Source organism: Lissotriton helveticus, chromosome 1_2 (assembly GCF_964261635.1).
Source record: "Lissotriton helveticus chromosome 1_2, aLisHel1.1, whole genome shotgun sequence".
Lineage (NCBI taxonomy): Eukaryota > Metazoa > Chordata > Amphibia > Caudata > Salamandridae > Lissotriton > Lissotriton helveticus.
The window spans coordinates 395,735,890-395,880,068 of NC_136058.1; the positions used below are offsets into that span (position 1 = coordinate 395,735,890).

The 144,179-nt window shown below is 46.9% G+C and overlaps 1 long non-coding RNA gene across 3 annotated transcripts; it reads left to right on the forward strand.

The window, feature by feature from the left end:
- The first annotated feature begins 43,304 nt into the window (after positions 1 to 43,304).
- On the forward strand, positions 43,305 to 98,407 carry LOC144807956 (uncharacterized). Of its 3 annotated transcripts, XR_013606539.1 has the most exons (5): positions 43,305 to 43,404; positions 44,146 to 44,215; positions 71,529 to 71,707; positions 82,594 to 82,651; positions 97,751 to 98,407. It is a non-coding gene; the product is annotated as an uncharacterized LOC144807956 (long non-coding RNA). The 3 variants fall into 3 exon arrangements; XR_013606537.1 differs by lacking the exon at positions 82,594 to 82,651; XR_013606538.1 differs by lacking the exons at positions 43,305 to 43,404; positions 82,594 to 82,651 and adding an exon at positions 43,429 to 43,583.
- The last annotated feature ends 45,772 nt before the right edge of the window (positions 98,408 to 144,179 follow it).

Consider the following 144,179-nt stretch of genomic DNA (forward strand, 5'->3'; position numbering starts at 1 on the left):
GCAGAGGTTGTTCTTGAAGGTAACCCTTAGCCCTGACGAGGAAGAGAGGGTCGCTGCTTGTCGCCAGTGTTGCACTGCGCCAACCAGAGACTCCCCCTTCCAACAAGAGCCTTGTGTGCGTGGGTGAGGAGTCTAAATGTGATCCTCTTGTTGACGGGGAGCCAGTGCAGGTCTTTCAGATGGGGAGAGATGTGGCTGTGACGGGGGATGTCCAGGATGAGTCGTGCAGAGGCGTTCTGTATGCGCTGGAGTCTTTTCTGGAGTTTGGCTGTGGTTCCAGCGTAGAGGGTGTTCCCGTAGTCCAGTCGGCTGGTGACGAGGGCCTGGGTGACTGTCCTCCTGGTTTCGGTGGGGATACACCGGAAGATTTTTCGAAGCATGCGCAGGGTGTTGCAACAGGATGACGAGACGGCGTTGACTTGCTTGGTCATCTTGAGGGAGGAGTCCAAGAAGAAGCCCAGATTGCGTGCATGGTCCTTTGGCTTAGGGGCGGTGCCCAGGGCAGGGGGCCAACAGGAATCGTCCCAGGCAGAGGGGGATGGTCCCAGGATGAAGACTTCCGTCTTGTCTGAGTTCAGTTTCAGACGGCTGAGCTCCATCCATTCCGCGACGTCTTTCATTCCTTCCTGGAGGCTGGCTTTGGCGGTGGCGGGGTCGTTGGTGAGGGAGAGGATCAGCTGGGTGTCGTCAGCGTAGATGATGTTTAGGTTGTGTTGATGTGCGATGGCTGCGAGGGGGCTCATGTAGACGTTGAAGAGGGTGGGGCTGAGCGAGGATCCTTGCGGTACGCCGCAGATGACTTCGGTGGACGCGGATCGGAACGGGGGGAGGCGGACTCTCTGGGTTTTTCCGGCGAGGAACGAGATGATCCACTCCAAGGCCTTTCCTTGGATTCCGGTGTTGCTGAGGCGCTGTATTAGGGTGCGGTGGCACACAGTGTCGAAGGCTGCTGAGAGGTCCAGGAGGATGAGGGCAGCTGTTTCCCTATTGTCGAGCAAGGACCTGATGTCATCGGTAGCTGCGATTAGGGCGGTCTCGGTGCTGTGGTTTGCTCGGAAACCGGACTGCGAGAGGTCGAATGATCCGTTTGTCTCGAGGAAGGCGGAGAGTTGTTTGTTGACGATCTTCTCGATGACTTTGGCCGGAAACGGGAGGAGCGAGATGGGGCGAAAGTTCTTGAGGTCCGTGGGGTCCGCGGTGGGTTTCTTCAGGAGGGCGCTGAGCTCGGCATGTTTCCAGCTCTCCGGGAAGGTGGCGGATGCGAAGGAGCTGTTGATGATGTCCCGGAGTTGGGGTGCGAAGATGGAGTCGGCTTTCTTGAAGATGTGGTGTGGCCAGGGGTCGGTTGGGGAGCCGGAGTGGATGGTGTTAATCGTTCGGGTGGTATCTTCGGTGCTAACCGAGGTCCAGGTGCATAGGGTGGTGGTGGCGGGGGGCGATGGTTCGGTGGTAGGGTGCCTGGTCTGTGCGCCGAAGCTGTTTTGTATGTCGGCGATCTTGCGGTGAAAGAACGAGGCGAGTGAGTCGCAGAGGTCTTGCGATGGTTTAATGTTGTTGTTGCAGGTGCTGGGGTTGGATAGCTCTTTAACGATGCTGAAGAGTTCCTTGCTGTTGTGGGTGTTGTTGTCCAGTCGTTCTTTGAATGTTGTCCTTTTGGTGGTGCGGATCAGCTAGTGGTGTTTGCGGGTGGCGTACTTGAGGGCTGTCATGTTTTCTGTTGTCTGGTTGTGGCGCCAGGCTATCTCGAGGGTGCGGAAGGTTTTCTTGGAGTTTTTGAGGTCGTTGGTAAACCACAAGGCTTTCTTGCTGCCGGGTCTGCTGGGTGGGTTCTTCAATAGTGCGAGTTCATCGGCGCAGTTGGTAAGCCACTGTGCGAGGTTGCGGGCTGCTTCGTTGGGGTCCGTCGTGTTGGTGGGAGAGTTCTGGCTGAGGGAGGTGGTGAGCTGGTCAGTGGTGATCTTACGCCAGCTTCTGCGAGGAACCTATTGCGGGTGGTGGTGGGTCGTGGTTCTCCTGAAGTTGAAGTGGACGCAGCTGTGATCTGTCCAGAGTAGTCCGGTGGAATGGCTGAAGGAGATGTGCTTGCTGGAGGAGAAGATGGGGTCAAGCGTGTGGCCGGCGTAGTGGGTTGGGGTGTTCACCAGTTGCTTGAGTCCGAGGTTGGTGAGGTTGTCCAGCAGGGCGGCGGTGTTGCTATCATTGTTGTTCTCCAGGTGGAAGTTGAGGTTCCCTAGGAGGATGTAGTCTGAGGAGGTTAGGGCGTGCGGGCTGACGAAGTCTGCGATGGCTTCGCTGAATTGTGTGCGTGGTCCCGGGGGTCTGTAGATGAGAGTGCCCCTGAGGGTGGTCTTGGGGTCGGTGTGTATCTGGAAGTGAAGGTGCTCGGCGGCAGTGAGGGTGTCGTCGGAGTTGGTCGTGATTTGGATGGTGTTTCTGTGGACGATGGCGATGCCTCCTCTGGTTTGGTTGACGCGGTCCCTCCGGGTGATTTTGTAGCCATCCGGGATGGCTATGGCGATGTCGGGGGCTGAGAAGGCGTTCATCCAGGTTTCTGTGAGGAAGGCAACGTCTGGTGATGTGTCCAGGAGGTTCCAGAGTTCCAGAGTTCGACTGTGTGCCTGTGGACGGAGCGGGTGTTGAGCAGGATGCACTTGAGGTGATTGTTGCTGGTAGCTGACTTGGCCGGTGCTGTTCAAGTTTGGAGGCAGGTGAATTTGCAGGCTTGGCAGGTGAAGGGTCCGTGGGTGCGTTTCGGGATGGCTCGGTAGCAGGCGGGGTTCCGGCCGGCGTTGAGTGTGTGGATGGTGGCGGCGTCGTAAGTCCGTCGGGTGGGCAGGCATCATTGAGGGCCAGGGGTCCTGGCGGTGGGCGTGGTCCAGGCGCAGACGGGCTTGCCTTTGGCATGCCTTCTGCGCGCGGCCGCCTTGCGGCCTCCAAATGAGACGAAGTGGGAGGGAGGAGCAGCTGGGAGCGGGGCGGCCAATGAGCAGGGGGTATAAAAGAAAAGGGGCGGGCCGCGGGGGAGCTGCGGCGGGAAGCGGGGAGCGGGGGGGCACACACAGAGTGCAGGGATACAACAGCAACTACGAAAAATACAGAAAAATGCAGAAGTCCTGAAAAAAAAGCACAATTCACAAGTGAGGGCAGCAGCAGAAAGAAGAAGGTAGCAGCAGGGGGACACCGAGGTCAGGGGCGAACCTGCGGCGCCAGGGTCAAAGACGCGGTCACAGCGGAGGAGCCGTGCGGCATGGGGGGTGGCCTGGGGTCAGGTTGTTGTGTTGTCCATTCGGATCAACACTGAAGCTCCTTGAATGAGGGTGCAAAAGGACTTCAGAGCCGGAAATATTGCTAGTAACTCCAAAAGGTTTATGTGCCAAGTTCATAGGTGGTTGTCCCATTTCCCCTTGACTGTGAGGGCTTGAAGATGACTTTCCCACCATTCGAGGGAGGCATCTGTCGTGAGGATGAAACTTGAAGTGTCCACTACAAACGAACTGCAGAGATGTTTGGTATGCAAGTCCACCATAGCAATGCTCTTCATATCTGAGACGTGATGTTGATGACATTGTCGAAGGACCCTGAGACTTGTTGCAATTGGTTGTCGAGTTCTCCAGTCGGAGTTCTATTTTGAGGCGACAGTTGGGAATTAGGGGAATACCGGAAGACAGCATCCCCAGAAGCGATTTGAACTGTCGAACAAAAACATACTTTTATGTGCACAGGAGAGTTGCCAGTTTGGAAATCTGATGTTGTCTTTCATTGGAGACAAAAGCCCTTGTTTGCTGTGTGTCTATGATGGCCCCCAAGAAGGTCCTCACTTGAGAGGGGGTGAACTGAGACTTCTCCAGAGTGATGGAAAGACACAGAGACAGGCATGACTGAGTGTGTCTGCTTGCGACTGCGAACGACTAGGCCTTTATAAGGCAGTCGTCGAGGTAGCGAAATATTTGGACATCAGCTTGACCAAGATATGCTGCCACCGGTGCCAAGACTTTAGTGAACATTCAGGTGCAGAGCGAAGGCCAGATGGAAGGACTTGGAATTGGAAATCTCTGCCAGCTACTCTAAAGCGCAGGAAGTTTCTGTGTCTGGGTAGGATAGGGACATGAAAATAGGCATCTTGAAGGTCCAGTGTTGGCTTGTAATCCCCTTGACGCATTAATTGAAGCACTTCTAGGAGAGACAACATCCGGAAAGTTTGCTTCTTGAGGAACTTTTTGAGGGAACGAAGGTCTAGAATGGGGCGCCACTCCCCCGATTGTTCCTTGATTTGGAAGAATCTTGAATAGAAGCCTGCATCCCCTTGAAGATTCGGTACACTTTGATCGTTCCTTTCCTTAACATGAGATGGATTTGGCATATGAGTTCCATCAGACGGGCAGGAGTAGGACCTCTGGGGGGAGATTTTTGATGGAATTTCACAAATTCCAGATTGTAGTCTCTGGACACTATGTCCAAAACCCATCGATCTGTAGTTATTACAGACCAATTGGAGAAGAAATGGGAGATCCGCCCTCCAACTTTGGTCGGATTGATGGGAAGAGCGGTTGACAGTTGACAGTTGGCAGTTGGCAGCGCTTTTTTGAGGAATCTCTACCTCAGCAGGAGGATTTCCCTCTGTACTGCTTGTAAGAGGCAGCCTGCAGCTGTCGAAACGACTGCTGTTGCAGGGAGGAGGAGTAACGCGGTTGGCCCGGATAGGGACGGTACTGCTGATATTGGTTGTAACATCCCCGAAAGGGAGAGGAGGAGCCACGACCCCTCGCACCCCCAAAGGGCTGCATTTTAAACTGTACAGTAGACACTTCACACTACACACGGACTCAAGAGGCCTGGAATTTAGACTTTGACATTCCAAAGGAAGATCAAGACTGGCAGCGGTCCTGTGAACTAACAAACATGGTTTCTAGTAATGCCCATTTTCGAATGATACATTATAAATTTCTGTGAAGAACCTACTTAACGCCACAAGACCACCACAAGACCTTTATCGAATGGTCGTGTCTTGCCCAGATATATGCCTGCGCTGCAACACTGTGGGGGCTGATTTCTTACATTAACGATGGCCCTGCGATGCAATACACTCCTTCTGGCAACAAGCTGTCGAAGAAATGGTGCATGCCACACAACTAAGTATTGATCCGACACCGAAATGCTTATTATTAAGCCTCATTAGATGCCAGAAGGGCGCAAGATAACCTATAAATTTGGTCAGTCGCCTATGGTACTGGCATGACGTAAAAATGCAATCACATGGCTGTCCCAGCATGCCCCAACGATTGCGCTCTGGCATAGAGATGTGCTCGACTGGGCCCTAGCTGAGGAGACACATATGCGCCTTAGTAGAAAGGATGACATATTTGAGGATACACTAAACACTTGCCGTGCTCATACAGATAATTCCTAGCTCCTGCTTCCTGAGTGACAACAGACACAGACTCTGGCTCTGAAACTGACGAGGCAAAACACTACGACAATGGGGAGGAGCAAGGAGATTAATGCATGTGTAATTATTGACTGCTTCTTGATTAACCTACTTACGTAGAATATATTGGTATTATATGTCTCTGTATACTCTGACTGCCAGGTTGCATGTTGTTAAAATTAAAACACAGGGGCGTGGCCAAGATGGCGTCGGAGTAGGACGCTTCTTCGAGCCTCTCCGACGCCTGATCAGCAAAGCAACGGATAGCGGGGTCCCGGGGGCGCTGCCCGGAGGTTCAGCGACGGCAGAGACCGCAGATATCTTGCGGAGTGCTCCGGTGCCATCAGCGGAGAGTTCCGAGGTCTGTGGCGGCCGTCTCAGAGGAGCCGGATTGCGGCCTGTGCAGCCGCGGACTTGCGTAGCTGCGGAGCCGGACCGAGACGGCCGGACCGAGACGGCCGGTCCCGGAGGATTTCGCGGGTGCCCGGGCCCGTGCGCTGCGCCCAGCGGAGGCGGAGGACGGGCCACGTCGGCGCTGACGGGAGGGCTCAGGTGGAGCTATTAGCAGCACTGGTCAGGGGCACCTGGGAGCCCCCGGAATCAATCGGAAGGGAGCTGGGCCGAGCCTTGGCAGCGGAAGCCCTGAAGGTTTGGAGCCGGGTTCGGTCTAGAGGACGGACGGCCGGCCGGCGAGGGGTGCCGACTGGGGCATCTGACTGAGGGAGACCGGGCCGGCCGAGACTGCTGGGAATACCGGAGCACGTGCGGACCGGGCCAAGAGGGGCCATATTGACTGGGAGCCGGTGGGGGCTCAGTTCCCGAGCTGCCGGTCGCAGAGAGAGCCGGAAAGGTAGGGCAGAGAGCGGACCCTGCAGCCGGAAAGGTAGGGCAGAGAGCGGACCCTGCAGTGGCGGTGGAGTGGGCCACGGCCTGTGCTGGCCTGTCCTGGGGGCGGGCATGCCCTAGAGTTGCTGCCGTATTGGCCTGCGCCCCCCGAGGGCCTTTGTGGGCTGCCCTGCCTCTCTGGATCCGGACATTGACGTCTGTGTGGCGGCGGATTGGCTCGGGGGAGGCACGGAGGCTGGGTTGGCTGCGCTACACACAGCCTTTTTTGAAGGAGACTTCTTCGTGGAGCTCGGCGGTCCGACCCTGCTTCTTCCTGGAGCCGCCGTCCCTGGTGGGTTGCCTCCCGGCGGGGATCCTTCGGAGCCGTGGACCGGGGTGAGGTGCTTCTAGGGCTCGAGCACGGCCGCCATGACCTCTTCGCAGCGTAGAAAGGTGTTGAAGGATGGCGCCTCCAAATCGTCGCAGCAGCCGGCCTCGCCAGGTGCCAGTGGATCCTCGAGGCATTCGGATGACGAAGCGCCCGCCACTAAAGCGTTCATGGTGGAGCTCTTTGCCTCCATTAAAGATGACATCGCTGAACTCCGCACGCAGTTAACATCTGATCTACGAGAGGTGAGGAGGGACGTGGATGGGATTGGTGAAAGGGTGGCGACGTTGGAGGACCACGACCTAAGTATGGCGGAGGACGTGCACCAGCTTCAACAGGACGTTATCCGCCTAACTGAGCAGAACTTGGATCTACAAACCCACGCGGAGGATTTGGAGAACCGTTCTAGGAGGAATAACATTCGCATCAAAGCGGTGCCGGGGGACGGTGAGGCGGGGGACCTGCGGGGATACGTCCTGGCCCTGTTTCTGCAGATTCTGGAGGACGAAGAGGTGCGAGACATTCAGATGGACAGAGTGCACAGAGTGGGGTTGCCCAGACGAGGGGGGGGTCCGCCTCCGGATATCCTCGTTTGTGTGCATGATTTTCAGCTGAAGGAGAGGATATTGAGAAAAGCCAGAACCATCTCTTCCCTGCAGTTTAGAGGACACCGCCCGCAGTTGTATCAGGATCTGGCAGCGACGACATTGCAGAAGCGGAGGGATTTCCGTCCTGTGACCGCCTTCCTCCGCGAGCGCGGGGTCTCCTACTCGTGGGGCCATCCCTTCCGGATTATATTTCGCTGGGAGAATAGGCTGAGGCAGATCAATTCCCTTCAGGCGGCGATAGTTCTCCTGGGCATCGAGGACACGGAACCTTCGCAGGAGGCACGCGGCTCGCCATCCCGGAGGCGGCGTCGCTCTTCATCCTGGCACAGGGTGGGCCCATCCCCGGAGCGGCGAAGACCAGATCCTACGGCTAGTGAACAGGAGAGAGGAGCTGCTGTGGCTTCAGTGGCCTCCGCCACCATGGCGGATTCCCAGGCGAGTTCTGGAGCAGCGTGACCCCGACCTCATTGAATGGCGTCGGAGGGGCTCTGGGCCTGAGGTCCCCGGGGTATGATGGTACTTTTGGAGAAGACACCCCGGACCTTGGACCTGGGGGTCACCAGGTTGACACCCCTGCCCCGATTCCAGTCCAGTGGGGGACTTCCGAACCATGACCTGCTGGAACTGCTGACTGCGAGGTTCAGGTTCAGTGCCTTGAGTTGCATTCTGTTGTTTCTTGTTTTTGGGGGGAGGGGGGGAGTGTGGGGACGGGGGGGAACGTTGGGGGGGGTGGGACATGGGGGGGTTGGGGGGTCAGTGGTGGCGGCTGTGTGTGGTATGTGTGGATTGCTGCATGGGGGGGGGGCGTGTGTTCTACAGCTCATTCTTGGTTTTCAGATTTTGGGAGTCATATTTGGCTTGCATTTCGCAATGGGGGACGGGCTGGCGGGGGGGAGAGGGTTATGCTGGGTGGTTGGGTACGGGCAGGGAGTCGGTGGCGGGGTGGAGAGGTGTGATGGAATCTCCCTCCAAGGTCGGGGACATGGCACAAGGGTGTTGCTTGATCGGTTATGACTATTAGTGTAGGCACATGGAACGTGAAGGGACTCAACTCCCCGCAGAAGCGGCAGAAGGTGTGGAAGTACCTAATAGACCACCACCTGGATGTGGTTGGTCTTCAAGAAACTCACTTAGCCAGGAGGGACGAGCACAGGCTTCGCCATCGGCTCTTTCCACTTATATACAGGGCATCTGCTACCACTAAACATAGGGGGGTGGCCCTGATGTTTCGAGCGTCCCTCCACTTCCAACCTGAGGGAGTGTGTGGAGATAAGGAAGGGAGGTGGCTGATGGTGAAGGGGGTGTTGTATGGACGTATGTGCACATTTGTAGTGGTGTATGGGCCTAATGCTTCCCAGAATGGCTTTTTGCAGACACTGTTGGAGAGGGTGGGGGGGTTCGTGGAGGGCCAGCTGTTCCTGATGGGAGACTTCAACATGGTCTGGGATAATGTCCTGGATAGCTCAGGCACACAGAGGTCCGGGGCGGGGGTCTTTACCGCTGAGACGCAGCGGCGGGTGGGGGACCTAGGATTGGTTGATGGTTGGCGTTTCCTTTATCCCCAGTCTAGGGATTACACCTATTTTTCCCATGTGCATTTGTCCTATTCACGAATTGATCACATCTTCGTAAGTCAAGCATTAAGGGGGGACCTCCAGGTATCCAGCATCTTCCCACTCTCAGTGTCGGATCACAGCTTGGTTGTGCTTGGGTTGCGGTGGTCGATGGGGGGGGACGGATGGAAGAAATGGTACTTCCCCGAAGCATTGACACGTGATGAGGTTGCCTGTAAGGAGATGAGGGGGGCCATTCGGGATTTCCTGGAACTCAACCCGCCTTCGGACACCTCGGTGTATACCACTTGGGATGCCTGTAAGGCCTCACTGCGGGGTACCTGCCTTAGTCTCAATGCAAATCTCAATAAGCGGAGGAGGAAGGAACGTGAGTCTCTTGAGTCTGAATTGGAGGCGCTGGAACAGGCCCATAAAGCCAATCCATCTCGAACGACCCTGCGGCCTTTGACGGCGGTCCGGGGGAAGCTCCGGGCCCACTATAATAACAGAGCGGAATTTACGCTACTGCGGCTGCGGAGGACTTCCTATTCCATGGGGAACAAGGTGGGGAGGCACCTGGCGAGGCAGCTTCGAGATAAACGGGAGCGGGAATATGTAGGGGGGATTAAAGATGAGGCGGGACGGGACCAGCACAAGGACGGGGACAAGGCTGCTATCTTTAGCCGTTTCTATGCGGCTCTGTATGGTGGGGAGGACCTGGATCGGGCAGCTCAATCCGCCTTTCTAGCTAGCCTCCCTATTCCCCAAGTCTCCGGGGAGTGGAATGAACTTCTCTCGGCCCCTATCTCGGGGGAAGAAGTGATGGATGCTATAAAAGCTCTTAAACTCCACAAGGCCCCTGGTCCTGACGGGTACACGGCCACGTTTTACAAGACATTCGCGGGTGAACTCTGTGATTTTTTAGTTACTCTCTTCAACTCCATGGCGACGGAGGGGCGGACCTCGGGATCGATGGCAGAGGCCTTAGTCACCATTCTCCCCAAGCCAGGGAAGGACCCCACCCACTGCACCTCCTACCGTCCGATAGCACTCCTTAACCTGGACGCCAAACTGTATTCCTCGATTCTTGCTAGACGGCTCCAGGATCTTATGCCGGCCATTATCCATCCGGACCAGTCTGGATTCATCAAAGGGAGGCAAACCCATGACAATTTACGTCGGGTAGCGCATCTGATCGAGAAGGCCGACCGATTTCGCTTACCTGCAGTATTAGTGGGTCTAGATGCGGAAAAGGCATTTGACCGTGTTGATTGGGGGTTTCTGAACTTAACGCTGGAAGCCTTTGGATTCTCCCCCCACTTTGTTCGAATGGTTCGGGCTAATTATGATCGACCAGTATCTAGGGTACTGGTTAACGGACATCGGTCGGCTTGCTTCCCCCATTCCCGCGGTACGCGGCAGGGGTGCCCACTTTCCCCGCTCCTCTTCGCACTCAGCATAGAGCCGACATGCAATTATACTATAAGGCAGCGCAGTTGAGGGTGTTGGTGGAATGGTCGCAACTCCTTTCGGAGAAGCACTGGCTACATATGGAGCGTAGTGTGGCTGGGAGATCCATCTGGGATCTGGCCTGGAAACCTAAGGCGGACCGACCCAAGAATGCCTATATATGCACTCCTACTAGTACTGTCCTGAAGGTATGGGACACGGTCACTGGGGATGATCGTTGGACCACCTTTCCGTCCCCGTTTACCCCTATCCATAGGAATCCGTCCTTTCCGCCGGCAGAGCGCGATGGGCCGTTCACGTTGTGGAGTGAGGGGGGCTGTAGAGCGCTTACTCACCTGTTCCATGGGTCGAACCCCCTTTCCTTTCACAACTGCATGAGGGACTACGGGGTCCCTCCCGCTGAACGGTTTCATCATGTTCAACTCCTGCACTGGGCTACTGCTCCGGAGGTGCGAGATGCGGCCACGAGACAACTGACGCCCTTCGAGGCGTTTATCAACCGTACTTCCGGTATGAAGGGGACGATCTCATTCATATATAAACTACTACTTGACACAGTGATATTCCCAAGACCTCGATATATGGAGCACTGGGAGACTTGTCTGGGGCGGGACATCTCAAGAACCGAGTGGGAAGGGTTGTGGAGAGATGTTAAGGCCCATAACCATTCGATTGGACTTCGGGAGGCTCATTTGAAAGTTATGTATGACTGGTACCTCTACCCGTCCAAGCTGCACCGCATTTTTCCATCGACCTCTGACAGGTGCTGGAGGGGATGTGGCTTCCTAGGAGATTTCCGCCATATATGGTGGGATTGCCCGACTATCAAGCCTTTCTGGTCAGAGATATTGGCGCACATTAAAGAGGTGGTTGGATACCCGATCCCGGAATCCATGGACTTTGTCCTGTTGGGGCTTCGGGATCCGATGCTGGCGCACCAGACTAGACCTGACAAACGGATTGTCTGGCTGTGCTTGGGTGCGGCTAAGATGACACTGGCGGCGTGGAAGAAGCCGACGGCCCCGGCGACCTCACTGTGGCATGCGAGGCTGTGGCGATTACTGAGTCTGGAGAGGATGTCCGATATATTTCTGGGCAACTTTAAGAATTTCATATTTACCTGGGGTCCATTAGTCAGGTTTCTCTCCCGAGGTCTTCCGTCAGCAGTATGTCCGCCAGCACTGCGTGCACTTCACCTGTTTCAGATCTGAATGTAGGGATGTATGTGTCAGGTATGAATGTGGGATGAGTCGCCGCCACGGGGGGGTGGTGGGGGGGGGGTTTGGGTTGGCGTCTGTTGTCTTTACTGGTTTACGCGACTTCCAGTGCTTGGAACGGACTATGGAGGACTCCGGAGCTGAGGCCTACCTGGATGGTAGCTTGGACTATTGATTGCTGCACCCGATGGTGTTCTGATGTATGCCATCCTAGCGACTGAACACTGGCTTTGTAGTCCCTGGGCAGCTTGGCCCTTTCGCATTACTGTGCTCTGTTGGGTGGGCGTTCCCGGAGTCCCCCCTTGTGGGAATTACTGCTTTGTCGCTATGTTTGATTGTTTTTTCCTCTGTCTTTGAAATCAATAAAAAGTTACTTTGAAAAAAAAAACAATTTAAAACACAGTTCTAAAAAAAAAAAAACAAAGCCATTACATTGTGGGTGGTAGAGGGTAGTGAACCGGTAACTCACGCCACACTCCTTCGACATGTGTTTCAAGTAGCCAGTCATGAAGTTGGTACCTGTAGGAAGGTGGCTACCTGACTATGGTTACCCCAGATTTTTTGCCTGTGTTTAGCTGTTTTTTTGACTTAGTTGACCTGGTTCCCTGCTAATCAGGGCCCCAGGCCATCTGCTCTCTCTGTAAAATGGATTCCATGTACCCTAGGTACATACCACAATTGGAAATGGACTCCTTGTCAGCCCCTGTATAATGCACTGTAGGTGCACAGGGCATAGGGGCCACCAAGGCCTACCAGGGGCTGCAGCATATCTTTTGCCACCCCTGGCTGGTTCTTAAATTGACACAACTGGCTGTTCACTCAGTTGGGGTAAGGTGGTGTAAACACCCCTTGCTTAGGTATAGTATATCTATATCTAAACCTATATCTGGACACATGTAAACCTGTGAGCCACTCCTATAGTCAGGCCTCATCAATCCTGGAGGCTGAGTGCGTGGTTTTATGTGAGATGGAGCTCTAGCATGAGCTGAGCCTGTCTGCAGCCGTCGGGAACAAATCCCTAAGCTGTTTCAGGATAATGCCATACCATATACTATTAAGTGCCTTATAATCCTCGCGGTTATTTAGCAACTTTGGTTTGGCTTTATCAAAACATGTCGTGTAAGGTGTCATACGATTTGGAATACCATCCCCTCGCCAGTTCTGGCGACGGGGATGGCATTCCACCCCTCTAGAGGGGTAAGACATGTTACTTTACTTTAATGCGGTTGATTTCTCCAAAGACCTTAAGATCCACAAAATGGATGCCTCTGCCACAGACAAATGTCTGGACCCCTGCAGTTGACTGAAACTCGACCAAATGGGTCCTGGACAAAGGGTTTCCTGTCACAGGAGGGTGTCACCGCCCTCCAGACAGGAGATAGTGTATTGTAGCAGGGAGGTTTGAAAGAAACCAGACACTGCTTGGGGCGCACAAGGCTGCCCCTTGCATAATCCGGCCAAACCGGTTCTGGGGCACTCCAGCCCTCGTGCCAGGGCAGCCTGGATCAAAGGAAGGGGGTGTATCCACCCACTTCCTGGGTCCCACCCATAGGAGGGGACCTAGCAGGTAATCACGCCCCCCAGATTCGAATAAGAGTGGGAGCAGTGCCAATGCACATCAGATTTCCTGGAAGAAACATTTGAAACGAAATTCTGGACCCTTCGCCCTCCATCTCAACGTGGAAGCCCGAAGAATCTCCCTTGTGGTCAAGGAGTGACCACCCTGGAGCAGCAGGCACCATCCAGCCCTCGACGTCTACTTAGTTGCAGTTCCCGCCGGAACTCGAGCGACTGAGATCGACGAGATCAAGCCTGCCTGCCTTCTAACAGCCCGATCCACAGTCCCTGCAAAGCTGAGACCCGTGGAGGCGACCGGAAGCGTGGGGCACGCCATCTTGAATTGACCACGAGACACTGACCGTGCAGCCCACGAGTGATCCTCGAAGCTGTGCACCGGGGTTTGAGAAGCCCCCACCCTGAGCTGCTCCTGAGCCGAAGTTCAGCCCTCCACACTCGACGAGTGCTGCGTGGGGCCCTTTGGCTCTATTTGGCTCAACGCGTTGGCCCGGTCACTTGCCAGCTGGCTAGTGGTCCCTGTGCCGACGAACTAACTAAGAAGACTCGTGAATCTGGTTGCTCCAGATCCACACCAGCTCCCCTGAAAAGGAGCCCCGACTCTGACCTTCCTGGTCCGAGTGAGAAGCAATCTTCTGATCCCGCGTGGATTGCTCTTGCCAAGGCTTGTTTGCTCCAAACTTGAAGCCGACTGCACCGACGGTGAGAGCCTGCGTGGGACAGATCGTGACCTGCTCCTGGACATCGCAGATGCCCCAGAGCCCACGTGACAGCGGAGAGAAGCTCCTCGACGACCACCTGATTGCGCCCGACATTGCCTGGTTCCGTCCTGGTTCCACCCTGGTCACTGCTGAGTGACCCAGACTCTGTCCCCTCTGCTTTCAGGTACTCTACAACTTGAGTCCACCCTTGGACTCCACCGGACACTTCATCTTTAACCCGCCTGCAGCCCTTTCAGCTTCAAGCACCAAGAGCCTGCGAGTCAGAACCCGACGCCACTTCGACCCTGTGCACCCACTTCCTGTGGGTGAGGTAACTTTGCTCCGCCGGTGTTCCCACACTGGTGCACACCTCTAGGGTCTGTGTGTTAAGTTTTGTTCCTCTAGGTTCAGTGGAAGTGTCCTTTAACTTTAACTCTACAACTTTTACGCACCATTGGTTAACATTGGTGCGTGCGTGCGCTTTCCGCACATCTCCCGAATCCCGAGGGCCATTCCCGACTTCAGCATTGCTTGTCCTGACTGCTCCCAGCGATTCCCTAGGCCCTAGGCCTAACCACTGCTCGAGTGGCATCTCTTATACCACTTGTTTAGTATATGGTTTGAGTGGCCCCCTGCCCTCATCCATAATTGTGCAACTTTGTATGTTTAAACAGTGCTTTTGATTTAACGTTGTGCCCCTTTATTCATAAAGAATACTGGGGATTGTTTTTAGTAATAAACACATATATTTTTATAATTTATACTTGTGTGGTGTCCTTTCATTTGGTATTACAGGATTGTATGTGGTAAAACAGCTCTCTTAACACGACCTCTTAAGTTAAGCCTTTAGGCTGCTTAGTCCATGCTACCCCTAGGATAGCTTGTCTAATAAGGTTGACTTACAACCAGACACCATAAGGGATTGTTTGGTCAGGTAGTAGGTGGTTCCAGAATTTGAAACATCCCCTACCAGGCCAACTTCTCACATTGGTGAGCAGCGGTGCGGATTTGAGCTTGCTGTTGTTTTACCATTTCAATCTTTATATCAAATTGAAAGATCACATCAAGTACCTCTAGGTACATATAAATCAAAAGCTTAGCATATTAAGTTCTACTGAACTTAGTAGTTGTAGATTAAAGGGATTAGCACACCCTGACTACAACTCACTAGCAAGGTACAGTAGGAAAACACTTAGTGTAGGTAAGTGCACCACTTACACCTCACTAGTAACCATGTCTGACACAGGAAAAGCCTCAGGGTCTACTCCTGTGACAGTTGACCTTACCCAGGCAACTTTTGGATATGACAAGTTAACCCGCAGAGACTTGATTGCCTTGTGCAAAGCAAGAGGGTTAAAAAGGGGCAGAAGCCCCACCTGCCTAATCCTGGTAGAAATCCTAGAACAGGATGACTTAGAAAAGGCGAAGCAAGCTTCCCTAGACACAGGAAATGGAGGGAACCCCCATGTAACTGATCCCCCTGAAGAGGAGGATGATGATGACTTAGATGAGGACTCAGATGTTGAGGACTTAGAAGTACAGGATCAGGGTAGCCAGGTTCCAGTTGGCAGGCTTAGCCAGGCCAACTTGGACCTACTGGGGAATGGAGAGGGCCAGCACCTCCCCAGAACCCAACATGTGATTCTCCCAGGCAACAGAAGAGTGAGATCTCCCTCAGGGGACTCTCATATTTCTAGTGCCTCCAGAGAATCAGAGAGAGGCATGACTGCTTCTCAGAAAGCTGAGCATAGGGCTAGAATGAGGGCTGTCAAACTCCAGATAGAGAGAGAGGAGGTAGCCCTGAGTCAAGCTAGACTTACCTTAGCTCAAGCTAAACTTGCCTTGGCAAGAGAGCAGAATTTGTGTGGCTTAGATGCCACTGGTGGCAGCAATATTCCTAAAGAGAAACCCAGGTCCTATGATAGTAGAAACCTGACAAAGATTGTGCCCCCCTACAAGGAAGGGGATGACATCCACAAGTGGATAACTGCTCTTGAGAGAGCCTGCATGGTACAGCAGGTTCCTGAGGAACAGTGGGCAGCAATCTTATGGTACTCCTTTTCAGAGAAAGGGAGAGATAAGCTTCTCACTGTTAGACATGAGGATGCAAACAATTACAAAGTCCTGAAGAGTGTTCTGATAGATGGGTTTGGCTTAACCACTGAACAGTACAGGTTGAAGTTCAGAGACACCCAGAAGACACAGACTCAGGACTGGACTGATTTTGTTGATTGTGCAACTAAGGCTCTGGAGGGTTGGCTACATGGCAGCAAAGTACATGACTTTACAGGATTGTATAATTTGATTATGAGGGAGCAGATCCTAAGTAATTGTCAGAACCAGCTCTTACACCAGCACCTGGTAGACTCTGATCTGACCTCTCCCGAAGAATTGGGAAAGAAGGCAGACAAATGGGTCAGAACCAGGATTAGGCCTAAGAATCAGGACAGTAACCAGAAGAAGGAGTCTACCAAGCCTCAAGATAAGGGGGGGGGGATAAAAGTAAAGAAAAGACTTCCCCAGGGCCCCAAAACTCCAAGGATGGGGGTGGGTCCCAAGACACTTCTTCAACTGAGAAAAAGCCTTATTGTTATCCCTGTAAACAGGTTGGGCATTACAAAACAGACAACTGTTGTCCCAAGAATAACAATAAAGAAAATATACCTCCCAAGCCAGCTTCCACACCTCCTGTTACTGTCAGCAGTAATCCCCCAGGAAGTGGAAGCACACCCAGGAATCTGGGTGGGTTTACTGTTGGAGCTCAGGTGGACCCTGGCCTATCCAGGTCCCCATCACCCAATGATCTTGTTTATGAGACTGGCATGGGGTTTGCCAACTTCTCTGCTTGCCCAAATACTTTGAGCAAGTATAGACAAGAACCCATCATCAATGGTTTGAAAGTTGAAGCTTTTAGAGACACAGGGGCTAGCATCACCATGGTGGCTGATGGCATAGTCCCCTCTAAGCAACTTTTACCTGGTGCCACATACCAGGTAATAAACATTGATGGCATCCAAACAAATCATCCCATGGCAGTAGTAAGTCTCAGCTGGGGAGGTGTCACTGGCCCAAAGAGAGTGGCAGTGTCACCAAACTTGCCTGTGGACTGTCTACTGGGTAATGATTTAGAAATCTCAGCCTGGGCTGAGGTTGAACAGGAAACCCATTCTAGAATGGTGAATTCCCATGGAAAGGTTAGTGAGGCTGTACTGGCTACAGCCCCAATCCAAGATGTCCTTCCTGAAAAGGTTGGTAGGGCTGAGAAACTCTCTGCCCCATCTTTAGTAAAAGCTCTTCCTGAACAGAATAGCAAAGCTGTTATGATAACAGCAGAAACCCAAACTGAGTCTCCTCCTGAAAAGGTTGGTGGGGCTGTGATGGCCTCAGCCCAAACTCAAACTGACATGTGTGTTGTGAAACCTGAAATGATGGATAACTCCACACAAACTGAGAGCATGGAGGAGGAAGAGAAATCTCCCCCTCACCAGACTTTAGGACAGGATCAGCCTCCTCAGGGAACTGATCTTACCCCTGATGAAGGAGCTGCCCCAGAGGTGGTTGGGCCTAGCCTGACAGAACCTCTGATATCAGTGGACCCTTCTCAGGTGGGACCCAGTCTGGTGCAGGTAACCTGCCCCTCTCTACCTTGCCTTAGCCAGCCCAGGGCTGCAGAGGACAAGAAGGACAGTGAGACCCAGAGGGCCCCCTGTCAAATAAAGCACCCCCATCAAAAGATTAGGTGCACCAAAACTAGTAGCCCTAGTAAGGTGAAAACTTTAAAAACTCCTGAGGGAGCCCCCTTAAAGACAGTTAGGGACCTCCCACAGATGGATTCTGTTGGGCACAGCCAAACCTGGGACCCAAGGGGCCCAAACCTGAACTGTCCCTCCAGCAAGCCAAACAGAGGGACCCAGCCTCCAGCTTTAGGTAGCCAGAGGTTGACCCTGAGAGCACAGTGCAACTCAGTTAAAGAGAGAAAGGCACACATGGTGGAAGATAATTGGAGGAAGCTAAGCCCTAAATTAGTAGAGCCTCGCTTCAATACTCCATATCCAAACCAGCCTTTAACTTTGCATAAACACACCCAAGGTAGTGATTCCCTATGGTGGAGACCCTCTAATACCCAAAGGGTGAGGGACTGCTTAGTGGACCATGAGACAGGGGGTACCCATGCTAGTGCAGGTACTTCCTTATATGGCCACTCAGGCAATATAGGCTTACCTGGCCAAGGATAGCCTTATCTCCTTTCGTTTGGGGGGGGGGGTTATGTAGGAAGGTGGCTACCTGACTATGGTTACCCCAGATTTTTTGCCTGTGTTTAGCTGGTTTTTTGACTTAGTTGACCTGGTTCCCTGCTAATCAGGGCCCCAGGCCATCTGCTCTCTCTGTAAAATGGATTCCATGTACCCTAGGTACATACCACAATTGGAAATGGACTCCTTGTCAGCCCCTGTATAATGCACTATAGGTGCACAGGGCATAGGGGCCACCAAGGCCTACCAGGGGCTGCAGCATATCTTTTGCCACCCCTGGCTGGTTCTTAAATTGACACAACTGGCTGTTCACTCAGATGGGGTAAGGTGGTGTAAACACCCCTTGCTTAGGTATAGTATATCTATATCTAAACCTATATCTGGACACATGTAAACCTGTGAGCCACTCCTATAGTCAGGCCTCATCAATCCTGGAGGCTGAGTGCGTGGTTTTATGTGAGATGGAGCTCTAGCATGAGCTGAGCCTGTCTGCAGCCGTCGGGAACAAATCCCTAAGCTGTTTCAGGATAATGCCATACCATATACTATTAAGTGCCTTATAATCCTCGCGGTTATTTAGCAACTTTGGTTTGGCTTTATCAAAACATGTCGTGTAAGGTGTCATACGATTTGGAATACCATCCCCTCGCCAGTTCTGGCGACGGGGATGGCATTCCACCCCTCTAGAGGGGTAAGACATGTTACTTTACTTTAATGCGGTTGATTTCTCCAAAGACCTTAAGATCCACAAAATGGATGCCTCTGCCACAGACAAATGTCTGGACCCCTGCAGTTGACTGAAACTCGACCAAATGGGTCCTGGACAAAGGGTTTCCTGTCACAGGAGGGTGTCACCGCCCTCCAGACAGGAGATAGTGTATTGTAGCAGGGAGGTTTGAAAGAAACCAGACACTGCTTGGGGCGCACAAGGCTGCCCCTTGCATAATCCGGCCAAACCGGTTCTGGGGCACTCCAGCCCTCGTGCCAGGGCGGCCTGGATCAAAGGAAGGGGGTGTATCCACCCACTTCCTGGGTCCCACCCATAGGAGGGGACCTAGCAGGTAATCACGCCCCCCAGATTCGAATAAGAGTGGGAGCAGTGCCAATGCACATCAGATTTCCTGGAAGAAACATTTGAAACGAAATTCTGGACCCTTCGCCCTCCATCTCAACGTGGAAGCCCGAAGAATCTCCCTTGTGGTCAAGGAGTGACCACCCTGCAGCAGCAGGCACCATCCAGCCCTCGACGTCTACTTAGTTGCAGTTCCCGCCGGAACTCGAGCGACTGAGATCGACGAGATCAAGCCTGCCTGCCTTCTAACAGCCCGATCCACAGTCCCTGCAAAGCCCAGGCCAACTTCTCACAGTACCTCTGTATGACACCACCTCCTTAGGGAAGCCCACCCTGGTAAAGATGCTAATGAGGGCCCTAGCCACTGCAGAGGCAGTGGTAGTCCAGAGGGGAATAGCCTCGGAATACCTTTGGCATGATCTACTACCAACGGAACTGTTCCCTGATGCTGTAGGGGGTCAAGGGGACCAACAATGTCAACCATTGCCTTTTCAAAGAGAACGCCTACAACTGGAAGCGGGATTAAGAGGGCCTTTGGGTTCCCACCTGTCGTGCCACTGGCTTGACAGATGGGACAGGAGTTACAAATCTCCTTCACCTTCAGGTGCATCCCTGGCCTTTAGTTCTGGTCTGGTCAAGGTGTCCAGCTACGGGGATGCCACAACCAGGTCCTCTAGGAAAGATACAAACAAGTTTGCCCCACTGAAGGGAAGATAGCTTAACAGGAGCTTCTGAGAGTTACTTACCTTCAAGACTCTCATCCAGATATGCTTCGTGGCTGCTTTCACTGATCTTAAAGAAGATGTGGCTGCACAGACGCCAAACAATACGTCATATACAACTCTGACCCGAAGTTCTATCATGGAAAGCAGAGAAGAACAGTCCGTTCTTTGATAATCTTAAATAGTCTGGACAGAATAAGTTGTATATGTGGCTGCTGATAATGCACAAATGGAGGCGCAGGAACTCCCCCAAACGCCCGAGGCTCTACCACTCTCATAGTGGCACCAGGTTTGGGGTCTTTGCCCTCAGTGTAAAGGATTTCCTCCTCCCAATATGTCCTGTGGACACCACTGCCATCACCTCCTTCCTGTGCTGCAGCTTGCCGTCACAGGTTTTCAAGACTGGGACAGGTTTTCTGTCCCTGGCACAGATCTTCCCTAGAGGGTCGCCCCAGGGCCAAAAGCTCATCCTGGTAAAACGTCAGCTCCTGAGGCTCAGTTGTCTCTGAGGCTGAACCTTCTTCCTCCTGAGGAGAACGGTCTGGTGTCTGACTGGAAACTGGTTCTCCAGTTTTCCTGCCTTTTCTCTTGGAGGACTGGGCCATTATTCCAGACTTCAGCACCTCTTTTACACCCGGGCTCTGCTCTGTGCTATGGTTTTCCCACACACACCCAGTGAGAGGTTCCAAGCATTTCTGCATGGATCCTCAGTTCTGCCTCAGCCCAGGCTAAGGGTTCCAAATCATTGCCAAGAAAACAATCAACTAGTATGGATGAAGAGACTGCTACCTCTTCGTTGCCAGCAACTCCTCCTAAATCAACAGACACCCTCGCCTGCGGGATGGGTTTTGTCACATTTTCAGCATTGATGACTGGAAAGGTCCTCCCAGGCAGATACTGTTCTAAGGAAACTATCTGCTCAGTCACCATGGTGATGCTGGCACCAGTGTCTCTCAAGACCTCCACCCTAACCCCATGTGCATGTTAGTGGGCCAGGCAGCTAAGGTGGCTAAGGCCACATCCCTACTTGAGTCGGCTAAGAGAGCTCATTGGCATGGCCATTGCTCTCCTGAGATCCTTTCTGGAGATTGGCAGCTGCAGGTACTGCAGGTGGGCCAGAGGTATAGTTTTTGTTTTTACAGCTAGAGTCTCAAGGAAAGTGCCCAAGTGACCTACTGCCATGGCACCAAGCCCATCTTAGGATCCCAGTTCTTACCCTGGTACCCACCCTTTGGCTGTCAAGAGTCTCTGGGCCCACTCCATTGAACAGGTTTTTGGGGCCCTGAAGTAGAATCTTTCTTTTTCGGGTTACCCCATTTCCCTAGGGTCGCTTTCTGGCCTCTTTCTTTTGGTCTCCCCCCACCTATATCTCAGACAGTCCCTATGGGCATCGCATACAGGGATGTGTGGCATGTCGACTCTTCAGTTTTGCCTGCACCAAGACACACAGCTGCAGTGGCAGTATGTATGTATGTGTGTGTGTGTATGTATGTATGTATGTATGTGTGTGTATGTGTGTATGAATGTATGTGCGTGGTGAGGGGTCCCTTAGGGAGGCATAATTTGTGCTGCAGCCTTTAGAGACCCTCTTAAACAACAAGGCCCTTGGTACCAGAGGTATCTTTTACTAGGGGCTTATAAGTGAGGTAATGGGGTGACAACCGTGGAAACGACAGGTACACTTAAGGGAAGGAGATCGGGCTCAGGGGACCTGGTTGGCAGGGACCCTGTGTACGTCCAGTAAATACTACATTTTCCAGGTAAAAAGTGAAGGCTAACCATGTCCAAAACAGGCCCTTTCCTACATTGAGACATTTTTCCTAGGACAGCGACAACTCTACAGCAGGTCTTGCTCACAGTCCTTATACTGTGACTGCCACTACTGAACATTAATCTTGAACTGTTAAAGCAGGGCCAGCATCTGGACAGGAGCCAATGAACAGGAGGGCAACTCACCAGATAATAGAAGTCTTCTGTCTTCACACTCACCTAGAGAGAACAATGCCATCCCATGTATTGCATGACTTTGAGGGCAAAACCCTCAGTGAAACACTCACCTCTCAGATGGGATTTGTTAATAAAATGAACATAACAGGTCCCTGGGGACCCCACAGATACACCGTTCCTACCAGTACTATAAATGCTTGGGGTCCCACAGGTAAACCTAACAGTGCTACAAAGGCTTAAGGGCCCTACAGGTAAACCTTTCCTAACCCAGTGCTACAAATGCTATGTGCTCAGTGCAGCAGGACTGAGCGCTCTAGGGGCGCAATTAAGCTGCTTGGCATTTATCTACCCTTAGCTAAGCCACGTAATATCGGCTGTAGATCAGGATGATTCTCCTCGATCAGAAGTAGCTCTCACTATCGAAAAGATGAAGACCCTGGTATAACACAAACACAGACTTGCGGTTAGGCTCTACCAGGACATGCAGTAAACTATTAATTTATGTATATGTAGGATTAGATTGCATTGCAAGTTAATTCTATGTCAGGACCGGAGGCTCTGATTATGCTTTTCTTTCTCCGCTTTAATCCAAAATCATAAACACAGCAGCCAGAAAAGCAATAAAAAGATTTTTTCTTGTAACATACAGAGAAAAAACGTCATTTGCTCTTATAAGAAAAAGTAAAACTCAGTCCATGAACATCAAATCCCATAAGTCCAAGAGGTAGCCTGCCACGTAGTCCTTCCTCACGGTCTCCAACTCCTAGAAAGCTCCACCACCTTACGCAGACTTCGTCTTTCTTCGCTGCTGCGCAGCTAGTTAAGTACCCTTTTTTGCTCTCTGTGCATTTGTGTGTTAACTGTGTTCTTTTCTTATTGCGGGGAGGGAACGTCGATGAAGGGATTCCGGAATACATTATATGTTTGGGGTTGACCTTCCCTTCACAGGTTCCCTCGATGTATGGCCGCGGGAGTGCTTCCTACTCCTTTCGCGGCAGTCCAGTTGCGGTGCTCTGCGGGGCCACCAGGGAGCACTCGCGCGTCTCGTTGCTCCCACAGCACGGCGTCTTCATAGAGGAGCCGCGCTGAGGGAGTAACGAGTCTGCCGGAGCCTGTCCCCAAGCCGCCAAACCGTTACGCCCTGCGGGGTCTGTATTTGTCACCCTTTCTGCAGCATTGACGCCCATTGGGGGTCCGTATTCTGGCATTGATTTGACCTCGCTGGCGGCGGAATGCGCAAGATTGGCCCAGGCCTACGGGGGCACCCCGGCTCCTGCACCCCTACCCACCCTGGGGGAGGATCCCCCACCACCCAAGAAGGTTTGTGGAGAAGGCTCCGTAGGGGAGGCACAGGGGGTGGACAAGGATGCCTTTGAACGCCTGAAAACAGCCTTTCTGGCCAAGTCTCTGGCATGCTGGACCCAGATGAAATCATACATCCACGGTCGGCGGCCTAGGCTCCTGGGGACAAGGTGGCCAAGTTTGTGGCGGGGGCCTCCGCAAGCCTCTGGAAAAGGAAGCTCGGGCGTCTTAGGGCGGAGTGTCCACGCCCCACGTAGGAGGGGAAGGTGGCACTGACTCCAGAGTTGGACGCTAAAATGACGACTTTCCTTGCAAAATACATTAAGGATCCGCGTAAGGAGATAGACCGTTCCTGGCGTTCGTGCAAGGATAAGCTCCTGGACGCCATTGGGCCAATGAAATTCTTTTTAGACATGGCGGAGGAGGCGAAGGCAACAGGATCAGTCATCTCACTTGATGTTTTGTCTAACTGGGCGCAGAGGGCGATAGCCTTTTTGGGTAATGCCAACTGCGCCCTGTCCACGGAGCGTCGGCGCTCCCTGCTTATCAAGTTGGATCCAAAGCTGGGTGACTTGGCGTCCTCGGAAGCAGGTGTTGTGAAGTATCTAGGACCCTAGTATTAATTTCCTGATTCATGCCCAAATATGGATCAACGCAATCCTAACATGGCGTTTCCTCTGCCACTAAGCCCCTAGAAAAGTACAACAGGCTCTGAAACAGAATCCGCCACTGAAGTCCCGGGGGAAATTACCCGTGCCTCCAGTATTGATTTGTACCCGACCCTTGGAGTGAGTTACGCACTTCATGCTTCTAGTGACGTTAATATGTCCACCCTTGACGTCAAACCAGGCAACTTTTTAGTATAAATATGCCCAGGTTTGCCTAGTCAGACACACGGTGGTTTGGAGCAGATTGACTGACTTCTCGCCCGACGCCCTGCTGTCTGAAAATCCTGAAGGAAGCCGACCCTCCCGTCCGAGGCACTGAGAAAGACGCTGTCTTTTCTCCAGCCGAGAAATCCAGCTCCAGTGTTCCCCTGCCGCCCTTGCGGGTTGCCGGGAGATCGAGTTCTGAGAGAGAGAGATACAAGCCCTCCCGCATTCTAAACAAGGTACGGAGCTGATTAGACTCTAAGAGAATTCTTGGTTTTAAACTTTTAGCAAAACGATTCAACTTAAGGTACTTCTCACTTACTTCATCCCTTATTAACTAACAAAAATGCGAGGCTCATTCCGGTAAATATAAGAGGAAATCTAACTTTAAAACTAATAAACAACGGATTACCAGCTACAGGTGGTACAGGTGTGTTTGTAATAGAGGCACATGAGTATCGACAGACAGAAGTATTCTATTCATGGATAAAATTCCCAGCAGCAGATACTATAACAAATGAGTTCCACTACTATGAACCAGGTGAAACTCCAGAGGAATATACTCCCTATGAGGAAATAGAAATTCCACTAACCTACCAACAGCACGAGCTGTGGTTTAATGGCGCCCTACAACACAGTAATCACATCAGTAGGCTCGGTCCACTTGGCAGACCAGGAGCAACGTGGCCAATATTAGCCGGTTACACACCCCATCCTGACAGGGAGAAAATGGGACATGATGAACTTTTGGCCCAGCTGAAAGAACTGATTAAAATACACAGACAATTAGTCCAATATGTCATGAGGACTCTAACAATCCAACAGACAGTAAGAGTTCCCCAATACACCCCTCATCAGGCGAACACAAACAAAATAACACCACAGACTATACAGTCAGTAATTGGTAAATTACCAGCCAAACGAGAACAGATTCCATTTTGGTTGGCTCAAAAGATCACTCAAATAGAGGCAGTATTCCCAGATAGTACACCTAATGATAAACACAGGATTCTGACAATATGTTTACCAATGGGGATCGCACCACATGTGGAGGACTGTGACACTTGGGGTACAGTCTTTGCTTCAATCTATACAAAAACACATGGTGTTCCGTCTATTGCGGTAATAACAGACGTACTAAGACAGATTCAAAATTAATACGGTCCAGAACCTGCTTTAAATCTAGGTATGAAATTACTGAAAGATTTTAAGCAGGTCTCAGGTATACTATTAGCCAATGTACGGGGAGAAGCAGCATCTGTGGCGATCCGCCAAAAATTAAGGGAAACACCTATCGAAGATCAGCCTTCTGAACTTGCCAGAATAATGGAAAAATGCTATGAAGAATTAGGTAGAGATAGTCTAGGTGGTAAACCACTGAAACCACAACTACCTGATAATGCAGGGAAACCCTTTATAAAAATTAATATAAATACTCCTAAAAAGAAATGGGAAGGTAACAAAGATACAAGCCCCAAGGAGAAACAGTTCAAAGTCAGAGGAAGGTCACCCCAGAGGAGAAATAGATCTCCAGAACGGGTAGATAGATCTCCCCAAAGGGAGCGCTCTGAGAAAAGATACAATCTTAGAAATAGAGATAATTTGAAAAAACCTGACAGATATCAAGATACTGATACACGTTCCTCTCGATCCTTTCAGACCATAAAGAAGAGCACGTGAAGTCCAAAGACAAGGAACCTGCTCTACCAAGTAAAAAATTAAAAATTTGAAAAAAAGAAGGTAGCAAGCCTGAGGGTGAAAGATGCCGAGGATTCTGAGGACACAACTCAAGAATGGAGAATGGGCTCTGACAATGCTAAAGTTTCCATTTGTAGTAGGCTTTCTAGCTTCCTTGAAAATATTCATATAGTCTGGTGGTAGTTGTAAATAACCAAACTCTATGACTTTAGGAGCCAAATCGCTAGGTTGAGTTCTCTGTGAATTGGATGTCTGATTTCTCAATGGCTCTGAGTGAGGAGACAAGGTGTGAGATGTAGCTTTTGATGTGGAACCACAGAGAGTTCCAAGGATGAGAGTAGCACGGTTGACGAGAACATGTGGGGGCTATTAAGATCAGAGAGGGACATTTGTCTGAGCTTCCGAACTAGTAATGGAATTAGCAGGAGAGGCGGAAAAGCATAAGCAAATATCCCTGACCAAATCATCCATAGGGCATTGCCTTCGGATGCTGGGTGTGGGAACCTGGATGCAGAGTTTGGGCATTTTGCGTTGTGCACTGTGGCAAACAGATCTATCTGTGGAAAACCTGTTTTGAACGTAGGGAAGAAGAACTTGGGGATGAAGTTCCCACTTGTGTATTTGCTACCTGTGTCTGTTGAGCAGGTCTGCAATCTGATGGTCTACTCCTGGGAGGTGTACTGCTAGGAGATAGATTTTCTGGCGAATCGCCCAATCCCAAATGCTTTGTGCAAGGTGCGACAGCTGGAGAGAGTGAGTCCCTCCCTATTTCTGTAGGTAGTACATTGCTGTCATGTTGTCCGTGCAAACTAAGAGTCTTGCCTACAAGTTGGGTGAGAAAAGCTGAGTGCTATGAACACTGCTAGAAGTTCCAGGTAGTTGATGTGGAGACGTTTGTGTTTGTCTGAACGCAGCCCCTGGACTTTGTAATGTTGAACATGGGCACCCCAACCGGTTACTGTGGAATCGGGTCTATGAAAGGCCGCCCTTTTGCTAAGTTTTGAGGGTTCCACCACTGCAGCGAGCGATGGTTGCCGCTGTCTACCAACACTAGGTCGGGGTCGCAAATTGCGAGGCTCATTAGTATTAATGAGCCTCCCACAATTTGTGAGCCCATTGGGAATGCCAGCCCTACCAGGGATGGTGGCCTGCTGGGCTCAGCAGACCACCATGTCTGGGACTGCTTTTTAATGAAGCAGATTTTTTTTCCCTTTCTTTTTTTTAAATGCAGCCCGTTTTTCTTAAAGGAAAACGGGATGCATTTTTAAAAAAATGAAACGTTTTCGGTGTCGGTAGTAAGGTACAGGGGTCACTACTGACTGGAGTTACTTAGCAGGATAATAGGTCTCAGGAAGTCAATACTGACTGAAGCTGGTTAGTATGATCACTAGTCCCAAGGTGCTACTAATGACTCAAGCTGGCTAGAATGATAACAGGTCCCAGGGGGCAGTACTAACAGGAGCTGGCTAGTAGGCTTACATACAGGCCCAAGGGGCCACTACTGACTGGAGCTGGCTAGTAGGCTTACATACAGGCCCAAGGGGCCACTACTGACTGGAGCTAGCTAAAAGAATAACAGGCCCAAGGGCGGTGGGGGTGCGAGGGGTGCCAGTGGCACCAGTGACCAGAGTTGGCTAGAAGCATTGACAACCGTTGGTATTGATTAGTGCAGGATTATAGGTCACACATGGCACTGCTGAATACAGCTGGATAGCAGCAGTGGTGGCCTCTAGGAAGAAGGAATTGAGAAAGCATAACTGGATATAATAATAATAATAATACTGATGCTTGTAAAGCGCAAACAGCTACCTCACAAGGAGGTGTCCCGGCGCTAGTAGAGAGCTTACAGCTTGAGACAGAAACTAGGTCGAATGCTTAGGTTTCTTGCATGAAAAGCCAGGTCTTCAGGAGTTTCTTAAAACTTGCTTCTGTCGAGGTGGATTGAATGGCCAGAGGGAGGGCGTTCCAAAGTTTCGCCGTACCGGCAGAAAAGGATCTGCCCCCAAGTCTGGCCTTCCTAACTCTAGGTATAGTTAGCTGAAGCAAGGAGTTGGAACGTAAATGTCTATCCTGATGGTAGCGGGTGAGTCTGAGTTTTAAATAATTAGGACAGGTGCCTTTTAATGCTCTAAACGCCAGGGTAAGAACTTTAAATTTAATTCTGCTCGCTACTGGGAGCCAGTGCAGTTCGCGCAGGTGCGGAGAGACATGATGTTTAAAAGGAATCGATTTTATGAGTCTCGCAGCCGCATTCTGCACGATCTGCAGGCGCTGCACCAGATACTTGGGAAGACCAAGGTAGAGGCCGTTCGAGTAGTCCAGTCTAGAGGTAACTGTTGCGTGGACTACCGTTTTGCGGCACTCAGCAGGTAGGAGAGACAGAAATTTGCGAAGGTTCCTGAGTTTGTGAAGGCAACCTGTGGAGACCTGCTGAACATGAGAGGAGAAAGAGAGGTTTACGTCCCATTTTACTCCCAAGTTCTTCGCATTGGTTCCAGGGACTGGAGCTGGTCCCATTTCGGGGGTCCACCATAGGTCTGGAGAAGGACGCGTATTTTTTCCAAAGAATAACACTTCCGTTTTGGATGCATTCAGCTTAAGTTTGTTAGTGTTCATCCAGTTGGCTATGTCTTGAAGGCAGCCCTTAATTTTGCTGAAAGCAACCTCAGATACTTCATCAAAGGGAAAAACCAATTGAGTATCATCGGCATATGAGATTGCCTTGACCCCCCATTTGGTGATCAAGGTAAAGAGTGGGGCCAAGTAGATATTAAAAAGTAACGGGCTGAGTGCAGACCCCTGGGGGACACCACACCAGAGACGTTTTGGTTTGGAGGAAAAAGTGCCCAATGCAACTTTCTGGGAGCGATCTGTTAAGTAGGATTGAAGCCAGTTCAGTGCTTTATCCTCCAGACCTGTGTCTCTTAACCTTAACATCAATCTTCCATGGTCCACTGAATCAAATGCGGCCGATAGATCCAGGAGCACCAGCATAGCTGATGCCCCTGCGTCTAAAGACCATCTGATTGACTCAGCGAACTCAATAAGGGCCGTCTCGGTGCTGAAGCCAGTCCTGAAACCCGACTGTGTTTCATGAAGGATTCCGTTTTTCTCTATAAAACTGTTCAGTTGGCGTTGAATCAGTTTCTCGAGCATTTTTCCGGGGGCTGCTAGCAGGCAAATGGGGCGCAGATTGGTCAAGTCGTCAGGGGCACCATTGGGCTTTTTTTTTAGAGGGAGGAGGGTGGCATGTTTCCAGCAGTCAGGGAACGTGCCAGTTTCAATGGATGTGTTCCAGATATGAAGGAGAGGTGCAACAATAGCTGACAACATCATTTTCCAGAGTTTTGGTGGGCAAGGGCGTCTGGACCTCCAGATTTGCATTTATTTAGCTCACTCATGGCCTCATCACGGGAGATGTGATGGAATTGGGCTAAGGGAGGAGGGGGCGAATCTTTTATGTCAAAGTCCGCCATTACAGTGGGCGTGGGGTTTGAAAAGGTCTCATAGACCTGGATAATTTTTTTATCAAAAAAATCCGAGATGTCTTCGCAAAGTCTCTCTGATGGGGTTATCTCAGTGTCAATCGCTCTTGGTTTAAAAAAGGATTGAACAATCTTAAAGACTTCTTTACTAGATTGCTCAGCTTGTTGAATGGAGGTTGCAAAGAATAATTTTTTGGCTCTTTTTATAGATTGGTGTAAACCTCGTAGGGCTTTTTTGTAGCAGTTTTTTGCTGCTTCACAATAGTTTGCCCTCCAAAGGCGCTCCAACTTTTTACAATTACTTTTTTTCTCCATCAATTCTGCAGAAAACCAAGGGGCGGTAGAGGATTCTCTGCGAGAGGTTGCAGTTTTGGCAGGGGCGATGGATTCCACTGTGTTGCCTATCCAGCGGTTTAGCAGCACTGCATCGAAATTCACCTCCGATGTCAGTGTGGGGCGGGTAGCAGCAAGAGCAGAACATAGGGTGTCAGCAGATAGTTTATCCAAATTTCTACGTATGTAGGAACGTTTGCCTGTTTTCTGGGAATAGGAAGGAAGGGAGATAGAGAAGGGAATTAAAAAATGGTCCGTCCATACCAGGGGTAAGGGAGGAAGGGTAGTAGAATCCAACACGTTGGAGAAAATTAGGTCCAATATATGGCCGGCACGGTGCGTGGGTACTGGTTTCTTTAACACCGATAATTGGTTACACATGAATGCCACAACGTGCATTGAAATATTACATTACCAAATTACAATATTCTTATATTAATTTGTTGTGACTGTTCGCCTTAATATGCCTGCAAAGTTACATGATTCAATTAGGGCACAGAACCATTTTATTTAGTGATGTCCATCTGCACACTTTCCTGCATCTTGTAGTAAATTGAATATTGACAAACAGAAGTGTTATTTCCAGAAACAGTGAATTCTGCAGCTTCTCTGTGTATCTTTTATCTGCACCTCACGGACTCCTCACATTCCTCTCAAGAGAAGATCCTGCCTCCTACTCATTAGTGTTGTGTCAGTAACTGCTTCTATCACGTGTTCATGTTTCATTGACTTGTATTAGGAGAAAAGTGTATAAAAATACATTGTAGCATTACATACTCCAACTTGCTTTAGGGTGGATGGTCTCGTCCATTGCAAAGACAATTGTCACTTGTTAGTTTGCTTGGCCTTTTGCTATTTTTGCATTAAATGTATGATAGATTTGTTGGCCTCCCAGTGTGTTGTGTTTTATTTTACATATCATAAGAGATGACGAGGAAAATGACAGTCCGGTATACACATACTTCATATAAATCAACTCACAGTATACTGTTCTGGAGGTTCAGTCCTACAGACATTATCTCTAACTGAACACCCTAGGAAGCATGTGCTTTTCAAACCAGTTGCCCTCTGATGGGGCGTCCTCGCTATTGGATAAGTCAGTATGTCCTGAATTTTAGGAGGGTTACTGTATCTAGTGCACCCTGTTAGACAGCGCTCACCTGTGGCAGTAAGATGTTAATAGGCACCTTATCACCTATGCACAGTGCAGGGTTTTGAGTTACAGAGCTCCTCACGCTGTGGAGAAGATTAGGTCACATTTACCCATTTTCGCATATTTGGTCCCGATGAAATGCCAACAGATTGCTCCATGACTATACATGGCATGAAAAAGGCTGACCTGATGTATAGACCCCAGCTTACCAGCAGGTCCACAGGTGATCGACACTTTCACACAGTGATAGGGGCCATTAGTTCCTCAATTTCTCTGCCACTGTTTTTAATCTCAACATGGACTAGGATGATCACATGAACTATATTCAGACTTTCAACAATGTCACATCTTATGACACAACATCCTCTGTCATACTATGCTCATCCAGAGTACTTATTAAAAGATCTCCGACGAAGTGGCCTCTTGTGGTGTCCGCCAGGCATTGTAGCGCCGGCCTGGTGAGGAGTATAGCCCAATGATGAAGCATGTCACCTTTAGGTGAGTGAACGCAACTTGTCTTAAAAGCACATGCTACCTAGGGTGTCTGCGTTCAGTTACAGCTAATGACTCTGGGACTGAACCTCCGGAACAGTATACTGTGATTTGACTGTTTTATTTTAACAAATGTACATAGCAGATATTGGCGCTTGCTTGTTTCACAAAAATGATCGGATACCTGCCTCGGAGCGCACTTCCTACAGACGAGTACAGGGTTATCATGTTGCTGCTACAAGCTCCTTACCTGTGTGAGTTATCGGGAACGATGCAGGAGGCAGACCCAAACCATCCACATGTGGAGATCAATGATAAATACTGAAGAATTAACAGAGCTTCCAAGCTGGTGACCATTACTTAATTGACCTTCAAAATAAGACACTTTTTAGTATTCTGGTGACTCATGACCATAAAAACAAAGGTTATAAATTTCAATATTGTGTCAAATACTTATAAAATGAAACTGGATATGCTGAATCGGATGTTGCGCCAGGTCATGTGTGACACCCTCCACCACTATTGCTTATGGGACTTGTAGTTTTGTTTTTCTCATTAAAAGGATGGGCTCTAAAGTCCCAGTGTTCTAAGCGATGTTGGTCAAAATCAGAGGCCTGACGGAGGATGAAGCATGACACTGCTCTGCTTAGCAGTGAGATGACTGACAGTTCCCCAGCCCTTCCATTCTTTGACAGACAGAGGCTCGTCGGCCGTTCATATTTTTTTGCAACGACAAAGAAACTTTTATTGCAGCTTCTGTCAACTGAAGCGATAAAACGCCTAGGCATGTTTCATTAACTACATGAACAATCAAGAACATGAGTTTCTGGAAAACTATCAAGCAACCAATCGGAATCAGCCGCCCTTCACACCCAGGAAATCCTACTCTATGGCAGGGTGCTGCCTGCCACAATATATTGCAGGTTACTTCCAACATAATCTGATTTATACATACATACTCCAGGGTGCTGCCAGCTATCGGGTCTGCACACAGCAGTCTGGAGCCACTCAGGAAGGAGGTAAGCTCTTCATTTCATCTTAAGCCCTTAGGTTACATTCACAGCCTGATGGGTCCGGAGAACTTTATCCGCGCTTTAACTGCGCCGAGCAGATAGACGTAGCACATCATAGTCTGTGTTGTGTGCTGGGTGATGCCTGGCATCTTATTATCGTTGGCGGATGGATGAATCTCTGATAAGAGCTACTACAAGGAAAGCAGAGAAACAGGACCACAGATCGCCACAGATCGCCACAGAGCGACAACTGCCCAGAAGCTGAAGAAAGAACTCTGGAACAGCAAACCTCCTCCACCCTGGAGATTCTCCTGGGTAAGCAAATGATGGTAATGAAATGCAAACTGCAGCATTAAGGTCACACACTACAAGATCCTTCCCTTTAAAACGAAGATAATAGCCTACAATAAAAAAACTAACCAAAAAGCAACACAATTAGAAAATGGATTTCCAAATGCTGTAAAAGAGAAAAAGTTAATACAAATTGATAATATTAAACTTTGTTGGTACCTTAGTAATGTGCTTACTTCTTGGCTTCGCTCCATCTGCAGCAATAACCGTCTGAAAGGAGAAATTACTGCTGTGAGTCTCAGAGTCTTCAGTGTTACTGGTCTCAGTCACGAAGACTGCGGTGTCGGAAGATAACTTTCTCTTATTTGGCTTTATAGTTCCACCAGTCACGCCATCGCTTTTAGCAGACACGCTACTGTCAGCAGCATCATAACTTCAGGCAGATCAGCAAAGCGGATATCACAATTCACATTGGGTGAACAAACTCGTCTCTGCAACATACATCAACTCTGTTCTCAAATTTGCTTGGGGCTGTCAAAATGCTGCCATATATTCGCCACACTTTCCTGACTACCTTGTTTTAAAAAGTTATGACATTCAAGCGTAATTCTTGGTTCGTCTGCAAACTGAGGTTTTTTAGAGATTCTATTGCCACACAATACTCATCCCATATTTCAATCTGTCCACATGGTGCTTCAACCCTGGTAGGTTATCAACTGCCTGTTTTGCAGATAATGTTAGATAGTTTCTGTAAGAAACTGAATTATTATTTGCGGTAGATGTGGAACAATCACAACCGTTGTCAGAGTGAACTTTCAAAGCCATTCAATTAACCTAGGATCAACCCCCTGGTACCTAATCACCGAACAGGCAGGCTTAACTTAAGGTAATATGAAAAATATGTATGCAGAAACCAAAAAAGTAAAAGTCAAAATGCAAAACAAAAAAAACAAAAAAACAAATAGAAAAATAAAGTAAAGTGTATTGAACAACATGACACTAAAATGACAAAATCCAATAAGGGGAATGAGATATAAACTGTAACTCTGTAAAAATCACAAGGTGCCAATGGGTGAGAGGCCTGGGCATGGATTAGTCTCTCTGGAGCTGACTGCCAAGTCAGAGGAAACCGGAGGCCACGGCCTGCAAGCACATAATGCAGGAATTAGCCGCAGTGGTACTAGAAGACATCTAGTGCTCCAGGCTCAGATAGGGCTGCTGGCCTACAGGGGGATTCACAGCAGGTTCGGGCGCAAATTGCTTAGAGTATTGAGAACAAGCAGCAGATGCCCAGCAGGGCAATAGCAGACGGTCGAAGACAGCATGGCCCGGACGAGACTGAAAGGGAGTGACACCTAGGGCCCTCACCATCAAGCAACAGCGTAGTGGACCTCAGCGGGAGGACAACCCGGTGACTGCCACCCACTGGGGCTGGGACCCCCACGACAAGGCATGCCGGTCTGGTGATGTGGTAAGAGATATAGCAGCCATGTCCTCAGCGAGAAGCAAGAAGGATCAGAATCTAAAAAAGATGCTGACCAAGCTCCCGATGACAGCAGCGGAGAAGGGAGGCTCTCCCCAACGACACAAATCAATCAAGATGTGGACACCTCTGAAGCCCCAGTTACCAACGCCTTTTTAGAGTCTCTATTCGGTGCATTACAAGGCGACTTGCAGACGCTGAAAAGGGAAATAGCGGGGAGATGAAGGAGATAACCGATGGAGGCCACACGTTCCCAAACGGCATCAACGTCCCGCCTTTTGATAAGGCGGGACGTCGATACCGTTGGGGACCGTATGGCCTCCATCGAGGATCAGGAGCAAGCCCAGGAAAAGGAGGTGGAGCATCTAGAGCAAGAGATAGTCCGGCTCAAGGCTCAACAGATCGATCTCCAGACACACAGAGAAGACCTGGAGAATCGGTCTCGGCAAAACAACATCCGTGTTAAGGGAGTTCCACCTAAAGAAGAAGGGCCAGACATCACACAATACCTGCAGGGTCTCTTCAGGAGCATACTGGGCGCCCCACCGGATATTTTGGCTTACATTTCAGACTTTCAACTAAATGAGTGTATGCTACGTGCTGCCAGGGACAAGCAACCACTAAGATATCAGGACCACTCCATAGCTTTGCACCATGACCTGGCTCTTATACCCCTTCAAAAGTGTAGAGAGTTCCGAGTGGCAACTCTGCGTCTTCGAAATCAAGGAATACCGTATTCTTTGGGTCACCCTTTCTGGCTGATTTTCATATGGCAGGGCATACTCCTCCAGCTCAGATCCATGCAGGACACTTGCCAGGTGCTGGGCATTGAGAATCCAATCCAGGAGGAGACAGAGGGCCCACAGACCAAAACTCCTCGAGAAAGATGGCATAAGGTCTACGGGAGGCGTAGCACAGAGCGAGCAACGAGACCGAACCCCAAGACCATGCCACGAGAAATTCTGGCAGTGCTGGAGACATTGGCGAAAGAGACATTCCCCTATGATGACACCGTGAACGACTGAGGGACAGATAAGTGACATTTGCAAGGCTGGGTGGGCGGCGAACAAATCTGCTGGGAGCGTAGAGACACGGGGAGTGTAGAGACATGGGGAACAGGAAACACACGTTCCCAACTATTCCGACTTCCAAGGACGCGCACGCACGAAAGGCGGGCCCTGGACAATTTGAGGTTAATGGGTTTCTAAGTTGGAGTTAGGGAGGGGAGGGTGGAGAACTGGTATGCAGGTTAAAGACGTTGAAGAGAGGATCAAAGGGCAATGAAGGCCGGGCAGACGTTGGGGGCTCAGGGGGAAAAGGGATCACAGGGACCCAAATACAGGCCAAAGCTGGTGCACTCACTATGACACGCTATTTCCCAGCCCACACTGAAAATTCTCACTCTCAACGCGAGAGGTCTCAACAATCCCAATAAAAGGAGGTCCATCCTTTCCTACCGGGATAACATGGAGGCAGATGTGTGCCTCCTCCAGGAGACACAGCTCCTCTCCAAAGATTGGCATAGAATGAGGTCACGACTCTTTCCCCAGCAGTTCTTTTCATCTACCCTGGATAAGAAGGCGGGTGGCAATTTTAGTAGCCAAGCGTTTTAAGGGGACAGTGGGGGAAAAGGTGGCCGAAATCAAAGAGGTTGATGGGAGCAGGGCCATCGATAGCGTAGGTGTTGGTATGAGTATTTTAGATGCCGAAATTGTGTCGCAAACTGGCAGATACTGCTTCTGCAATCACCCTTCACCCGATATACGATCAATCCAGGGGCTGCGTCAATTGCCTATAGATAGAAACGGGTCCTCCCCCCAACCCCCTATACCAATAACCATTTCAAATACCAACCCCACCAGGGATGGTGCTAATAGGTTAAACAGGCCCAGGGGCTCGAATCAGAACAGGTTGTCTAGTACCTCGTGCATTAATGTTCCTGCCGCCCCAAGTATGAATGGATAATCAGGATGTCCTGAGTCTGCCGCCCGCTGCTTGCCCTATGTGTTGGTACTGGCAGGGGTACCCACTTTAAAGAGGGATCAGCATGAGTCATGGAGCCAGCTACGCATGAAATGTGCGGACTGGCTATCAAGGCATAGAAGCTTCCATGTATCCGAATTAAAGGATATTATTATGGCACGCAGAGTTGGGTGAGTCAGTGCATCTACAAAAAAATATCGAAGGGGACAGTATTCTAATTAACTTTCGCAGACCTTCTTTGGTGAGACACCTACTAAGGGGTTGCAAATTCATAACACCTAATAGCACTAACATATGCGCACTACCCCTTGGTTATTTCCTCAAACCAAGTCATGCTCCTTTCACCAACAATTTCTCTTGAATTACTACCTCTAATAGGTTCCAGACCTTGTCTGGATTAGAGACACAAGACTGACTATGAACTTTTGGGGAAAATACTGATCCTGCTATTAGGTTACCTCATGCCCTGCCAGTAACTGAGTGTACTATTCCCACAACCCACTTATCCCCCCTATGCAAACGAAGGCCTCAGCAAGTTCAGACATCCGTATCTTAAGCTGGACTGTTGCAAGGTTGTACTCTAAACTTCACCAGACAGATTGGGTACAACTTATTAAAGACCAAGATATCCTGTTGTGTTAGGAAACATGGGCCACACAAGAATTGCATATTGAGGGGTTTGAATGCCATAATATCCTAGCAACAACCCCCAAGCAGGGGGGGGGACTTTATTAATCTGGGTCAATATTAAGACAGGGAGATGCATAAAAACTGTACATACAGATAACAATAATTTTCTAGGCATATTATTTAATAGGGTAATTTCCTTTTGGATAATTTATTTTTATAACAATTATTTTCATTCTGTTCCAAATATGCATTTTATAAATGTGATTAATTTTAATGCATCTATTGAAAAATCCAAAGACTCTTTTAAGTCAGTAGGAATCTGTCTGGGGGGCGATTTTAATGCTAAGCTAACTTACTCATGGTCAAGCGAATATTCACATAGCAGCAGACAAACATGCATTAGGGGTAGAGAGCTAATGGACCATTTGAACACCTTTAACTTAATTAATGTTATGGAAATTGATGCAACTACAAAAGATAATGCTCCCCATTAACCGACATTCAGAGGGAGGGGCTGCTCATCTACAATTGATAATGTTTTTTATCCCCACCCCCCGCTTTAGAAGCAAGCTTGCTTAAAGCCGGAATTATGGCCACAATCTTTGGGGACCATAACCCAATATAAATAATGTTACGGATGTCTCCAGTTCCAACGCCTCAGACAGAATGTGGTGCTGGAGATCTATCACCATCCACAGATAACCGCAGGCTGGTATGGCGAGGCATTAATAGCGCAGACCGATTCAGTTGTATGGTTAGGGGAAACATGAATCTTAGTAACATCTGTTTAGAGGCCCTGTTCCACACCCAGTGGCTATCAGCGCCTTTACCGAATTCAGTGCAGCCATTAAATCCTTGCTGTCTAACCCCATTTGTACAGTACTGCGCGAACCTAGATGGTTCAATCAGGAGTGCTCAATTGTCAACAGGAAGCTCCGCAAGGCCCTATCTCAAAGCCCTAGGTGTAATGATTTGGTCAAGTCCTTAAGGTTGACATATAGGCATGCTATTGCTAATAGGAAGGAACAATTATTAGGTGAGCACTGGGATGCGCTCATTAATGCTGCCAGCTTAAATAATGTGAATATATTTTGGACTACCATTAAAGAGTTAAGATCAATGGGACAACCGTTAACTCCCATCAGCTGCAACATAATGAGCGCTACCTGGGAAAGTCACTTTTCCACTATTTACCAAGAGCCTTCTTTTGAATCCGACCCTTTTATGAAAAGGGTGCCACCTGGTGTCTCATTATCAATAAACGAGGTTGAGGAAGCTATACGTCAGAGTGCGGGCAATACAACTCCAGGCCCTGATGGGTTGCCCATCGATCTTATTAAATATAAACCAGATTTGTTGGCCCCACTGTTGTTAAATATTTTTAATATTCTAACCAATGCCCCACTGCCTAAGACATGGTGTACTAGCACGATCGTTCCTATTTTTTTTAAAAAAGGGCGATTGAACACAACCTTGTTGCTGTAGACCGAGCTCCCTCATAGATAACACCCTTAAAATTTTAGCAGAGTTTTATATACAAACATTTTAACCTGGACAGAGGACAATCAGATTTTAGAACAATGCCAACTAGGCTTCAGGGGTAAAGTTGGCACAAATGAGCAAAGTCCTAATCTTAATTTGATCATAGGGAAGTACACTATTGCACAGCACTCGCCACTTTACTTAGCTTTTATGGACCTGTCCTCAGCTTTTGATTTTGTCAATAGGTCCCGTCTATGGTCCATCCTTTTAGAATATGGACTGGATGAGGCCCTTGTTCATTTTTTGGCCTATCTCCATAGGGACCTGAAAGCGTGGGTCAGGATTGTTGGTGGGGGAGAGGTTTCCACTTACATCAGTGTAGACAGAGTGGTCACACGTGTGTTCTGGCCCCTTTTCTATTTATCATATATATAAACAATTTACATAAATCACTGATCACACTAACTAATGATATTCCCAGAATTCAAGGCAAACCTCTCCCATTCCTTTTATACACAGATGAGGCGGTTTTAATTGGTCGCACACCAAATGCACTACGCACTTTAGTTTGAGGTTTCACAGATTTTATGTCCGGCTTAGATTTATGCACAAATTTTAAGAAATCTTTTATAATGCCTTGTGGGCCAAGGAAATGTCCTTTAAATTTTATCTCTGTGGGTGACCAAAAATGAACTTGCACTGCTACTTTACCTTATCTGGGAATGGTCTTTGCTGCGTACTGCACCTGGTGTGAACACTTGGCATATTGTAAAAGTAAGTTCTCGAGGGATTTTAACTCAATCCTCAGTCTCCTCCGCCCTAAAAGATCGGGAACAATTCCAGCCTTTTTAAAGATTTTTAAGATCCAGAGTGTACCAATAGCTACCTATGGGGCAGAGGTATGGAGTGTTGCCAAATGCTCTTACGTCCAATCAGAGGAAAATACATTTTGTAGAAAACTCTTGGCGCTCCAATCTCCACCTCTCTGTACATATGTCAAGGCGAAGGCGAACTGAAATTAGAATATATTGAAGACATCATAAGAGCCCGCCCCACACTATTTTGGCTATCCATAATGAAGAATCCCGAGTCTTCTCTCACAAGGGACATAATAGATGATAGTCTTCCCTGTGAGAAAGGGATGGATATTCCATGGCTTCCTGGGGTAGTCAAGAGTCTGGAAAGTGTTAACCTTGGTAGACTGTTTGCCAATTCGAACACAGCTGTAACAATGGACAAAAAAGTTTTAAAGACAGCACTGTACGCACTTTATAGCGCGGAAAGACTAGAAAGGGAATTGAATAGACAAACTGTTGCAAAATGTATATCCATTGCGTACCCTGAGCATTGTCTACCAAGTTATATTGCACTACCCATGTCCCGATGGGAGAGAGGCCTCCTATTCCGTCTAAGAGCTGGGACAGTAAGATATTTGCTTTGTTTTCCCTATAGCTATAACGCAAAACGTGACTCCCTGCCATGTCCATATGATGGTCACAGCGGTCAAACACTTTTACACTTTTTATTCTTTAGTAGATACTATATGAAATATGCACAATGGTTGCTAATTCTGTATTTTAAAAAATTGTCACCTATTAATTTAACAGATGCTCTTGACTGCAAATTTAAATTGGACAATGTTGAATTGATCTTGAGCATTGGCACCTTTTTGAGAGTAGCTACGGGTGCACGGAAATCTATGTGCAATCTATGAAGTCATTTGTATTGTACTATTCACAATATGCACTTTACCTAGGTTTACTGTATTTTGCTACATTATGGATTGGAAATTGCTATCTATTTCATTCAAAACATCTTTATTCGATTTGTGGAATCATAAAAGAAAAACAATGCAATATTTATAGATACATCATTTCCGTCCAATGCCATAATCCTTGAGAAAGTAAATTGCAGATTTTTGGGTATCATTAAATTTGTGCAAATACGCAATTCCAAGATAAGGTGCAGTTAGTAGAATCAGTGCAAATAACATGGCCATTAGGTTCTCGGTGCAATAGACAATTAAAATAGTAAAGTACAGTGCATATGTATCATAGTTGTATTCCCAAAGGTACTTGTGCCCCTTATATGTTTATCTCAGTAACAATTAAAAAAGGAAATAATAAGAACTACTACAAACAAAATACATTGTAAAATATTAAATACTATATACAATAAAACGTTTCGGCGATTCAGTCCTGCAATACTCAATTAATGTTCTTTTATCCTCTATTGCAGAATCCTAGTTAAAATTTCAAACCCTTCTTCATTTTTATATAGTTGATAGCCAATAAAAATCTAGAAACTCCAAATACAGTAAGCTGGGTGTTATCTGTTTTTAAAATGCGTAACATATCATTATATCTCCTGACACCCATATTCCTGCCCAACGGCACAATCCATTTTTGTCTAGCTCTCAGGTAAGTGGGGCAGAAGAACAAAACATGTGCGATATTTTCCTGCATTCCCAGCTGGCACATTTTACACTCACTATCTTCCCCCCCATTTCGGCAATTTTCCCATTTGGTTGTAAAGGACTTAACACGGAGGGTCCCATACCTGAATTTCAAGTACAATATTTTCGCCAATTGGGGTTCGATTTGGTCTAAAAATGCCTCAAAGCGGGGTGTTGGTTTAACCATCAGAATATTGTTTGTGAGTGAGCCAACTCCACAATTTTGTAAAACTTTGTGCACAGTGAAGTTCCAATACACCCTTCTGAGTTCCCTTTTTGATTCTGCGGTCAACCTTTCTGGGTGGTGCCGGAACTCACTAAGCCCCAAGGTCAAAAGCCATCTACGTATATTAGCCAGCCATGGGAAAGCAACATGGGTATCTAGTGCGATAAGTTCACTTAGTGCCTGCCTGTAGATATGGAGTTCATCAGTGGCCCATAACCTAAACCAATATGACAAAGTCATCCACACAGCCCTATGCTCGATGCGTTTTAACCCCAGATCGTACATGTAGGGGATCACCGGTGTATTTTGGGGGAGGGGGACCATCGCTCTTAAAACCCTGTTTTCTCTCACGGTTAAGGTGGATATTTGCTCTCCGCTCCACAGCTCCGAGCCATAGAGAGAAGCGGTTTAGGCCCGGGATTCGTATACCTCCATTGCTGGGGTGATGGACTTGGTACCAATAGCATTGAGCTTTTTCAAGATGGGCACTGAATTTTGCATGAAAATGGTCCCAGATTTTCCGACATGCGGGCACCATGAGAGCTTAGAATCTAGGGTCACCCCTAAGTAAACAAAAGTGTGAACCCATTCTATCACTACGCCATTCAGCAACATCTTTTTCTTAAAACTTTTGTGTGGCCTGATGGACATGTATTTTGTTTTTGATGGGTTTATTTCCAATCCTTTTTGTTTACAGTACACCACCAACTTATTCAGAAGATTTTGCAGTCCCATTGGGGTCTGTGAGAGGAGGATGGTATCATCCGCAAATGTCAGAGCACATACATGAGAGCCACCTAACTTTGGGGAATCGTGGTTTGTGTCCAATAGGAAATCCACCATATCATTAACATAGAAGAGAAACAGGGTAGGCGCCAGGACACAGCCCTGGCGGACCCTCTCCTCACCGGTATCTCCTCTGTCAACTCCCCGCCCATACCTCAGCGCACTTTTGCAAAATTATCTTCATGTAATTTTATGAGTTGCACCAGTATGGTTTTTGGGACCCCTTGATTTAGCAGATTTATCCACAGCAGATCTCTTGGAATTGAAACGAAAGCAGCCTTTAGGTCAATAAAGGCCATATACAAATTGCCGGATCTTAGTTTAGTATACTTCCAGGAAATGGTTAGCAGCCTAAACACCTGATCTATGGTGCTGATTCTTTTTCTGAACCCTGCCTGGCATGGGGATAATATGTTGTTGTCAACTAGCCAGTTGTTTAGCCTGTTCAGTATCTGCTTTGAATAGACCTTTTGGGTAATGTCTATCAAGCTGATAGGTCTATAATTAGCGGGATCGTCCCTACTGCCCTTTTTGTATATAGGGACGATCTCCGCGCCCTTCCATGATATAGGGATAGGCTTCCCTCTGCTAATTGCATTGCACAGTAAGTTGATATACAGTGCCCATACCTCTGGGTCATGTCTAAAGAGGTCTCCCGGGATAATATCTGGGGCTGGCTCTTTGGACGGCTTAATGGCGACTATAGCCTACTTAGTATCTAAGATACTAAAATACAGTGGTTCAAACTCCTTGGACATTGTCAGCTCTTTAATTATGCATACGTTCTCGCTTGAAGGGGAACCCGGACATGCATATAAATGTGCAAAGTGTCTGAACCATGTTTTAAGATCTAGATGGTAGTCCTGGGCTGGCTTGCTCGACTTATTGCCGTTTGCAACAATTGATCTCCTGCCCTTGCTGCGGCTAGCAAGTCTTCCCAACCAGAGTCCTCCCAATGTCTACGTTCTGGTACAGTCTGAGCTTGCTGTGCTTGAGATTGTGTGCCTTTTGCCTGCGTTTTTGATTCTATGGCTGCTGTTTTTATTTGTTCCATTCTGTAACAGTTCTCTCATGTAACCTCACTGGTTCTATTGGTTCTATTGCACGGTGCTGTGACACCTTCGGGTAAGGTCCCCGCTTTATAAGAATGCATTAAATAAATGACCTCACCTGGGGTTTCATGTGGGTGCTGTGCTCTCTGTTGTGGGTCGGGTTAACAGAGGGCCTGTGGATAAACAACTGCGCATGTGCTGGGGACAGACACTGCTACCCACAGAACGGGCTAAAGAGGCCTTGGATTTGGTGCGCATGCGCGGAGGACAGACACTGCCTTCCGCTGCCGAGCGAAGGTTAAAGAGGGCCTTGGAAGAACAACTGCGCATGCGCGGCGGACAGACGCCGATGTCACTACAATCCAACTCCAGAAGTCGATGCAAGAAAGATTTCATTTAGTTCACAGCACGGAGCGCAGTGAAGGGCGACAGCTCAGAGCCAGCACAGGTGGGACTCAAAGAAGCACAAGAATTCCAGTGTCCGCGCGGGGACACAATGAATGAGATATAACTGCCTCCCGCCGCAGAGCGCGAGGCGCCTCGCGCCACAGCACAGGGTGAGAGGTATTTAAATGCAAAGCTCCTCGGTCCGCTCCTCTGGGGGAAATGTCTTTCCTCTGCGCAGGCGCAGTGAGGCTTCGCGTCGTCTGTGCAGGGCAGTTCACAGTCCGTACCCCGTGCAAGGTCCTAACTCGGCGATAGGAAGTCATGTCTACACTCTGCACATGCGCAGCTGTGACGCGCGGTTCTGCGCGTGCCCAGAAGTGAGACGCATTGTTTTGTTTTGTTGAGCTCGCGCGTCACTCGGAGGGGGAATAACACACCGGGCCCCCTCCTCACAGGCAGCCGGGCCCCCGGTGCCCCCCTCCCCCCTCCCCCAGACCCTGCAGCCCCAGCGGGGCTCGAGCAGAGGTGAGGGGGGCCTCTGACCCTAGGGTGACGCACGAGCCCGGGGGCATCTTCAGGACACTGAGAGGCAGCATTCAGGGCAGGGGCTGCAGGGCTTTCCAGACTCTGAACTGCTTCACATTTGTGACTTAAGAAAAGAAAGTGCATTCAAATCAATAGTTCCACCATCTTTATAAAACAATGTACATATGCAAGCACAGAACAACTGTATATAGCGTTTTCCTACTATGCTTTCCCGAGTGTGTGTCTATGTGTGTCTGTGTGTGTGTGTGTCTGTTGGTCTCTGTGTGTGTCTGTGTGTGTGTCTGTGTGTGTATCTGTGTGTGTGTGTCTGTGTGTGTGTCTGTTGGTCTCTGTGTGTCTGTGTGTGTCTGTCTGTGTGTGTGTCTGTTGGTCTCTGTGTGTCTGTGTGTGCGTGTCTGTGTGTGTCTGTCTGTGTCTGTCTGTGTGTCTGTGTGTGTGTGTGTCTGTGTGTCTGTGTCTGTGTGTGTCTGTGTGTGTGTCTGTATGTGTCTGTCTGTGTGTGTGTGTCTGTGTGTGTCTGTGTGTGTGTCTGTGTGTGTCTGTTGGTCTCTGTGTGTCTGTCTCACATTCCCTGTAGGGAGAGTATGTAACTCCCCGTTGTAGAAGAGTCAGTCAAGAAGGAGCAGACTGCATTGAATAATTTCTTGGTATACACTTTTTATTAGTATTACAGGAAATCACAATGATTGATTGTCTCTTTTGTATTCTTCTTTCCCACAGGGTCTTCCTCTTCAGTCCCTTAGGTGTGCCTCGGCCGCCGTCGTCTCTCGGACAGAAGGAAAAGACCTAGGTAAGTGTTTTTGCTTTAGGGTTTAATCAAGGGAGGATTTGAGGGATAAATAATAGCTATGCATCAATGTGAAGGAAGGGGGTAGAGGTTGGAGCAACCAAAAGAAAAAGAGTAGCCGATGATTTCTGCTCTTGTCTTTTTTTTCCATCTTACTTATTTCCTTTTCCCTGGGTCCCTTTCACCCCTCAGCCTCCCCTCCCGTCCCTCTCTGACTCAGCTCCTTTCAAAAGCCTGTAGACGCCCACACACCGGTAAGAGCCACGTCACTCCGGGTCCGTGGCGACTCCACATCCTTCAGTGAGGTCTGGTCTCCTTCTTTTTAGACTTTCCTTCCTCCGCCAGGTTCGGGTGTTCCGCTCGCCAACAAGCTGTGACCTCCCCAAGGCTCCAGTTCTCTCTCTCAGAAGGCTGTTCGGTGTTCTCCGTTTTTCCGGTCTTCCCTGCTGGTTTCTCCGCCTTAGGTTATGGCTCACTTGAGCTCGTGGAATGCCTTTCTGGTGGCTTGGGGAGGATTTACCAAGTCTTAGTTCCTTTTCTCTTTCTTCAGTAGGTCGGTTAGTGGTGCTGATATTTCAGAATAATTGGGTTTAAACCGGCGGTAGTAGCCTTGTAAGCCCAAAAAGGATCTAATGCCTTTTTTGCTGGTAGGGAAGGGGGTGTCTAAGACTGCTCTCAATTTCTATTGTTGCAGAGCAATAACCCTATCTCCCAATAAATAGCCCAAATATTTGACTTTGGTGAAGGTTATCCTGGTCTTTTTGGAGTTCACGTGGAGCCCTGCAGTCCTAAGTGCTTGGAATATCTTCCCACAATGGACGAGATGTAGTTCCAAGTTAGGGCTAAATATTATGATATCGTCTATGAAGGCTAAGGAGTACTCTTGATGTTGGGAGCAAACTTTGTTCATAAGTCTTTGGAACGTCGCTGGTGCTCTGTGTAACCCAAAACACAGTGCAGTAAACTCGTATAGCCCATTAGAGGTGCTAAAGGAGATTTTTCTTGGTCTTCCTGTTTAAGTGGTACCTGCTAATAGTCTTTTGTAAGATCGAATGTGGTTATATATTGGGCTAAGCCTAATTTCTCGATTCATCGACGGGTATGAGTGAAATTTCGAGATGGTATTGACTGCTCGGACCTTTATTCAAAAACGGATGGAACCATCAGGTTTCAGAACTATGACAATGGGGGAGACCAGTTACTGCTGGAAGGTTTTATGACTCCTAGTTGTAACATGCTTTCTATTTCGTCAGGAACTGCGTCCCGCCTAACGTCTGGTATTCTGTAGGGGTTTTGTTTTATTACTTTATTTGGTGGGGTAACAATGGCATGCTCGAGTATTGTTGATTTTCCCAGGAGGTCGGAAAAGATGGAGGAGAAGGACTCTAAGAGGGTCTGAAGAGACACTTTTTGTTCCTCTGTTAGATGTTCGTTTATGGGCAATTTATTCAATGTTGAAGGAATGGGTTTTGAGTCAGACAAAACGTAATGGGTGTCGTTGGGGAGGGTTCACAACCATTTCTTTAGTAGATTTATGTGGTATATCTGGGTTTTGGTTGAGGAACGGCGTAACCGGTAAGTAGTGAGGCCTATCCTTTCAGCACCTTCATATGGTCCCTTCCATTCTGCCCGTTTTTGGCGTATAGAGGAAGGTAGGAATAGGAGCACCCAGTCATGGACCTGTAACTGTTGTCACCTCTTTCCTTTATTGTTAGACATCTGCTGGCTTTTTTGAGCTTTTTCTAGGTTTTTGTGAGCAAAATCTCGCAATTTCTGTATGCGGTTTCTTAGGCTTTGGGTGTATTCTAGATGGTGTTCTGTCTCTTCTTGTTTCTCTTGTTCCCACGCTTCTCTTGTCATTTCTAGCAAGGTTTGTGGCTATCTCCCGTAAAGAAGTTCAAAGGGAGAACAACCCAAGCTTCTCTGAACCTGGCTTCAAATAACAAAGAGGGCGAGTGGCAACAACATGTCCCATTCTTTCCCTTCCGTGGTTAGCATTTTCTCCATGGTTAGCATGAAGGTTGTGTTATATCGCTTGCACATACAATCTGTCTGAGGGTAATAAGCCGATGTTTTTATTTGGGTAATTTTCAAGGTTTTACAGACTTGTTTCATTAAACGAGAAACAAAGGGGGTACCCTGGTCTGTCAAAATCTCTCTTGGAAATCCTACCCTCGAAAACAACTCTAGTAACTTTTCACTGATGTTTTTTTTGTGCTTGGTGTTTGTAGGGGAAATGCTTCTGGGTATTGAGTTGCATAATCGACAATAACCAGTATATAGATATATCATCTTTTTGATTTTGGGAGAGGACCCACTAAATCCATACTTATCCTCTTATAAGTAAAGCACTGGGTGTACAAGCGAGTCTGAACATTAGGGTGAATGCTATTTTATCATGTCCGTGCACCATCCATTGATTACACCCACCAACTATTAAAACGACGAATCCATGCCAGGACTGGCCAACATGCATGGAAATTAAGAGTGCCCTGACAATGTACGCGGTCTAAGAAAAACGCAAGTTAAATTATCAAAGCAGACTTGATACTCTCGTCATAAGGAAAGTTAAGTTGCCCAAAAACATTAAACGAGGAAGGATTGCTTTTAATGGGACACGGCTCCATTGCGTATTATGTTGCACTGGGTAAACCGGTCAGTAGTAGGAATCTCGCTAGACACCGGCATGGTGAACAATGCCCTTCCAGGCTGCTCATTCCCCTGCGTGCTCGTCGTTCAGCACAGAGTCCACTTGGCCTTCACCTCTATCACACACCCTCACAGCTCTTTCTGCTCCAGGCATTCTGAATGTAACCAAAAGTTGATTTCACTCACCGCCATGACGAGCTCGAAGGAATGTTTGTACACCCGCACCGGGGACTAGTACTTTAAAAGAACTGGTCCCCGTGGTGGGCCACCATGAACTCTAACGCAGTGGCAGACATAGTTAGTTAAATAGCAGGCCCACGGGTCACCGCCCTCTTTCTTTTGTTAACAAATCAAAGCTCCCCTTCTGTTCTAGGCCTCTCCCCAGCCTTTACACCTGCAGCGGCGGGCAGTGCTGTGTGTGTTTAGCCATACGACAGGGTCACAACTGCCGCAGGCTGGGCACACCTTGAGTGACCCACACCTTTCTGTTCCCTTCAAATATTTATTTTCACTTATCCATGCAGCTTTCCCACACGGTGTTTGTGCCTCGCCGTCTTTGGAATTCAGCGGCCGGTGGCCCGAGCTTTTAATTATTAATTAAGTGGGCGCTAGGTGCCTCTCTGGGAATATTCTGCTCGCCTTGCTCATTAGCTGAATCCTGATCCTAGCAGCAGGGGCGAGGTAAGCCCAGTGGGTGGCAGGCAGGAAAGCACCGTATACTACCCTTCTACAGATATCAGTTGTCACATAATGCAGCTGTGACAGGTGAGGGCGGCATTCTATGCAGCTGGCCCAGTGCCTGGACTCTACCTGGGGGCCATGAAGGTGATAGAGCGCGCAGGTCACCTAACCAACAATTTCACCATATATTTATCGGGCCCATAAACTTCAATATATCATATACGTAAATCAGGTGACCTTGCACTCTACTACCAGTAACCCTTGTTCCTTCCTATTTATTTTTACTGTACCCGACTTACCAATCCACCGTTACGGGTACCTATGATCACAAATGGATCAGAGAGCTAGCTGTAAAAGAAAGGCAGGCAACAAAATACCGACTTTTATATTTCTTTGTATTCATCAAATAACCACCAACTCGAAAGGTTTAAAACACTTTATCTAGGTTTCAGATTCAGAAAGCATACAGTTTACGACCAGTAGACAATCAATGATCAAGATAATAAAGATCACATAACCATATACAAAGTAAATCAGGGCAACCATTTATGAGTCTAATGTTAGGTAAGAACAGGGAATAATGCTATTCAAGCTTTGCAGGGATGGAACCAAAGAAATTGAATAAACTATAGATGGGGCAAATTTAGGCACATACTAGAATTTCACTATGGGGAAATGTTTCAGAAGAATGGGTGAGAAATTTAGAGAACCCTATACATCTATAGGATTGGGAAAAAAGGAACACGCTATAGTTATAGCAACATTTCTTCAAATTCAGCTTGCTACGAGAAAAATTGTAAACCACATCTATAATTCATAAACAGTATGGAGAGAATGTGCTCTAAAGGTGGGGAAACATAAGAACATACTATGTGAAATAAATGTATGACTCTTCATATAGTAGATTGCGAAAAGCATGGAAAATTAACATATGCAAAGGTATGTCTTTATTGAAGCAAAGACAGAAAAATAGAAAGGTGCAGTATAGAGTTTCGACACTATATTTACCTAGACTGGTGTGAAGACCAACCCCAGCCACGGGTCAGTTAAGGACAGGATAAACCCCAAGGAAGAACAGTCATCGACAGGACAGCAGGTGTAGAATGGACACCCCAGGACAGGACAGGAAACCCAGATTAGGATCAGGACAGGACCACCAAGGAACGACCAGCACCCACAGTTTGGAAGCAACGCCTGCGCTCCACCCTCTCTGCAGCTATCAGTCAGAACCCCAATTGGGTTAGCGAATTCTCCATCAAAGTGCTCCGCCAGCATTTAAGGTTTAGTAAAACCTCTCGAGTCTATGGTATATTTCGGACAGAGTGCTCCGCAGCGCTCTGTATCAGTCACCTATTGAGTGCGTTGGGTCAGTGACAGGTCAGCTATTCAGACAAGTCGGACAATTTCTCTAGCTAAACCTAGGCTAGTTATACTGTTTTCGGGTCAGTGTACCACCCCCCAAATGTTGCAAGTGTCAGAATCCCCAATTTCGATTGGTCCCCGAGTAGGATAGGTCAACACACCAATCATGTCTCACTTCTACAAGCTCACATTTACATATTCTGAGCCCGCCTAGTGATTTTGGGGTTCCCATGAGATACTCTACAGAATACAATGAAAACATTACAAATGTATCAATTGCAGTACAGTTCGGCTTCTTCGGCTGGGTGAAGGTGCATCTTCCCAGGCACGTCTTGGCTGCCACCTCTGGTTGGCAGTCATTCAATGTCACCGGCCGAAGACTGTCATGCGCAGAACAGCATTTCAATATGGATTCCCGAGCATCCCATCAGCCCCTCAATACCGCGGTAAATGAAAAGTAAGCGAAAACAAATTAAAACATAGAAATAAATGAATACACTGTATACCATGAATAGCTACTCTATACCCCTTTACTTATAATATACTATGGCGTGAGAGTTTAGTGCAGACAGACAATAACGTGAAACATCAGCGCAAGCTTCACCATGTGAGGACACCAACAGCCATTTTAAAAGCCAATGCGCAAGCGCACAGATTCCCACCAGAACTGCAAGTACGTCACGTGAGTGTGACTAACGCATGCGCAGAAAGAAAGCCGCCAAGCAGCGGCCATTTTTAGATACAAACGTTATTGAGTTAGTAAACACATAGGCAAGCGTCTCTAGGACACCCAAATGTCAGAATAAAGGGAAATTAGTAAGACAAACAAGTTGAATTACATTGTTATAAGTTATTCAAGGTTCTTGAATCCAAGCAAGTCGTAATATGCGAAACCTTGCTCCATCAAAGGCGCGTAGGGTGCGTGGCCTGGACGATGCACGGGAATGGTACAGACAAATGCAGTGTAAATACCTACAACCTGTCCACATTTCTGCATATCTTAAGACGTGTAAATGTCACACCCTGTACAACATTGTTTTTCATGGATACAGCGTTATCGCTGCAGATTATTATGCCTGCCTCCATGCTTGAGCCCCAGAGTGAATTACCATATTTAGTAGCTACCGCGTGGAGGGTTTCCTCAAGGCCATTGTTGTTTAGTCACATTAAACAACTTAATTATGATGTAAGGCCTTCTAGATTTACTTCCAGACGCGGCCGGCATGACGGGCGGGTGGGGGGGGCGGTGAAAATGGGGTCGTGACGGAGGGGGGGGAGGAGTTCATTTAATAAAAACAAAATATTACATGAAACTTATTGTCCCGCTTCTGGATGGGTCCCGGCTCCCGCTCCCACCATCCTGCGTTTTCTGTGCCTCCGCTCTCGTCATCAGCAAAGGCAGCGTCCCTCTCCTCCAGGCTCCACCAATCACAAGTGGTGAGGCGCATTGGAGCGCGCCCCACCAGGGCCATTTTCTCCATTGTAGGCCGCTGCACCAGCCTAATAGAGAAAAAAGAGAGAGTGGGCGGTCCTGCTCCAGGGCAGGGGGGAGTGGCTTTCCCACTGTTGTACATACTGACTGTTTGGTCGGCCCTGGAGCCGACCAAACACTCAGCATGCACAACAGTGGGCAAGCCACTCTCCCCTGCCCTGGAGCAGGACCGCCCACCCCAAAACGGCACTTCGGCTTTCTCGCCGTGCAAGAAGGCAGAAACATAAAATGATAGTTAATACCATTATGTTTCTGCCGTCTCGCACGTCGAGAAAGCAGGGGGTGACACCCCCACGCTCCAGTGGGGGAGCCGCCACTGTCTGCATGGAACACGTTCTTTATAGCAGTCACATTACCCATCTGGGGTTAAAAGTATATGGAGGGGGTCCAGAAAGTTGAAAATACATTTTTTGCATACCCTCTTATCGATCCCCCAATTAACTTCAATTTTTGTTATCGATCAAGATTTGGGGGTTAGGTATGCGTCAGATTTGAGGAGGTTGGCCCCGGTGGTCCGTTGGCTCAAGACCTGGCTTAATCTAGACTTAACATTGAAGCATCAGATTATTAGGGACTTCGTCACTCTGGAGAAAGCTAGTAGTATCCCATGGCTTTATTACATTATTCAGAAAATATGTAGGGGTTTACCCAAATGACCCTCCTCTACCTGGACAAAGTACTACAAAAAGGTAAAGAAAAAACTGCTGGCAAGGAGGAAAAGATATGTGTATATCTACTTAAACATAGGGAACTTTATATATCCCTATTAACAGTACATAGTCCTGTTGTTAGTTCATATTTCTTATTTAAAAAAAATAACATACCAGACACATTTTGTACGAACTTTTAGTTATCGTTTTTAGTTATCGTTGTAATAATTTTTTTAGTCATCAATATTTCGATATTATCTTTTTCATTTTGATATCATCTTTTTGGACATACAAACATATATGCAAACTACAAATAAGTAGACATCCCAAAATACAATTCATAAAATTCCTTCTACCCATTTGATAGAAAAAACAGTGTTCGTCTATTAAATAAAGGAAATACACTTTGAGGTTGTCTTATATGCACACGAGGTAATTACCCCTTTCGAGACCTTAATTCAGAAATGTGAATTCACTCGTCAGAAAGATATATCAATTATAATCAGACTCCTCTTGTCAAAGACTGCTGACACGGACACGTTTCGGCCTTTATATCATTCTTGGCCTCCTCAGGACAAGGGTAAGGAAACTTGTAGAGCCAAGTCCAGGTGCCCTGAATTTAGAACCCAGTTCAGGACGAACAGGCAAATGTCCAGGAAATCTCACTTCATTACTTTCTTTTAATTCACATGCCACTAATAGAATGCCAATTAATTTCTTAGTAACCTCTCCGAGGCACATACAACGTTCCCCGCTCTCTGTGCTTTAAAAAACACATATGGTCACCATTCTCTGTCCATTCTGCTAGGGGTTAGTTATGTGTCAGATTTGATGAGGTTGGCCCCAGTGGTCTTTCGGTTCAAGACCTGGCTTAACCACTTGGATGCTAAGGCCCTTGCAAATTCCTCATGTATTTTCCATTGAAATCAATGGAAACTCCATGACGAGTTACCCTTGTCATTAGCATCCAAGGGGTTAATATAGACTCAACATTGAACCATCAGATTATTAGGGACTGCATCACTCTGGAGAAAGCTAGTAGTATCCTGTGGCTTTATTACGTTAAGCACAGCCTATTAAAATTGGGGCACCCAGATCTTTTAAAAAAAGAGATCGATAAAAAAAGAGGACCTGACTTGGATTAAAACCCAATTCCTGAATTTCCTGTCGGTGGAGTGTCGGTGGAGCGTGAGGAGCGGGAGCTACTTAAACCATCAGTAAAGGCTTATTTTTTGTCAAACACCTCCCCTCGGACTGAACCGTACCTGAGAATTGTTACTAAACCCTTCCACCGTTTGCTTTTAACTAGGTTCTGTTTTAACCTAACTCACTTCTTTTTAGGTAATTCTCAAGGATGGAGTAGGCAAGAAGATTTGAGTCCGTGTATCTGTGACAATTTCTCACCATAGGATACTATGTATTTTATAATGTTTTGCAACCATTATACTGTGATTCACAGGAAGTGCTTAGTTCCTATTTTAAGAGAAAAAAGGTTTTGTACAGGTTAAACCTGCTTTAAGTTAACTCCAAATGTTGATTGATCCATGGGAGATTTTTAATATTGCAAGCTTCTTAGTAGCAGCCGTTCGTCTCAGACAAAAAAGGTACCCTATGATAAACGCTACATAAGCATCAACTATATACATACAATCATTGTTTTCCTTTTTTGCTGCCTTTCTTGAAAATACCCCATATGTGGTAGTCCTTTTGTCTGTCTATGTGCTATTGGCTATTGGGGTTTTTCTATGCCTAGAAATTGATTTTGTAATATTGATAATTTTTTTTGCTCACATGTTGTGATTTGGATTTTAAATGTTTTTATTGTGTACTGGGTTATTTGAATTTTACTTGTATGGTATTAATTAACTGATTAAAGTGGTTTGACTGACTGACAGTCATATTACCCTTCTCTGCTACTTCATGATGAGGGAAAACTGCCACTAGACAAAACGCTGATCTCGCTCCAGCAGAAATATTATTCACAGGAGGCATCTTTACATTTTTAATGTTGCCTGAGAACTCTTGGACACACAAGGAATTCTTAACTAGGGCAACAAGTGTACTCGTGCACGAAATTGAATTAACTCAGCGGTGTTTATCACTGGAGCCTCTTGCTACCAGATGCAGTCCTCCTTAGGGGACACAAGTGTCGATAATATTACCACTCAGCCCTTGCAAGTACTTCCATCTGAGAACCCGGTACCAAGCCTCTTGGAAATTCTTCCCACTATACTTTCCCTCAACGATACACTTATTAAGTAGCTCGACCTTTGTACCCACCCTAATCTTAATAATGAACCGCCAGTTAAGAGGTGAAAGGGTGGTGGTATACAGAAGTCAAAGTCTGCCAGAACCGTTCGAGCAACAAAATCAAGGGGGGTGTTAGATTTGGGGGTCTCTAGTTGGCACAGGTAGGTGCTTGTGACAAATAGGGATCTTCTCCTCTATTCAGGTTAAGGGGGATTACACACCTAAAATAACCCCTGCTCTCCCTCTAGGTTGCGTGGCGCGAGCAGCAAGGCTTTACTTCAGAGGCGTTGTAAGTTAAGCAGTTGTGACCACATACAGTAACTCAGTGACAACACTACAAATGGACACCACACAGGATTTATTTAAAAAATAAGTATACTTTATATAGAGTTACCACAAGACCATAAACAACAAAAATACACACTACGATTACTTTAAGATAGTAGATTTAAGCTTAGTTCAGTTCAGTTCTTAGATGCGACACTCTGCGTCAAAGTACCTTAGGTTGCGTTGCGCTTCCACGACAAGCAATGTCGCAGCGATGGGAAATGCGGCGAAGTTCAGGGGCAAAGAAATAAAGAGGTGAAGATCTTCCAGATGCGGCACGCTTCTCGGGGATGCGAGAAGCTCTTGGTTCGATGCGTGAACTTCAGCGGCGACACCCTTATGATGCGACGGCAACAGCTCCAGCGGCGACGCTCTTCTCCCACGATGCGTGAAGCTTCCGCTCGATGCGACAACTACAGCGGATACATCCAAGATGCAACGGCCGCAGCTCGGACGTCGGCGCGCTTCTCGGGGATGCGAGGTGCTCTTGATCAATGCGGTGCAGTGCGACAGTTCCAGCGGCGACACCCTCCTTTCTCCAGAGTTGCGACGGCGATCCGCTTCGTTGCGGCACGCTTCTCTCCGATGCGGTGCAGTGCGACAGTTCCTGCGGCGAACCCTCCTTTCTCCGGAGTTGCGACGGCAGGTGCAGCGTCGACGACGTCTCATTGAGTCGCGCTTTCAGCCCCTTGCGACACGCAGTTCCTCAGAAGGCCCAAAACAGCAGCAGGCACTTCACAAAGAACTCTGGGGAGCTGGGGGGTGAAGTCTGTTGTCCCTGGGACTTCAGCAGGAGGCAAGCTCTTTTCCAAGCCCTTGGAGATCCTTCACAAGTTGAAAGCAAAGTACAAAGTTCCTTTCTCCTTCCTTTGGCAGTAAGGCAACCACTGCAGGCCATTCCCCCAAGCAGCACTTCAGCTTGGGAATAGTCTCTCCTCAGTTTCTTCAGGTTCCTCTCCTCAGTAAAGGTTTCTTCTTATAGTCCAAAGTGATATAATTTCATGGGAGCAGGGTCCCAATATTTATACCCAGAAATCCTTTGTTCTCACGTGCCCGTGTTTGACACCTACCCCTTACTAATGTTAGCTTATGCCGAGGATGCAGTGTTAATTGCAAGAACGGGGGAAGCTCTCCAATGGCTCATAACAACAAATGCATCATTCATGGCTTCGCTGGACCTTAAAGTAAGTGATACAAAATCTTCTGTCATTATTGCAGGATCTGGCAAAGCTGATAAATCCCCACACTTCCATATGGATTGCCAGAAAATGGAAGTGGTAGAGTCCTTCTCATACCTGGGACTCTTATTTGATAAAAATCAAACTTGGGAGAACCTGGTATCGGCAAGAGCACCAGGAATGGAAAGGAGTCTGAAAGCTATTAAGGCCTTCTCCAAAAGTTAGACGCTAGCTCCCTTGACCCAATTAAAAACATTTCTCAGGCCAAGATGAAGGCAATAGCCACATAAGGGGCAGGAGTCTGGGGTATGGCGCCTGCCGACTGTCTCCGAAAACCTGAAGATCATTTTTAAGTCCCTAGTGTCCGTACCATCCACTTATTCAAATGATATCCTACATATAGAATTGGGATTACCTTATATGTTACATACCATTAGACTAGCGCCGATTTAATACAAAACATATTTAAAGATTGTTTAAAATTGGACCATTACAATAAGATCAGATGGCTGAGTTATGTGGAATCAGAATTAATGGCAATTTGGTTGGGAGAATTATTTAAGGATTAAACAGAATGCAGGAAGATTTCAAAACAGAAATTAATTGAGATTTTTATGCGGAGGGCTCATTATCTTCGCAGGGAAAGGAATTACAGAAAAAGGGCCAGAGGGCGGATATTCCTATCTAGCACGAACCACTACGTGCTGGATAGGAACTACTGAGATTTTGTCTGACTCTCCTCCCCTTGAGGTTAGGTTATACGGAAAGAAGATTCAAACACTCAGATTTGATGCTGTGCCCCCTGCGACAACCATTCCCCCCAATGTGACCTGCACCTAGTCTTGTTTTGTGGGTTTTATAAGACAGGAAGAGAAGACTTTATCCTTTCGATTTTAAAGCGCCACAATTTTAAACAATGCCAGTTGGCACATTACTTTAAAAAAATCTCTGCCTGATCCCTTTGTCTGTTTTTCGGTAGCCACCTTTTTGTGGGCCTGTATGAAAAGTAGAAAGGCGCGAGGTTGGTTTTAACTAATAATTATATGCAGAAATGAGTAATTTGATGTAAACTAACTGGATTCGGTCTATGAGGCACATAATGCACTTTATGGGATAAAATGTCCTGTAAAAATTATTTGATGTTCTTTTTAGATGATTCTACTTGCTCTAGAATTTTAACTTGTTATGAACTGGGGCTGGTTGTTGATCACTGATTTAAATTGTGCTTTTATGATCTGTATTTAAGAGATTGAATATAGATTTTATTGATTGATTGTCTGCACGTGTGTCTCAGAGTCTCACCCCTCTGTGCTCCCTCTACCTGCTGCTTGGAGATGCTGCTGCAGTGTCCCTGGCATGGCAGTGAGGAGCTCATGGTAATCCAAGGCCCGGGAGCAGTGTCTGTCCTCAGCGCATGCGCAGCTGTTAATACAAGGCCCTCTTGAAGGTGTCTGTTCTCAGCGCATGCGCAGTTGTTAATCCAAGGCCCTTCTTAGCTCGTGCTCCGCTGCGGGACGCAGTGTCTGTCACCAGCGCATGCGCAGTTGTTAAACCATCAAGACCTCTTTAAGCCGCGCTCTTAGTTAAGTCCTGGGGTTTTCTGTTTTTCTGAATGGAAGACAGTGTGTACGGTCCCAGTTGCGTCCCCCTCTCGGTTGGACTCTCCATGCCGTGCTTCCCTGCGGGCTGCTCAATTACACACTCTTACAGTTTTATGTGCTTCGCTATTCTCAGCGCATGCGCGGCCATAACGAGCAGACATCCTGCGCATGCGCACTTGTGACAAACCGAGTGTCCTGCGCATGCGCAGCTACAGATCATCAGGGCGGCCCTTGTCCCGTGCACAATTTGTTGTCACGCGGGGCCCTTGGGTGTGTCCCCTCCACCAGGCCGACACTGCCCCCTCGAAACCACAAGAGAGGTAAAGGGAGGCAAGGCCTCGAGGCAGTGGTGGAACAGCATTAACTTATGATTCCTGCAAGGGGGCGGGGCCTGTGGGTATCAAGGCGGAGCCTGTGGCAGTAGGGGCCGGGCCTGAGGGTGTGGATGCTCCTCCTCTGCTGGAGGCGGGGTCAGTAAATGTGTGGGCGGGGCCTGTGGGTGTGGGGCAGGGCCTGTGGGGGGCAGGGCCTGTGGGTGTGAATGCTCCTCCTCTGCCGGGGGTGGGGTCAGTGAATGTGGGGGTGGGGCATGTGGGTGTGGTGGCTGTGGGGGCGGGGCCTGTGGCAGTAGGGGCGGGGTCTGTGAGTTGGGGGCGGGGCACGTGGGCGTGGTCAGTGGCTGTGGGGGCGGGGTCAAAACAATACACCTACACAACCTGGAGGCATTGACTGTTTCGTGTTCCTCACTGGAGACTACTTTGTCCTTACGCTTCAACTCTGGAATGTGTTTTTTTGGAACCCTAATCGCTCCAACTTTAGTTTGTATCGTGTAATTTTTGGTGGATTTATACTCTGTAAATATGTTACCATAATATCTAATCCTATATACTTCGCTCTATTGTAAAGCGCTCTGACTGCGCTGGGTAAAGTATGCGCTATAAAAAAATGCCTAAATAAATCCAATGCCCTGCGACCAGGCTGTTGGAGGCTCGTCGTGGCCTTGGGGCTCCCAGTCACACGTCCTCAGGTCTGTAGACTAAAGACTGTTGCAGCTTGCAACTCAGAACTGGCAATTCCTCAGGCTCCGGCGGGCTGCTTTTGGAGGCTTCAGGCATGATTCTGAGTGCCGCCGTAGTCCGCGAATCTCAAGTTGCACATTCTTACCTTTCTCCTGAGCCACCGCAACCACAGACTTTACCCACTTGCTGACCGCATCTATAAAATAAGTTTTTGACACAAGTGTGTCCACATGAGCATCTTTTAATTTGGCTGATCTGGGGTTTGCAGCAAATATTTTTTTTAAACCTTGCGTGCGTGCGTTGGCCAACAGCCGTCGCAAGCACTACCTCAGTAGTGCTGCGCACGTCCGTTGGCCTACACGGCCCCGGACGCGCATTCGAACGCCCACATCGCAGCGGAATTGCCACCGCAATAAACGGGTTAAAGCCATGCTCTTGTATTTACAATCAACAGAAGCTTGTGCAGTAAGGGCTGGTGCTATTCCTGACCTCCCATTCATTTTGTGGAAGTGCCTGGACCAGTCTTCAGCGTGTTCCTTGCTCCCAAATGGTGCCTCTCAGGCCCTAGACCCTTGCTGTGGTTCGGTGGGCTCCTAAATCAAGCTTTTGAACTCTTCATAAGTGGAAATGAACCCATTCGCACCGGAATCCCACTGCTCGCACGGAACTTCAGCACAAGCCCCTGCCGCCTATCCCCTTGCACGGAAAGCATCAATCGATCTGGAAGACCAACAACGTAAAGCTCCAGCCCGAACTTCTGCGACACCTGGCCTGCTCTTTGTGCCATGTCCACCACCGCCATCAACTCTCTCCTTACTCCCTGCGACCCTCTCCAATGCGAACGGGGCTCTTGGCTCAAAACTTGAGAGGGTAAAACCTTCAGCTGAACTAATCTGGGGCTCTATCTAATTCGCGCTCCATCGTGATTAGCTTGAACTTTTTACTTTAACCTGGTCCAGCATGACCAGATTGCCTCGGTTGACGCTTTATGTTTTTAGGTGCTGTATAGAAGTTTATACTTTAAAAATTCATATCTCCGGTTATACTGATTGGATTTTTGTCTTTGGGTTTCGATTTGTTGATTAAATTGAGCTCTATTTTTCTAACCTGGTGTTGATTTTATGTGCTGTTTACGCTGTTTTACTGTTTGAAGTGTTGCACAAATATTTACACATTGCCTCTAAATTAAGCCTGACTGCTCCGTGCCAAGCTACCAGGGGGTTGACCACAGTTTAAATATGGGGTTTGCTTGTGCCTTATACTGACTAGGATTGTCAAATTCTGAAAAAAAGCATACAGTTATTACTAGATTCCTAAATCAATTATGCTCAAGCATGTAATTAAACCTCATTTCCTTTGAAAACTATACAAAATATTATAAGTTCCACCAAATCAGAAAATACAGCGCAGAGTCTTGAGATTTCTTTTTTTCAATGTATTCTTTATTTGTACTCAAATGCATCAGCCCAGCCAACGTGTTTCGTCCAACATGGACTTCATCAGGGTTGGAATAGTCTTTTATAGAAGCTCACCAAGGTGCTATTTCTGTAATCAGATGTAGTATAGATATATAGGCAATCACCGTATCATTCATGATTGATTTAATTCCTTCGATCCATATTGAAATAGTTTTATTGAAGAACACCAAGTCGCTTATTCTTATTAAGAGATGCAATATCAATAAGCTGGTAATCACCATCGCATCCAGTCAGATAAAATCATGAAAGGATTATTGCCTTTGATAAGTCCTAGCATGTAGTCTCGTCGGGTATGCAAAGCCATCTATCCGATCTGATAGACAGACGGTCTTGCATGCAGCGGTGATTGGCTATATATCTATCCTACATCTGATTACAGAAATTGCACCTTGGTGAGCTTCCTTGCACCTGCTTCACTAATGATTGCTGCTCCTGTGTGGGCGTAGGGTAGGCTTCAGTGAGCTCTTACCCCTTATTTTTATTTAAACTTTATTTTGCGTTTAGGTTTGAGTAAAGAAGTACACTAGGACAAGTAAAATCCTTTGGCAAGTACAGGTAGACATAATACACACTGCCAAGGGTTCAATCAATGCCGCAGAGTGATCACATGTTACATAAAGCAAGTCCCTCGGCTGCTAACATATTTTCTGTTACAATCGTTCTTGACTCTAATTCACATAAACGGTGTTTACAAACATGACATAGGGATACATCAACTGTACCGACATCAAAAAAGGAGTTTAGCATCCGGTGTAGTTGATTATTGACATGTATCTCGGGACAGTCTAACCCACCCCTGTTGGGACTATGCCCTGTTCATTCTGGGTAGGGGGTCTTGTCGCTGCGCCTCTAGGTATGTTCTGAAAGGTCCCCAGATATCTTTGGGCCTGGAGGTGGGGGGGACCGTTATTGCGTATAGGTCGCTGTTTGTGGAACAGGACGCCATGCTCTTCAGCCATCCCTTTATCGATGGTGCTGTTCTGCCACCCCAATGAATGGATACCTCCCTTTTGGCCAGTAGTAAGCTTATGGCAACAAACCTGCGAATTGCCGGTGGGAACTGCTTTACATATCCCAACAGAGCAATCTCGGGCAAGGGGGTCATCGGTACCTTAACCAAGCCACTCACTATCTTATGTATTCCTACCCAGTATGAGTGTTTGCGTGGACAGGTCCAGGCGAGGTGGGCGAAGTCTGCATTTGGAGTGTTGCATCTTGCACAATGGTGCAGTCTGGCAGGGTCTATCCTGTGGAGTCTGGAGGGGGTAATGTATATCCTACGAAGAAACTTAAAGTGTATTAGTTTGTGTCGGCTATTAAGGGAGACATTTTTCGTGACTGCACAGCAGGCAGCCCACTGTTCGTCTGTGATCGGAATATCCAAGTCGGTCTCCCAGGGGATCCAAATTAGTCTGGGGGTTGCATACATATAAAATCGTGTAATCTGCATAAATTGACACTAACAATGGGCCGGTGGTGAAGTGTAAACACCTATGAAGGTGTTTCTCTTGGAAGTGCCGTATTAGTGGGTCCGTGGCTAAAATGAACAACAGAGGCGACAACGGGCCGCCCTGTCTCATTCCACGTGAAAGTGAGAAGGGAGCCGTCAATGTACCATTTAGATGAGAAATAGCATGAGAGAATGAAATAGGGTAAGAACCAGAGCAAAAGAGAAACAAATTAACATGAAAGTGACTGCAAAATCAAGGGAATTATAGAATAGAGTGAAAAAGTCAAAGGTTAGCATTTAGAATTTGTGAGATGATGGATATCAGCCAGAGATTGTCAGATATGATGTCCCCCTTATTCAGAGTGCTTAAAGGTGCACACTCTGCAAGTCGGGTGGAGAGAGAGAAAGATGAGAATGGAGAGCAAGAGGAAACCCAAAGGTATCAGAGAACAGAGTGAAAAAGAGGAAAGAAAGAGGGTGATGCAGACAATGGTTGAGAAGAAGAGCAAATAAGGCAAAAATAAAGAGAGAGATAAAAGGAGACAAAGATGAGGATGAGAGAAGAACAGAGGGATAAAAAGAGCAGCAGAGCTAGAAGAGAACAAGATCAAGAGAGCGAAAATACAACAGACAGTGAGACATAAAAAGAAAAAGCGAGAAAAAAAGTGAGAAAAAAACAAGATTGAAAGAAAAGAAGGGTGTTGAAAAAGAGGAAGAGAGTTAAAAGAAAACAGTGAGATAATACAGGAAAAAGAAAGTGAGAAGCTAGAAAGAGAAAGTAAGAGATAAAGTGTTAGACCTAGGGAATCCTAGACTACATAGGGTAGCCTGGCACAGTAGGGGGAACAGCTAACCTCCAAGGCGTTGGTTAAGTGCTTACAGGACCCACTCACAGTAACCCAATAACTTACCACTAAAAATAAGAGACACCACACCAATTAGAAAAATACGAATGTTTTATAAAAGAAAGCTATGGTTTCTTGTTTGGTTCTGCAATAGTGTTTCACCACTTCACACATAAAATTTCTACAATAGTGCACTTTCACAGTTGTAATCTTTACAATACTTTCATTGAATATATTAGCCCCCACCTCTTTCTGTTTGGCAGATATCAAAATGTCACTGTTAGCCTTACTCTTGAATATTTGATCTCATTTTACATTTGGAACAGACTCAATGACACTTTCCTGTAAGTGAATCAAAGTCTACATTACCATAGAAACTGTAAGACAATAATGGCTGGGAGGTACAGTTGTTCAACAAGAGGACCTTACTGATGCATTGGCAACTGGATTAGGCAGCTGGTTATCTGTAAGGAGACAGGGTAGTTAAAACCTCAATACTTTTAGCCCCCTAGACCCCTCTAAGCACACAGGGTTACTAGGAACGTTTCTACTCCTACTCCTTTTCAATGGGAGCTTCCCCCTGCCATTCAGATCAAACACTGCCCCACAGCCCGATCCTGTCCTCCTGTAAGGCCTGCCCGCTCAATTGCCACAGTTCTAGAGTCCCCTTTGGAAGTTCCACCGCGTAACAGCTTTAAGATGTCAATTTCAGTCTACAGAGTCACACGTCGGTGAGGTGTTCGTTGTGTGCAGCCCACGCACTATGGGGGAAGCGCCTCTGAGGGAAGCGTTACTTTTCACCGCCCTCCCCACCAGAGAACTCTTCCCAGCTTACTTCAGAGAGCTGACAGCCTCGGCTTAGTTCTCTCGTCGGGACTTGCTTCGTTGCTCCGACGCACTTTCCACGGCTGCTCACTGGGGCTGGGAAGACGTCCGAAGGTGCTCCAGCGGCGTTCTTCCGCCCGGCTCCTTTCACTCCTGACTCTGCCTCCGTCCCACCTCTTGGGCGCCCGTCGTCTTTCTTCGTTTACCGCCGCCGGCCTCCTCACACAGGGCTCCGCCTCCGCTCAGCCTCCTCCTGCAATCTCCCCGCCTCTTCCGGCGCTTCCACGGATTCCTTCGGACAACAACACGGGTCAGCTGGGCTCTTCCTCCTCTGCCGACCTCGCGTCAGGGGATGCACTCGGCGGCAGCGTCACCTTCAGGTAGGGTCAACAGCTGATTCCGCCGCTTTTCTTGACAAAGTGGATGTCGGACTCGAGTGCTGCAGACGCGACTGTTTCTGCTCCCTGCCTCCTGAATTCAGGGCCAGTCAGCTTGACGCTGTGTCCAAGTTCGTCCCCTCTGCACACGGCCTTCAGGGTGGGACTGACAGGTCACTGGTAAGCCACACTTCAAGAGTCACAGTTCTTCACAGAACTCGCCACAGAGTCCCTGGTTTCAGAATATGATCGCTGTAACAGTGGGGTTTGGTCAGCCCAGAAGGGGGCACTTCCCAGTAGCGCGACAGCCGGCCCCAAAGGTCGATCTTGTTACTACTGGTGCGCTATCCTCCTCCTCAAGTCGCCTCTCTCCACACTGGTCACTCCTAATAATGCACAAAATGGCTGCTGGTCACTGGCCTTTTATAGGCTGGCCTCAGACCCCTAGAAGCCACAAGATGGTTCTGGAACCTTCCTCATGTTAGCCTATGGGTCTGCCTTCCTTAGATGTCCGTTATGGCAGTTGGTGCACACCATTTTAGGTTTCTGAGTGTCCCTAGATTTCCAGAAGCTTAACTAGGCCTCACAGAGAATGAAGGGGAAAATGGCGTCATAGTCAAGGAACACCTAGCCCCCTGACAGCACTGAAAAATCCTGGTGAATCATAAAAATAAAAATAGAAACACTGGGAGACTAAGGGTGACAAAAATAAATAATAATGGTTAGAACACCCCCAGATGCAGACAGGTCTAACATAAAGTATGAGCATGAAGGTCCACTAGAGTGAGGGAATGAGAGGCTGGAAAGGATAGAAGAGGGACCACATTCGTGAGAGACATGTTAGGAGAGAAAGTAAAGTGGACTGAGAAGAAAGGCTCAGTGAAGGAATTTGTGATGTTAAAGGTTTTTTTCTCATAACTTGACGTACTTTTCATAAAAACTATAACCAGGCGCAGGTAGCAATGTCTTTTGCACGGGGATTTACTAATGAAAATCAAAACAATTACACTACTTGTAGGTGGTGGGAATAAAGAAAAATCAGCAATATTGATCCATTAAAAAAATTCAGGATAAACAGTTTTGAAGTTAACTCACAATAGAATAGTACATAGACTTTCAGTGCCAACTAGTTACTATCTGAAGACTGCTGTTTTAGGGAAAAAGTATGCCAGAGAGTAATCGCAGGCACATCTGTGAAGTATAAATAGTCCAGTAATCATGATCTATACAAGACTTTGATTGCCAACGTGCTGCACTCCAAAGAGTAGGCAGTCGAAGCAGTTACAAATGGAGGCTACATAGATTGAGAGAGAGAGAATTTACTAACTAGCCTACGGCTTAACTGGAAGATCCTATTATAAATTGATATCTTTGAGCGTAGAGGTAAATGTAAATTAAAAAGTAAATTGATACTTGTATAGCGCACTACTCACCCGCAAGGGTCTCAAGGCGCTTGTACGAAAACCGCTGTGGAACCCATCCTGGCTTTCCCTGTGAGGCGTCCACTCCTGGGCACCCCCAAGGTGGAGGCCAGGCATCCTTAGCGTTGTGGGGGCCGTTGTGGAGATTAAGCAAGCTATTGCCCAGAGTTGCAGAGTGGGACTCCATGATTGGAATAGGCACCGAGGCGAGAATTATCAGGTCCGTGGAATTTTGAGCCCAAGTCCCGCCGAGGCGGGGAATTGAACCCTGGTCCCGGGCTAGACCTCTGCATCAGGGTCTGCCGCTCCAATCATTGAGCCACACTTCTCAGAGGTAAGGGCTGAGGAGCACATTGGGTGTCAGTGAGTACCCGAAAGTGGATAGGATCACTCATCAGTGAGGCAGTAAAGCCAGAGTCTCCGAAAATGCAGACCACTGCCATTGATCACATGTGAGTTTTAATTGCGACAGTCCCCTGTCCCTCAGGGCCAACTAGCTCTCCTGTTACCTCCAGTGAGCCCCATACAGCTGGATTGCTGAGAGTGTTCAAAGGCCACGCCACCTTTTTACACCATTCTGCAAACGCGACTCCTGGCGCACTGCTGCTCAGGGGATGAAGTTCACTTTAGTCCTGAGGGCCTCAGGGCACAACAGGACCTCATTGCCCCATCAGCAATGGCCACAAGGCGCGTTTGCAAAGTGGTGTAAAAAAGGGAGTGGCCTCGGACCACCTCTCAGCAATCCCACTGTGTGGTGCTTGCTGCAGGTACCTAGTGGGTTAGTTGGCCCCTAAGGACCCATAAGATGCGAGGGGACTTCATCCCCCAACCCAAAACGCGCCAGAAGGCGTATTTTCAAGTGGTACAGGGAGGGGGCGGGCCTACGGCGAGATCCAGCTTCGGTTTTCTTGTTTGTTTTTTAGGAGGGGGCTGTGTGGCCTGCCTTCTCTTAACATTTTTTTTTTATTTCAAATCTTTTTTATTAAAGTACAAAAACATAACAGTACAAAGAAAAGGAAGGACGTCATGCAATAATTAGCTCGCAGGATAGATACAATGAACAATGCCTGGATAATTACATTCAATGTGGTCAGCAGGAAATAAGAAGATGCCAGTAACATAACACATCCGTGGGAAATACACCGCGAGTCATATAATTGTCAAGCAGAGGAAGCATTGTTTCAGATATCCAAACATACCTCTCTGTCTCTTGGAGCGGAAGGAACTAAGAAGACAAAGAAGACAAAGAGGGAAGAAGAGGGTTAGAGGTTAGACAAGGAGAAAGGAATGACAGCAACAAGGTTTGTTAGAAATTGCTTGTGTCCGGACATCCGTCATACCTGTCGGGAGTAATGCCCAATGTAGCAGCAGCGGTCATGTAGAGACATAGCAAGCCTTTGTCAGTGCATCTAAGGTGGGTCATAACAGAGTTCCAAGGAGTCAAGCAAACTGCATAGTTTGGCGTGAGGCTTTTGCCAGGGGGAGGAATGTAAAACGTCGTTATCCGCACCCCTCAATGAAGCTAGCCATTCTTGCCAGTGCACAAAGGAGACGTCAGAAGCGTTCTTCCACTTGCTCAGGATAATTTTGCTAGCCAGCGTTAGCATAAGGTCTAGGAGGTATCTGTCATGTTCCCTAGTAATGTTCGGATCAATCGCGCCTAGGAGAATATATGAGAAGTCCCTAGGTGGACTGAAGTGGAAGGTGCGATGGATGTAGGCATAGATCTTATCCCAGAATGTTTGGAGCAACGGACAATAAAAGAACATATGCGCCATGTTACCCGCGTGTGCTTTACAGTGCCAGCAAAGGGGACTGTCCAGAAGTTTGAGCTTGAAGAGTTTCTCAGGTGTCCAGTAGGATCTATTTATCAACATAAGTTTGGTCTGGGATAATATCGGGGATATTTTATTGTAGAAAGGGTGAGATGAATCTTGTCCCAATCAAAAACCAGGTTAGAGGAGTTTGTTTCCTTTTCCCAATCCCTCTCACACTTTCTATGTATTTTCTGTGGTGACGGTGATATGAGTTTATATATTTTTGATACCATGTGGCCTTGTGACATAAGATGAGCTAGCTTGGTGCATAGAGTGGGTTGCTGCGGGACAATGGCTCTGGCAGAGACAAGTGCTTTAAGGCGTAGAAACCTGTAAAAGTTGAGCGGTTGGAGATCAAATTGCGATTGTAAGGTGGCAAAAGGTAGCAGGGAAGTTCTGTCGTAAAGGTCCCGCATCAAATTCAGACCCTTGTTAGCCCAGTCCTCCCAAAAGAGAATTCCGCACTCATCCTTTATAGCCGGGTTAAACCAGAACGATGCTAGGTTTGATTTGGAGAATTTTATTTTAGCTTTACAGTGTCTCTTAAGGCTAAGTAGAGCCCGCCTAGTGTTGAGAAATATATATTTTGATTGAGTAAAGGCTGAAGAGTCCATAGTCATTATAGCGGAGAGAGGCAGGTTGTGAATGATGGATTTTTCAACATGAACCCACACAGGAGTGTATTCTTGTTGGTTAAGGAACCAATTTGCTCCTTGTTTGCACAAGAATGCCGTTTGGTAGCATCTAAAGTTAGTAGACCTACACCCCCTTTGACTTTTGGCAGTTGAAGTTTTTTCAGGGAAATTCTCGGTTTCTTATCCTGCCAAATAAAATTATTAAAGAGTTTATGTACCTTGGAGAGGAAATCCACAATCCCTGGGCCACTATTGGCCCCGGCGACCCCATCCCCCGGGGCCTGGTTTTGTTTTATTTATTTTTTTGCAGGGAGGGGGTCCCCATGCCCCTGGGTCATTTCTGGCCCCGGGGACCTAATCCCCCAGGACCTGGCCTTGTGGTAAAAATTGTTGCCGGTAGGGGGGCAGCGTGGCCTCACTCCCCTGGGCCACCTCTAGCCCCCGGGGACCACATCCCCCAGGGCTGCCCTTCCATTAAAAAAAAAGCAATAAACTAAAGGGGAGGCGGCTTTGTGGCCCCCCTCCCATGCCATTTGTTAAAGTTCAAGTTCAGTAATTTATATAGCGCACTACTCACCTAGGGGGTCTCAAGGCGCTTAAGGGAAGGTGGGTGCATTACTTATCGAAAAGCCAGGTTTTGAGCTGCTTTCTGAAGGAGAGGTGGTTCTGTGTGAGGCGGAGGTGATTGGGGAGGGAATTCCAGGTTTTGGCCGCTAAGTAGGAGAATGATCTTCCTCCCATGGTGGATCTATGGATGCGCGGAATTACGGCGAGGGCTTGATTGGACGATCGTAGTTGGCGGGTGGGTGTGTAGAAGGACAGACGTGTGTTGAGGTATTCGGGTCCTAGGTCGTAGAGGGCTTTGTGTGCGTGGGTGAGGAGGCGGAACGTTATTCTCTTGTTGACGGGGAGCCAGTGGAGGTCTTTCAGGTGACTGGAGATGTGAGCTTGACGGGGGATGTCCAGTATGAGTCTGGCTGAGGCGTTTTGTATGCGTTGGAGTTTTTTTTGTAGTTTGGCTGTGGTTCCGGCGTAAAGGGTATTTCCATAATCCAGTCGGCTAGTGACCAGTGCGTGGGTGACTGTCTTTCTTGTATCGGTGGGGATCCAACGGAAGATTTTTTTGAGCATGCGTAGGATGTTGAAGCAAGAAGATGAGACAGCGTTGACTTGTCTGGTCATTGAGAGGGAGGAGTCTAGGATGAAGCCCAGGTTGCGTGGTGGTCTGTAGGTAAGGGTGCTGTACCCAGGGCCGGTGGCCACCATGAGTCGTCCCAAGCAGAGGGGGATGATCCTAAGATAAGGAATTCTGTTTTGTCAGAGTTTAGTTTTAGACGACTGTTCTTCATCCATTCGGCTACTTCTTTCATTCCTTCGTGTAGGTTTGTTTTGGCGGTGTTTGGGTCTTTGGTGAGGGAGAGGATCAGCTGGGTGTCGTCTGCGTAGGAGATGATGTTGAGGTTGTGTTGTCGCGCGATGGATGCGAGGGGACTCATGTAGACGTTGAAGAGGGTGGGGCTGAGTGATGATCCTTGTGGTACGCCGCAGATGACTTTGGTGGCTTCTGATCTAAAAGGGGGGAGGCGGACTCTCTGGGTTCTTCCATCGAGGAACGAGATGATCCAGTCCAAAGCTTTTCCTTGTATTCCGACGTTGCTGAGGCGTTGTATGAGGGTGCTATGGCAGACTGTGTCGAAGGCGGCGGAGAGGTCAAGTAGGATAAGGGCAACTGTTTCTCCGTTGTCCAGTAGCGTTCTGATGTCGTCTGTAGCAGCGATGAGGGCGGTTTCGGTGCTGTGTTTGGCTCGGAAGCCGGGCTGAGAGGGGTCGAGGGAGTTGTTGGATTCAAGGAAGGTGGTGAGCTGGTTATTGACGGCTTTCTCAATGACTTTAGCAGGGAATGGAAGGAGTGAGATGGGGCGGTAGTTCTTAAGTTCAGAGGGGTCTGCTGTGGGTTTCTTCAGAAGGGAGCTGAGTTCGGCATGTTTCCAGCTTTCCGGGAAGGTTGCGGAGTTGAAGGAACAGTTGATGACATCGCGGAGATGGGGTGCGATGATGGAATCTGCTTTGTTGAAGATGTGGTGGGGACATGGGTCGGTTGGTGAGCCAGAGTGGATGGAGTTCATCAGGCGGATGGTGTCTTCGGTAGTGATTGGGTTCCAGGCGCAGAGGTTGTGAGAGTGCTCTTTTGGTTCGGAGGTGGGTGGAATGGACTGTTCTTCGGAATGGTTTTCAAAGCTTTTATGTATGTCGGCGATTTTGTTGTGGAAGAAAGAGGCTAAAGAGTCGCAGAGGTCTTGGGAGGGAGTGATGTCGTTGGTGCTGGCGGTGGGGTTGGTAAATTCATTGACAATGTTGAATAGTTCCTTGCTGTTGTGGGTGTTGTTGTTGAGTCGATCCTTGAATGCTGATTTCTTTGTGGATCGGATCAATTGGTGGTGTTTGCGGGTGGCGTCCTTGAAGGTGGTCATGTTATCAGTGGTTGGGTTTTTTCTCCATCTTTTCTCGAGAGTACGACATAATTTCTTGGATTTCTTAAGGTCATCATTGAACCAGGGGGCCTTTTTGCTGCCTTGTTTGATCTGGAGGTTTTTCAAGGGTGTTAGTTCGTCAGCGCTGTGGGTGATCCAATGTGTGAGTTTGTTAGCAACTAGGTTTGGGTCCGATGATATGGTAGGAGGGTTTTGGTTAAGTGATGTGAAGAGTTGGTCGGTGGTGATTTTGTTCCAGTTTCTTCGAGGAATAGGTTGTGGGGGATTGTGGGACGTGGTCTTTTTGTAGCTGAAGTGAACACAGCTGTGATCCGTCCAATGGAGAGCTGTGGTGAGATCGAAGGAGATGTGCTTGCTGGAGGTGAAGATGGGGTCGAGCGTGTGTCCGGCCAGGTGGGTGGGGGTGTCAACGAGTTGTTTGAGTCCGAGATTGGCGAGATTGTCCAGAAGGTTGGTGGTGTTTCTGTCGTTATTCTTTTCCAGGTGGAAGTTGAGGTCTCCCAGTAGTATGTAGTTCTCGGAGGCGAGGGCATGTGGGCTGATGAAGTCAATGATGTCTTCGCTGAATTGCGTGCGTGTTCCTGGTGGTCTGTATATGAGGGTGCCTCTAAGTGTGGTCCTGGGGTCGGGGTGGATCTGGGAGTGAAGGTGTTCGGCGGTCGCGAGCTTGTCATTAGAGCTGGTCGTGATTCGGATGGTGTTCTTATGGACGATGGCGATGCCTCCTCCTGTTTGGTTGGTGCGGTCTTTTCGGATGATCTTGTAAGTGTCCGGGATGGCTATGGCGATGTCGGGCGCTGAAGAGGCGTTCATCCAGGTTTCTGTAAGGAAGGCGACGTCCGGCGAAGTGGTGTCGAGTAGGTTCCAGAGTTCAATGGCGTGTCTGTGGACCGAGCGGGTGTTGAGTAGGATGCACTTCAGGTGGTTAGTGTTGGAGCTCTGTTTGGAGGATGTGGATTTAGGGTTGGTCCTGATGCAGTCGAGTTTGCAGGAGTGGCAGGTGAAGGGTCCATGGGTGATTCCAGGGGCGGCTTGGTAGCAGTCGTGGAGTCGGCCGGGATTGAGTGCTGAGAGGGATGCGGAATCGTACGTAATGCGGGAGGAGTGGGTTTTGCGAGGACCAGGGGGTATGGCGCTGGGCGCGTTCCAGGCACGGACGGGCGTAGACGGGCTTACCTTCGGCGCGCATGGGGCGCGACCGCTGCGCGTAAACGCTGTGCGCAAAAGCATCTGTCATAAGTGAATAGTGGAGGGGGGTGGGGCGGGGGAGGATCAGCTAGGAGGTGGGGGCGGGGTGGAGGGGCGGGCTGGGGGGCAAACAAACAACAAAATGGCTGAGACAAAAGCGAAACCAGGCGAGTGACTAAGGCAATGCGATGTAGCGCTACGATGTGGCACACTTTAAATGCTACTAATGAAGCTGACCAGCGCAGTGCTACGATAACAAAATGCTCACTATGTATGCAGGCAATTTACACAGTTCTGCGCAGTAATACTAAAATAAATCGTCACAATTTTAAATGTGATCAGTGTCTGGCGCAGCAGCGCTACGATACCAATCTGCCTTGAGGGAAGAGCCCGCTGTGAAGGAAACCAGCACCCCGGGGGCCGACCCTCAATTTAGGGGGAGCCCCAATGCCCCCACGGTCCCTGCCGGCTCCTCGCCTCCTGCAGGAGCCATAATTGCTTTTGGGCAAGGGGAGCTGCTAACATGCAGCTCCCCTTGCCCAAAAGCAATTCTGCTTTGCTTCTTAAAAGCGAGAGCAGGTTTCCTGCTCTCGCTTCCAAGAAGCAAAGCAGAGTTTTCTATGGCATGGCAGGAGACATTGCAGCTGGCCCTAGGGGGTGATATTCCCCAGGCCATCAAGGGCTCTAGAATTGGGACTGCGCGGCCCCCCCTCCCAACGAGTACAAAGCCCCTTGGAGGTGGTGGTCCCTGGGGCCCATGGTGTCACGAATTCACCCGCCTGTACTCCGGTTTGTTCCTTCCTTGATGCTTCTATTACCCAACTCACTCTGAACTCCACCAGAGAGGCAAGGATAGGATTCACTTGCTGCCCTGATCGAACACCGGGGGAGGGGGGAATAGGGACGAGAGAAAAGAGAAGACACACTGGATTCTTGTAGACCGACTTGACAATTCAGTCGTGTAGAATGTCTCTCGAGAAAGGCAAAGTGTTACTGGGCTTCAGTTTTCAGCTCATATATAATCTGATAAATGTACCCGATTAATCTGAACACCCTAAATCACTTTTTTAGGTCAAACATCTGCTTTGGAACTATTAATTAGGTATACCTGAATTACCCTTGACCTTTTCTCAAAAGGATTCTTGAAACTAAAAGAAAGAATAAACAAAAAAAACACTACAGGTGCACTAATAATCTGTGATTGCTCAAATTATCTCAAGAGTTACTGATTTCCTTTACAATATTTGCTCCGTAATTTCACATTAAATATATATAAATAATAACAACAATCAAGCTCTCTGTTTCCTTTCAGTCTTCTAATCAGACTCAAGGTATTTACACAAATGTCTGTTTTACTTTAACATTCTTCACTTACTCAATGTCCTTAAAGTCCTTGGATTGTTTCAGGAAGAGTTTCAAAACATTCTCTTGATTTATAGAAGGTCAAGAGGTCTGCCACAGTTTTCATAAAGTTTAAATTCTTACTGGTATGTGTTCAAGCATGCTAACGCTTTACCATTCAGAGCGAGGTGTTGCTTGGCATCCCTTTGGTGATTCTCTTTTCTTTTCTCTTTTGCAGGAAATCGGAAACAGTGCCGGGAGAGGATCTGGAGCCGGAAATTCAGAAACAGGAAGGAATGTCTGAAATGTGCTCCGGGGAGCAAGAACACAGCCGAAGACACTGAGTGAAGACAGGGAAGGAAGCAGGGTGGAGCGCTAAAGAGCTTCGGATGATCTGCCACCAAGGTCCGGAGTCAGGTGAGTGTTTAGGCACGAAGCGAAGCATCGGGAACCAAGTGGGTGGGGTTTAAATTGCTTTGGGTCTCAGGTTTTCTCACGTGTGCATGTGAAGGTGATTTGGGCCTTAGATCTTTCCCAAGTAATTCACGTGTACATGCCAAGAACGTTTACACATGCAGGAAATGCCTCCTGCCCCCCCAAAGGTCTTCGTATGTGACAGGGTTTTTCCGGATGCAAGGCATGGAAAGATCTGACCAATCTTGTAGTATGTACATGTGTTCCTGTTTCCAGGATCTTTCTGACGCATCATAACCCTTCCAGTTAATTAAATACTGTAATCGACCATGTTTACGTTTTGCATCTATAATGCGATTTTCTTCATATGCAATATTGTCTCCAACTACAACAGGTGGAGGAGGGTTGTCTTTTCATGTGGACTGATGTAATGACTGATATTTTCCTACTTTTCTGGTGTTTTAGCTAGTTAGCTATAAAGTAATTACTCATCACAGTCCCTTCCCAGAATGCCTAACAACAAAACACCACATTCAGACTACCTATCTGAGAAAGGAGTAACATAAATAACTAAAGATACTATAGATCAAAGCTCAGAGGGTATGTATAGCAACGTCCTCCGACGAATCAGAATCAAATATCAAATCAGGTCAGCAACGTCTTCCGACGATCAACGCGCACTTACGCGAGCAACGCACCCTGGTGTGAATCGATATCAAATCAGCAACGTCTTCCGACGAATCAATATCAAATCAGCAACGTCCTCCGACGAATCAATATCAAATCAGCAACGTCTTCCGACGAATCAAATATCAAATCAAGTCAGCAACGTCTTCCGACGTTCAACGCGCACTTATGCAAGCAACGCACCCTGGTGCGAATCAGCAACACCTTCCGGTGAAAATCAGTACATACCTCTTACGCTATGTTGGGTTGGTCTACCAGCAATTTAGGTATTCCTGCTTAGGAGCCGATTTCCCTTCCGTATCTACAAGTACTCATTAGAGGGGAACTAGCACATCCCTCTGTAAGCACTTGGTAAAAAAGGGGCCCGACCTTCCTCCACAGAGAATAAGGACAAATTATATATTCTCCCATGTAGTCATCCCTAATCATGAGCAGCACACCTTCCCATCATCAGTTACCTGTAAGAAGGGAATCACCCCTCCTTCTATACTACAGCACCTGGTTAAGAAGAACCCACACTCTCTCTTAGTGACAACAAACAAATGGAATTAATGCAAATTGGGGTCTTTTATTACACAATGATGAAAGGACATAGAAAGAAATGACTTATTAATATACATACACACATATAGAACCTGAAAATAAAGGAATAATTAGATAAAATGAGTCATACATGGAACACCTCACCATATTATTAGACATCTGCAATCTGAAGACAGGTCCGTCTCTCTTTCCCTCTTCGGTTGGGTCAGGACTCTCTGTTCCACAAACACGACTACACGTCTGTACCGTGATGCTTCACCAGACCGCCAAAACCATCAGACAATCCTCTCACCCTCACTTGGACCCGCTTTCACTAATATAGAATGTAGCTCTCTCTCGAAGCTTCTAGAAGAACCCGCCTACCGTTCTCATGAGATTCCTGTACCTTTCCGTACCTGGCACACAACAGCAGCTGGCCAAGCTTTTGTTATGGCTCCAGCGCGAAGAGAGTACATTTCTCCGACAAGAACCGGTGTTTGCTGGTTCACTACTAGCGAACAACACATTGAAAGTAAAACATTGCCTTTCACCTAAAGAGGCTTAGCAGGATGGTGTCAGAAAAGAACATAGCATCGCTCGAGCATAGGCCTTTAGGCCCGAAAAAGAGCAAAAAGCAGCATATAAGGGGACATAAAGCTGTCAAAGTCTATAGGCAAGCCCTACCAACTAGGTGAAATAAAGGTCGGGAATGGACAAAACACCATACATGTTCGATTGACAGCAGCATATATTGAGATGGTGGTGGGCAACGGTCATAACCGAGCCAAAAAAGCACCAATACCTCAGTCACTACACCGGATCATGTGGTTTGAGCAAAGATACACGAAAAACTGGGTGATTGGCATATTCCGAGGGCAAAGTTAATCTCATTGAAACTGGATTCAAAATGTTATTTATGGGAAAGGGGCCAATGAACCTAGGTTTTAATTTCTTGGGGCCTTCAATCTGGATATTTCTGGTTGATAACCAGACGAGATCCCCTACTTTATAGGGTGATGCTGGTGTTTTGTGTTTATCTACTGATAATTTGACCTTTTTGTTTATTGTTGGCTAAACTACGCTTGGCTTGTTCTTGAAATTCCCGCAATTCTGTTAATCTTTTGGTCACAGCAGGCATAAATCTGGAAGGATGGCAGGAATAGATCGTGGATGTAAGCCAGTTATAAAAAAGAAAGGGGAACAGCCTAAAGCTGCATGATAGCTATTGTTGTATGAAAACTCTGCCAATGGTAGGACCTCATCTCAATGAGCCGATATAATGGAGGTTAGGCACCGTAGACTTTGTTCAAGGTATTGATTAACTTTTTCTGTCTGGCCGTCAGTCTGTGGGTGAAAAGCGGAGGATAATGCTATTTCAATTCCTAAATGTGTGCACAACTGACTCCAGAATTTTGAAACAAATTGAGGGCCCCTGTCGGAAATTATTTTACTGGGAAGGCCATGTAGTTTTCCAATTTGGTTTCAGAACACTTCACTAAATTCTGTAGCTGTTGGTAGTTTTTGTAAGGGAATAAAGTGCCCCATTTTAGACAAAAGATCCACAACTACTAAAATTGCAGTGAAGTTGTGGGATTTAGGCAAATCTGTGATGAAGTCCGAACTGATAGTATGCCAGGGAAGCAGAGGTATGGGCAATGGTTGTAGAAGACCTTTAGGGGATGAATGGGAGGACTTTTGTCGTGCGCACACTGGGCAGGCTTTTATATATTTTTGGACGTCCTTGGTGTTTATTCCCTGTGTGTTAGCTTCTTTATTTGTCTGAATGCAGAGAACTGTTGTCTGAAGGCCAGTATTAAGGGCTACATAAAATAACTGGACCCTGCTGTAGCGCCTGGAAGCACCTAGATATGGGTGTGTAGGTGTGACCAGAATCACCTAACCCTCTGAAACTTTGTCTCTTTTAAATACCGAAGAAATTATTGGCATACCTTCCTGTACCATGTAGAAGCGATACAAAGCTTACCTTCGAGGGCCCCTTGGAATGACTGAAGGCATGAGTGACATAAGTGTACATTGAATGTGTGAATGAGTGTGCCTTACGGCTGAAAAGAACTGACTATAGTATCAAGCCTCTTGGGAGGACTTTCGATTTGCTTTTATCACAGTTTATCCCTTAAGCCTTATCGCCTGCTTCTGAGGGCATTAACAAACAAGATTAACGCCCTGCAAAGGATGTTAACTGCTGTTAAGTGAAAGAGCCAAAGGCGAGGGAATGCAACGAGGGGACAGACAATTAACAACTGTTAATGCCAGACGGCATGTTAAAAACAAATTTATATCCTTTCTCCCTCATCATACCACACCCAGATAGGCACACTCTTACTTTCCGGTCGATGTCCATGCTTCTCACTCTCACAGGGCCTATAATGCAGACAAATGACAGTATTAGTGGCAGCATTCTAAGCATGCTGATTGGTTGAGCCGATCTCTTCACAGTGATGGCTGAAGAGCACGTGCTGATTGGTTGAGCCGATCTCTTCACAGTGATGACTGAAGAGCACGTGCTGATTGGTTGAGCCGATCTCTTCACAGTGATGACTGAAGAGCACGTGCTGATTGGTTGAGCCGATCTATTCACAGTGATGACTGAAGAGCACGTGCTGATTGGTTGAGCCGATCTCTTCCCAGTGATGGTGTTTGCTGAAGAGTGCGTGCACTGTGATCATGCTTCTAAGTGCAGGAGAATCGGGATAAGTTATCAAGTGAAGTACAGGTGTTATTTCAGCTACGTTTTCATTATATAAAATGAAAATATAATTATGTAAAAAGAAGTTTTTCAGTAGGCTAGTTTTAGGGACCCCAAAGTTCTTTATTCTTCCCCAGAATCAGGACCTTAGTTTTCTCTCCACTGAGTTTGAGAAAATTGGCCTGCATCCAGTATGCAATTTTACTCAACCCCATCTGGAGAGCAGATGTCTCAGACACCCTCTCCATAGAGAGAGAGAAGACTATCTGGGTGTCGTCAGCATAGGAGAACAGGGTCAGCCCGCCTCCTCTGCAATGTCAGCCAGAGGTCTGACACTCATGTTAAATAACAAAGGGCTAAGAATGGAGCCATAGGGTTCCCCGCAGGGAGAGGAATAAGTAACAGAACTGGCCGTTGGGGCGAAGACCTGGAACGTTCAGACGGTGAGAAAAGAGATAAGCCAGTTGAGTGCCGGCCTGGTAACACCCAAAGATCGTAAGGCTTTCACTAACACGGTGTCAGACACCGTGCCGAAAGTTGCTCTCAAATCAAGTAATATGAGGGCCATCGTGTCTCCAGAATCTAAACGATGTTGCAGCCTTTCCGTAACTCCAAGAAGGGTAGTTTCAGTTGAAAAGCTGGCTCTAAAGCCCGACTGAGATGAGTGTACAAAATGTTGTGACTCGACAAACTGAGATAGCTGTGAATTAATGTGTCTTTCTGGGATTTTCAAGAAGGCCAGGAGCAATGAAATAAAAAACAAAGACACACAATTGATGGATGGAATGCAGAACAAATCAAAACGTTCACCCCCAGTCAAGAGATCTGGGTTAAATCCATCATTCTTTTGCTCACCATGCCACCCCAGTTTAGACCTGGCCATATGCAAATCAGTCTTGACCCTGTGCCTCATGGGAACAGTTCAGTCTGAACTGCCAAGCCAGGTCCTCCCTGGACCGGAAACAAGCATCCTAGGACCGGTTTTGGACTTTCAACCCCCATCAGCCAGGATAGCTTGATTCCACTGCCACATTGAGCCTGGGACCCATGTCTAGGCATAGGCATATAGGCATACTACCAGCGCACTTAGGGCGAGAAAGCAAAAGACACACAATTGATGGACGGAATGCAGAACAAATCAAAACATTCACCCCCCAGTCAAGAGTTCTGGGTTAAATCCATCATTCTTTTGCTCACCATGCCACCCCAGTTTAGACCTGGCCATATGCAAATCAGTCTTGACCCTGTGCCTCATGGGAGGCCAAGTCATGTCCTCCCTGGACCAGAAACAAGCATCCTAGGACCGGTTTTGGGCTTTCAACCCCCATCAGCCAGGATAGCTTGATTCCAGTGGCACAGTGAGCCTGGAACCGCTTCTGGGCATACCCGGCGCACTTAGGGCGAGAAAGCAAAAGACACACAATTGATGGACGGAATTCAGAACGGGACTGTTCCCATTGTGTGCAGGGTCAAGACTGATTTGCATATGGCTGAATCTAAACTGGAATGGGATGGTGAGCAAAAAAAACGATGGATTTAGGCACAGATCGCTGTACTGGGGTGAATGTAAGACATTGTTATGCATTCTGTCCATCAATTGTTCTTTTTGCATTTGTCACCCCAAGTGGGACGGGTATGCCCAAACATTGGTCCCTTGCTCTCCATGCCACTGGAGTCAAGCTATCCTGGCTGATGGATGCTTGTTTCCAGTACAGGGAGGACCGGCCTGGCAGTTCGGGCTGGACTGTTCCCATTGGTTGCAGGGTCAGCCAAATTTACATATAGCTGGGTCCAAACTGGAATGGCATGGTGAGCAAAAAAACTATGGATTTAGGCCCAGATCGCTGTACTGGGGTGAATGTATGACATTGTTGTGCATTCTGTCTGTAGGAAGGTGGCTACCTGACTATGGTTACCCCAGATTTTTTGCCTGTGTTTAGCTGGTTTTTTGACTTAGTTGACCTGGTTCCCTGCTAATCAGGGCCCCAGGCCATCTGCTCTCTCTGTAAAATGGATTCCATGTACCCTAGGTACATACCACAATTGGAAATGGACTCCTTGTCAGCCCCTGTATAATGCACTATAGGTGCCCAGGGCATAGGGGCCACCAAGGCCTACCAGGGGCTGCAGCATATCTTTTGCCACCCCTGGCTGGTTCTTAAATTGACACAACTGGCTGATCACTCAGCTGGGGTAAGGTGGTGTAATCACCCCTTGCTTAGATATAGTATACCTATATCTAAACCTATATCTGGACACATATTAACCTGTGAGCCACTCCATTGGAAGGCCTCATCAATCCTGGAGGCAGAGTGCGTGGTTTCATGTGAGATGGAGCTCTAGCATGAGCTGAGCCTGTCTGCAGCTGTCGGGAACAACTCCCTAAGCTGTTTCAGGATAACGCCATACCATATACTCTTAAGTGCCTTATAATCCTCGCGGTTATATAGCAACTCTGGTTTGGCTTTATCAAAACATGTCGTGTAAGGTGTCATACGATTTGGAATACTATCCCCTCGCCAGTTCTGGCGACGGGGATAGCATTCCACCCCTCTAGAGGGGTAAGACATGTTACTTTACTTAAATGCGGTTAATTTCTAAAAGGACCTTAGATCCACAAAATGGATGCCTCTGCCACAGACAAGAGTCTGACCCCCTGAAGCTGACCGAAACTCAGCCAAATGGGGCCTGGACAAAGGGTTTCCTGTTGCAGGGAGGTGTTACACCCCCTCAGACAGGAGATAGTGGATTGTAGCAGGGAGGTTTGAAAGAAACCAGACACTGCATGGGGAGCACAAGGCTGCCCCTTGCATAATCCGGCCAAACCGGTTCTGGGGCACTCCAGCCCTCGTGCCAGGGCAGCCTGGTTCAAAGGAAGGGGGTGTATCCACCCACTTCCTGGGTCCCACCCATAGGAGGGGACCTAGCAGGTAATCCAGCCCCCAAAATTAGTATAAGACTGGGAGCAGTGCCAATGCACTTTAGATCATCCTGAAATCACCTTTAAACTAAGAAGACGACTGGACTTCGACATTCTGATGAACAGAAGACTGAAGAGCATCTCCCTTGTGGCCTAGGAGGGGCCACCCTGTGAACACAGGCACCACCCAGCACCTCGACGTCTGCTTTGCCGCCACCTCCCGCCGGAGCCCGAGTGCAGAGCCTGACAAGACTCAGCTTCCCAGACTTCTCCCAGCCCGATCCACAGTCCCTGCAAAGAAGGGACCCGTGGAGGCACCGAGAGATGTGGGAGCGGACATCTTGAAAGACCCCCGAGACGCTGACTGCGCAGCACCCGAGGCACCCTCGACTCTGTGCTTTGGGGTTTGAGAAGCCCCACAATCGAGCAGCATTTGCACCAAAGATCAGCCCTCCAGCATCTCCACGATCTGCGTGGGGCCCTTTTGCTTTGTGCCACTCGACTCGCCATCCCGGCCGCTTGTCACGTGGTCAGCGGCCATCTTGGCAACGAAACCTACAATTTACACTGTGGGTCTGGTTGCTCCAGACCTGCCCTCGCTCCTGTAGAAAGGAGTATCCGCTCTGACCTTGCTGGTCCGAGTAATAAGCCTTTTTCACTTTCCCCGTGGCTTGCATTAGCCAAGGCTTGTTTGCTTCAATCGAGTTGCCGACAACGCCATCAGCTACAGCCTTCGAGGAACAGCTCGTGATCGACTCCTGGACGTCCTTGACCTCTTCGTGTCCACGTGGCTGCAGAGAGAAGCAACACCTCATCACCTGTTTGCACCCGACTTTGCCTGGTTCCAATCTGGTTCCACGGTGGTCACTGGTCAGTGACTTTGAACACTGTCCCCTCTGCTTTCAGGTCTTCACCACTTCAGATCCACCCTTGGATCCACCGGACACTTCTCCTTCACATCGCCTGCAGCATCTTCAGCTTCAAGCGCCAAGAACCTGCGTGTCAAAACCCGACGCCACTTCGACACTGTGCACCCGCTTCCTGTGGGTGAGGTAACTTTGCTCCGCCGGTGTTCCCACACTGGTACACATCTCTAGGGTCTGTGTCTTAAGTTTTGTTCCTCTAGGTTCAGCGGAAGTGTCCTTAAACTTTAACTTTGTAACTTTTACGCACCATTGGTTAACATTGGTGCATGCGTGCGCTTTCCGCACTGCTCCCGAATACCGTGGGCCTCTCCCGACTTCAGCACTGCTTGTCCTGACTGCTCCCAGCGATTCCCTAGGCCCTAGGCCTAACCACTGTTCGATTGGTATCTCTTATACCACTTGTTTAGTATATGGTTTGAGTGGCCCCCCGCCCTCATCCATAATTGTGCAACTTTGAATGTTTAAACTGTGCTTTTGATTTAACGCTTGTGCCCCTTTATTCACAAAGAATACTGGGGATTGTTTTTAGTAATAAACACATATATTTTTATAATATATACTTGTGTGGTGTCCTTTCATTTGATATTACAGGATTGTATGTGGTAAAACAGCTCGCTTAACACGACCTCTTAAGTTAAGCCTTTAGGCTGCTTAGTCCATGCTACCCCTAGGATAGCTTGTCTAACAAGGTTGACTTACAACCTGACACCATAAGGGATTGTTTGGTCTGATAATAGGTGGTTCCAGAATTGGAAACATCACCTATCAGGCCAACTTCTCACACTGTCCATCAATTGTTCTTTTTGCATTTGTCACCCCGAGTGAGACAGGTAAACCGAGACGTTGGTCCCGTGCTCTCCATGCCACTGGAGTCAAGCTATCCTGGCTGATGGGGGCTGAAAGCTGGACACCGGTCCTAGGATGGGTGTTTCCATTCCAGGGAGGACCTGTCCTGGCAGTTCGGGCTCGACTTTTCCCATTGGGTGCAGGTTCAAGACTGATTTCCATACGGCTGGGTCCAAACTGGAATGGGATAGTGAGGAATAAAACGATGGATTTAAGGCCAGATCGCTGTACTGGGGTGAATATATGACATTGTTCTGCATTCTGTCCATCCATTGTTCTTTTTGCAGAGAGCAATGAAAGAGGCCGGTAGTTAGCCTTCTTCAGAAGAGGAAGCACCATTGCGGGTTTCCACTCAGGTGGAAATTGCCTCCTGTAAGGAGGCCTTCAAGAGTTCCATGATTATTGTGAGTGAAAGCGACTCAAGCTGCTGGTGCACCGAGATCGGAAGAGGGTCACAGGTGAGCCAGATTTAATCCTGGCTATGAGTCGTATAAGGGAGTTCATATCTAATGGAGCCCACATTTCCAGTTTATTCGTGGATTCAGCGATCCTGTTGTCACTGTGAGAGATAGTTCTGGCTGCTTGAGGGGATGTAGGTGCTTGCTGATGGGGGGTACCTGGTTTTATGCCCTTCATTTCAGAGTATATTTTCTCCACTTTATGGAGGAAGAATTTCTCCACGTCTTCACATTGTAAACCATTCAGGGAAGGGGGAGTAGATTGAGTTTCAGATCCAGAAAGTTCTTTGACCATTTTAAATAATGTCTTGGAACAATTCAGCGCACTAGAGATGGTCGAGGAGACATATTCAGCACAAGCTGACTTACAGAGAGTGTGGTATTCTCTTGTTTCCCTTTTATATGCAAGTTTGTTGTCAGGCGCATAGTTCCTCCTTCAGCATCCTTCCAAAGCTTTGCATTTGGCTTTCTCTGTTTTTAAATTCTCAGTGAACCAAGGGGCAGGGGGCTGTGGTTGTTCACCTTCTTAATAGAGGGTGGGAGACAGGTATCAATGGCATGTAAAAGCCACTTTTGGACGCCACCCGAAAGAGTGACCGACATTTGTTTTGTGATAGGAGCATTGGAAGACAGAATCTTATTGAGAGCTTCAATGTCCAGTTTTCCCCAGTTCATAGTTGGTTTCCTGATGCTAGGTGCGGCTACAGGTGAGTTCACTGAGATCTCGAAACGCAAGCCGATCGCAAAGTGATCAGACCAACATAAGGGAAGAGCTGGTGGGCTTTGAATGTTGGATAAACTGGAGAAAATAGGGTGACCGGCCACATGAATGGGACCGGAGTTGCAAAGTGCAATATTCAATGCTGCCAGATAAAAGTAGCGCTATTAGTACATGCAGAGTCATCCAAGCGTAAGTTAAGGTCGCCCAAGAAGTAGAAGTTGGTGGCATTTAAGAGAAAAGGGGTTATTAGGTCATGAAAGGATGAAGCCCATGGACCGGAGGGCCCTGGTGGACGATAAACTAGTATGCCTGAGAAGGTGAACTTAGGGGTCAGGGCAAGCTTAAATAAAGCTGCCTCACAGCTCGTAAATGGCAGGTCTTCAAATTTGCACATTAGGATTAATTATAAATTATAGCAATGCCACCACCTGTCTTGTAGTTCCTGTCTTTCCTGACTATAGCATAGTTAAACAGTAAAGCTGCAGCTACATCAGGGCGGGAGCTCATGTGCAGCCATGTTTCAGTAAGAAACATTGCGTAAAATAAATAGTAACTTGTAAATCCAGTATTTGTAAAGCGCACAGCTACCCGGAGGCATCCCGGTGCTGGGGGCCATTGCGAAGATTAAGCGAGCTGCACGCGTCCGATCTGGGGCCATTGAGTAGGGGTTAGGCAGGACGCCTGCAGCGACTAGAGCGCTTCCCGGAGGGAGAGTGTAGCCGAACAAAATGGCCACCCGGGCAGGAACAGCTCCTCAAAGTACAAGTGCAGGAAAAAAAGGAGTATAACACCCTCAGTAAAGCAGAAAAATAATGCAACAGCAAGCAACAAAACTATAAGCATCCCTAAACCTAGAAAGGTAGAAAATGGTTTTGGCAGCCACCAAACATGACTTCCCCGTCTCCCTCCAGGAATTGTGGTAACAAATCTATAGCCCTTTCGCTCAGTCACTCGTGCTTTCTCTCAGAGAAATATATAAGGAATACACAGCGGACCTTGCAGGCAAATTAAAATAGAGCATTAGTACTTCTTAATACTTTTAAAGACAAAAACTTGGCTGCTTCTGATTTTATTGTATATACCATCTTTGTTTTTTTTATAGACTGTGCTGTATCTTATTGACATCCCGATCTGCAGCAGGACTTCCCCGATTGAGCAGAGTAAGTCTTTCAAGCCCCACATCCAGAGCTGTAGGGGCAAATTAGCAGACTAGTTGTTTGGAACCTGACTATTTTATTTAGCGACTTATGTGTAGTCATCACAAACATTTCTCCTGCTTGGGGATTATAATTATCGTGGAGAAGATTTTTTAGATATGGAAGTAGCAAAACTGTTATCAGACTTAAAGACTTGGGGACTGCAACAAAAGATTACGGACCCTACTCACTCGGCGGGCCATAATCTTGGACTTAATCTTCTCCACCTCTACTGCACTAACTTGTGAAGCCCATGCCTTGACGTGGACTGACCACTCATTACTCTTCACCACCTCTACTGCACTGACTTGTGAAGCCCATGCCTTTGAGGTTGTCTGACCACTCATTACTCTTCACCTCCTCTACTGCACTGACTTGTGAAGCCCATGCCTTTGACGTGGACTGACCACTCATTAATCTTCACCACCTCTACTGCACTGACTTGTGAAGCCCATGCCTTGACGTGGACTGACCACTCATTACTCTTCACCACCTCTACTGCACTGACTTGTGAAGCCCATGCCTTTGAGGTTGTCTGACCACTCATTACTCTTCACCTCCTCTACTGCACTGACTTGTGAAGCCCATGCCTTTGACGTGGACTGACCACTCATTAATCTTCACCACCTCTACTGCTCTGACTTGTGAAGCCCATGCCTTGACGTGGACTGACCACTCATTAATCTTCACCACCTCTACTGCACTGACTTGTGAAGCCCATGCCTTTGATGTGGACTGACCACTCATTACTCTTCACCTCCTCTACTGCACTGACTTGTGAAGCCCATGCCTTGACGTGGACCGACCACTCATTACTCTTCACCACCTCTACTGCACTGACTTATGAAGCCCATGCCTTTGACGTGGACCGACCACTCATTACTCTTTACCACCTCTACTGCACTGACTTGTGAAGCCCATGCCTTGACGTGGACCGACCACTCATTACTCTTCAGCACCTCTACTGCACTGACTTGTGAAGCCCATGCCTTTGACGTGGACTGACCACTCATTACTCTTCACAACCTCTACTGCACTGCCTTGTGAAGCCCATGCCTTTGACGTGGACTGACCACTCATTACTCTTCACCACCTCTACTGCACTGACTTATGAAGCCCATGCCTTTGACGTGGACCGACCACTCATTACTCTTCACCACCTCTACTGCACTGACTTGTGAAGCCCATGCCTTGGACGTGGACTGACCACTCATTAATCTTCACCACCTCCACTGCACTGACTTGTGAAGCCCATGCCTTGACGTGGACCGACCACTAATTACTCTTCAGCACCTCTACTGCACTGACTTGTGAAGCCCATGCCTTTGATGTGGACTGACCACTCATTACTCTTCACAACCTCTACTGCACTGCCTTGTGAAGCCCATGCCTTTGACGTGGACTGACCACTCATTACTCTTCACCACCTCTACTGCACTGACTTGTGAAGCCCATGCCTTTGACGTGGGCTGAACACTCATTAATCTTCACCACCTCTACTGCACTGACTTGTGAAGCCCATGCCTTGGACGTGGACTGACCACTCATTAATCTTCACCACCTCTACTGCACTGACTTGTGAAGCCCATGCCTTTGACGTGGGCTGAACACTCATTAATCTTCACCACCTCTACTGCACTAACTTGTGAAGCCCATGCCTTGGACGTGGACTGACCACTCATTAATCTTCACCACCTCTACTGCACTGACTTGTGAAGCCCATGCCTTTGACGTGGACTGACCACTCGTTACTCTTCACCACCTCTACTGCACTGACTTGTGAAGCCCATGCCTTTGACGGGGACTGACCACTCATTACTCTTCACCACCTCTACTGCACTGACTTGTGAAGCCCATGCCTTGACGTGGACTGACCACTCATTAATCTTCACCACCTCCACTGCACTGACTTGTGAAGCCCATGCCTTGACGTGGACTGACCACTCATTAATCTTCACCACCTCTACTGCACTGACTTGTGAAGCCCATGCCTTTGACGTGGACTGACCAATCATTAATCTTCACCACCTCTACTGCACTGACTTGTGAAGCCCATGCCTTTGACGTGGACTGACCACTCATTACTCTTCACCACCTCTACTGCACTGACTTGTGAAGCCCATGCCTTTGACCTGGACTGACCACTCATTAATCTTCACCACCTCTACTGCACTGACTTGTGAAGCCCATGCCTTTACGTGGACTGACCACTCATTAATCTTCACCACCTCTACTGCACTGACTTGTGAAGCCCATGCCTTGACGTGGACTGACCACTCATTAATCTTCACCACCTCTACTGCACTGACTTGTGAAGCCCATGCCTTTGACGTGGACTGACCACTCATTAATCTTCACCACCTCTACTGCACTGACTTGTGAAGCCCATGCCTTTGACCTGGACTGACCACTCATTAATCTTCACCACCTCTACTGCACTGACTTGTGAAGCCCATGCCTTGACGTGGACTGACCACTCAGTAATCTTCACCACCTCTACTGCACTGACTTGTGAAGCCCATGCCTTTGACCTGGACTGACCACTCATTAATCTTCACCACCTCTACTGCACTGACTTGTGAAGCCCATGCCTTGACGTGGACTGACCACTCATTAATCTTCACCACCTCTACTGCACTGACTTGTGAAGCCCATGCCTTTGACGTGGACTGACCACTCATTAATCTTCACCACCTCTACTGCACTGACTTGTGAAGCCCATGCCTTTGACCTGGACTGACCACTCATTAATCTTCACCACCTCTACTGCACTGACTTGTGAAGCCCATGCCTTTGACCTGGACTGACCACTCATTAATCTTCACCACCTCTACTGCACTGACTTGTGAAGCCCATGCCTTTGACGTGGACTGACCACTCATTAATCTTCACCACCTCTACTGCACTGACTTGTGAAGCCCATGCCTTTGACGTGGACTGACCACTCATTACTCTTCACCACCTCTACTGCACTGACTTGTGAAGCCCATGCCTTGACGTGGACTGATCACTCATTAATCTTCACCACCTCTACTGCACTAACTTGTGAAGCCCATGCCTTGACATGGACTGACCACTCATTACTCTTTTTTCAAATACCTAAAGCTGGGTTGCCTGAGAAACAAGACCTGAGCAAAAGAGTCTCTTGTCAATGGCCGCGCATTACTCCTATCGCTGAAAAATTGGATTTCTCTGTAACCTCAAAGGAATAAGACATAAAGCACGCCTTGGCGGACTAGTGTACGGCTTTAAATTCTGCCTTTGATAACATTGCTCCTTTTAGAACGTATTCTAATAATAAACACAGGACTGGCGCCCTTTGGTATCCTACAGAGCTGAGCCTGGAAAAGTCACTATGTAAAAATCTATAGTGGCATTTAACTACCAACCCTTGCGACAGAGACCAGACACATATATTGGGCTCTTTTTTTAGGTGCTAGATTGTTGGCTACTGTGAGGCATTTCTGTTCCTTAGCGCTGAGTCCTATAACTAATGTCAATCGACTGGGAGATGCGTCTGGTTAACTGAATAAAGTTCAGAAGGTCTTGGGTCCTTTTTGTTAAAAGGTAAGAATGTTTTGTGGGATACAGCCATGGATTGTGGTAAGCAGGCTGTATTTTATATACTACCTTGGAATGCAGAGTATAAAAGCTGACAATGCCAAAACTAGTGCCCATCCTGGAATAAAAGAAGACACCTAAAAATAGCTTATCCTAAAAACCCACCTTCCAAAAACAAGATACCAAAAAAAAGGAGAATCTTAGGAGCTTCAGGTGATGTCCCTAGTGTCTGATTACTGGTGTTTGTTTAGGTTTACAGGAATCCAGATGTTACATAGCAAACCTTGTCTATGCATGCTGTGTATTTTTCATTCATTATTGTAGTGTTTATGTAATCCACTCATCGCGTGCCAGAAGGTAGATGTATTTGGCTAAAGTTGTTTATATAGCGCCAGACTCGGTCTGGTCTGTGTCTCCTGCTCCACAGCTTGTACCCGTAAAAGTGCATCAATGTCTCCTTCCGTTGGAAGCAAATCCACCTGTATTCCAGTTTAAGCATATTTATTCTCATAGAATCACTTTCAAAATCCACTGTTCATCAAGTAAATTCAAATTCAGTCTGCCCAATTAATTTTGGGGGTTCTCCTTCATCAGGGGGCGCTTGTGAGGAATCTATGTTGTATGTTGTGTGCGGAAAATAGTGACATAAGAATTAACCTGCAATGCAATCTAATCCTACATAAACATAAATGAATAGTTTACTACATGTCCTGGTAGAGCCGAACCGCAAGTCTGCGTTTGTGTTATACCAGGGTCTTCATCTTTTCGATAGTGAGAGCTACTTCTGATCGAGGAGAATCATCCTGATCTACTGCCTTTATCACGTGGCTTTGCTAAGGGTAGATGAATGCCAAGCAACTTAATTGCGCCCCTAGAGTGCCCAGTCTTGCTGCAGTGAGCACATAGCATTTGTAGCACTGAGTTAGGAAAGGTTTACCTGTAGGGCCCCTAAGCATTTGTAGCACTGTTAGGTTTACCTGCGGGACCCCAGGCATTTATGGTACTGGTAGGAACGGTGTATCTGCGGGGTCCCCAGGGACCCGTTTTGTTAATTTTATTCTTATTAACGAATCACATCTGAGAGGTGAGTGTTTCACTGAGGGTTGTGGCCTCTTAGTCATGCAATACATGGGATGGCATTGTTCTCTCTGAGTGAGTGTGAAGACAGAAGACTTCTATTATCTGGTGAGTTGCCCTTCTGTTCATTGGCTCCTGTCCAGATCCTGGCCCTGGTTTAACAATTCAAGATTAATGTTCAGTAGTGGCAGTCACAGTATAAGGACTATGAGCAAGACCTGCTGTAGAGTTTTCGCTGTCCTAGGAAATATACCTGCGATGATTGCAGTGTCTGATTTATTAAAAATTGCACACAGAGTACCCCTTAGAGGGGTCCCCTAAAATCTACCAATCCTTATTGTGGTCACCGACTGGCCTGAGCCAGCCTGCTACCACCAGAGTGTGTTCTGTCCTCATGGGGAGAGTGCCTGTGTACTTCGAGGTCGATAACGATGCCTTTCCTGGGTGGAGGTGCTCACTCCTCCCCTGGTCAGGAAGGGCCATCTGTGGCAAGGATTTTCTAAGGCCTTGCCGCCTTTGTAATGCGGCCCCAGCCTCTCCTCTTAGAGGGAGCAAGCGATCTTCCTGTCCTCACCCCCTTTTAGGCGCAAGGACAGGTGGAAACCTTAGATACAACAGGAGGTGTGCCCCCGCCCCCTCTGTTAACTCCATCCCTCAGGTGCTGGAGGCGAGGTGAAGTACACTTTGTAGTACCCACCATCTTGAAGATGATGGGACTTATCCAATCAGGGCTAGGACTATGTCCCCTTCCCGCAGGAGGTGGGCATGATAGAGGGTGTAGACACCCCAGGAAAGGGGCCTATTAGCCTCTACCTGTCACTCCCTTGTAACACCCTTAAATCAAGATTTTAGGTGTCATCCCCAGACCATGAATTTCAGTTCTTGGCGACCTAAGGGCACTGCAGCCTTCTCTGCTGGTGAGGATCTGTAGAGAACTATGGACTTGGTCCCAGTCCTACTGGCCTGTCTGCATCCCTGGATGATCCAGAACCAAAAGGCAAGTCGTCTTGCAGCCCAGCGACCTCCATAACCGTGGGAGGACTTCCTGCCTTCGATAAAGGGCAATCGAGTTTTATGTAGTGGGATTTGGCCAGGGAGTGTCAGGACAAGCCAAGCTATGTTACTCACTCTATATTTGCAGACTTTGTGTTTTTGGTCTAATCACTCTCACTAATGTGCACCGTATTTTCGTTGTCAACACCATCGATTGAGCACTTGTTCAATAAAAAGAGATTTACAAAGTACCTGTGTCTTGGCAAGATAAGCAGGGTGCTGGCCATTTATTCAATCGAGTCTGTTGTTGAGCTCTGAGTTCAAGCTGTCCTTTAATGTAAACAGGGTCATTGATTTGGCAGTATCAGTATCTGTAGTTAAATTAGACAAAACTGAGTTCTAATTGCCAACTCCCTGACACCCTGAATGGCCTCAACCCAATCGCCATCGCCAAGCGTGCCTAGATCCCTCTCCCACACAGCTCTCCGCGTCCCCAAGGCATCCAGAGAATTGTAGATCAATTTCCTATAGATGGTTGAGATTGCTTTTTCGGTCAGATGATCAATTAGTAGCTGGTCCTCCAGTAGGGATGCATCAGGCAACTGTCCCCCTTCCCGGATGTGACTTTGCAGAGCGTGGCCACCTGCAAATGCCAGAACTGTTTTTAGTCACCTAATTTATACTTTTGTTGTAGGATCGTGAAGGACGCAAGCGCTGGTCCCCCCACACATCGCCCGGCGCTCTAAACTAATCAATCCCCATTTTGTGAAGCCCTGCAATCCTCCGTCTGCACTTAAGAGATCACCATCATACAGTGGAGTCATTTCAGTCAGCTTACCTTCCCAGCCTAAATACCTGGTAGCCTCTTTCCACACCTTTACCAATGTTTGGGTATGAGTAGGTGGGGTGCACTCATACTTTCTTCGATACAGCACCAGGGTGGGGTAACCTCTCTTGTCCATGGCCAAACTATCTACCCGGTAAGCAGGATCCTCACAGTCCGCAAAAACCCAGTTGTTGACTGCCACCAGCTGCGAGGCCCAGTAATTCTTGTGAATGCTCCGGACCGCCAGTCCACCATAATAAACTCCCCTCTGCAACTTACTCAGCGTGACGTGCCACCATCCCACAACAGGAGCCGAAGTTCTCAGACTATCTTTTGAAAAAAATGTCTGGTGGGATCTTAAAGGACATTTTTTGCACAATGTACAGGAGACCCTGGAGGGTCATCACTTTAAATAGGGCCACCCAGCTTAGTAAGGAGAGCGGGAGCGCCCGCAAGTGTGGGGCATCCCAGCGAATTTCGGGAGTATGTTCCTGCCTGTGCTCTCTTGTAATGAACACAACCAAATATTTAAAGCTATGTAGTGCCACCCTAACTGTGCACCTAGAGTGAAGCCGCAGGGTCCCTGCCACCAGCAGGAATATTAAGGACTTCTTCCAGTTAATATTATATCCTGAATAATCTCCAAGTATGTGAAAAATGTGTAGGATTCGTTCACTCGAGAAGGCTGGCTACGTGTCATATAACAAAACGTCTGAGTAGATGGAGATTCTCACATCCCACTCCTGATCAACTGGAATACCCCATATGAGAGGTCCTGGTGAACCCAAACATGTGTGAAGAGCATAGGAGACAAGGAACATCCCTGTCGGATGGCAAACACTCGGTAAACTGTATTTTTGAGGCGCATGCTCGCTAGAGGGGCCACATACAAGAGCTTAACAGCAGCGCCATTGGTTCAGCAAAGGAATCCCCTATTGCATATGGTACTCCATTAAGGTGTCAGAGATTTAAGCGCGTTCCCCGGTGTGGCATAAAGCCCGATTGATCAGGATGAACCACTGTTGCAATTACTGTCCGCAGGAAGATCGCCAGGGCGTTCGCAAGGACCTTAGACTCAAAATTAAGCGGGGAGATAGGCCTATAAGACCCACACTCAGTTGCTGGTTCGTCCTTTTTAGGGCTCGGGCCTACCGTCCCACTGCGTCAGCAGTGGGCGTGGCCTAAGAGTCCTTTTCTCAGGGCTTCCGAAAACGTACCTAACGAATTCCAGGCTGCTCGTGGTTTTTCGTGCTTTTTTTTGCTACGTGCATTGCTATTGGCCTCCGTGTGTGTGTGTGCTTTAGAAACAGAACACGCAATAGGCCATAGGCGGTCGAGTAGCTCCGCCTATGGCCTATTGGTGTCTGTTACGCGCACCAGAAGGCCATATATCTTCAATTTTCTCAGCCGTCACGGCGGAGATAATTGAAGACATATGGTGGCAGTGACGCGCGCGGGTGCACAACTCGCCGGCGGTTTACGATTATGTTTCTTTTTTTTTTGCGGCTTCTGTTTTTTGTTGCGAGTTGCTCTCGTATCGGGCATACTAATATCTGTTATGAGATCGAGTAGGCAAGGGTGCTGAGAGATAGACTCGTATATTATATTTAAATTATATTTAAAACTTTTAATTGTGAGACTGGATACATTTCATGCCCATGATTTATGTCAGCAAATGGGGCCGCTTAGCTGTCTATGAACTGAATAACAAGAGCACTTGAAGCCGGCGCTTGCTTTCCAGCTGGAGTCAGCAAACTGCAAAAAATCCAAATATGTATTTAGATCACGGAGCTCTCCCTGTCAGCCTCTTCTCTGTGTCTACGCTGGGCTTATGTATAAGATAAACAGGAGGGAACCCATAGACCAAGTTGGGATGGGTGTAGACTGTAAGCATAGACAATTCCCAACAGGTATCAATAGGAAGACAATTCAACGGGTGTATGCAATATGCATTACAAAAAAAGGAAAAAAGGAGTCACTGTAAATTTGAGAACAAACGGGTATTATTCACCATTTAGAAAGCAAGGCAGGTCTTATGCAAGATCATACAGTTAAACAGCACTGTATACAGTAAATGGGGTGACAACCCGGTGGCACTTGGTGCAAGTGATATATACATGAATATATACAGTGAATAGTGATGGTGGTGCAAGTGCAGGGGTGAAAACAGCGTGGTCGGCGCGAAGTGACAGTGAAAATAACAGAGTAATGGCTCCAGAGATTTAAGTAATAATCACTTAAAACAAGATTCAATTTTAGGAGTACAAAACACGTAGGGCGCCATAAAATTAGGCTGTGTGGTCGACGGCGTTTCGATCCTCATCAAATCGGGATCATCATCAGGACGGGGTTGTCGGGGAAAACAGTGAAGCTGAGCGCGGTAGGACAACAGCGCTGTTCAAAGTAGCCGTCACGGCTACTTTGAACAGCGCTGTTGTCCTACCGCGCTCAGCTCCCGCATTCACTGCTTGAAGCTACACCACGGATTAACCCACGATAAATACCTCTGATTCATTCAGACGCAGATCACCCCCGCCGACTCATACATCCCCTACCCTTCATTCAGCTCTGGACCCACGTATCCAGCCCTTCCGACCGCACGACTTTGACAGTAGCAGACTTCACTGTTTTCCCCGACAACCCAGTCCTGATGATGATCCCGATTTGATGAGGATCGAAACGCCGTCGACCACACAGCCTAATTTTATGGCGCCCTACGTGTTTTGTACTCCTAAAATTGAATCTTGTTTTAAGTGATTATTACTTAAATCTCTGGAGCCATTACTCTGTTATTTTCACTGTCACTTCGCGCCGACCACGCTGTTTTCACCCCTGCACTTGCACCACCATCACTATTCACTGTATATATTCATGTATATATCACTTTCACCAAGTGCCACCGGGTTGTCACCCCATTTACTGTATACAGTGCTGTTTAACTGTATGATCTTGCATAAGACCTGCCTTGCTTTCTAAATGGTGAATAATACCCGTTTGTTCTCAAATTTACAGTGACTCCTTTTTTCCTTTTTTTGTAATGCATATTGCATACACCCGTTGAATTGTCTTCCTATTGATACCTGTTGGGAATTGTCTATGCTTATACGCTGGGCTTAGGCAGGGTCAGTCTGCTCCCAGGGCATGGTTCTTGCGACGCAGAGGGGTGCTGGGCTGGGGCAGGGTCAGTCAGCTTCTAGGGCATGGTTCTTGCAGACACAGAGGGGCGCTGGGCTGGGGCAGGTTCAGACAGTGTTGAGTGCAGAGAGTGTTGAGTGCAGAGAGTGTTGAGGGCAGAGAGTGTTGAGGGCAGAGAGTGTTGAGGGCAGCGTGTTGAGGGCGTGCAGAGTGTGTGTGGGGGCAGAGTGTTGAGGGCAGAGTGTTGAGGGCAGAGTGTTGAGGGCAGAGTGTTGAGGGCAGAGTGTTGAGGGCAGCGTGTTGGCAGCGTGTTGAGGGTGTGCAGAGGGCAGAGTGTTGAGGGCAGCGTGTTGAGGGCAGCCTGTTGAGGGCGTGCAGAGGGCAGCGTGTTGAGGGCGTGCAGAGGGCAGAGTGTTGAGGGCGTGCAGAGGGCAGAGTGTTGAGGGCAGCGTGCAGAGGGCGTGCAGAGGGCAGCGTGTTGAGGGCGTGCAGAGGGCAGCGTGTTGAGGGCGTGCAGAGGGCAGAGTGTTGAGGGCGTGCAGAGGGCAGCGTATTGAGGGCAGAGTGTTGAGGGCAGCCTGTTGAGGGCAGCGTGTTGAGGGCGTGCAGAGGGCAGCGTGTTGAGGGCGTGCAGAGGGCAGAGTGTTGAGGGCGTGCAGAGGGCAGAGTGTTGAGGGCAGCGTGTTGAGGGCGTGCAGAGGGCAGCGTGTTGAGGGCGTGCAGAGGGCAGGGTGTTGAGGGCAAGCAGATGGCAGAGTGTTGAGGGCAGTGTGTTGAGGGCGTGCAGAGGGCAGCGTGTTGAGGGCGTGCAGAGGGCAGCGTGTTGAGGGCAGAGTGTTGAGGGCAGCCTGTTGAGGGTGTGCAGAGGGCAGCGTGTTGAGGGCGTGCAGAGGGCAGAGTGTTGAGGGCAGCGTGTTGAGGGCGTGCAGAGGGCAGAGTGTTGAGGGCAGCGTGTTGAGGGCGTGCAGAGTGTTGAGGGCAGCGTGTTGAGGGCAGCGTGTTGAGGGCAGCGTGTTGAGGGCAGAGTGTTGAGGGCAGAGTGTTGAGGGCAGCGTGTTGAAGGCAGCGTGTTGAGGGCAGCGTGTTGAGGGCAGCGTGTTGAGGACGTGCAGAGTGTGTGTGAGTGCAGAGTGTTGAGGGCGTGCAGAGGGCAGAGTATTGAGGGCAGAGGGCAGTGTTGAGGGCGTGCAGATGGCAGAGTGTTGAGGGCGTGTTGAGGGCAGCGTGTTGAGGGCAGCGTGTTGAGGGCAGCGTGTGAGTGTGGCAGAGTGTGAGTGAGTGCGGCAGAGAGTGAGTGCGGCAGAGAGTGAGTGCGGCAGAGAGTGAGTGCGGCAGAGTGTGAATGAGTGCGGCAGAGTGTGAATGAGTGCGGCAGAGTGTGAGTGAGTGCTGCAGAGTGTGAGTGAGTGCTGCAGAGTGTGTGCAGAGTGTGAGTGAGTGCTGCAGAGTGTGAGTGAGTGCTGCAGAGTGTGAGTGAGTGCTGCAGAGTGTGAGTGAGTGCTGCAGAGTGTGAGTGAGTGCTGCAGAGTGTGAGTGAGTGCTGCAGAGTGTGAGTGAGTGCAGAGTGTGAGTGAGTGCAGAGTGTAGAGTGAAGAGTGCAGAGTGTAGAGTGAAGAGTGAGAGTGCAGAGTGAGTGCAGAATGAGAGTGAGTGCAGAATGAGAGTGAGTGCAGAATGAGAGTGAGTGCAGAATGAGAGCAGAATTAGAGTGAGTGCAGAATGAGAGTGAGTGCAGAATGAGTGCAGAATGAGAGTGAGTGCAGAGTAACTGCAGAGTGAGTGCAGACTGAGTGCAGAATGACTGCAGAGTAAGAGTGAGTGTGCAGGAAAAGACCACACACATAAGACCACACACATAAGACCACACACATAAGACCACACACACACCACTCACCACCACACACACCACCACACACCACCACGCACACCACCACACACTCACCACCACACACTCACCACCACACACGCAACCAGCCATCACTGCACACTTTCACCGGGCACAAACACCACCAGCCGTCAGTGTACGCTTTCACCGGGCACAAACACCATCAGCTGTCAGTGCAGGCTTCCACCAAGCACACACACCTCCAGCCGGCAGTGCACGCTTCCACCAAGCACACACACCACCAGCCATCAGTGCACAATTTCTACAGGCACACACACCACCAGCCATCAGTGCACACATCAATTGTTAATGCATCCACAATTAACTATTGTAGCAATCGCAGTATGGTGCACTTTACTTTTAAACATATTCATCTAAAGCGCAGCATGCCACCATTGCTACAATTCCAATCCAACCCACATAATTCCACTACACACCACATGCATATACTCCATAACACATGGCTAAAAGACATTGCCATTTACAATGCCATTAGCTCTAACTCAAATAAATCCGAGACCTATTGCATTTCTAATGCTTGTTGGGATGACCGCCACCTCAGACGTTCTTTGGTGCTCCGGGAGACACCATTATCTTCAGGCAGTCTGAAACCTACTCTGGAGGTTCTCCCTGATTTTATCCATCATGCTTTTATATAATTCTAACGGGAGCTCATCAGGCCCGTCGCTTGCCCTGTTTGCAAGGTTCCTATTGTCTTATTGATTTAGTCCACTGTCAGGTCTTGGTCTAGTGCGTCTCGGTCCTCATTCGTTAGCATTGGCAGGGTCAGGTCTTTCAGGAAGTCTCTCCCAGTATTTCTGTCCCCTTGTTGTCAGTGTCCTCAAGGATCCAGTTCCGTCCTTTGTCTTGTCTCTCTAACCATGTAAGCAACTCATTGGCTTTATCACCGACATCATAGAGACAATGCTGGGTAGCCAGCGCATGACTGCACGCTATTTTCCATTAGTGCTCTTAATGCGTGCTGCTTCAGTTGATGGTGTAATGGGAGAGAAACTGATTCCCCACTTGCCAACCGAACCTCCAGGAAAGCACATTCCTTGTCCTGAGCCTCGCACTTCAATTTACCTTCCTTCGACATTCTCCCAATCAAGGCTTGTGTCTGGCCTCGAATCACTGCCTTAAATTCACCCTATAGCATGCAAGCTGATTCAACAGGCCGCCCGTTCTCCTTAACCCCTTCTGCGCTCATGACGAGCTTAGCTCGTCATGAGCGACGATGCTCGTATGCTCATGACGAGCTGAGCTCGTCATGTAACGCGGCTTTTTTTCAAAGCGCCGCACACAGCGGGGAAAACCGCTAGCGCGCAAGCGGTTAAAATAGAATTCTGCTCTATCTCTCATACGAGCTTTGAACGTCTTGTCTTTTAATTATCACGGATCAACCCTTGGGGGTAGGATGAAGTTCACAACCGGACCATCGAGTCGCACCTCCACCAGCAAATGGTCTGAGATTCCCCCTGCTATGTGCGTAGCAGCTCTAAAATCAACTTTATGGACAGTCTGGGTGAAAGGATGGTGCAGGCATGCCAGACTACCATGTGCTGTAGACAGGTGTGTCCGGTTATGATACCCTCTACCCCTCTAGGGGCATTTAGGAGTATCATGAATATAGTATAGGTGCAGTTCTGTCACTCCAGTCACCCCAATGCGTATATGCTCTGTCATAAGCGTCTTATCCTTCCACAGGATGAGTCAGTCTTGTCTGGGTCTCTTTCCTGTTTCCCGGCACTTGAATGGCACACCCGAACACTCGAGAGAGCAGTGACCCACCAGCAGGCTTTTGTGGTGCGCTTTTGTCCTGGATGTAGGGCTGCATTCAGTAGGGCACCCACTCTGTCTTTTCTTTGCCTTTGCCTGAAGATCAGCAGTCCCAAGGTTGCCGTCATACCTGGCCTGTCGGTAAGTGCAGGCCCTCTGGAGGCCCGACCGTCAGCAATTGAGCCCACACTGTGGCCGGCTGGACCACAGGTGTAAGCTCAGACAGGGTGTTTGACACTGGAGTAGTTGTAGTCCCTCATGGGCCTCTGACACAGAGTAGTCAGAAATTCAGCAGCTAAAAGCCCAACACATGCTCTCCAGGAAGCCAGGAGATTTAGACCCTGTTGTGTTAGGAATTTGGCAAATGCAACCTTGAAAACGCCGTTGGCAGCACACAATCTACCAACTGGGCCTCAACAATCACATTGTCGTAGAGTTTTATTTTTTGCCTTGAACTGTTGGGAGAGTCTTGGCGAGGCGGGGGGGGGGGGGAAGTCCCTCAGACTAGTTGGTCCTGCTGGATGGCTTTCCGGCCCACCCTACAGATAACGAGGATGTGTCGGACCTTGCTTCTTCCAGGACAGCCCTGTCCTCCCTTCCCTTTCTTACCAGACAGGCAGGCTTCTAGGCAGACTTCTAGGCTCTTCAGGACAGGTACACAGCTACTCCATTAAGTAATTCAGCCTGCAGGTGATGTCCCCTCAACTTAGATAGGCTGACACCATCCCTGGTGTCACAGCAGCACCTGAGTACTTTGTAGAGCACTTTATTCCTTGGTTACAGAGGACTTTGAACTAGGGTATAAAAAAGGGATAGATGGTCCCACTTGCATACACAACTGGCAGGCAGGAGATGCGGTTTACTCTGTCGCACTCTCACATTGCATTTATGCTACGCACACCAACACCCTAAGCACGCACTTGATGTTAGCGCAAAGTCTGGGCACAGGTATAGAAATGGAGCATTACATGGGTGTGTCAGTAGGAAGCCACTACACTGACCATGTTCAAAGATCTCATCAGGCTATTGATCCTTACAACAGGGTGTATTGCCACCACCGCTCTAGCTGTTAAACCCATGACAGTCCTCTGCCTTAAATAAGGGAACACTTGGTGTGACCCTCCAGGTCACAGGACCGGTCCAAGACCTCTCATAGTCCCTTGTTAGAAGTTGCACAATACTGGGGTGGCAGAAAAATTCAGTCTAATTTTCCTGTCTGGACAAAAATGGTGTCCTGTTTTTCTGCACCCGGTACATCCAGGTGCAGAAAAACCTAACAAAGGATAATCAGGTGGAATAAAATGAACACATGAAAGTACGCCTTAATTTCATTGCCCTCGATTCATACTCTGGACCATAGTTGAGGGATATGTCTAGGCATAGTCCTCGCAATACACAATAGATTTGTGTGTGGCAGAGGCCAAACTCAAAAGTCAGGATACCAGCTACAAGTAGGTGGTAACTCAGGGCAGGGGTAAAATGCCCGTTGTCCATGGAGGGGAAATTCCCGTTCCAGAAATCTAGATTAAAAATTAATTAATAGTATCCTTTTTTAAATATCTGTTTGGTGCCAGTGCATATGACTTTAATTTCTGCCTTTGGGATTCTATGTTACAAGTCCATACGGTGCATGTATCCTTTGTGAGCTTAATAAAATGTTGAAAATTCTATAAATCCTCACTCCTACTCTGCTCTGTCTGAAAAACAGCTCAACATTTTCAATATTCTGCAACTCTGCATTGATTTGGCTTGCAAATTATATTTTAGGAATTTTTCATGTATTAACTATTTAATTTTAATACTATAGGTGATTGAAATTACTGACGAAAAAAGCAAGATTTAGCACCAGGCAACGGAAGTCAGTGCCATAAGAAGGATTATTTTGAAAAACTGAAGGACATCCAACCTTCTACGTTTAAACAATTTCCAAAATCTAGGTGTGGCGAGGAAGTGGGAGCTGAGGAAAGTACTATACTGTCAGTGAAGTCTCTAATTTAGCATTTCATTAACCCAGAGCAAAGCCATATCCGTGCACAGAATAACGTTCATCTAAAACATCATGTAATTCCAGAGAGGAAGCACACACTGCATAAAAGAAAGTTATAACAAAAGGTTTCTTCTGCAGACCATCAAAGAAAAGATGCTGAAAGAAGACTCCGAAGCTGACACGTTAACAACCGAAAGATTGGAAAATCACCTTTGTTCAACAACCGTTTTTAACCAGTTACGCAAGTTTGAGACTATCTGCCTCTGGGTAGAAAACCACGACCCACTCTGCTCACTCTGGCGAAAACCTTAAAAATTCACCACTTTATTGTGTTCATAACAGTCTCAGATTGTTTCCTTTTTATTGTGTACTGTTCTGTAATTCTATGTAAATTGCCTCAACATTATCTGCTGTGCGTGAGTGATATGTAAAACTGTTAAAGATAAAAATGGAATAAATGAGCACAGTTGCGCTATAGGTAATGTAAATACATCCTCGTCTTCAGAACTACAAATCTTAACCTTACCCCAAACATAGAAAGGGTAAAAGGAACTGATGTTCTGCGACTAATGATCCACAATAGTAATGTGCACGTTCTAACGCCCTCAGTTACTGCCATTACGCCAGTGCAAAAAGGTACTTCTCAGTTTAATCATTAAATATCAGACTAACACCTTATCACTGCATTGCTAAGAACCTATACAAATAGATTTGAGAAAATCTTCAGTCACAAAATAAGTTGCTGCCGGAGAGGCTATAACCAAAAGACTATTATCTGCGAATAACATTTCGACTGGTGTTACAGGGCTGCTTCCAGACATATTTTGCTCAATTCAAGTGTTAAGAAGATTATACACAATTTCTTTTAGAGATAAATGCTGAACATTATCTAAACAAACCTGACTCTAAAATCGGGTTCCTTCTTACCGTGGCATATAAGCAAGAGAAAACTAATCGTAGAGATATTAACTCTAGGTATACACCTAATAAAAACACGAACTGTGAGAACAAATTCAGTGTTCAAAAACACCTCAATGAAGGCAAAATAACCTAATTTGGGGACAAAAGTTACATGTGCCTTTTAAAAAGATACCAGACAGGTAGCTGGATAACTTCTTCTTTATTCACGACCTCCACAGTGCCACCAGGATAGCTTATCAGGACACCTATAACATCGCTCTCTTCAACTCAGCATGCCCTCACTGTCAACATTCTAAAGCAGCCTTCAGGGACAAGGAACATACCACAGGGGGAGGAAAGGGAGGGGAGTAGGAAGGTACCATGTGCTGCATAACATTATATGTAAAATAACCCATATAACTACCAATAAAGTTCCTGGGAAAGTACATCCTTAATATCTGCGTATAGTAATATTGTACTGCACATTTATGAACAGGAGATTATAACAGTGCCAAAAAAGACACAGCCATAAATCTTATCTCACAGAATTTGACAGAATGCACACTGGGGGAATCCACTCTCAGTGCAAAGTATGCCAAAAAAGTTTCAGGCGTAAATCTTATCTCACTGAGCATATGAGAATCCACACTGGGGAAAACCACTCTCCGTGCAAAGTATGCCAAAAAAGCTTCAGGCGTAAATCTTATCTTACTGAGCATATGAGAATCCACACTGGGGAAAAACCTTATCAGTGCTCTGAATGCCAGAAAAGATTTAGAGTCAAAGCGACTCTACATCAACATGCATTAACCCACTCTGTGGAAAAACCTTACCAGTGCTCTGAATGCCAAAAAAGTTTCAGTGAAAAAATCCGTCTCACTCAGCATATAAGAACCCACACTGGGGAAAACCCTTATCAGTGTTCTGAATGCCCAAAACATTTCAACCGTGAATCACTTCTAACTGCACATTTGAGATTCCACACTGGGGAAAAACCTTATCAGTGCTCTGAATGCCAGAAAAGGTTTTGTAACAAACCGAGCCTATCTCAACATGCATTAACCCACTCTGAATGCCAGAAATGTTTCAGTGACCAAAGCAATCTCACTCGGCATATAAGAACCCACACTGGGTATAAACCTTTTCAGTGCTCTGAATGCCACAAATGTTTCAGTGAAAAAATCTGTCTCACTCAGCATATAAGAACCCACACTGGGGAAAACCCTTATCAGTGTTCTGAATGCCCAAAACATTTCAACCGTAAATCACTTCTAACTGCACATTTGAGATTCCACACTGGGGAAAAACCTTATCAGTGCTCGGAATGCCAGAAAAGGTTCAGCTGTAAATCTCATCTCACTGAACATATGAGAATCCACACTGGGGAAAAACCTTATCAGTGCTCTGAATGCCAGAAATGTTTCAGTGAAAAACGCTTTCTCACTGTGCATATAAGAACCCACACTGGGGAACAACCTTATCAGTGCTCTGAATGTCAGAAATGTTTCATAAACAAATTCAGTCTCACTAAGCATATAAGAACCCACACTGGGGAAAAACCTTATCAGTGCTCTGAATGCCCAAAAGATTTCAGACGTACATCACATCTAACTGCACATGTGAGATTCCACACTGGGGAAAAACCTTATCAGTGCACTGAATGCCAGAAATGTTTCAGTGACAAAATAATACTCACTCAACATACAAGAACCCACACTGGGGAAAAACCTTATCAGTGCTCCGAATGCCACAAATGTTTCAGTGTAAAAAGCAGTCTCACTCTGCATACAAGAACCCACACTGGGGAAAAACCATATCGGTGCTCTGAATGCCAAAAATGTTTCAGTCAAAAAATCAGTCTTACTCAGCATATAAGAAGCCATACTGGGGAAAAACCTTATCAGTGCTCTGAATGCCAGAAATGTTTCAGTGAAGAAGGCAGTCTCACTTACCATATAAGAATCCACACTGGAGAAAAGCCTTATCAGTGCTCCGAATGCCTAAAATGTTTCAGCCGTAAATCTCATCTCACTAAACATGTGAGAATCCACACTGGAGAAAAAAAATTATCAGTGCTCTAAATGTCAGAAAAGATTCAGAGGTAGAGATGGTTACAAGCGCCATAAGAAAACACACTATCAAAATAATTCAGTGCTCCAAGTGCCAGAAAAGCATCAATTTTAAACGCAATCTCACTCTACATGAGCAGACGCACACAGGGAAAAAACATTACCTATGCTGTGAATGACAGAAATTCCTATTTGATAGGTACAGCCTCACTAACCATAAGCGACTCCATACTGATGAAAAACCTTATGAGTGCTCTGAATGCCAGAAAAGCTGCAGAGAAAAACGCTATCTCACCATGAGAAGCTCCACACTGGAGAAAACCCTTATGCCTTAAAAGCTTGTATCTGAAAGACTGTTCTGCTTCATGGGAGATCCCACTCTGGGGAAAAATCTTAGGAGTGCTCGAAATGCAAGCAACGTTTTGGTTACAAATTACTTCTCACTTGACATGAGAGGGAAAAAAGCCTTATGTGTGTTCTGAATGTCAGATAAGGTTTAGTCTCAAATACAATGTCACTTCAGAAGAGAGAATTCCCACTGGACTAAAGCCTAATACAGGACGGTTAAAGCCAGAAACGTTTTACTCAGAAAGGAGATCTCACTAAACATGAGAAATGCATCCACACCACGTGAAATGTAAGGCGTATCTTGAGTTGCAGAAAAGCTTCTAACAACCTGACTTTACATGAGAGAGCACATATTTTAGTTGCAATAGGATTCATCAAGAAACTCTTGCGGGATAACTTAGACTGCCCGCATTCAACCTCCAAAGAAATTTCAGGCCTGGAATTTTTTTTAATTGCAACCGAATCCACAATTTGAGTATCTGAAAGTTACAAAACTCTTAAGGTCTTTCTTGACACAGAGAAGTGTTAGTGCTTGCAAAAATCAACTAATTGCCAAACAAATCACAATATTAATGTCTTAAATTTTACTCCACCCAAAAGGTTTCTACTCACCCTTGTTTCTTAACATATGACTGATATCTATATTTTCATGGTAAGATTAAGCCTATGTGGAGTTCCTCAATGAAGAACTCCGCAAAGTGACAAAAAAACTCTGGCGGTCTACGCAGATTTCCGCAAGCATCGGAGTGCGTAAGAGTCATGCCGTTCGTGGTGATTTTGATCTCCTGGTGTTTGTCCCGCCCTATAAAAATAATTGCGAAAGGGACCATGTGCAGCACAAGAGGATGCAGCTGCTTCTACTCAAGCAGCAGCTTTGTCAATGCAAAGGAAAGTTTCTCAATGCGAGTGGTGTGACCGGCCACGACCACTTGCATTGAAAAATCCGACGACCCGCTCTGAGAAATCTCGCCAGGAGGTTGATTTTGCTCGCCAACTAGACCATGGCGAGCGCGAGCAAGGAAAAATCTCATCAGGAGGTGGATTTTCCTCGCTCCAGCACATAACGTTGAAGAGTGTGAGCGTTGAAAAAACCTTGCTACGCTCCACGGAGCGGAGTTTTTAGGAACTACGTGAGCTCCGCGGAGTACGGAAAACTCCGCCTGCGGAGTTCACCACCCAAAATGAGATAATATACAACAGCAGGAAAACATAACACACCAGTTACTTGCCTTTGGTAAAACTCTTTCTGGTCGCTACTCCTTTACCTGCAGATTCCTCACCTTGTGAATATTCCCCACACGCCAGACTGGGTCCTCCAACTTTAAAGCAGAGTAGGAGACAACATCCAGCTCAGTGTCGACATCATTCTGCTCCAGAAGTGACAAGCGGAGACTCCTATAAGCACTTTCCATGCGCTCTGTGAACAACTTCAGAGGTCTATGAGTTCATTATCTCACAGGTCTGTATCACATATGCAGGCCCTGGGCAGATTTTAATTCACCATTTTTATCATGATTAGAATTCAGATGAAGTCTTTTCATTTCCAAAAATTCTAATTGAATTCTCAGCAGCAAGGGTATATATAAATCGTTGAGTGATGACTGCGCAGTGCTCAAGATGAAAGTGATATGATGATAAAACAGTCCGATCCACATTTTGTACACAAAAACAGGAATGTAAATACTTTCGTACAATAAAAGTTAAGCAAAGGCGATTCTTAGAAGACATAATTTATATGAAATAGTCCTTGTATAGTCAATGTTTCGACCCTTCCAGTTAATTACCGTGGTCTCATCAGGACGGTAGATCAGCGCCTCTCCAATTTGCCCATACAATGGTAGGGTAGGGGTCAGTTTGGGTGGGGGTGGCAATATCTGTCTTTTTTACATACAAAGCCTTACCATAAGGCACTGCATCAGGTAGGCCCTCGCTTCCTACAAGATGTTCAAATGATATGCCCCATCTCATACTCCATGGGCCAGCTATAGTAGGCAGGTATGTTTACCCAGAATAAAAAGTGTCCATTGGGGAGGAAGACGTTTCTCCTACTCCACCTCCAAATGGTGGAACTCTAGCCAATCATTTGAGGTCAGCCTCAAGTATTGAAGTTCAGGAAGGAACTTAAGCTTTTTCTTTTCAGCCCATAGTTTAATGTTCTCATCTAACTGCTAGGCAAATGTTTAGGTATTTTGTATCCCGTACTGTCAGGTTTTAAATGACAATAGTGCCAAGATGCCTTTTTGGTAATTGTGTGCTTGATAAAAAAATTAACATTAACATTATCAGACTCTGCTAGCTGCAGTCTGATGATAATAATATAACAAAAACACAGCCTTCTCTTAACTTTAAAAGGAAAATATGACCTTGCTCTTATTTAAAAATTAACTCAAACCTGTGAGTTAATCGAGTGGTGTCTGGGAGCTACTGGTAGCTCGCGATCGACTGGTTGGAGACACCTGCTTTACATTTAATAAAATTCGGCCAAAAGCCATTCCAAATATTTAAGTATTTATTGTTTTGGGGGAGGGGTCTATTGTGATTTTGAGCCCTTACATTCATGTTTTATCCTTTTTACATCATGAGTTCTTATGCGTCAACTGTATTCCTGTTTAAATTGTATTCCTTTTTTTGGTGTTTTTAAAAACCTTTTCTAAGAACGTGAATTGACGAGGTTTCTTTTTTTCTCTCAGTTGATATGTTTTCACCCTCCTTTGTGGATTTTTTGTAAACTGTTCAATTTTTTCCATTCTTTGGCACCACCAGTGTTGCAGTGCATAGGTTTCAGTATTTATTTCCCTTTTTTGCTGAGGGTGATTTTGGTATGAATTCAGATTTTCCTTGCGCACTTTTACTCTCACCATTTCCTAATCACGTTGGGTTACCGTACTGCAGACTTTGTATTTGAAATTCATCTTCCCCTTGTCACCTGATCTTATTCTGTTTTTTTCTCTGGCTGCAATGGACTTCTATGCACCTATATTGAAACTCGATTTGTACAAATTTGCTTCAAGCATTTTTGGTTTCCCTTTCATTGCAGGTGATTGATCTTGCCCTTTTTTTTTATTTCTTTGTGTTCATGCAACCTCATTTAAAAAAAATGTAAAGTTTTCCATTGTGATTTCATTTATGTTGCTTTTTATTTTTTTTAGTTGCACTTACTTTAGAGCAGACTTGGTTGCTTTTTTAAATAAGTTTTACCAGCAAGCACAAGGAGATGATGGACGGAGTGCTGAAACCTTTCAGACACTTACCCCCAGTCACAGATTTGGGTTGAATCCATTATCATTCTTTAGCTCACTTAACCACCCCAGTTCAGACCCAGCCATATGCAAATCAGTCGTGATGCTTGTTTCCGGTCCAGTTGAGACCTGACTTGGCAGTTCGGTCTGGACTGTTCCTATGAGGCACAGGGTCAAGACTGATTTGCATATGGCCGGGCCTGAAATGGGGTGGCGAAGTAAGCGATGATGGATTCAATTCAGATCTGTGACTCGGGGTGAGTGTCTGAAAAGTTTCAGCGGTCCGTCCATGCACAAAAAGAAGGCAAAGAAGCATTGTTAGGTCTCGTGGCGTTTAACAGCGCCAAGCGCTATGTCTGCCAGGAGACCTATTGTTAGCGAGTCTGCTTCCCAGGAGACAGCACCTGGCCACGTGCAATTCCTTTCCGAGAAGGCGATCGGAGCGGGCCACGCGCACGCGAACGCGCGCTGTGGCTAGCTGCTGTCTCCTGGGAGGCTCCAAACACCACACACGCATGCGCATACACACAGACATACATACGAGCGCCCATGCACGCATGCACATACATACAGAGACACACACCCCCCGCACACATACACACACGTGCAGGTACACACACACGAGTGCACCGAGCCCCCCCCCCGCCGTCGCACACATACATACACACACACAAGCACACACACATGATTGCCCCGAGACCCCCCCATGTCGGACAGGTGGGTTTTGTAGATAGTCCGAAAGGGCTACTTCCTCCCCTTCGAGACTACCCCTCCCTCCATGCTACCAGCACTCCATCCCATGTCGGAGGATCATTTGGCCCTTCTCTGCCAGGAAGTTACGGACCTCTTTACCAAGGGAGCTATCAAACGCGTCCCTGTGCCAGAAGTAGGCCGTGGTTGCTACTCCCACTACTTCTTGGTACCCAAGAAGGACAAAGGCCTGCGTCCTATCTTAGACCTCAGGGACATCAACTGCTATTTCCGGAAAGAGAAGTTCAAGATGTTAACCTTGGCTCAGGTCTTGTCTGCCCTCAACCCTGGAGATTTGATGGTAGCGTTGGACTTGCAAGATGCTTACTTTCACATCCCCGTCTTGCCTGCCCATCGGCGCTACTTACGGTTCACTGTAGGCTACAAGCTTTTTCAGTTTACCACACTCTCCGTTGGCCTTACCAGCGCCCATCTGGTGTTCACGAAAGTGATGGCGGTGGTCGCAGCTCATCTGCGCAGATCAGGGGTTCCAATCTTCCCCTATTTCGACAACTAGCTGTTGAAGGCAGGCTCGTCCAGGCTGTCGTCTCCCACCTCCAGACTACGACAGACTTCCTGCATTCGCTGGGGTTAAAAGTTAACGTGCTGAAGTTGCCCCTGGTTCCCTCCCATAAGCTCCTTTTAATCAGAGCGGTTCTGGACACAGCGCAGTTTCTGGTCTATCCTCCCAGGATATTCAGGCTATGATACCGATGTTTCAGCCTCCATCCCGGTGTTCGGTGAGAATGACCCTGAGGCTGCTGGGCCTCATGGCCTCCTGCCTCCTGCTGGTGCATCATGCCAGATGGCATATACGTGCTCTGCAGTGGGACCTGATGTTCCAGTGGGCGCAGCACCAGGGGAATCTTTCCGATGATGTTCAGATCTCGGAAGGGACTGCAAGTCAGTTGCAGTGGTGGCTCACAAACCAGGATTGGGTCAACGGCAGATCCCTCTCCTTTCCCAAACCTGAGTTCACAGCAGTGACATATGCTTCACTCCTGGGATGGCGCAGCCATATGGAAGAGGGGGAGATCAGAGGCCTCTGGCCTTCGGCAGAGTCCAGGCACCACATCAATCCTCTGGAGCTCCGGGCGATTCATCTTGCACTGAAGGCATTCCTTCCTTCTGTCAAAGGAAGAGTTGTGCAGGTGTTCACGTACAATACCACCGCCATGTGGTACTGCAACAAACATGGCAGGGTGGGGTTGTGGACCCTATATCAAGAGGCTCTTCGCCTTTGGACATGGCTGGAACATCAGGGCATACCTCTGGTGGTTCAACACCTAGCAGGTTCACTGAACACCAGGATGGACAAACTCAGCCGCCATCTTTACTCGAAGGTGGTGCAAGGTCTCTTTCAACAGTGAGGAGAGCCTTGGTTAGATCTATTCGCCACCGAAGAGAACATGCAATGTCAGCTGTTCTGCGTGTTAGAGTTTCCAAGGCGGCTCTCGCTTGGCTACCCTTTCTGTTGCGAGTGGAGTTGCGGCCTTCTGTACTCCTTTCCGCCTGTACCACTTCTGCCAAGATTGCTGAAGAATATCAAACGCGGTGAGTCCCAAGTCATTCTTGTGGCTCCGGACTGGGCACGAAGAGTCTGGTATCCCGAACTCTTGAGCATGGCCATCGATCCTATTGTTAACAGATTTCTGAAGTGCATTACTAATCTCTTTCTTCCTTCTCCTTTCGTAATGCCCCAGTGGGACTTGAATCTTGTCCTCACTTATCTTATGTGTCCTCCCATTGAGCCCCTACATAATTGTCCTCTTCGCCTCCTTTGAAGACTGCTTTTTTGCTTGCCATCAACTCTGCTCACAGGGTGATTGAGCTTCAGGCTTATCTTCAAGACCTCCCTTTCTTGCTGTCCATCCTGACAAAGTAGTCCTCTGTACTAAGCCCTCTTTTCTGCCCAAAGTGATTGCCTCTTTCCACATAGGTCAGACCATCACATTGTCCACCTTCTTCCCGCCTCTGCACACTTCCAAAGAGGAAGGTAGATTCCACTGTCTGGACCCAAAACGTGCCCTGTCTTTCTACCTTGACCGCACTAAAGACTTCTGGGCAAACAACCAACTCTTTACGGATTATGTGGGCACCAAGAAAGGTCGGGCAGTGCACAAAGGTACCATCTCTCGATGGGTCGTCCTATGCTTTAAGATCTGTTATTCTTTGGCTAAACCTCCAGTAGGACTGTGCACCCACTCCACCAGGTCGACGGCAGCCACTACTGCTTTGGGACGTGGAGTTCTGCTGGTTGAAATCTGTCACACAGCCACGTGGGCGTCCCCGCACGCGTTTACTAAGCATTACTGCCTGGACAGGCAAGTCCGGAGAGAAGGCTTTTTCGGCCGTTCTGTTCTCCAGGACTTCCTGGTGTGAACTTAGTTTGCAGACCCTCCTACGGGGTTGGAATTGCTGGGGTATCTATTCTAAGGTAAGGAATCTATAACTAATAGTCTCTTTCAGATGAACAAGTTACTTACCTTCGGTAACGATCTGTAAGAGACCTATATTAGTTATAGATTCCCTACCTCCCCATCTATCCTCCCCATTCTGCACACTAACTTCTAGGGATAGGGATTCCCTTGCAGGGCCCTAGTTTTGTTCATGGCTCTGCGCTACTGGCGTGGAACGTCTTGTCAGAACTGACGTTAGTGCACTGGGGCAGAGTCTAAGTTGACACCGCGAAGTCATCACGGCGACCCCGACAACGGACTCTGAGTCAACCGACGTCGCCTACCGACACGCAGGTGTATTGCTAAGAAAAAATTTCTTCGGATCCAGTCTGACGCCTGGGGGTAATTCTTAGGTAAGGAATCTATAACTAATATATGTCTCTTACAGATAGTTTGTTACCGAAGGTAAGTAACTCGTTCGTTTTGTGCCTGCCAGGGATGGTGCTTCAATTGAGAAAGAGGGCAGATAATGAACAACATTAAGATATAAAGAATACTGGGTGGGTGCCAGTGCACAGTCTTGACTTAATTGATAAGAAATCGTTCAGTCACCTGGCACTGGGTTCTCCAGCAAACCTGGGCATAATTAACCTCATGTAGACTGATCAATAGGCTCAAGAGCCTCCTAGGATATCACCCAAACCCTGCCATAGCCTGCTTCGTGAAACCAGGTCAAAAGCAGATTTAAGGTCCATGAAGGCAACATACAAGTTGCCCAGCCGACCACTACGATCTTCAAATAGAATAAGAGGAAGCAGAAAACCTGATGAATCATGGATATCTTCTTCCGAAGGCCTGTCTAAAAGGGGGATACGATGGCTTTAGCAGCATTCCATTCCTCAATCCTGCTCAAGATCAATTGAGCAGATATTTTCTTCTCACAGTTGATCAAGCTGATCAGCCTGTAATTGGCTAGATGGAATCTATCCCCCTTCTTATATATTGGGACGACGTCCGCTCCCTTCCAAGATTCAAGTAATGGGGCACCATTGATAATAGCATTAGTTAAGATAAGGTTATACCAGGACAATTTATTTCTTTATAGCAGAAGGATATAAGTTAGAATGCTGTCTAATCCTGGAGCTCTACCTCTGGTTATTGCATCCAGAGCTGAGGATGTCGGCAGGTCAAGGAAAGGGCCAGGTACAGCTATAGAGTTGTCTGTTTACACAGTCCCCAGCAGTGTCCAGCTCAGTAAAAGGAGTTACTGAATAAAGCTTGTAGAAATAATCAACCCAGGTCTGGGGACATTTTTTTTTTTACAGAGGTGAAGCAGAGACCTCTCTCCCCTCCACTTTACAAGTGCCCAAAACCTGGTGGAGTTCTTGAAAGAGCAAGCCAATTTGAGTTCCTGCTGTGTGTGACAGAGGCACAAAAGCCTTCAGCATTTAGTGCGCGTTCATTCAGATTCATGCTGCCGGCATGGAACTACATTTCCCAAGTACTCATGGTCACGTGACTGGATCAGAGTGATGTGATCATACAACCTGAGTGAGTAGCCACACACCAAATTCGGCTTAAGCTAGCCCTGGATCCTTTATGACCAAGCAAGTCAACGCCGTCTCCTCCTCCTGCTTTAACACCCTCCGCATAATCCGCAACATCTACAGATGGATCCCGACAGATACAAGAAAGAAAGTCACCCAGGCCCTCGTCAGCAGCAGACTCGACTACGGAAACGCCCTCTACGCGGGATCCCCAACAAAGCTCATCAAACGACTACAACACATCCAAAATGCCCCGGCCCGACTGATCCTCGATGTACCTCGCCACGGCCACATCAACCCCCACCTGAGAAACCTGCACTGGCTCCCCGTCAACAAGAGGATATCCTTCAAGCTCCTCACCCACGCACACAAGGCACTCCACAAGACCGGTCCAGCCTGCCTCGACAGACAGCTCTCCTTCAACATCCCCAACCGCCAGCTACGCTCCGCCGACCTCTCACTCGCCACCGTCCCACGCATCCGAAGAACAACCACCGGTGGGAGATCATTATCCCACCTCGCCGCCAAGACATGGATCACCCTCCCATTGAGCTTATACCAGACCCAAGATCTGCTGGCCTTCAGGAGGACACTCAAGACCTGGCTGTTCAATCAGTGGCGCCCCCCGTGCCTTGAGACCCTCACGGGTATGTAGTGCGCTTTACAAATGATTGATTGATTGATTGATCTATTCAAGCTACAGCAATTACTCTGGACACCGTTCTCCATCTGCTGTGGTGTAACAGATTGCTGGCTCCACTTATACAGGTATGGGTCTAGAACCCGACTTTTGTTATATCTGTGATTTTTTCTGCGCCGAGGCAACGTATTCCTTGTATACAGGAATGGGTCCCTGACCTACCTTTTTGTTTAAATGGAATCTTTTGTGCATTGAGTGTGTCTTTTCTTTTTTTTTCTTGTTATGAAAACTTGAAGAATGTTGCATTTGTATTAAACATATGGAAGTTTCAAAACACATTCGCTCATGTCGTAGGAAAGTTCTCAGTGCACATGTGGCAGGTGTTGTGTCTTGAAAACAATTTATACATAAAGTGAAATGATGCCTAGGTCACTAATAACAGATTTTAGATTAATAGGTGAGATAGTTAAATTATCTAACCTTACGACAAATAAATTGTCAGGAAAAACATCTATTTTTGTATTTATTTAAATGAAATAAAATTTCCCACCTCCACAGAGAGAACACCAAATCTTATTTTCCTTATTGTTTTTTCACTTTAATTGAAAAGGAATTAGAATTAAATAGGGGCTTGTATAATTTGTAGGCCCACTTTATATAAACAAACACAACAACATATATATTTATATATTATTATTTACATAGACATATACAAAACACATATATACACATTAATCAAAAGATGTATCCTTATTCGAATACTGTAGCCCAATTTTTCTTACAAAAAGGATGCTTGCTATATGTACAGACTCCGCATTCCTTTCAAAGTAAGCTCCACCAGACCTAACAAAAGAAGTACGAGTAGTCCATATCTTTTTAGGCTATCTTCAATCCTTTTACTCCTTGTAAATAATACTTTTGCACATTCAATAATTTGGCTGTGGTCTTCTTCAAAAAATGTGTCGACACGTATCAGCCATCATAATTCGGGCCTCATCAGGACTAGGGCTAATAGATAATTCGGTCTTCAGAGATAAATATATCTTCCTGACACAATCTTATCTGCTAATTTTCATCAATTCAGGACTGTTTACTTAACGATGGTGAACTCTTTTAAATTCACTGTTTGCCGTCCTTCCATATTTACGGGGATAGCGCATTTGCCACGGGTATTTAAATGTTGCCGCCATTTGGGAAAGATAAACGCAACGGCAAGAGTAGGATTGCTCGGTTCGTTCACCTCGGCGTCATTAAACCGGACTTTCACCGCTCGCGTGATGCGGAAGTCATCTCTCCTTGCTAAACACCGTCTTGAAAACAAAGCACGCTGCACCTATGCTGAGCTCAACTGTTTTAAGCGAATTTCCTCCATTGCATCGCAGCCTTGTTATTGCAGTGCACATCAAACACGTCCGCTAGTTTCAAATTGAAGAATGCTGCATTTATGTTTAAACTAGGCAGTGTTATCATGTGCCTTACCGCTGCATATTTTGATGGGGCAGTTGCTTCTGAAATCTAAGCACGCTGTACTTGTGTGTTAGGGCAACTAGCTCTAAGAGTCTTTTTTCCCCATAACACCACATGTTTGCTATGGAAGTTACTGCACAAGGTTCTGCCTGTGTTCACCCTGTGCTGCCGAACACACATTTGTTATGAGGCACGAGCCATCAAAAGCTTTGATACACAAACTTCAAGGCAAACACACGACTACCTCCATGGTGTTGCCGTGTGTCCCCCTAGTGTTAAACACCATTACACTGCCCGCTTGTCTCGATAGACCTTAGTGACATCTGAATACATGCTTGGGAAACCTATTAGGGACTTCACAGCCACACGAAAATACCTCAATCACTATTAAAGACACCACCTATGAGTAGTCAGTCAGTCAGTCAAATAACTATTCGATTCAAGTGAATCATAAAGGTTTGCAGAAAGATCATACATTCATTCAAAATACACACAATGCAGTGCACAGAAGTTGATTCTGGATTAAACAGGTACAAATAAAATAATTCACAGTTCATAACGTTTCCTAATTAAAAATACGGTTTAAATAAAGCTAAGCACAGAGCTGCAGATAATGACAGTAGATAGCGACCTCAGATGATTAAAACCCTCATTATAAGAACAGGGACGAATATCTCTTAGGATAGGCATAATAAAACGGGCCCTTGGATCTTTATAAAGTGTGCAAAAAAGCATGAGGTGCATTGTGCTCTGCTTGGCTACATTATTACACGGACAGGGGGTCAATCTCTCACACCATCCCCCCTGTTTTGGAACAGCCACAAGAAAATGCAATGTGCTTAAACAAAGTCTGGTCATTAGGGAGCGTGAATGGACCTGGGTAGTGAATGACAGATACAATTGTTGCTGATTTAAAAGTGCACGATCCACTGTATTATTGTCCTGATTCGACAAACTTACAAACGTATAATAAGCATTTTTAATAACCATCTTCACATTAAGTTGAATAGATTGAATTTTTGTAAAGATCTTCAAGTCCCATCTTCCAAAAGGTTTCTTTCACTTAACAAAGCCATGGAATCGCCATCGCGTTATCAAGATTCATACAGTCCCTTAGAATGCATCTTGAGAATAATAAACCTTCTGAGGTCCAGATTTTCCTCCATAAAAGCAAAGGGGCGATATTGATTCTGTCAGTCACATATTCCAGGCCCACCTCCGAATGACAAAATGAGGTAGGAGAACGACCAGGGATAAGTAAGAGTTGTTTTAAAAATGTGTTTTCTAATGTTTGAATCTGTGCACTTTTGTAATATCCCCATACTCCGGCCCCATAGGTGGCCACTGACAGACATTTAGATTTGTACAATGTTTTCAATTCAGCTGCCGGCTTATGGCCTAGTTTACTGGCAGAACGAAACAGTCCCTCTATAGATCTATTAGTTTGTTAAAGCCTCATCATGATCAAATTGTCCCAGCTCAATTTATTATTAAAAAGATACCCCAGATAGGTAAAAGTTGTCACTTTATTAATAATTATATCATTTACTGTATATTTGCGAGATTTAGTTTTGTTTGGCCCGCAGGTCATAATAAAAGATTTACTCAAATTGACCTTAAGGTCCAGTCCTGTCATAAATTCACTAAAGGCAGTCAGACATTTTTGTAAACTGTTAGCTGTTAAGGTCATTAGGACAGTATCGCCCGGATAGGACAGTAAATGTACCCTTTTACATGCAATCATTGGAAAATCCAATTGTTGTTGAAGCAGGAAATGTTCTAAGCCATTAGTATACACCAGGAATAGAACAGGGGCCAATATACAACCCTGGCGTACTCCCTCAGTTGAAGCAATTAAGTTCGTCTTTTCTCCCCCGGGCCATACCGGATAGCTACAGTGGTAGAAGCATGTAATCTGCCCAACAGAGTAACAAGCAGTTCCTCCAAACCCGTGGCATCCATTAATGACCACAGATTACCACGACAAACTGTTTCGAAGCCGCTGGACAAGTCTATGAAGGCCAAATGGATCGAAGCACCCCTGGCCTGAATGTACTTGCCCATAACCAATGACAGATTGAGGCACTGCTCGGTAGTTCCCCTTCCCTTCCTGAAACCAAATTGGGAGTTCACTACAAGGCCGGAAGTATTGGCCCATGACTCCAGGCGTGCAAGGATTACCCGCCTAAGCAACTTCCATGATGCATCTATCATAGAAATAGATCTATAGCATGTGGGCTCACTTCTGTTTCCCTTCTTAAAAATTGGTGCCACCACAGCATTTTTCCACGACGATGGAATACGACCCACAATTACTGCTTTAAACTTGTTGAGTAACAACAGAGCCCAAATTTGTAAGTTACTTTTAAAAAGGTCCCAGGGCTTTTAGGGAAATACCCTTTCTCAATGCCTCCTCAAACTCCCCCAGTGAAAGTGATGTGCTAAACTGTTGCACGGTTTCTATATTAATACTTATTTCCTCCTCACATTCACCTAATAGGACACCCTTTCGATTGAATATTTTAGCAAAATGGGTTTCCCAGGCCACTCCCGTTATGTTAGTGTCCATGGCCCTTGACTCATTAGGGAAGAGTTGGCGGTTTATCACCTCCCAGAAACCCCTGGAATCCTTCAAGGCACTTGCTCTTTCAAGGTCATCCCAAGCCTGCCTTCTCAGTTCGTCCTTTCTCTGTTCAATTACCTTTTTATAGTTCTGCCTGGCTGCCCTTATTACATCCCTATCCCGGGGGGCTACATGGAGAGCCTTCTTCAGTTCTTTTTGCAGACACTCTGTATTAAACCATCTTATTTCAGGGGTACTACCCTTTCTTATTGACCTGTGCAAGTTTTTGGCCACGTTATCACAAATGTTTTCAACATTTTGTATTATTACATCTGGCTGTGATGTTTCGGTTACGCAGGTCATTACTTGTGTTAGATTCATTTATGATTAATTGTGTCCAATTTTATCCTAATCTCACGATTTTGATTATATATTATTGGACATTCTGAAACCATACCCTTTTGTGCCACAACACACAAAGAAACAGTAAAAGGATTATGGTCACTAGCAGGGTTAGGTACAACTGCAATATTTTTGACAAGGTGTGAGTACCTATGAGAAATCAACATGCCTATGAGTATTTGGGCAGTTATTAATCTACATGCGCACACTTTATCTTTACACTTGTTTGTGAAATGCCTAGAACTGTTACAGCCTTCCAGACGACTTATTTTCTTACCATCCTCCCCTTCCTATAATTCTTTTATAGGGCGGAGAGTCACCCTGAACCTCATGCCACGGTGAGTTGAGGCTCATTTCCCGACGTCAGCGGATTAACCCTTCTACAGTATAGTGTTATTGTAGTGAATCCTATACTAAGATTAACCAGCATTGACTATACAGTATATGCTTATGTCCCGTTGGGATGGTTTTGTATGTCCTGGACCGAATAGCTTTGAAATGTAACGCTAGCACGGTTGTTCAAATGTCTGACCTAGATTTTTTCAAACCATTCTTATATTTCCTATGTATGTATTCTTTTAGGTACCACCAGTGAATTCACCACTCTATAAAGATTAATATGATCACTGGATGGTTTTGTATATATAAACCCTTCTTTATACTTATATTGGTTCGTACACCATTTTTATTGATGGAGTACATTGAGCAGCAGCACTTTTTATTAGGTCCTGAAGAAAGCAGCAAACATTTCTTTAGAGGGTTTATAGGTTGAAACATGTTGACCTTTAATTGACACTAACAATGCATATATATTTCTCCCACATTGCCCCGATTTCAATCCTGGCCCAGGGGCATACAAATAATGGAAACCACATACCCTTTAGCAAGTTGTAACTTTCACTCTGCTGCCCCCACTACCCTGAGCTCATTATTGTTGTATTTAGTATACCATTCTCTATAACAAAACATTCCTGAACTCCTCCCTCTCAGTGAGGGGGTTGTTTCATGGTGCAAGGAGATTCCCAATAAAGAAGCATGCCAACTATGGTGGGTGAGGGAAATCGTCCTTTTAAAGGGATATTTCATCTTAGCTAGGTCTTCATTTGCAACAGTAATCCTCAGAGACCCAAGGGTTTCTTGATTGTGGTAGAATTACATTTTTACCTCTTCATGGTACGTTCAAGCACAGACCATTGCATGAAATGTTGTGATCTATTTAGGGAAAATACTCTGTGCATTGTGAAAATGTGTTAAAATAGCAGAAAGTTGATAATCGCATTGAATACCTTCTCAAACCTGAATTTATCTAGAAGAGAGGTCTGTTAATTCTAGCTGATTTTTGATACCACAAGGTATAAGTAATTAGGGGATCTTTATCTGATATCTTTATCAGTAAATTATCTGAAATTAATGAACATAAACTTTTGCAAGTATTATTTCTAAAGATAAAGGGAGTTCTATATTGGTCTTTTCTAAACTAACCCCAGTGCGTATGACTACAATAACCACCTCTCTCAAATCAATATTGTGCTTGGTTTAGTGAGAAAGCTAAATGATCTAGGAGAAACCAGGAACTGCGCGTCAGTATTATTCTTAGGAAGCTTCAAGTTAGAGAGTGAAAACACTTTTTAGAATGCCCCAAAAATTGTGATATAGATATTTCAATGCGAGGGAAAATGCATACAAAGTTATGACACAATGGTATTACACGCCCGCTCGACTGCACAAAATGTTCCCTGCAACGTCTCCCTTGTACTGGAGGTGTTCGAATGCATCTGGGGACTTCATTCACATTTGATGGGATTGTCCGCTCCTGACCCTGCTCTGGAAGGAAGTCCTTAGTCATATTAAGGAGGTACAGGGCTTTCCCCCTGCCTGAGTCCACAGCCATGATACTTTTGGGCCTTAAACCTGATAACCTAAAAGCACTCACTTGCAGCGATTGGACTATAGCACTTCACATGCTTGGGGCGGCTAAACAACTTATAGCACTATATCGGAAAAAAGCAGAGACTACCCCAATTGCCGCTTGGTTCGTGCGTTTGTGGTATGTAATAACTATGGAACTTTTTACAGCGCGACTGCAAACACGAGACACCCGCTTCACCGCTGTTTGGCGACCCTTAGTTAAATACCTCTGTAAAATAGAACATGCTCGCTATTTACCCTGCAAGCTTAGAGCGCTGCGACTCTTTGAGGATGCTATACTCCTGCCAGATCCTAACAGGCTTCTCACATAATTAGAACAGTCGTGCACGCCAACCCCTTCAACAAGCATTAAGGCCTTCATTCTCCACACCTGACACCATCACACACCTATTCCCGTCCGTCCACCCAACCGCCTACTTTGCTGTATACCTCTCCTTTATACTATCTCTTTTTTCAACCCTTTTCTGTCTATCTACCGCTATCCACTTTATATGGGCCTCTAGCCCATGTTCTCAATGTTATTGGTTTTAAACAAGTTCTGAGACTTCCCACAACATGCTAATATTGTTATATGTACTAGATCACGTGGCCGGCCTAACATGGGTTGTAGGCGACATGCTGTGTTCCAACTAGTTTATTATTGCCTTTTTCTATGCTGGGAAACTTTTGAAACCAACACGGCCAGCCCTAAATCGGTTGTGGGCTTAACACTGTGTACATCTGGACCTATGTTCTATCCCTGATTTAGAAAATAAAACAGATTAAAAAAAAAGATATTTCAATATGTTTGACAAAAAGAACTGGTACATTTCATGACAACATTGAAATGGGAAATAACAGGAACAAATATTTACACCACATTACAAAAATATTAGAGACTACATTTCAGCAATATAGGAAATACTGAGGTTCTTGTATTAATAATCCATTTGGTAAAAGTGATTGCTTGTGGAGTCAGCTCACTCCTGTGTCTGTGATTGCTTTAAAAATAAATGCATTTTTAATGCACCCCATTTTACTTTCAGATTCAGAAATGTCCCCTTGGGTTACTACCTCCTGTTACTGTTTTTCAGCCCACGTATGCTTTCAAAGCTTAATACATACCTTAAGGATGTAATACATATTCAAAAAAGGGACACTATTAACATTCCCCTTCCAAATTCTGAACTGTTAAATGGGCTTAGTACATTTCAAAAAGGGGAATAGCATTTGCAAACTCTGTGAATTACCGAACCAGTGGATTTTTGAACAATAAAACCCTTGGTACATGAGGCAATTTTTCTCAATTCCCTCCAAATTAAGTTTACTAATAATGTTAGTTGAATGATAACCTGTGCACGTACCTATTTAGCGTTAGTGTTGCTTCAGATCAAAGAAAAACCATCACACATAACTCTTACACAATACTTAAAGACAGAATTTCTGACATCCAGCTTTAATGTTTTGTTTAATATATTCGCAAATGTTGTCACTTAAACAGGAAAGCATCTAAAGCGGTCTCTGGACATACATAGGATGTAATCATAATCTTTAGATACATTTTCTGAGTTTTAGGACCAATGTGTGTCTTCTGGATTTACTCTAAACCACTATAATAAACATATTCAATCCTTTTAAATTTGATCTGTTTGAACTGGTTTCTATTGCAGATAATAATCTAGATTTAGACCAAGGATCAATTCCACCCATGGCTTTTAAAATCTATATATCATTAATCTTTTAGTGTTATTGCAACTAAAACTGTAATTGAACTGATCTGAGAGATGGACCTTCAAGTATTATTCTCAGTCAATTTATTGAACAAACTATGGAGTTAAAATGAGAATAGATTAGATTCACAAGCATTGCCTGACCACTGTATTTTACATCAATAGATTACTTATCAGCACATTTCTCTAAGTACAATTCAGTCATCTTCAATTTTTCGCGGAGCTCGTGCGGGGTCTGTTTGAACTCCTTTAAAATATGACATTTAAATGTCCAAAAGTTCAGGAATTCTAGTTTCAAGCCTGGTCAAACCTTAATGAATGCTACACCAAAAGATGCCCTTCTGTTCCTACATGTTATTGTGCACCATGATTCAGAAATGGCATGTTTTTGCTTTCTGAGGTAAAATTCTAAACATATTTATTGTTGTTGCCATCTGAAACAATATCACTAATTGGGAAGATAACAACAAGTGGTCTTGTGATGCTTGCTGGAATGGGAAGTGTTTAATCAAAAGGTGGATTGAATTCAAGATTAGGTGACAATTTTACCAAAGTGAATGGATGTTGTATATATTTAAAATTGTTGATCTCCAAAAAGGCCTAAATCAATAAATTGAATTGAAATTCAAGTTTATCATTTTAATCCTATTGTTGGAAAATATGTGATTTTGAACCCCATGAGGCGGTTCCTTTCCAGAAAGCATTCAGGTTGCAATCATGAGTCAAATAATGCTGAGGAGGTTAAAACATTCAAATTAAATTCAAATTACACATGAAATGTTCATTGTTCAATATATTTCTCTTAGTATTTTAGTTTGCAGACTTTATTGCTTAAGGAAAATAATTAGTTTTGTTTTTCTATGTGTAGGAAGCATTACATTAATGAAACCACTGTATCCCACCTTCTTTGCTTTCCTTTTCTGTTCTTCATCAACGTTTCTATTGTTGAACTTTAAAGATTGCCCGAAATTAGGAATTGTGCTCTACATAACTTTGCTGTGTTACAGTATGTTGTTTTTATATACTAATATTGTCCCTTAACTGTATGGCAATTGATGTTTTGTTTTGCTTTAATAATCCGCTTATGTTTATTAGGTTTTATTATTCAATACAATGTTTCAAACACAACAAATGGTAGTTGATATGTATTTACAACTGCAGCATTTGTATTGTATGGGCACTTTCAAAGGGGCCAGAAATATGGTCTGTGGGTTGACGGAGGACCACATTGGCATCAGCAAGGAGAGGTTTGGGCAGGTGATTGGTGGTATATGTAAGGTTGGAGTAGGGGGCACAACGCATGTACATTGTGTGGACTGTGACTCCTGGAGTTATTGTGAGGGATACCATGCTACCCTGTAAATGAATCCCCTAGTGATTATTATCAACAAACTTTATTCTGTTTTATAAACGAAAACCATAAAAGTCATACATAAAATGATAAAACAGGAGCTGATGCAAACAGTTTCTTGGATGCTGTTCTAAATCTGCCCAACTGTGACTCTTTGTCTCCTGTCTTTTTTTCTGCCTGTCTAGTCTAAAAAGAGCATATTCAGGTGGAGTAGCAGCCACAATATCTGGGCCAGAGCTCTCATCTGCCCAGGTTTCTGTTACGAATGCCACATCGATGTCTTGCATTTGAAAAAAGTCATAAAACTCTAACTGATGTTTTATCAAAGATCTAGTGTTTAGCAGTAGGCAGCAGATATTGGGATCAGGGTTCTTCCTTAACGTTTGGCTCGGCTTTCTTAAGGAGGCTTTCAAACTTTCAGAGGGAAATGTGGATTGTTCCCTATTAATGACACAGTGAGGAGGGCGTCCAGGAATATTAGTATTAGTATTAGTAATAGTGGGTCTTAACGCCAGTAATACTTCCCGGGAGTAGCAAATATTACTGGACTCATTTAGAGATGATCGACCAGGGGAACCGGTTACTAGGCGCGGTCCAGGAGCAGACGTCTCTTTTTAACCTTTCCAATCTGTGCAAAAAGTTAATAACTAGACCGCCTCTTCTCCAAGATGGCGGCAATCTCACGGCACATCGGAAGTGGGTTACTTTAACCACCTTCCTGGATATCTCCCTCCACTCAAACAGCCCGCTAATGGCTGCGGTGGACCGGGGAGATATCCTTCAAAGATCAGGACGCCGGGCTGAACAATGTTTAAGACCCAGGTCAGTGCCAATTTACTATTAGTGCGAGAGGTTTAAAACATTAAAAATAGCAGTATATTTAAACAGAAGACAGCGAACATTTATATAGTTAGATACACAGTAAAAACAAAGTAAGATGCAATATAGTGCATCACGAGGGCTCGCCCTAAAAAGGTACACCTTATATACAGGTATCACATGAATCCAGATGTTAACACACACACAATGTTAGAATTTCTTAGGCTTGTTGGTCAGACTACCAAATCTTCCCCAGTAGATACCTTCAGTCCCGGATGAAGACAGCTCTGCCATAGACCACTGTGTTACAGACCACTTACTCTCACTGCCTCATCCAGTTCCACCCCTGATCCAAACTCCAGCACTGAATGTTATGTTATGTTATGTTAATTTATTTTTATAATGCGCACAGCTACCCAACAAGGGTTTCCCAGCGTAAGCCAACAGAAGCATAACAGTGATCTAGCATTAGCAATATTGATTAAAAAGCCAAGTTTTTAATTGTTTACGAAAGTTGGGAAATAGTTTCTCCCTCCTCATTACAGCAGGCAAGGAATTCCACATGGTGGGCCCCAGTAGGGAGAAGGAACGACCACCCATTCTTGACAGCTTAATCCTAGGAATCATTTAAAGCTCATCCGCAGAAGAGCGAAGAAGTCGAGAGGGATGGTAAGGGCGTACCAGATCTTGTAAGTATGTAGGCGCAGAACCAATCTTAATTCTGAACATGTAACACAGGGCCTTACATTTTATACGATGTTCTACTTTCAGCCAATGTAGTTCTCTCAGAACGTTACCCGTTTTGGACATTCTGGGAAGTCCACAGAGCAAACGGGCTACAGAATTTTGCACCACCTGAAGCTTGCGAAGTACATCTTTGTTAGACCCCAAAAAAAGGACGTTGCCGTAATCCAGGCGAGATTTTACAAGTGCCTGGACCACCGTCTTTTTGGTGTCCACAGGAAGCATCCAGATTATTTTTCTTAGCCATTTTAATTTGAATTTCACCGGCTTTACGTCCGTGCTTTGCATCATACCATAATTTATATGGAGATTACTCCTCTTCTGGTGACTATTCCACCTGTCTAACCTTTAGCCTTCACCCACGGTTGTCCATGGTAACTGACAGCCACCCTTTCATCAAGACAAAAGGACTGTAGCCCATGACTTCACATGGTGTGATGTGATATGCACCGGCCATTCTCCCCACTTCCTATTACTCTTTGCTAGCTTTATACCCTCAAACACACTACTGAAGTGCTCAACACTTCCATTTCCTTCTGGTTGAAAAATAGATGTGGTCCTGTGCATAGCAAAATTCCTGCTCAAAAAGCTTTGGAATTTTTCCAATCAGAACTGTTAGCCATTACCACTCATGAGATACTTCGGCACATATTCCCTGTAAAAAACCGTATCCAGGAACCAAGAGCCCACAAACATCACAACTTCCACTTCAGGCCATTTTCAGAAATGACCATAGATCCCTAATATGCATTTAATTTACCGGTCACTCTTCCATATGGGTCCCATCACCTCAACACTAACTCTTTACCACGACATACGGGGATCGTTTACTGGGAATTAAGTTGGACTGAATGTGAGTTGTGATTTTATCAGAATTTATGCTTCCACAGAATCCTTCATCTTCCTTGTCTATCCTAGGCCCCCAATACAATATTCCTTAGTTAGCCCTTTGTTTTTCATACATCTAAATGCCCCCTGTGATAAGTGTCAAGAGTTCTCTTTCTGAAACTTTCCAGAGAAATAACAAGTCCGCCTCCAACAATAATTCATCCTCTTCAGCCAATTCTTCCTTACGTCTCATTCAGTCCATCACTCATAAGCCAATAACATCTAATATATTTATTCATGCCTATCAATTTTTTGTCTTCCATAAGTTTTTCCCCCAATTTCTCATGGCTGAGGCCATGGATCTTTTTCCTTTTACAATCATGTAATAAAAAAAATCCCCATCCTTCTTTGGTACTTTTTTGACAGGTAATGGCATCAGACTTAAGTCAGAAACTTTTTTTCCAGACTTGGCACATATTGTACAGTGTAATTTAGACAAACAACTTAATGGCCATGTGAGCCAATGCAGCCACCGCCGCCCACCACAACCTCATCAGATACACTAGAAGAAAGCACTCCAGGACAGAATCTCCACCCACGCACACAACAGCAAAGAACTCTTCGGCATCATCAAAGAGTTCGCCCAACCCAACAGTGAGACAACCGACATCCCCCCACCCCTGGACTATGAAGTCAACCCACTCCGGGACACCCATGGACCCCTGCTTCGTCAATCATCAACAGTTCCTTTGAGACTGCCTCCTTCCCCGACGACTGGAAACATGCTGAGATCAAACCTCTCCTGAAAAAACCCACAGCGGACCCCCCCCGACCTCAAAAACTACAGACGGATCTCCTTACTCCCGTACCCAGCGAAAGTTATCGAAAAAGTCACCAACAGCCAGCTCGCATCCTTCATAGAAGAAAACATCCATGACTCCTCCCAATCTGGCTTTTAGAAAACCCACAGCACCGAAACCGCCTACCCAAACCACCGCCTCTCATTCCACGCACCCCAAAGACCCTTATGCTCAGCCCAGCTCTCCCTTGCGACGGTGCAGCGCATTAAGAAGACCAGAACAGCAGGTCGCTCTTTCCCCTTCCTCGCAGCCAAGGAATGGAACACTCTCCCTCTCCACCTCTGGCAGACACAAACACTCTCCAAGTTCATGAAGGACTGCAAGACCTGGCTCTTTGACAAATCACTGAACTTCTAGGAGCCCCCCCAGCGCCTTGAGACACTTTCAGGAGAATAGTTGTGCTTCACCAACCCGTGGATTGATTGAAACTGGTGAAAATGTTCAAAGCCTTCTCTCTGGCAAGGAATATTTTGTTTCTGCAGGTCAAACACAAAGGTTATAACTATTTCACATCCTTTCTTACCACTTGGGTCAGTACTGTTCCTAACCCATACCCAATTGCAGCAATAGTTACTACACCTTTCACGATTGAAACCGCATTAAGGCGGTGCACTACAAATGTCTTTAATTAGTTCACTAAACCCTTCCCAACACTACTGGCAATTCAAATGTAGACATATTCTTTAGCAATTGCCTGACAGTGTAAGTATTTTCTAGAAAGTTATTAAAAAACAGTGTAAAATTCCACGAGGTATAAAAGCGCCCCTGTACCTTCTTTACTTTTGGGCAGAGGGGAATTGTTAATTGACTCCATCAACTTCTCCTTTGGTTTAAAACCTCCTCTGCCAACTTCTTGCCTCAGACATGCCACATCACCCTTAGTGGTCAAACCTTTTTGTTTGAAAATTCCTAACCAACTCCTTCAAATTCTTATCGTGCCCATTTTCATTCTGCCAAAAGTACATGCAAGATGTGGGTGAAAAGGACATGGGGGATAACAGTGTGAGAAACTGCATCAAAAAGTCGTATGAAGGGGAGAGTGAGTGACTGGGACACTCGGATGGTTCAGATACTCAAAAATCAACATTGGGAAGGAAGAAGCAGGGATTCAGTCTGCTTCCATGCTTAATCGATAATAATCAAAAACAGAATGAATCACGTGTCTTGGAAATGCCAGGGTCTCTAAGTGTTGTACAAAGGCCCTCATACACTAACTCGTGAGTGGCGGTACATCTTGGTTCCCCGCCGGGAGAGGTTAGGTGATCGGTTTTATCATTGGGTCCTTTTCCACCCAGTTTTCCCCTTCTCCAGGCAGTCAACCTTCCTCCACCTGGAGGGAGAACATCTGTTTTTTATGATGGTCGTGATTTTGCGGGTATTGGCGAAAAAAGTGAAATAAAAAATACCTCCTTTTCTGTGTACCGTATTTTATTAGCTATGAAGGGGTAAGGATAAAAACTGCGTGAGGTGCTTGGGTGGATGTATTGATGGTCCACTGCACCTAAATGATTATTGTGTTGGTGGTCGACATGTTTCAGTCCTTAGGTGTCTCTAAAGATCGGTGGACTTTCTTCAGGACCGTACTGATAGCGAAAATATATTTGAATCGCTCTAACAATAGGTAAGTTAAACTCACTTACCTATTTTCATTATTCAGTCAGTGTTTGACGAAGTTATCAGTTATCATTCTACCTGTCACTTGTTTGGAGTTTTATTTAAACTCCTGTGGGTACTGCAGAAGCTCTTGGCGGTGCTACTTGCATCTCATTCCTGCGGCTATAGGCTGCATCCCTAAAAGCCTCTCAAAATTTGCTAAATCCCCTCCCATTATATAGTAGGTATCCCCCATTTTCCAGACACCCCCATGCCCTCACACATTGACTAGTCAAACATAGGCTTACAAGTGCAGAGATCTCTGCCTTCCTGATTAAGATGTCTGAATAGCAAAGAAAAGGGACAATGAGGTGGAAATCTCCATCCTAGGTTAGTAAATAGTTCTACTTCACATACTTCAAAATGTAGTCTGTGAATAGACCCCTTTCAGGTGTTCTTTAAACGGAAATTTTCCACTGAACTGTCAAACAGAATTTGCATTCACAGAGACCAATTTCAGGAAAAGCAGCTAACATTGGCAAATTGAAAATGACTGCTTAAGCTCTTACATTGTGGGATCCATAGAGGATGTACAATAGGAAGTAGGGGTCTCATCAGGACTGGCAATAATGGGACATCCTGTATGGAACAATGAAAAGACAATGAGGGGTAGAAGGAGTGAAGCGATGTGCGATTATAATTAAGTGAACCGGAGCACCTTAAATTATGTACGAGTCATATGCAAGGTGGCATAAACACCAAGAAAAAATCCAAGTTACCTAACGAAGGGTTAATGCCATCTAAGCTGGGTCCCTACATTTGAGACCTCTTTGCATTATAATAACTTTTTGGCTGCACTTTTATATCCATTTTATAATATTGTATTTTACACAATACTGTGATTTTAAATGGTGTTATTGTACCAATTTATGTTAATTGGCACAATAAAGATTTTACAGCAGCAATACCACAGCGAACGTATAAAGTAGTATAGTGCAAAATTATAAACGTCCGGCAAGGCAAAAGTTACTGTTTTGATATTCCTTCTTTAGTTTGAATTTAAAACATTTATTGCTGCCACCAACAGTAAATCCCACAGAACCTTCAAAGGAAACGAACTTTAATAAAGATATGGGAAAGATCACCCCTCCTGATGTCACACCCTATGTATGATCTCTTTCAAATCTGTAACATGTGAATCTAATGACTGTAATGTATTGTAAAAATGCAATAAATACTATTTTAATTAAAAAGAAATAAGGTACACCTTTGTCAGAATTTTGGCAGTGCCAAACTATAAGAAAATGGTGTGTTTGCATGTGAGGAGAAAGGGTGTGTGTAGGTGGGTGGTGAAGGGAGCAAACCAAGTCTTGCATACCACACTTGACCTATGATGAACTAACAAAGGGATATTTATTTCAGGCCCAGTGGAGCTGCAGCTCTTCACACGCTACTTTCTTAACGGCCCTTCCATAAAATCCTACGATATCATAGAGTGTAGGGAACAGACGCGCCAAAAAGAACTATGGTGGCTCAAAGGAGATACCACCCAACTACTCAGATTCCACACATCTCCTTTCTTTCAGAAAACAAAAAAAAGAAAATAAAAAAAAGAAAGAAAAGAAAGATACAAAAAAGAAACACCCTATATACAGGTATCACATGAAGCCAGAAGTTAACACACATATTCTTACAATTTCTTAGGCTTGTTGGTCAGACTACCAAATCTTCCCCAGTGGATACCTTCAGCCCCGGATGAGGACAGCTCTACCCTAGACCACTGTGTTACAGACCACTTACTCTCACTGCCTCATCCAGTTCCATCCCTGATCCAAAATCCAGCACTGAATTTCACCGGCTTTACCTCCGTGCTTTGCATCATACCATAATTTATATGGAAATGACTCCTCTCTCTTCTGGTGACTATTCCACCTATCTAGCCTTTGGCCTCCACCCACGGTTGTCCATGGTGACTGGCAGCCCCCCCATTCATCAAGACAAAAGGACTGTAGCCCAAGACCTCACATGGTGTGATGTGGTATGCACAGGCCATACCCCCCACTTTCTATTACTCTGTGCCAGCTTTATACCCTGAATCACATTACTGAAGTGCTCAACACTTCCATTTCCTTCTGGTTGATAAATAGATGTGGTCCTGTGCATAGCAACATTCCTGCTCAAAAAGCTTTGGAATTTTTCCGATCAGAACTGTTAGCCATTACCACTCATGAGATACTTCGGCACATATTCCCTGGGAAAACCCGTATCCAGGAACCAAGAGCCCACAAACATCACAACTTCTACTTCAGGCCATTTTCAGAAATGTCCATAGATCCCTAATATGCATTTGATTTACCGACCATTCTCCCATATGGGTCCCATCACCTCAACGCTAACTCTTTACCACGACATACGGGGATCGTTTACTGGGAATAAAGTTGGACTGAATGTGAGCTGTGATTTATCAGAATTTATGCTTCCACAGAATCCTTCATCTTCCTTGTCTATCCTAGGCCCCCAATACAATATTCCTTAGTTAGCCCTTTGTTTTTCATATATCTAAATGCCCCCTGTGATAAGTGTCAAGAGTTCTCTCTCAAACTTTCCAGAGAAATCACAAGTCTGCCCGCAACAATAATCCATCCTCTTCAGCCAATTCTTCCTTACCTCTCATTCAGTCCATCATTCATAAGCCAATAACATCTAATATATTTATTCATGCCCATCAATATTTTGTCTTCCATAAGTTTTTTCCCCCATTTTCTCATGGCTGAGGCCATGGATCTTTTTCCTTTTACAATCATGCATTAAAAAAAATCCCCATTCATTCTTTGGTACTTTTTTGATAGGTAATGGCTTCAGACATAAATCAGAAACTTTTTTCCACACTTGGCACATATTGTACAGTGTAATTCAGACGAAAAACTTAATGGCCATGTGAGCCAATGCAGCCACCGCCGCCCACCACAACCTCATCAGATATACTAGAAGAAAGCATTCCAGGACAGAATCTCCACCCACACACACAACAGCAAGAAACTCTTTGGCATCAAAGAGTTCGCCCAGCCAACAGTGAGACAACCGACATCCCGCCCGGACCTCTGCGACAGACTCTGCACCTTCTTCCACCACATAATCAGGACCATCTATGACAACTTCAACAACAACAACCTACACAAGGAACCTACACCCACCACCCCCATACACAACGCAGCTTATGCTAGACAGCTGGACAGCTGTCACCATTGAAGGCACCCTGAAGACTATGAAGTCAACCCACTCCGGGGCCCCCACCAGATCTACCACAGACCAGCTGACATCCTCGTCCGAGGTTCGTCAAATCATCAACAGCTCTTTTGAGACAGCCTCCTTCCCCGACGACTGGAAACATGCAGAGATCAACCCTCTCCTGAAAAAACCCACGGCGGATCCCACCGACCTCAAAAACTACAGACGGATCTCATAACTCCCGTACCCAGCGAAGGTCATCGAAAAAGTCATCAACAGCTAGCTCGCATCCTTCATAGAAGAAAACATCCATGACTCGTCCCAATCTGGCTTTTGGAAAACCCACAGCACCGAAACCACCCTACTCGCAGCCACAGACATCCGCTCCATCCCTGACAGAAGAGAGACTGTGGCACTTAGCCTCCTGGACGTATCCGCAGCCTTCAACAGTCTCTCAAAGCAACATAGCCCACAGACTACATGATGCAGGAATCTAGGGCATGGCCCTCAGCTGGATCCGCTCATTCCTGTCCAGCAGGACACAGCGGGTCAGACTCCCGCCCTTCCACTCAGATCCCACACTGAACAGCTACAGAGTTCCCCAAGGATCCTCCATCAGCCCCACACCGCGACTACATGGCTCTGCTCGCACCCATCGTCAGATCCTATGGTCTCAACATTGTATCCTACACAGACGACACCCAACTCATCCTCTCCCTATCCAACGAACCAAACATCTCCATACAAAACTTTCAAGAAGGGATGGAATCTGTCGCCAGGTGAATGAAGAACAGCTGGTTACAACTGAACACGGACAAAACCGAAATACTCATGAAGGACCCATACCTGATGCCTGGTACGACAGACACCTGGTGGCACCCCCGTCCTTGGGAATCCACCCTCCCACACCACCCAAGCATGCAATCTCTGAATCATCCTGGACTCCGAACTCAAAATGGACCGTCAAATCAATGCTGTCTCCTCCTGTTTCCATACCTTCCGCCTCCTACGAAAGACCTTCAACTGGATTCCTCTAGAGCACAGAAAGACCGTCACCCACGCCTACGTTAGCAGCAGACTGGACTACAGTAATGCACCCAACATCGGGATCAACAAGAACCTTACCAGCAAACTCCATATCGCCTCCACCAGACAAGTCCTCAACCTACCATGTCATTGCCACATCACCCAACACCTGCGGACACTTCTCTGGCTCCCTGTGGAGAAGAGAATCACCTTCAAGCTTCTCACCAACGCCCACAAAGCCCTCCTCAACACCGAACCCGCCTACCTGAACCACCGCCTCTCGTTCCACGCACCCCAAAGATCCTTCCGCTCAGCCCAGCTCTCCCATGAAACGGTGCAGCGCATTAAGAAGACCAGAACAGCAGGTCGCTCCTTCCCCTTCCTCGCAGCCAAGGAATGGAACACCCTCCCTCTCCACCTCTGGCAGACACAAACACTCTACAAGTTCAAGAAGGACCGCAAGACCTGGCTCTTCGACGAATCACCGAGAACTTCCAGGAGCACCCCCAGCACCTTGAGACCCTTTCAGTTGAGTAGTTACCCTTCACCAACCTGTTGATTGATTGAAACTGGTAAAAAGGTTTGAAGCCCTCTCTCTGGCAAGGAATATTTTGTTTCTGCAGGTCAAACACAAAGGTTATAACTATTTCACATCCTTTCTTACCACTTGGGTCAGTACTGTTCCTAACCCATTACCAATTGCAGCAATAGTTACTAACCTTTCAAGACTGAAACCACATTCAGGCGGTGCACTACAAAAGTCTTTATTTAGTTCACTAAACCCTTCCCAACACTACTGGCAATTCAAATGTATACGTATTATTTAGCAGTTGCCTGACAGTGTAAGCATTTTCTAGAAAGATATTCACAAACTTTGTGTAAAATTCCACGAGGTATAAAAGCACCCCTGTATCTTCTTTACTTTTGGGCAGAGGGGCAGTGTTAATTGACTCCATCAACTTCTCCTTTGGTTTAATACCTTCCCGGCCAACTTCTTGCCTCAGATAGGCCACATCACCCTTAAGTGGTCAAACCTTTTCGTTTGAAAACTCCCAACCAACTCCTTCGAATTTTTATCGTAAAAACTGCATGAGGTGCTTGGGTGGATGTATTAATGGTCAACTGTACCTAAATGATTATTGTGATGGTGAAAAGTACAGACTGTCAAGGCCAGCCTGCTCCGCTCTCCAAAACAGACTTCAGGCAGTTTTAAGTAGACACATGCGCAAGAGCCTGATGGCAGCATTGATGGAACTGAAAGTTAAGCAGTATGGGCTGAGCTGCTGGCAGCCGATTCTGCAATAATTGGGGTCCTCTGACAGGGATGTGGAATTCCTATAGCGCGGAGGGATAGATTATATAAAGTGGACTTTGTTACATGACAAGTGGATTTATAAGGCAACTTGTCCCATGGACAAGCATTCTATTACTTTCTATACCCCTGCTCTGCGCCTGACAAGTATTCTATTCCTTTCTAAACCCCTGCTCTGGGCCTGCCCACAAGTTACAAAAGAGTCACATTCCAATGCAGCTCTGGGTGTCTACAGCATCAACCCTGTACTCCCGAAGCTGCTTGTCCAATATCAGCTGCCTTCTACCATTCCTCCCTTTCCAAGCCTTCACACTGTGACGACTTGGAAAGGATGGGGTTGCCGCATTTGCAAGATGGTCTTGTGCTCTAAACAGAATACACCGCACATCCTTCTGAGCCTCATGTATTCTGTTTACAGCATTAATGCAGAGAAAGAGCTACAGCTGGGCCTCTTAGAAAGGCAGCGTCGTGGACTGTTGGGGTGCAGAGCCTCCGGCCCCCCAAAACATACCCTCATAAACACCAGCTTCACTTGTAGTACAATACATTCACTGGTGTTATGCCTCACCAATTTCAAATTCCACCAGCCGCCACTGCACTGCTGTGTCCCCAACTGACCTCGGTCACAAAATGGTTGGATTGTGGAAACATGTGGAAGATTTTGGGAGAATTCATCATCTGACCTTTGAACCCCAGATCTCTATGTGGCTAATCTGCACCTCACTGGCAGCATGCGGCCTGAAATTAACATCTGGATGGTAAAGATCACTGAAGTGTATTACTACTGGGCCGTTATTCCCCATATCTAATATCTGTCAGTAAGCCATGAGACTCATGGGGAATAATGGCTTCTTTGCAAATTTTGAAAAGTACGAGGAGCATTGTTGACAGGATTATAGATCTATAATAACGTTAAAGGAGCTATGATAAATTGATATCTTTAATTTCAATATCGAAGTAACACTTGTTAAATTATTTACCACCCCCAGATATGAACCACTTAAAACTCTGTACTGGCATTTGACACGCCGAAACAATGCCAAAATAAAGGTTATATAGGACTAGTGTGCAGAAAGCAGTGCCTCTATCGCTCACAAACAATAGGAAATAAATCAGTTGGGTAAATTAACGTGTAAGACAAATACTAACAGTTTTCTAAAATGTCCTGATGGAGATTCCTTCTTGCACATGCTCTCTGCTCAAATGAACTCTCACTTCTGGGCACCCGCTGAGAATCAGAGAGTGGATTTTGTCTAGAATCACACAACTGATTCAAGTGGAGAATCCAGGTTTCAAAGGATGTCTCCCTATACTATCATCAGCAACCTGGCCACTTGCCCATATCTTGGCGGATGTTCTTCCTGTACAGCATTATTTTGGCAAAAACAATGGAATAAGCACTTTATGATTGTGAGGGAGATGTATTGAAAGTGAATAAATATTAATGTTCCAGGATAAAAACGGTAATGGATACTGCTCCACCTGCCACAAGAGTTGTGATTGTTAAACAAATTGTATAGGTTTTGTCAGAAACTTGACAGTTCACACAAATAAGTTGTAGTCGTGTTGAACATGCAAACGCCACTTGACTCACACATAAATAACGATTAAGCAGAGGTTTGGACTCACAAGTATCTGCTATACATCAGCTGTACTCTTCAGCGCCTGTCGCTGTTTCAAGTTAAAGGTAGAGGTGGGCCTACCACTGTGAGCCCGGCTCTGGCTCGGCTCGAGGTTCTGTTGGAACCTCAGGCCCACAGCGAGCCGGGGTTCTGCGGTACTCTTCAGCACCTGTCGCTGTTTCAAGTTAAAGGTAGAAGTGGGCGTCCACTGTGAGCCCGGCTCTGGCTCGGCTCGAGGCTCTGTTGGAACCTCAGGCCCACAGCGAGCCGGGGTTCTGCGGTACTCTTCAGCACCTGTCACTGTTTCAAGTTAAAGACAGAGCTGGGCGTCCACTGTGAGCCCGAGCCCGGCTCTGGCTCGGCTTGAGGTTCTGTTGGAACCTCAGGCCCACAGCGAGCCGGGGTTCTGCTGTAAGCTTCAGCACCTGTCGCTGTTTCAAGTTAAAGACAGAGCTGGGCGTCCACTGTGAGCCCGGCTCTGGCTCGGCTCGAGGTTCTGTTGGAACCTCAGGCCCACAGCGAGCCGGGGTTCTGCTGTAAGCTTCAGCACCTGTCGCTGTTTCAAGCTAAAGGTAGAAGTGGGCGTCCACTGTGAGCCCGGCTCTGGCTCGGCTCGAGGTTCTGTTGGAACCTCAGGCCCACAGCGAGCCGGGGTTCTGCGGTACTCTTCAGCACCTGTTACTGTTTCAAGTTAAAGGTAGAGCTGGGCGTCCACTGTGAGCCCGAGCCCGGCTCTGCCTCGGCTTGAGGTTCTGTTGGAACCTCAGGCCCACAGCGAGCCGGGGTTCTGCTGTACTCTTCAGCACCTGTCACGGTTTCAAGTTAAAGACAGAGGTGGGCGTCCACTGTGAGCCCGGCTCTGGCTCGGCTCGAGGCTTTGTTGGAACCTCAGCCCACAGCGAGCCGGGGTTCTGCTGTCATCCTTGCTCTACCCTGAATGTGACTTTGAAACTTGAGAACCAGGTGCGACTCTCGGCGGCAGCTCAACATCCCGTGACTCTGGGCAAATACCTTTTTTATTTATTTTGAAAGTTTCATTAAGCGCGAACAAGATCCTTGCGGATATCAGAGCGCTTTACAATTAGTGAGGTTAATTATACAAAAGATAAATGCAGGTAAATCACGTATAAGTAACATCCTGTGCAACGTAAAGCAATAGGGTAGAAAACAGGAAAGACCCGTTGATTCATGACAATGGCAAATATAATGACTAGGGTGTCTAGTTGGTCCCTGGTCATAATAAGGAATACTGGTGAAGGTACGAATGTTGTCAGAATTTCCTTGGTCTATTTCCAGGTGAATTTTGCCATGATCTTAATTTTACTGTGCCTAAAAAAATGAATGTGACCTTGTGTAATGTAAGTAGTGGTCCTGTACATAACTTTGGGTTGAGCATGTAATATGTAATAACTGCAGAAAAAGGTAAAAGCAAATCATTAACACTAAAAAGGAAAAACAAATAAATACCCACTTAGTGGCTGATCTTTACACAGTGAACCCAGAAATCCTGGATAAACAGCAGCTTCCCAGCGAAAACTGTGTGCTCTTAGGCACATATGTTATTTGACCGAAACTCCTTCTACTTCATAATTATGGATTAAAGTGTCTTCAAAGACGGAGTTCAGGATACCGGCTGGATAACAACCTGCCTTTGATTTCATGGGCCCCAATGTCGCCTGATATCGGCCGGGTCCACACGCAGGGCTGACCTGGGAAGGGTCTGGCCTCTTAGTTCACTAATGTACACATGGCAGCGTTTTAAGAGGCAGGAGGGAGATTCTATAAAAAAGTAAAAATAATAATAATATGGGTTAGGAGAATTTATTTTTCCTCATTAACTTCTATTGAACGGAGGCAGTTTAAGGCGGGAGAGACAAAGGGAGGTTTATTTTGGCTCGAGGAGCCGAGCCAGGCTCCAGGCTCTGCTCTCCCCGCCCCCCTCCAGGGCCCCCCACCCTCCCCGGGCCGCAGCCGGCCGCACCGGCTCGAGGCCGCACGTGGATCCCCCTCCTCCTCGCCCGCGGCTGCGGCGCTCCTCACCCGGCGGGCCTGGTGTTCTAACTTAGTACAACGGCGCCTCGTTCTGCGTCACTTGACCCTGTGACGCCTTCCATCGACAGGGCAGTCTTCTCCTCAGCGGCAGAGGAGGTCCCGCCCCCGGATATTCACATTTCAACCAATCACGGAGCTTCTTGTGGAGAAACCCTACAAAAATTAGAACAACTTCCGCTTCTCACGGCCACTCGAAATGCGCGTGAACAGCGTACAATTGGAAAATCATCTTTAAAATGGAAAATTGTCCTGTTCGCCAATGACAAAAACAATATCACTTACTACTATTAGAGTAACTTTACACCCGTGACGTGCTAGTCACTTTCATGAATGTCTTTGTGTGCACAGCTACAGGCGCTCCTTCTACTGTTGAACAAACGCCTGTGTGGCCTGTACTGATGAATCGGGTGTTTGCCGCAGAGGATTCTGGGTATGCAAATGACAGTGGCTGGCCACGCCCCCTCCAGTGACGGCAAGGCTCCTGCAGCAGCCCCATGGTGACTTGTGCTCTGGATCCAGGCTGTGAAGAGTCTCAAAATCCAGTAATAATCACACAGTTAACATTTCAGGACAGGGAGGGGGAGATTTAAAATAGAAAATCAGTAGAATGAAAATCTCCATTGACTTCTGTTGTAGAAAATGCAATTTCAGGCAAGAGACGGCTAAAATAAAGGCATTTGTGGCTTGAAAAATCGGTAGTCTCCCGCCTGAATTGGGTCTATTGGCATGAATGAATAATCACCAAAGGCTCCGTGGGGTTAGGGTACTTCCACAATATACTTGTGTGCATACGTGCCAATAGGCCCGATTCACACAGGACAGTCCCGACTTTAGAAGCCAAAAAGGCTGTTTCTGCCTGACACCGCAGCTTCTTCAATGCAAGTCAATGGGGAAATGCATCTAGCCCTGCCCAGTACCACGCATCAGGAGTGAGACCAACACATTTTTTCTGCTGGTGTCCAAATCAATATACTAAAATGCATTAGTCACGCAATTATAGCGCTCGGGGACACTGCAGGAGCCGTGCACGAGGAACTCAGCTGCGCAGCCCTGAGCAATCGCACTAGCATGCGCTGTGCTATTAGAGCATGCTTTCTCACTTGTTGTAATGTTTACACACTGCAGAACCTCCTAATGAAGGAACTCTGGTGCCCCGTGGAGAATCAATATTCCAAACATGGATCCTGGAGGCAGCACCTTGCCTGTTGTTCATTCCCGGCAACCCACCTGCCCCACTGTGACCTTGCACGGGCTGATTGACCAGAGTCAGACACCTCCAGGCAGCAGCTTTATTTTAAGTTGCCGCAGCAGCACATTAAACCCAGAAATCACCGGCCTTCACCCGCGCTCAAATGAAGCCTACCTGCAGAGGGTTTCAGATCGCTATGAGTAACATGTTAATAAATTCAGTGTAGGTATGAGTGACATTTCAACGGCTATGAGTGACACTTACTCAAGAGCAATATCAAGCAGTGAAGACGAGGGAAATATATAAATATCAGAAGTTACACCCATTTGAGCAACGAGAAACTCTAAGAAGACCGTAAAACTGCTGCAAAGTAGCAGAAATGGAAGGGCAATAGCCAGAGACAGACTGCACGTCTAAGTAACAGAGGGCAGGGGGCACTACAGCTGCCCATAAGAAGATCTCATTGGTCTGATCATTCACGGCCACGCACTATCCTAAAAAGCAAATTTGATGGTATAGCATAGCAAGTGCAACTAGGGAATTATACCCTGACGCCCGAGCACAGGCATATTTACTATTATACCACCATATTTCCGAATCCATCATTCAAATCTTAAGTCCCCCATAGATGTATGGATGCGTGTAAGTAAACACTGTAAACACACTGCGGGCCTCATTTATGAGGTTTTGCCGTAGGGAAGCCCAGCAGGCCTTCCTGCTGCGCTTCCCTTAGGCTAAAGAAAAGGGCAGGAATGCGCCGTATGTATAAGATACGGCGCATTCCGGTCCTTTTCCCCTGCGCCGGCGTGCCGTGGGCTGCCAAGCGCCAACGCAGGCACCTTTACACAATGGTGCAAGGGTGTCTGCTTTGCGGGGATGATTATTTTTGTATGGGAGGGGAAACCTCTCTGGAAAAAAATAATCAGAAGAGGCTTTTCCTCTTTCTATGTGCTGCAGAATGCCGCACACATAGAACAAGCATTTTCAATGCAATAGGTCTTGCAGTTGGGAGAGTTTGAGCTATTGGCATTGTAAATGGCAATGCCTTTTATTTACGTGTTGGTTTTTAGAAAACATAAATAAAAGGCATTGTCATTTACAATGCCAATAGCTTAAACTCTCGCAAATTCGAGACCTATTGCATTGCAAATGCTTGTTTAAATATGGTGTAGGTAAGGGCAAAGGTACTAGGGTAGATGTACTAAGTACTGGGAGGTGTAGAGGTACTAAATTGGTGGAATGGCTTTATGCAACTGTATCTACCAGGGCTATAGGTGATGGGTAAAGAAATAAAATAGTGGAATCGGCAAGGAGTGGGAAGTGGAGTGAGAAGATACAATATGGGAGCGGTTGCGGCCCCACGGCCTCTCCTCAACAATAGAGATCGCTCTCCCCACCATAAGAGACTAAGAGGGAATAGAGGAGGAGCAGAAAGAAGGGGAAAACAAAGATATTTTCTCTTGTAAATGAGGCCACAAGAGCTTCACCAGATCCCTAAAATATGAATATATATACATAAATATAAATATATATATACACACACACACCCACACACACACGCGTACTTTACCAACATAAAGGACATTTGCCATGATGGATTGAAATTCCATGAAATGCCATTCATTTGGAAAATTTGTGAAAACAGGTTAGTAGACAAAGTTTCTCCACTCTAGGTTCCCTTATATGTTTTTATTATCTGAACATCACATACAACTTTAGGGAGGAGCGAGAAAACCAATCGCCTGGATGTAGCGGAGTAAGCAGTCTATGAATGAGCAGGTGTGTATTATGCTGCATGTGTCCTAAGAGACTATGAACCTGCTGAATTAATGATAATGTGTTTCTGAAAGCACTAGCAATCAGAAAACTGCCATTAAGAAGTTATGTAACCCACTGACAGCGGTCAATAAAATATGTTTCTCATAGACGTTCATGGGAATTTTGTTCGATGTGAACTTTGGAGGCTGCATCTCGTTGGATACAATCCAGTTCTAAGTGTCCTATGGAATGAATCCATCCTGTAGACTATAAAATTGTGACTGAGCATCGACGTCCTGCCCGATTCCCTCGCCGATTTATAGTCACTATTGCCAACCTGTCATTACACAAGCCATCAATCAATCAGAGTAGTTGTAAAGCGCGCTATTTACCGTGAGGGTCTCAAGGCGCTAAGGGGGAGGGGGGGTGCCGCTACTGCTCAAAGAGCCAGGTCTTGAGGAGTCTTCTGAAGGCGAGTAGGTCTTGGGTCTGCCGTATGTGGGTAGGGAGGGTGTTCCAGGTCTTGGCCGAAAGGTAGGAGAAGGATCTGCCGCCGGAGGTCGTTTGTTGGATACGGGGGACAGCGAAGAGTGCTTGGCTGGCGGAGCGGAGCTGGCGGGTGGGAGAGTAGAAGCTGAGGCTGCTATTCAGGTAGGCTGGTCCGTCGTTGTGCAGTGCTTGGTGTGCGTGGGTGAGGAGCTTGAAGGTGATCCTCTTGTCGACGGGGAGCCAGTGTAGGTCTCTCAGGTGGGGGGTTGTGAGAAGTTGGCCTGGTAGGGGATGTTTCCAATTCTGGAACCACCTACTACCTGACCAAACAATCCCCTTATGGTGTCTGGTTGTAAGTCAACCTTATTAGACAAGCTATCCTAGGGGTAGCATGGACTAAGCAGCCTAAAGGCTTAACTTAAGAGGTCGTGTTAAGCGAGCTGTTTTACCACATACAATCCTGTAATACCAAATGAAAGGACACCACACAAGTATATATTATAAAAATATATGTGTTTATTACTAAAAACAATCCCCAGTATTCTTTATGAATAAAGGGGCACAAGCGTTAAATCAAAAGCACTGTTTAAACATACAAGTTGCACAATTATGGATGAGGGCGGGGGGCCACTCAAACCATATACTAAACAAGTGGTATAAGAGAGGCCACTCGAACAGTGGTTAGGCCTAGGGCCTAGGGAATCGCTGGGAGCAGTCAGGACAAGCAATGCTGAAGTCGGGAATGGCCCTCGGGATTCGGGAGATGTGCGGAAAGCGCACGCATGCACCAATGTTAACCAATGGTGCGTAAAAGTCAAATAGTTAAAGTTTAAGGACACTTCCGCTGAACCTAGAGGAACAAAACTTAACACACAGACCCTAGAGGTGTGCACCAGTGTGGGAACACCGGCGGAGCAAAGTTACCTCACCCACAGGAAGTGGGTGCACAGGGTCGAAGTGGCGTCGGGTTTTGACACGCAGGCTCTTGGTGCTTGAAGCTGAAAGGGCTGCAGGCAGGGTGAAGACGAAGTGTCCGGTGGAGTCCAAGGGTGGACTCAAGTTGTAGAGTACCTGAAAGCAGAGGGGACAGAGTCTGGGTCACTCAGCAGTGACCAGGGTGGAACCAGGACGGAACCAGGCAATGTCGGGCGCAATCAGGTGGTCGTCGAGGCGCTTCTCTTCGCTGTCACGTGGGCTCTGGGGCATCTGCGACGTCCAGAAGCAGGTCACGATCTGTCCCACGCAGGCTCTCACCGTCGGTGCAGTCGGCTTCCGGTTTGGAGCAAACAAGCCTTGGTAAGAGCAATCCACGCGGGATTGGAAGATGGCGTCTCACTCGGACCAGGAAGGTCAGAGTCGGGGCTCCCTTTCAGGGGAGCTGGTGTGGATCTGGAGCAACCAGAATCACGAGTCTTCTTTTGTAGTTCGTCGGCACAGGGACCACAAGCCAGCTGGCAAGTGACCGGGCCAACGCGTTGAGCCAAATCGTGCCAAAGGGCCCCACGCAGCACTCGTCGAGTGTGGAGGGCTGAACTTCGGCTCAGGAGTAGCTCAGGGTGGGGGCTTCTCAAACCCCGGTGTACAGCTTCGAGGGTCACTCGTGGGCTGCACGGTCAGCGTCTCGTGGTCACTTCAAGATGGCGTGCCCCACGCTTCCGGTCGCCTCCACGGGTCTCAGCTTTGCAGGGACTGTGGATCGGGCTGTTAGAAGCTGGGCAGGCTTGATCTCGTCGATCTCAGTCGCTCGAGTTCCGGCGGGAACTGCAACTAAGTAGACGTCGAGGGCTGGATGGTGCCTGCTGCTGCAGGGTGGTCACTCCTTGACCACAAGGGAGATTCTTCGGGCTTCCACGTTGAGATGGAGGGCGAAGGGTCCAGAATATCGTTTCAAATGTTTCTTCCAGAAAATCTGATGTGCATTGGCACTGCTCCCACTCTTATTCGAATCTGGTGGGCGTGATTACCTGCTAGGTCCCCTCCTATGGGTGGGACCCAGGAAGTGGGTGGATACACCCCCTTCCTTTGATCCAGGCCGCCCTGGCACGAGGGCTGGAGTGCCCCAGAACCGGTTTGGCCGGATTATGCAAGGGGCAGCCTTGTGCGCCCCAGGCAGTGTCTGGTTTCTTTCAAACCTCCCTGCTACAATACACTATCTCCTGTCTGGAGGGCGGTGACACCCTCCTGTGACAGGAAACCCTTTGTCCAGGACCCCCTTGACTGGGTTTCGGTCAGCTCCAGGGGTCCAGACATTTGTCTGTGGCAGAGGCATCCATTTTGTGGATCTCAAGGCCTTTGGAGAAATCAACCGCATTAAAGTGAAGTAACATGTCTTACCCCTCTAGAGGGGTGGAATGCCATCCCCGTCGCCAGAACTGGCGAGGGGATGGTATTCCAAAGCGTATGACACCTTACACGACATGTTTTGATAAAGCCAAACCAGAGTTGCTAAATAACCGCGAGGATTATAAGGCACTTAATAGTATATGGTATGGCATTATCCTGAAACAGCTTAGGGATTTGTTCCCGACGGCTGCAGACAGGCTCAGCTCATGCTAGAGCTCCATCTCACATAAAAACCATGCACCCAGCCTCCAGGATTGGTGAGGCCTGTCTATAGGAGTGGCTCACAGGTTTACATGTGTCCAGATATAGGTTTAGACATAGGTATACTATATCTAAGCAAGGGGTGTGTACACCACCTTACCCCAGCTGAGTGATCAGCCAGTTGTGTCAATTTAAGAACCAGCCAGGGGTGGCAAAAGATATGCTGCAGCCCCTGGTAGGCCTTAGTGGCTCCTGTGCCCTGTGCACCTATAGTGCATTCTACAGGGGCTGACAAGGAGTCCATTTCCAATTGGTATGTACCTAGGGTACATGGAATCCATTTTACAGAGAGAGCAGATGGCCTGGGGCCCTGATTAGCAGGGAACCAGGTCAACTAAGTCAAAAAAACCAGCTAAACACAGGCAAAAAATATGGGGTAACCATAGTCAGGTAGCCACCTTCCTACATAACCCCCCCCCAAACGAAAGGAGATAAGGCTATCCTTGGCCAGGTAAGCCTATATTGCCTGAGTGGCCATATAAGGAAGTACCTGCACTAGCATGGGTACCCCCTGTCTCATGGTCCACTAAGCAGTCCCTCACCCTTTGGGTATTAGAGGGTCTCCACCATAGGGAATCACTACCTTGGGTGTGTTTATGCAAAGTTAAAGGCTGGTTTGGATATGGAGTATTGAAGTGAGGCTCTACTAATTTAGGGCTTAGCTTCCTCCAATTATCTTCCACCATGTGTGCCTTTCTTTCTTTAACTGAGTTGCACTGTGCTCTCAGGGTCAACCTCTGGCTACCTAAAGCTGGAGGCTGGGTCCCTCTGTTTGGCTTGCTGGAGGGACAGTTCAGGTTTGGGCCCTTTGGGTCCCAGGTTTGGCTGTGCCCAACAGAATCCATCTGGGGGAGGTCCCTAACTGTTTTTAAGGGGGCTCCCTCAGGAGTTTTTAAAGTTTTCACCTTACTAGGGCTACTAGTTTTGGTGCACCTAATCTTTTGATGGGGGTGCTTTATTTGACAGGGGGCCCTCTGGGTCTCACTGTCCTTCTTGTCCTCTGCAGCCCTGGGCTGGCTAAGGCAAGGGAGAGAGGGGCAGGTTACCTGCTCCAGACTGGGTCCCACCTGAGAAGGGTCCACTGACATCAGAGGTTCTGTCAGGCTAGGCCCAACCACCTCTGGGGCAGTTCCTTCATCAGGGGTAAGATCAGTTCCCTGAGGAGGCTGATCCTGTCCTAAAGTCTGGTGAGGGGGAGATTTCTCTTCCTCCTCCATGCTCTCAGTTTGTGTGGAGTTATCCATCATTTCAGGTTTCACAACACACGTGTCAGTTTGAGTTTGGGCTGTGGCCATCACAGCCCCACCAACCTTTTCAGGAGGAGACTCAGTTTGGGTTTCTGCTGTTATCATAACAGCTTTGCTATTCTGTTCAGGAAGAGCTTTTGTTAAAGATGGGGCAGGGAGTATCTCCGCCCTACCACCCTTTTCAGGAAGGACATCTTGAATTGGGGCTGTAGCCATTACAGCCCCACTAACCTTTCCATTGGAATTTACCATTCTAGAATGGATTTCCTGTTCAACCCCAGCCCAGGCTGAGATTTCTAAATCATTACCCAGTAGACAGTCTACAGGCAAGTTTGGGGACACTGCCACTCTCTTTGGGCCAGTGACACCTCCCCAGCTGAGACTTACTACTGCCATGGGATGATTTGTTTGGATGCCATCAATGTTTATTACCTGGTATGTGGCACCAGGTAAAAGTTGCTTAGAGGGGACTATGCCATCAGCCACCATGGTGATGCTAGCCCCTGTGTCTCTAAAAGCTTCAACTCTTAAACCATTGATGATGGGTTCTTGTCTATACTTGCTCAAAGTATTTGGGCAAGCAGAGAAGTTGGCAAACCCCATGCCAGCCTCATAAACAAGATCATTGGGTGATGGGGACCTGGATAGGCCAGGGTCCACCTGATTTCCAAAAGTAAACCCACCCAGATTCCGGGGTGTGCTTCCACTTCCTGGGGGATTACTGCTGACAGTAACAGGAGGTGTTGAAGCTGGCTTTGGAGGTATATTTTCTTTATTGTTATTCTTGGGACAACAGCTGTCTGTTTTGTAATGCCCCACCTGTTTACAGGGATAACAATAGGGTTTTTTCTCAGTTGAAGAAGTGTCTTGGGACCCACCCCCATCCTTGGAGTTTTGGGGCCCTGGGGAAGTCTTTTCTTTACTTTTATCCCCACCCTTATCTTGAGGCTTGGTAGACTCCTTCTTCTGGTTACTGTCCTGATTCTTAGGCCTAATCCTGGTTCTGACCCATTTGTCTGCCTTCTTTCCCAATTCTTGGGGAGAGGTCAGATCAGAGTCTACCAGGTGCTGGTGTAAGAGCTGGTTCTGACAATTACTTAGGATCTGCTCCCTCATAATCAAATTATACAATCCTGTAAAGTCATGTACTTTGCTGCCATGTAGCCAACCCTCCAGAGCCTTAGTAGCACAATCTACAAAATCAGTCCAGTCCTGAGTCTGAGTCTTCTGGGTGTCTCTGAACTTGAACCTGTACTGTTCAGTGGTTAAGCCAAACCCATCTATCAGAACACTCTTCAGGACTTTGTAATTGTTTGCATCCTCATGTCTGACAGTGAGGAGCTTGTCCCTCCCTTTCTCTGAAAAGGAGTACCATAAGATTGCTGCCCACTGTTCCTCAGGAACCTGCTGTACCATGCAGGCTCTCTCAAGAGCAGTCATCCATTTGTGGATGTCATCCCCTTCCTTGTAGGGGGGCACAATCTTTGTCAGGTTTCTACTATCATAGGACCTGGGTTTCTCTTTAGGAATATTGCTGCCACCAGTGGCATCTAAGCCACACAATTTCTGCTCTCTTGCCAAGGCAAGTTTAGCTTGAGCTAAGGTAAGCTTAGCTTGACTCAGGGCTACCTCCTCTCTCTCTATCTGGAGTCTGACAGCCCTCATTCTAGCCCTATGCTCAGCTTTCTGAGAAGCACTCATGCCTCTCTCTGATTCTCTGGAGGCACTAGAAAGATGAGAGTCCCCTGAGGGAGATCTCACTCTTCTGTTGCCTGGGAGAATCATATGTTGGGTTCTGGGGAGGTGCTGGCCCTCTCCATTCCCCAGTAGGTCCAAGTTGGCCTGGCTAAGCCTACCAACTGGAACCTGGCTACCCTGATCCTGTACTCCTAAGTCCTCAACATCTGAGTCCTCATCCAAGTCATCATCATCCTCCTCTTCAAGGGGATCAACTGCAGGGGGGTTCCCTCCAGTTCCTGTATCTAGGGAAGCTGCTTTTGCCTTCTCTAAGTCATCCTGTTCTAGGATTTCTACCAGGATTAGGCAGGTGGGGCTTCTGCCCCTTTTTAACCCTCTTGCTTTGCACAAGGCAATCAAGTCTCTGCGGGTTAGTTTGTCATATCCAAAAGTTGCCTGGGTAGGGTCAACTGTCACAGGACTAGACCCTGAGGCCTTTCCTGTGTCAGACATGGTTACTAGTGAGGTGTAAGTGGTGCACTTACCTACACTAAGTGTTTTCCTACTGGACCTTGCTAGTGAGTTGTAGTCAGGGGTGTGCTACTCCCTTCAACCTACAACTACTAAGTTCAGTAGAACTTAATATGCTAAGCTTTTGATTTTATATGTACCTAGAGGTACTTGATGTGATCTTTCAATTTGATATAAAGATTGCAATGGTAAAACAACAGCAAGCTCAAATCCGCACCGCTGCTCACCAATGTGAGAAGTTGGCCTGGTAGGGGATGTTTCCAATTCTGGAACCACCTACTACCTGACCAAACAATCCCCTTATGGTGTCTGGTTGTAAGTCAACCTTATTAGACAAGCTATCCTAGGGGTAGCATGGACTAAGCAGCCTAAAGGCTTAACTTAAGAGGTCGTGTTAAGCGAGCTGTTTTACCACATACAATCCTGTAATACCAAATGAAAGGACACCACACAAGTATATATTATAAAAATATATGTGTTTATTACTAAAAACAATCCCCAGTATTCTTTATGAATAAAGGGGCACAAGCGTTAAATCAAAAGCACTGTTTAAACATACAAGTTGCACAATTATGGATGAGGGCGGGGGGCCACTCAAACCATATACTAAACAAGTGGTATAAGAGAGGCCACTCGAACAGTGGTTAGGCCTAGGGCCTAGGGAATCGCTGGGAGCAGTCAGGACAAGCAATGCTGAAGTCGGGAATGGCCCTCGGGATTCGGGAGATGTGCGGAAAGCGCACGCATGCACCAATGTTAACCAATGGTGCGTAAAAGTCAAATAGTTAAAGTTTAAGGACACTTCCGCTGAACCTAGAGGAACAAAACTTAACACACAGACCCTAGAGGTGTGCACCAGTGTGGGAACACCGGCGGAGCAAAGTTACCTCACCCACAGGAAGTGGGTGCACAGGGTCGAAGTGGCGTCGGGTTTTGACACGCAGGCTCTTGGTGCTTGAAGCTGAAAGGGCTGCAGGCAGGGTGAAGACGAAGTGTCCGGTGGAGTCCAAGGGTGGACTCAAGTTGTAGAGTACCTGAAAGCAGAGGGGACAGAGTCTGGGTCACTCAGCAGTGACCAGGGTGGAACCAGGACGGAACCAGGCAATGTCGGGCGCAATCAGGTGGTCGTCGAGGCGCTTCTCTTCGCTGTCACGTGGGCTCTGGGGCATCTGCGACGTCCAGGAGCAGGTCACGATCTGTCCCACGCAGGCTCTCACCGTCGGTGCAGTCGGCTTCCGGTTTGGAGCAAACAAGCCTTGGTAAGAGCAATCCACGCGGGATTGGAAGATGGCGTCTCACTCGGACCAGGAAGGTCAGAGTCGGGGCTCCCTTTCAGGGGAGCTGGTGTGGATCTGGA